Genomic DNA, 123530 nt, shown 5'->3' on the forward strand with positions numbered 1-123530 from the left:
TGATAAAATAACCAAAATATCAATATCGTCTCCATTTGAAACTGCTGGAGGGGGATTTGTGTGTTTTTCTGTCAAGTGATGGCCAATCAAACAACCTTAGTCTTTGCGCTAAATAATACACCACTGTGTTGCCCAATGTGGGTATTAGAGAAAGGAGCCAAAATGGCCCCAGATAATTTAACTGGAAAGAAATTTGCACGTCTGACTTAGTCAGCACACTGGTGACCAATCCAAATATGTCTGCACTCCCTTTCCTTCCCTAGAGCTGATATTTTCACAGCTGCAGCATAAAGAAAACACTATTTTGTGGACTGCGAGGGCTGAAAAGTTAACAGTCTTCGGCACACTGGTGTTATGTTTGTACTCATTTCAAGGTGAGCGGCACATGGAAGTCGTTGATTTGTCTGCGACACACTGGGGGTCATTCAAGGTAACCCATGACTGAGGTGAACCCTAGCCTTCTTTCCGAATGTGTGTGGTTATAATATTTAGATTGGAACTAAAAAGGTTTGTCTATAATATAATAGGCAGCATAAACTTTGTCTACTGGGTATAGACAGAGTGGGCCCTCCAACATTGTGCTGGGAGAGGAACAGGCACCTGCGGGTGATTGAGCTTGACACCAGGGAAATATGCCTGTGTTTGAAGAACATCCTCGAAGAGGCAAACTAATCCCTGTCATGGTTTTCTTTTTTGGGAGTAAATAAATAAGGAGAAATCTATGACAAAGTATTATTATTCTACATAAGATGAAATTATATGTAACTGAGGCTTAAAGTATATTCATTATTAAGAGTGTGATTGCTTTGAGTTACAGGTGTGTGCTGCTAGGCTGCCACCTCCGCTAATTTGAGTCCCTTAACATAACCTTGTGGCAATGTTTGTAGTGTTGGTGCTTTGAATTTGAAATGCAGTTTCAGCTCAACTTTATTGTCCATGAAACTTGGCTAAATCCTGGAATACCAGACCATGTATTTTTTTCTATATATTGATCTGACAGAATAGTGGAATCTGGCAAGAAGAAAGGAGGAGGCTTTATGATCAATTTGTGTTAATTTGTGTTAATGCACAAATTGAAGGAAAAGATCAAATTTTTTTTGTAATTACCTTGTAATTACAACGGTCGGCCAGAGCCACCCACTTTAAGGTTCACTTTGGCTCTGCAGAAGCCTTTGGGTGATGTCACGGAGGCTACGTCCATGTCTGTGGTGCACCTCATGATAGCGCTACTTGGGCCCATCATGCTTACCTTACGGCATGACCATAATTCCTATGGTCATATTTAAATAAAGCTAACAAATAAGTTGAGTAAGTGGTGGCATTAAAGCCGCACAAAATGGCAAAATTAACCTTATTTCACCTTTGGTTTTCTGTTTGCTCTCAAATAGGGAAGTAGAAGTATAATAAAATATTAAACATTTCCTTCTGGAATATAAAATTACTGTCTTACTTCCTCATTACACAGTGCAATAAAGGCAAGCAGTGCCGAAAGCACATGGAGCTCTCATCTTCACTCACTACTACTACTGGTAGCAGGAAGGAGGACAAGTATCGCGATGGTTCAACTAACATATCGCGAGAACAAGTCGATCTAGGAAGTGACGCGGTGGCCTTTGTAGTAGCGCTGGCCAATCCGATAGGTAAATGGAAACAGCATGTCAAGGGCAGATAGTGAGGAAGCAGAGAAAGGACGTCAAACCTCGTGTCGCTGTCACACAAGAAGCCAGGCGGTTTGAGCTGTGTCGAAAAGAAGGTGAGAGTTTTATTATTGACCAACAGCGAGCGACATTAGCTGAAACTGAGCCGGAGAGCTGCTAAAGACTATTGTGCTGTAGTCTAATGCCAATACTACAAAAGTGCCTGCTGAAGGATAATACGCCTTCGTGTGTCTTCGGATATTGTGTTGACACATATTCAAATTCATCGCATGTTAACGTTATCGATTTAAGTAACTTTTAACCTGGTTTTGAATGTAACGCTTACGTTGTCGCGTGCGAGCATTTTTCCAACTGATGTTCAGCGCAACGGTTCAGCTGCGGATGCGGTTCAAGCGAGGTCTCGTCTCTGCTGCTTCGTAATACCGAAGATGGGAATCGCTATTCGCGTTGTCGGCTGTCACGTTGTCAATGCAACAAGGACGCCATAGTGAAGGAAGCGAGTAGTCACGTTCAGCCGAGCCGAGCGAGCCGCACCGTGCCGGGGTTAAATACCAGCTAGCTTCCCCCCGAACGACACATCCCCTCAGGGGGGTAACCGTGTCAGTAGGTAGACATGACACCGTCCCTGTTTATTGACCTTGGCAGACGGCAATACGCTGCTGCACAGATAAGCTATCTTTACTGCAACAGTCATGGCTGTAACCTCCAGTCCAGACTAGAGCTTTTTAAATATCCCAACCTGTTCGACCCTATTTAGCTGTGGTTAAAAGCGATTCGATGCTCAAAATGCTCCTCAGAGACGTCGTGGTGACATATGGAGCTATGTGGTGTGTTTGCGTTATAGTGTGGGGTTAGTCATGACTAAGTTATTCAACATTAACTTTCAACTGATGCATTTCTTTGGAAATGAGATATTAATCACTGTCTCATTGCATGTACAGACACAGAGACAGACCGTAAAACAGGTGTAACTTATAATTTAGTACAGCAGTGTCAAGAATAGAGCTGTTGGTATCTAGCATTATTGGTTGTTTGAATGCATCTTTTCCTGCCTCCAATTTTGAAGTGTGTGTGTGTTTGGTGTGTGTGTGTGACCACAAGAACCTACATTATAGTAAAAAAAAAAAAAAAAGAGCTCATTGTCTCCTCACTTAATAAATCCACATCTTGAGTCACAGCCCATAATGCAGAAGGTGTTTCTGTGTTTTTTTTTTTTTTTTTTTTAAGAATACTTGTGCAGGGCCTAATAATAAATGGGATTTGCCTAACTCGCTGTACTACTTCTGGCTCATTTTTCCCATGAGCTACTTGGGAGATTTTTCCCAGTGTGACTCTCACATGATTTGCCACAGCACAATGACTCCTATGCACCCGTGACCCTCTCCCCTTCTCCACTTCTGACGCCCCACGCCATTCTCTTTTTCTCAGTGTTTCTTTTTGTCTCCGCGCCTCACTTTTTTTTCCTCCCCTCAACAATGTTTTACACACACGGGTGCATACTTTTTTTATTGCTCAAAAAACCCCTTTGATTTAAAACAGTGCTATTTCCTCATGCTTGGTGCATGTTTACAGTTGAAACACAACCACTAGTTAGACAGGGTTCTCTCTTAATTGTATAGTATTTTAATGTGTGGCTCCCGGAATGTCTCAAAGGCCTTACTTTAACAACAAGAAGAAGAAGATGAAATGGCTTCCTGGAATGATGGAGTGATGTATTTCGATCATGAGTACATCTGTCTTCATACTGTTTTATGGAACGTGATAACAGATTGTTCTCTCATTAAGTGAAGTGCTCCCACAATGCCAGGTTAGTTGGCTGTTTATCTTTTTCAACAGCAAACTAAACGCTTAAGATGACTACCTTAAACACAAAGGAGGTGTTTTCGGAACATGACCATTTGCTGACCCTTCGACAAATTGGCCAGGTCTTTATCACCATAATTATATGCAGATGCATTTTGTTTGCGCTCCCTAGTAATGGTTATTACATTTTGTGTATTTAGTGTAATTATCATGTCATCATTATAAAATAACTACATTCAACTATCCGCCAACTGTAATCGATAAATTAAGTGAATGAGCGTGATTGATTAAATTACTGTATGAAGTGGCGTTTTCACCTCTTCTTTGCCCCCCTCTCAACGATCTTTAACTGAGTTCACAATAGTTCTGTTGTAACGTTTGAACCAAAGTCTTCTTGCACAGCACCATAACCCACTGTTGCTCAAAAGGATTTGTTAAGCTACTAACACTATGAGGAACCTTTTCTGCAACATGTCTGACCCTGGAAACCAGAGAGGAACTGACCTTTCAACACCCTTCTATTTAATCCGTTAACAAGGCTAAGTTCAAGTTCAGTTTGAATCTATATCCAGTCTCTCATATATTTTTTGCAGTGTTTTCTTTTCTTTTTTTTAAGTTAACCTTCTTCTTTCATTTGGTCTGTATTATTTTGAGGAAAGAAATGTCAGGCTTTTATTTTTTGGCCTTGAGTGCAAGCGCTCAGTTTGGAGATGAACTGTGTCCAATATCATCTCTTGTTAAAGCTCATGGGGCCGTGCTCTCCTGCTCTCATTAAGCACGACTGTCTAACCGGTTATGCCTGCAAGTATCGTTCCCAGAAGGGCGTCACTCAAGTTTGCTCTTACTATCTCTTTTGCACACACTTGGCTAAAAATTATTCAATGGAACATACAAGAGGTGGTCCAGAGACTGCTACTAGCAAACTGACCCCTTTTTTAAGGACATGATGCACATCACTTTGTTGGTGGAGCTGTTATTGTAGTGTTAACAATTGTTTGTGCTATTTGTGGGTCTTGTCTGTGCATGTACCAATTCATACTTAATTTGTGTAATGTTTAATAGTGCTAATATCCATAGGTCTGTCAAATGAAATGGTAGCTAATCTGATTAAAGTATTAAGTCCTGGTATGTTTGGTATGTAAGATTGTAGACATAACTCTGCACATCTTAGAGAGCAATTAGCTTTGCAAAGCAGCTAAGCCTACTCTGATACTATTATGTAGCCAATGTCTGTCAAGTGTCAGTTTGTGTCGCAAACTGGTTATGAATATAAAAAAAGTGAGGCTAATTGTTTAAGTTTGTGACCGTTTACGTCTAATGTACTTGGTTGTGACATTCACAAGGTTGCAGAAGTCGAGGTAGTCCAGGGTTATATGAGGCCTAGCCATTTTCTAAAGTTAGCTGCAGTCCATAATGCTTAGCATAGCCAAAGTGTCTTCTGAGCTAAGCTATTGTGTCACTGGGTTCCAGGACCAACATGGCTGTGCCTACATTTGCTTTATTGAAATACACTTGGAGTACAAGGTCATGTTTTGTAATCTGTGCTGCCGGGCTTCAGTAAGGGCATATTTTAGAGCTGCAAATTAGTGCTGGCCCGCCTGTTCATTTGTGTCCCCTTGGTATTTGTCCACACAAGCTCTCCTCATGCAATGTCCAGTTTCTGATCTCCTTCCAGCGGAGGTTGTAAATTGGCCCGTAGAGAAACTACAGACAGAGAAACTCTTAATGATCCCTCATTAAGAGTTTCTCTGTCTCTGCTGTTTGGCAGCCCAGCACTGTTTTGCATATTTACATTTTTTCCGTTACTTTTTTTACTTTACAGAATAGACTGAACAGATGAGACACAAATACATTTGAGAGCCAAATTTGACCATGTCTGGAATATGAGGCTTGTGCTCGAACCTACTGTCAACAGAGCAGAGTTTTTTGTTGTTGTTGTAAAGTCCAAAGTGTGGTCATGGTTTAACCCCTGGGGTAATATAATTCTACTACTTTTCTACTACATGACCTGATAAGACCAGGGTTGTGTTCGTCTGTTTTCTTGTTTGAAGGTCAGAAGTGTTAGGAGAGGTCATGAGCGCTTTTGTCAAATCAACCCATATGTGCACTATTACTAGGATTAGGGGAACTGTGTTTGGTTTTCCTGTCATTTTATAATTTTGGAAATGGTTTGAATGCATCGTATATCTCATTTGGTTTGCAATCACTTTGGTAATAAGGATTGCTATGGCTTTAATGCATATTTAAGAATACATTATGAAGAGAGCCCCCTGTAGTCAAGAGATTATATGGCCTTTTTGTTGTCTATAGTGATGCCCTGTTAACTGGTAGACATCTCCAACCCCATTTGTGTTTTCTGCATCTACTGTTGCCTGATGTCTATTGTTGTGGAAAAACATGGTGTAACCTTTGTACTGCTTCTATTGTACGAGCCATATTTGAATAGAACACAAGTTTTGCTTTAATGGTTAACAAGGAAGTTATGCGATTATTTTTCTGTAGCATGTATTGTTCATTCAGTAACTTCCGAAGAGGGCAAATGTCACTGTAGAAGAAGAGTTTCAATGTAGTTTTGCCAATCGATCACTTAACGAGTAAGTTTGAAGACTAAAAAGAGCTCCACTTTTGATGCTGAGTAAGGCAAGCAAAATGGGTCAAAACATGAAGTTTTTCATATCTCACACGTTTATTAATCATCGTTAAGACCACCATTTATTCCTATCGTTACATCTACTACTACGACAACGTTGTTGCACGAGTGAACTTTATCACTCGAAAGAGTGTGATAAGCCAATCTTGTCACATACAGTCTACTACTAAACCACAGCTAGATTCTGTGTTACTTACTGACATTACCAGTCTGTCACTTTCAAACACTTATTACTAGGGGTGGAACTCTACACAGGGTTCAGTTCTGTATGTACATCAGTTTTTGGGTTAATAGTCTCTTTTGTTACGCTAATCCACACATTTGTGTGATGCCATCGTAAGTTAACTGTAACCACTGATCTACATGACTTTTGAGAACAATATTCACATACAGTTTTAAACAAATCGTTGTCCATTGAACTTGATTAATCGTGCTAACCAGGCTAAGCTGACTAGCACATTTCAGCTGATAGAACTGATGTGCTGTCAGAAAAATGTACTGGGAAAAACTTGTGCTCCAGATTTTCTGTTCCACTTGTGCAAAATACATAAATATGACCTTCGTAATTTTTGTAAGGGGGTCACAGGGCATACCTGGACCAATACACATACCAATACCCCCCATAATGATTACATTATATTTGGTTACTTTAATTATTGGAATGGTAAATCAGGCTTTGCAGTCCGTTGGATTCACAAAACTGGCACCAAAAGTAATCCTTAGCCAACATAGGAAATCAGCTGTAGAAGGCCATGAAGTGACTATGCAGTGTTGAATATGAGGGAATCAATTGGTGGTTAGACATTTTATACTGTAACATGGCTCTTCTCTACAACTTAATGTGCATCTATAGTAGATGTAATAATTCTTCTTACATGTGTATAATATCTGAGAGTTTTGCCGAAAAGCATGATTCAAGAGAAGTGGTGGTTTCTATCAAACACAAGAGATATGGGTTTTGAGCCATTTGACCCTCTGTAGGTGAAGCACCTTACATAACGATCCACTCTCCTTGGGGCGATCACATGCATCACTCTTAGTTCACAGAGCGTGCATTACAATATTTAAGAAAATATACAGAAGGCTTGAATTTCAGGTCTTGTTTCTCTTTTAAATTGAAACCTTGCTTTGATTGGCTCTTATTTTGAAGCAACGCTATTTATTCTGTTATTGTATTCTCCTGACAATGGAGTTCACACGGAGGCATGGGATCTGTGTTGACCTGTGCTGGACACTGGTCTTTTGTGCCAAGGAACAGTGCTGCCTTTCAAGTTAGCAGCAAAGGAAACCCTGTGAGTGTTTGGACAGGAGGTGGGACGTGTTCTTTGGACAACCCATTATTCCCAGAAGTGAAACAATAATGCACTGTATAGAAATAAATCCTTAAATATGTAATATTCTCCCTAAAGTCTATCTGTTTAGTATAATACACTCCCCTAACATCCCTTGTAGATTTTAAAAATTGATGTAAAAAATGAGTTCATTAGCCAATGAGTCTACAGGGGACGAGTGTTTGATACTTGGTTGGAGTGTCATTTTTATAAACCTCTTAACTGATAGAAATACGACACCAACTATCTATCTTTAGGCCTGATGCTTCACTAACACTTTCCTTGTTTGTTTCCTTTTTTAGATCGAAGCAGCAATGGACCAGGCAAGGTCAACGATAGCAAAAATTGTGAGTATTATAACCAACCAAAATCCTAAAATAACAAGCTTTGCTCGAAGGCATTATCCTCCCGTTATTACCCCTTTTTAGAATTAGTATTATTGTTACTGCTGGTGTTGCACAATTTGGATGCTTGGGAGCAAATAATTGTTGCTTTACATTTCACCCAGGCCATGCTGAATAACAATTGGGCAGAGTGATACGGGAATGTTTTCAGTGCATGTTGTGTGTTAAGTGTAAATCTTAAATTGGATATATGATGGGAATATTCAAGGGACAAAAACCTTTAAATAAGGCATACTGCAGTTCTTATTAAATAAATAATTAACTTTTCTAGCTCTTGGAAAAACCACACAACCTAAAGTGCCAATATAATTCTGAAATGATTCAGCATTAAGAGTTTTTTTTTTTTTAATTTTCCCTTTCCCAGCACAACCCATTTATCTCGACGTTTGTCACAACAATTTATCAGAATGACTTTATGTGAATGAATATGTAGACTGAGTAGTCCTCATCCTGCCATTGTTCTACCATTACAGTTTAATGGGGAGCCACACTCCTACACGCGTTTCAACTTGACCCAGAACATGGAGGGCGATAACAGCCAGGTGGAGATGAAGCTGTCGTCCGACATGGATGAGGAAGTTGGGGGAAATGGCGTGGGAGAAAACCTCAATCACAACTCCAACCGCAAGCCCTACGTGGCTCAAAAGCTAGGACGCACACCGAAGAACTACTGCTTCATGGTTGCCGCCACCCTCCTCATCTTTATCATCGGTAAGAGGGAGTCATTGAGTAAAGCTGCTGCATTTCTAACATTTCAACCAAGATACAACTGAAATATTAGTTATATGTAAGAAAACTGGTGACACGTTAAGGTTAATGTGGAGAATATCCCCAAATATAATTTTTATCATATGAAAACCGTAGCTTGTGTGTGACTGTGTGCTTCTGAGCAACACAGAGACTGAGCCAAGCTGTTTTGACTTGTCGCAGTTGATAAAATGTAATTTACTGGATATGTGTGATGATCAGATGGGGGTAGACGGTAACCGTTCAAAATGCTGGCTGTGTGGTTCAGGCTGTCACATGATGCCGTTAGTCTATCCTTGGATGTGTCTTGCCCTTCTCTGTCTGTGCCATTGTTCCTCTCTGTCTGGTTGTTTCTAATTTGAAACCACTGCTTCTTCCAGGGTATTTGATTAGCTACCTGGTTCATCGGAAGGAACCTGCGCCCACCTGTGAATACTCGGTTGCCCCTTTTAAAGAAGCCGTTGCCCACGAGACGGGTGCTGCCCCCCTTATGGATTGGGCCGATGTCAAAAAGCTCCTCGCACAGAAAGTCACTGCAGACAAATTTGAGTCCGTCTTCAGGTAAATATAAACTCCATACTCTGCCTGTAGAGTTTGTGTAACATTTCACAAGTTATTGTTGACGGTTTTCTTCTCTCCCTTTTTCTCTCCCCCTCATGTTGCATTTCCTCCTCTTCTAGTGAGTTTTCCAGTGTCAGCCATCGGGCTGGTTCTCCAGGTGATGAGGATCTAGGGGGCAAGGTGGCCAAAAGGCTTAAAGAGTACGGCATGACCACCTGGACCGATGTGCACTTTGTTAAGGTTCACGACGCCCCAGCAACTGGCTTAAACAGAGTTTCATTCAACGGCAGCGAGGAGCGTCCGGAGGGATATCTGTCCTACAGTGCCAATGGAATCGTAACGGTAATCTATAGGCTACATGAAGTAGAGATTTTTTTTATTTTTGAAATTAAGTGGAGAATAGTGCAGTATATGTATTCACTTGGGTTCCAGGGTGGCGTCCTGTTTGCATATTATGGGCAGGAAGCGGACTTCATGTTGCTGCGGGACAGGAACATCAACATGACTGGCAGGGTCATGCTTATCCGCGCCGGAAAGATCAGCTTTGCCGAGAAGGTGTGTGGTTTAAGTGAGAAATTCAATGAGGCTTTTAATATCGCTGTAAACCTTCTTCGTTTGTTTAATTTTCTTTCAATATTTGTGACATTAACTTCTGTGTTCCATTTCACTTTCTGCTTACAGGTTGCCAACGCTGCCAAAAGGGGTGCCGTTGCTGTGTTGATCTACCCAGACCCTGTTGATTACAGTATTGGAGACAACACTCCGCTCTATGGACATGTGAGTATGGACAGTTTAGAAGCATTTCGTTGGAGGATGAGCGCTGATGATTGGTCAACTTGTATAGGTGCAATAATAAAATAACACTCCATCTCAAGGTTCCTGTCTTTGCATGAAAGTTTGTTGAGCAATAGAAACTATAGCTATTTTAATTAGTTAGTTTAATTAGTTTTGACATGTGTGTGTTAGGGCTCAAGGACACATTGCAGTTTATTGTGACCACGGGATATAAACATAGTTTTCCACCATGTGAGGATATGGATGCACTTCTCCTGGTGGTAAATTTAATTTTGGTGCTCTCATCTCATGTTCTGGTGATGGTGAAATGCATTTATTTTTTGTCACTCCATCAGTTTTAAATGAAACACTTTATTTAAATACAAATGTCTTTTAATGGTAAAGGTGAGGGTGGGGGACTTCTATGAAGAGTCATCTTGGGTACTTGAGTTTAGAATTCAGTGCATAAATTGTTGAGTTTTTTTGTTTTGATATAATTTTCTTATTTTCAAATGAAGAAGTTTGAGGGTAAGGCTCCAGGCTGCTGGAAAGATTAGTCAGGAACACAAAAGCATTACAAATGTTATTGTCAAATCATAGCTGTTGGCAAAACTTCTATCTTTCATGCAACCTTCTTCTGTCCGTCTCCCACAGGTTCACATGGGTACAGGGGATCCCTACACCCCAGGCTTCCCCTCCTTCAACCACACCCAGTTTCCACCCATCCTGTCTTCAGGGCTGCCGAATATCTTGGCTCAGACCATCACAGCACGCATGGCTATCAAAATTCTGAGGTGAGGCTGTGGACCATCTGAAACCGATGTAATTGAATATATGTGCGTTGTGATAATCTACTCTCTAGCAACATAGCTTTGTATCAATATGTATTGTGTGCATCCTACAGGAGGCTGGAGGGTCAGAATGTGCCGGAAGCATGGGGAGGCATCAGCCGACTGGGAAAAGAGAGCGACGTTGTTACCGTGGAGGTCCAAAATATTCTTACTGAGAAAAAGATCAATAATGTCTTTGGGCTCATCAAAGGCTTTGTGGATCCAGGTACAATGAGATGTATATTTAACAACTTCCTGAAAAGAAAGCGATTGTCATTGAGTGAATGTCTACTTTCTCTTTATAACAACACTTTTTACGCTTTAGATCGATATGTTGTGATCGGTGCCCAGAGGGATGCATGGGCTGCAGGTTTTGCTGCGTCGACCGTCGGCACCAGTGTCCTTGTTGAGTTGGCACGTTCCATCTCGGCTATGGTGAAGAATGGTACGTTTTTAATGTGAATTGATGCCAGATCTCTATTAATATTGAGGGCATGGATCTGCACTCCATATCGGATCCTGCATAAGTTAATAAGTCTCTATAGGGTGCCGCTCTTTTTGTCAACGTCTTTTTCCCATTTCCTTGACAGATGGTTTCAAGCCAAGGAGAAGCATTGTGTTTGCCAGCTGGAGTGCTGGAGAATATGGGAGTGTTGGTGCCACCGAGTGGTTGGAGGTGAGAATTGCACAATTCATTTTGCACTGTGGAAGTTTTTCCTAGCTGTATTTTTCTTGAACAGCAGCCATTGTGCTGTAATAATACCCATTTGAGTTAGTAATATTGCTTAATTAATATTTATTTTTTTTATCCAGGGATATCTTTCCTCTCTCAGCATGAAAGCCTTCTCCTACATTAACCTGGATAGAGTTGTAACAGGTATTTACATGCCATTACAAATTAAACAGCTTCCTATGCCTACAATATGACAGAGTATGCGGTTTTCAGAATGACTGAATGTAAATTGTCTTTTTCAGGTCAGAAAGGATTTAAAGTAGCAGCCAGTCCTTTGCTGTACAGCCTGATCCAGGGCACTCTGAATGAGGTGAATCCACTGCAAACTGACTTGTAGCTGACTTTTGAAGCACATTTCATTCGAACCTGCATTATTGTCACTAGTTTAATACTTTGTTCAATTTGTTTTGTGAATGTTATGATGTAACTTACATTCTCTTCCTCTGCTTTCTCCTCAGGTGAACTCTCCAAACCAGGCTAAGACACTCTTTTCTCAATATGCAAACGGAAACTTTGAATCAAATGTGTAAGTGTCACCAGGTTGTTGGTCCAGCGTCATCCACAATGTGTAGCCAGAGTTTACATATCACCATGACATAGCTGGAATGTGTAGGATAGCAGGCATTCTCTTGTTTGTCACATTTTCTTTTACTAAATACGTCCCTACGTTGGGCGAAAGCTGCTAAAACTTCATCTTGTGTGTGTTTATTTTCCAGGATGGAGCCTCTAAAGATGGATAATGCTGCATATCCTTTCCTTGCCTTTTCTGGCATTCCCTCAGTCTCGTTTGGATTCACCTCTGGTAACCCGGTACGTCATCCCATTTGTACTATAAGATGAATGAGTCTTTTTTTTTTTTTTTTTTGTGCCATAACCCAGGATAACCTTGTACATTGAGCCATTACGTTAACGCTTGGTTCACGCTGGGTTGTATTTTCCCTAACCGTAATAATCAACACGTCTTGCTTTTCCCTCTCAGGAATACCAGTTCCTTGGCACAACACTGGACACCCGGGACAAGCTGAACATGGTCACAGGCAACCAGCTTCTTCAGCTGACTGAGGCAGCGACCCGGTTTGCAGGTCACATAGCGCTGAGGCTTGTCCACGATCACCTGCTGCGGCTGGACGTGATGAAGTACCGCAATATAATACGCATTCGCGTGGCTCAGATCTATGGCAAAGTCAATCGTCTTCAGATGGTGAGTGTCCTGTTGCCTCGCTGACTCTGTTTCATCTGTCCCCTGTTTATGCTGATTATGTAACCAATATGTGCCCACACGATGCAAGTCTATTTAGTTTCTTCTGGATGTCATGTGTGCTTCCAGAACAAGCCCGAGCTGTTGCCCCAGGCAACAATGACAATGCGATGGTTGAGCGCAGCCTCTGGCTCCTTCAGCCGTGCGTCTCAAAATCTGGTTGAAGACATCCAGAACAGTGACCTGGAGGACATCGAGATGTGCCGTATCATTAATGACCGCATAATGGCGGTAAGATCTAGACTAGAGAAGTGCAAAATCAATATTTTGCTGCATATTCGTGCACTCAACATGTGTTAATTGTGGGGTATTTGAGAAATAGATAATTATTTTTATGTGATTAACTGTTTTCCACTGTGGTTTCTTAACCACAAATTAAAGCAGAAAATGGTATGTTCATGTTTGGCATTGGTTATAATACGACATATTTGTTTTTGTAAAAACGTGATGTCACGTACCACCTTGCACCAATCAGAATTTAGCCAGTTCATGGTCAGTCAAATCTGATGGAACTAAATCTACACTGCCCTGATTAAATAGATCAGCAGAGTTGTTGAGTGTTAAATAAAAAACTTTTAACGCTGGTGCTTTTTTAGTGTTGAATTTTTAATAGTTTACAGATGTACTTTACTTTGAGCATTGAAAATCAATAGCCTGCAGTCTTTTTTTAATTTACATTTATTTTAAGACTGGAGATAATTAAAGATAAGGTCACTTCATGTTAATTGTCCAAGCAAACACCAGTGACTTTAAATACATTTCCATCATCCTATTTTCCTCTTTGTGTCTGTAGGTGGAAAGGAACTTCCTGTCCCCCTATCAGTCTCCCAGAGAGAACCCTTTCCGCCACATCCTGCTGGGGTCCGGACCTAACACACTTGAGGCTCTGTCAAACCACCTCGTAGCCCTCAACAGCGACGACCCCAAGGCAGATGTCAACCTGTTCCGTAACCAGTTTGCCCTCGCGACCTGGACCATTCAGGGCTGCGCCAACTCACTAGAAGGGGACATCTGGTCTTTGGATAATGAAATCTAAAGAGTAATTATCCCCCCTTCTCCCATTTTTATGATTTGGCCCTCTTATCACAACTGGCAATGTCAAAACCAATAAGCTGTAATCATTGACAAACAGTCACAGATGCACAGCTTTTTTTAATATTGAAGCTGAGGAAATTATAAAAGTGGAGCTGTTACTAAATGGATACCAATATCACATTAATCCCCTTTCTAATATTTGAGTGATGAGCTCATCTGCCGTCTTTCTGAAACTCTCCATAAAACCAAACATACATGAGAAAAGTCTAATTAAGCCTTATGCCTTAACAGAAAAGTTTTAAAGGTCCATTTACTTTTTTTTCTCTACTTTTTACTGATTTTCCTCGGTAATCTAAATGTGGCATTTGAATACCGCATTCTGGATACTTTGGTGCTAGTAACAACTACTTTCAAAAGGCCGTGTTATGAGGCAGTACTACTAACGACTATGAATGAGTTCAATGTAGTGGAATTGAGGCTTTTTCAGCGCAGTAATATTCAGGTCATAATCGCAGGAAAAGGCTGCGTTTGCCAGCTCAGAGGTGAATCAAACACAAGGCCAGTATGGAATTATGAGCTAATGACTTTCCGTCTGTTTACCATAATTGTTACAAATGAAAAACTGCTGGTATTTTCACTGGTGCTGGAGCCTCGTGTTCAAACCTGTATCGGTAGCTATAATTTAATTCTGTGCTGAAATCGGCGGCTCAACTCATCGTCAGAGATTCAGACGTTGCTGAAAAGGACCGAAGATGAATCGACAATAATACAGCTGTGTTGCACAGAACACACCTAGAAATAGATTTAGGACAATCAGCTGTTTAAACTTGACATCACTAAACACTCATTGATCTTCAAGAAAAGTCCTAATTACACGCAACAATAATAATAATAATAATAAAAAAAAATCTGCATTTGTTAACCTGAATCATCCGCCTCCTGACATGAGGGCAAATCTCTGTAGGCCTCTTCATAAACCAAGGGAGAAGGTCTGAAACACGAGGCACTGAAACAGAAACCGTATGTCTATTTATTGTGTTATTTATTTATCAGTGGCAGAGTTCACTATAAATAGTTTTTTATTGCCTTTTATAAAAAAAAATGTGTATAATTATCGGGAGCAGTGCCTTCCATAATTATGACAGTTATACTGTCGAAATGACAAAAGCAGCATCTGCTAAAAAGAAGTGTACATGTTGACCAAGGGCCAGGACTGAACTCTGAATATTCGGGCACTTCTCAGAAACCCACACAGCTCTGAGGTCGTATTTTAAAAACTGACACTGGATTGGTCTGTAAAGCGGGGCCAGCTCACATATCGCAGCTCTGGCTGTCAGTACTGGTCCCTTGGTACATGTACGCTTCTCGTCCTGACACCATTATCGGGAGCAGTGTCTTCCATAATGTGGGAAAAAAGACGGTAGTTTTTGCCTACCAGTGTGTGTGTGTGTATGTGTCCGTATCGGAGGCAGTGCCCTCCATCTTTCACTGTAGGAGTGGATGTTTTTATTATCGGGAACAGTGTTTTCCATAATGTGTATACAGTACATTGCTACACAACGCACATATTGTCCACATCTTTAGATCCTTTTCCATCCGTTTCTTCTAAGGAAATGTTTAAATGTTAGCCCTTTCTGAAAACATGTATCCGTCTGTCTTATTAGTAAGGCAAAGAAGCTATCTTCAAATTGCTGTGGGGTTTCTATAGTGGCTGTATGTTTTTATTTGAATCAGACGCTGATAATATCTTTTTTTTTTCTTTCTTTGGACTTCATGATATGGAACGGATGTAGAAGGTATTGTTTTAAAGATAAATTGTTACAAACATGTTTGGGGACTGATGGTTAGAGCCACGTGGTCCACTGTTTCCAGAAAAGATCACCACTCGCCTCCAAATGTTTTTTTTTTGTTTTGGTGATTCAGTCGGTATGAAACAACGCTGCCTTCTATTTTGATGTATTCATTAAGAGATTTTATTGTGCCTTGTGTGTCATGGCTACACTATAGCGCTGAGTTTCTACATACAGTACTTACAGAGGTTTTGGAGGCCCCCACCCTGTTGTTGGAATCAAAAGTTACTGGTTTAAAAGCTTGTTATGCTACAACACCATGAAGTAAAATCACCAGAGGAATTACGTTTGTGAAACATTTAAGTACAAAATGTATTTAAATTTGGATTTAAATAATACACACTCAAAGTTAGTAGTTAACTGATCTGCTAAGCCGGATCGCTGTTTCTGACTTTGCATCGGTAGCCATTTAAAAACCATATTAACCATTCATAGTTGAGTGAACTGATCTGTTGGGCTGTAACGAGACATGTTCTGGAAGTTACATTTCTAATATTGGTCTGCAAAATCTGTCTGTGGTGGACTTTGGATAATGTGTTGAAATTGTTCAAATAACGATGCATTCTTTTTCCTCAAACTGTTCAAATTTGCTTGGCTTAACTTTTTTGTTGCTGCAATAAACAATCACATCACAACTGTTGTGACAATGGTATGATCATTAGTCCAAATTATCTGCCTACTTAATTTTTTAATCTTATAGGGTTGTTTTATACATAACTATCTGAAATGTAAACATTTTAATGCGAATTGATCTCAGAATAATTTAGTTTTGCACGCATTCTGACAGTCTCAATACAGCAATTGTGTCCACAGTGGAAATAACTTGCATGTAGAACAAATGCAGCCTCATTGTTTTAGCTACAACCCTGGTGGTGAGAAACTGACTTGGAGTAAAACATTTTTTTAAAACAAATAGTGTAAATATAAAAACATAATTATATGCCATTTTTTGCCAGCTGTCCATTTGGCAATTTGTCAAAAATGTCCTTTAATGTGGATTATGACTTTAACTTCTTAATATTTGTGTAATATTATCTCGCAGACTGCACCGAGCTTTGATTGGTCAGTAGGCCATGCTTTTGTTTGACAGGCGGGAGCAGGTTTGGTGTGCAGCCTAATTTACCATGGTGAAACACCGTCGTAGGCCTGAAAACCCCAGGGTTAGACCTGAAGTTATTTAGCTAACTACAAATCCTGCTTTGGAGTACATGGTTGGACTATTAAGGGTCCAGTAAATTTACCATATTAAGGACCTGGTACAATCCACGATATCCAGAAAAATATTGTTGTGACAACATTTGGCCAGCAGATGGAGACAAAGTAAACCATATGTGTCTCTATTAAATTTAAAGCTATTTAAATGTACCTTTAATCTCTTACTAAAGTATTGCTATTCGTGAACTTAATGTTTGTATTTAAATGGGATGTGGCTGTTAGAAGGTCCAGAACCTTTTCCTGTCAAAACTGAAAAGATTTTTGAGAGGGGAATTATTCACTAGAGAATCCAACCACCTCCTGTATGTCACTTGAATTGGAGGACCATTAATACTTTTACTACCTTTGTGTATCTTGAACATTTTTTTTTACTGCTTGTGGGTGAAACATTAACCATAATTTGAAATTAATATATCTGAATGAATTTAACAAACCAAAGCAATTACACTTGTTTGTAGAAGTTGCAGCCAAAGAGTGGAGCAACATTGCAAATGTGTGGCTTGTTCCTTTAAGAGTGGGCCGACAGTCTGAATGTGCACCAGAGATGTGTGAGAAACCAAGAGGTGTCACTTCGCTGTATATGTAATATGTAAATGTTTCCAACACTCGGTCACCAATCAATAACAGGGTTGAAATAGACAAGCAACGCCTTTAACTGGACCAGTCCAGTGAGGAATGAAAAAGAGTAAATATGCCCAAGGGTTAGCATGATATTTCCCAGTAATGAAAATACATATGAAGAATTCTAAATGTATGCAGTGTAAGCAATTGGGAATCATACAAAATACGTAATACTCTAAATACATTCATTACACTTAGATATAAAACCAGACTAAGGCTAAGGAGACAAACATGATTCAAATAACCAACCAACTACATTTGCAGACACATACAAGAGCGCCGAAGTGATCCATCTCCAGATACAGAGACGATCTTTGTGTCGTGCGAAGACCTGACGCCAGGCAGCGACCACAGCGCTCAAACCCCGAACGTGTTTTCCGACAGGACTGGCGTGCAAGTGGCCCGTTAAAGACGGACCGGTGCGAACTTTATTCAGTGTCCTTTGGACGCCTGAAAGCCTCGCAGCTGGCAGGACGTGTGAGCTCGTAGCCGGTTCGTTGAAGTGGACCAAAACACACCGGAACAGGAGGTGACAGCAAGTGACACGGGCTGAGATTGACAGGTAGGGCGCACTCACTAGAATGCGCACATAAAACACGACTACGGGTTTATGAAGCTGTTCCGTTTTAAAGCGTTAGCACAGAAGATGTTTATTTGTTTATAGACCGCACAATGTGGACAGAATGATGTATACATGAATGTGTTTATACGGCATGTCACACACATCACAAACATGTATCGCGCTTTAGTTAAAATAAAAAAATGTATCTTCTAATTTTACCATTACGAGTAATTCTGACTAACTTAATGCTTTCTTTCAAACGAATTAATTCAACTGATCAGGTGTGGGAGGGTCCAACGGAAGGTGGGCGTGAATCTCCACATTAGCATAACAGAAACAGAGCAGGTGGGCCTGGGAGCAGCTAGCATGTTGTAACTCACTACTCAGACCCGAACTTAAGCCTTAAAGTCGACCTGTGTGTATGAGAGACGGCCGGATTCACACCGCTGTTAGCCGGAAACCCCGCACATTTCACGCTAGCTTGTTAGCTACTTTACGAGGCTGCATGGCGGGAAACAGCCAACAGGTGAGAGCTGCTGCTGTCAGTGGGGTTTTTTTGCGAAATGTTTTTTTTTTTTTTTTTTTTTTACTATACAACCCGTTTCCTGTGGTGCTCAACAAACTCAAGGTGGCCTTTCAAGTTGTGAAGTAATGTAGCTAAACAGCACAGGTGCCTCTAATGTCCGCTGGCTAGCTTAAACAGGCAATAACGGAACCAGAGGGAGAGAGAGATCTTTAATCGATTAGTAGGCCTTTTCACAGAAGACATAGCGACTGACGTAAGAAAAGTACAGATGTAAATAACTATCATTAATGTCGTTACAAATCATGGATATGATAAACACCTGTCCTTCACCTGCCAAAAATACTGCTGGGAATGAATAAAGTAGATTTTAAAAGACAAGTTATATGTCAAAACACTCAATCTGCTTCCAGCCCTGCAAGTAAACATGTCATGTGTAACTGTAGACTTCAGAAAGACCAAACATGCTATTTGGCTTCATGGGGGGCGTTTCTTGTTTCCACTTGCTGTGTGTTATCTATCTAGCTATCTTCTTCTTCATATTCTCCATCTTCTCTCTTACATACACTCTAAGTAGTCTCGAAGAGGAAACACACACACACACACACTCGCTATAATCACTGTCATTATCTCTAGATCTATGAGTGGTTTTACGCGTAGCATTATGTAAGCCATTTGCACATTACTGATTTTTTTATTGCTACAATTAACCTTAATGGGTTCCAGTGTTTGACTATAAATTTAGATTGACCCACTGTCGTCCGACAGGGTAAAGTCCAGGAAACAGGCATGGAGATAAATCGGGTTTTGTACATTGATGTATAAGAAGACTGTCAAACTTGACTTTAAAAAACTGCCAACCTAACTTGCTGACATTGTAAAGCTCTTTCATCAATTGCATCTATATTCCAGTATTTCACCAGGCTACTGGATAAGTCACTGTACATGATCACCCATCTTCAGCCTTGTGTGCACACTTTGGAGAACAGATTATTTGACGGTAGAGGTTGAAGTTGGAGCTTCGCTGTGGTCGATGTGTTACATTTGGTTGTGAATTCAGTCAGACTTCCTGTACAGCTGTCTTCTAATCAGTGTTATGGTGTCACGCGTAGTCAGTTACTCCCCAAGATTGTCTGGTCTTGGTTTCTAATTATTGTCATTGCATGCCAAACTTTGTACCAATAGGCAAGTTCTCTTGCCCTTATGCTGCAATTGCTTCCACTTTTCACATGCTGTAGCCTTAATATAAAGAGTCGACAGTGCACTCCATTGTTTATTTAGGCAACTTGATGATTTTTAATTTACATATTTTTACTAATAAGAAATCTACAAACTTGTGCAGCTGCAGACTTCAAACAGAAGTCAAATATGAGACACAAATCATTAGAAAGGAAGTAGACTTGATCAACATTAGCTTTTATTACTGATTTAGCTGAAATGTATTTTGTTAATATATAATTAAGCCACAATTGTAGAAATGAATGAGTTTACTTCTAAATATCCACCACACCCATGGAACTCAATGATTTAGAGAGAGGGTGAGAAGAGCTGCTTTAGCACAGCCAGGATTGAAGAAATAAAGCTTTTTTTTTTATCCACCAGAAAAGGAGCGCAATATAGGTCCTCTTGAATGATGTTTGCATTAAAACTATTCCTATTACTGCTCTGATTACAGGTGTTTTAACATGTAAAATGGATTGAGAGGAAACCAATACTGCTTGATACCCAGCAAGCAGTTAGAAATACAGGAATAGCGTCAACTGTGGGCAGCGCCAGCTCCCACCAACAGGATGTGAGCGTTTGCAGTGCACCACCTGCAAAGCAATTCAAGCTGTATTTTATACTGCAAGTCAGTCATTAAGAATGACAGTCGGGGATATGATGTGTGTGGGAAGTTTTCCAGTGTTGCTTTATCAGCAGAATAGAAATAATAAAATGATATGAGGACTAGAAGATTTCTGACTCATTTGAAACCATTTACAAAAATCATTAATCTTCTCATTCAACGCATATTTAGCTTCTAGCTTATTTCCAGCTGTAAATTTCCCCTTTGTGGGAATAATAAAGGATTATCTCATCTCATTTTGAATCATTCACACATCATTCAGCACAATATAAGTCATTATTATAATGTACACTGTCCTGTGGCTGTAAATACTCACTCTCACACCAAACCTATATTAATCCGCAGCTGAAAATAGTCTCGCTGTCTGTCTAATTAAATTTTTTTCTGCGAGCCACGAATGAATCTGGTAAGAAAAACACACTGATAATCTATTGAAAAACAGATATTGGCCCAAAGGATGTATTAAATTTGATATAAATGAGCCTATCTAATTCTGATAATGATTCAAATGCATCCCATACTTTCTATTTATATTTTTTATTATCCTGCCCCGAGAGAGAGAGATAAGAGTGGATAAATGGCTACAGATCCTGTGATAGGTGATTGTATCGGATGATTCTGCTTCCAGGGATCAGTAGTCGGATCCCAAAACATCCTGATGGGAGCACCCTTACGGATTTTGGTTTTGACATGAGGTTTGTAAACAGTAAAAAAAAAAGTGCCAGCAAAGGCAAGCCATTGATCCCATTTGGTATTCTTACTACTAATAAAGTGAAGTAGCTTCTAATTCATCAAGCTTACAGTTTCAGTATTGTCTGCACAAAAATAATATAAATGGGAAGTTGTGGCTGAAAGTATACTTCTGCTACCTTGTGATTCATTCTCCTTTTCTGTCCACTACTCGCACGTACTATAGATGTGTGGGTGTGAGAGCAATAGCCCTGGTTTTCCTGTACTGTCTCCTCTTCTGGTGAGAGAAGATTGTGTTTCACTGCTCTCACCTCCTCCATAGTGTCTCGTCTTGGCTTTACCCTCAGGAGAGATTATAGTTGGCCTGGCCTCCCTTATTCATCTCTTATTGCCATTGCATTCATTGTCAATAGACACATCATCAAAACAAGAGTTAAACATACTTAACATACACATTTAAATTCAATGGGTAAGCTAGTGTCATGAGTACCTGATGTCGTTGTTTACAATGATTTACTGTATAAATGGTTGGCAGACGAGTTTTAAAATACAGCACAGTCCAAGTCCAACACAAAGACCATTGTCAGTGTTCAAGAGATCTTGGTCAACTAAAGATGATGCAATTCAAAACACTTCCTTTTTTTTGGTGAGTGGTGCCATGTTGACTCCATTGGTGGGGGGGCAGCATGAATGAAAGGCTTTTATGTTGACAGTGGCGTGCATGAATCAGCAGTGACTCCAAATGGAAAAGACAGGAGGGGCAGACTTTGTATTTAGCCTGACCAATGTTGGTTAATTATAAGCTGACAAACAGCTCGGAGACGGGATGAAAAGCTTTACGTATTAATATTGTTTTAGTAATGCTGTAACATGTACAGATTATCGTACATTTTGTCTTAAACTGGTATCATCATCTATTGGACTGTGGGGGAAAAATTGCATTGTTTCATATTGAATTTGAATCATGTCTGGTATGCAAATATTAACTTGCCTGCAAGGATGTTGTGTGTTGTGCAGATTGTAAATCGGAGGAAAATTTGTGATTTTAGACATAAATAAATGGAATTGAATTAACAGGTGTTTAGCTTTTGAAAGCAAAATTAATTGAAATCGACATCCCTTGCACTCCCAACAAATGCAGAGCAAATTTTCGCCTCGTTACTCACTCGAGGTTGACAGCTGGATCATTTGCCTTTTATTGGCAGGATAATTTGTGTTTATTCACGTCACTTGCGCTGTATGTGTCGGAGAGGAGGGGAGGCTTAACACAGCTGCATAATCCAAAATAAATGTTTTGCTATGGTTTAATAAATATATTAAAGGTTTCTTAGATATAGAACAATAATGCAGATTTGTAAAATGTCTGAAGCAAGCAACTTTTAAAATCCACACGCATTGTAGCTGCTCACTCAAATAACATCATCTAAACAGAAATAAGGCAGCAACATTGGTATTTGTACCGTGGACGGTCTCTTTTTTTATACACATACATTTATGTTTTGCACTGACTTTGTATACAATTGCTCCGCATGAAAAACTTGCTTTGCTTTTTGATAATGCAAGATGAGAGCACAAGGGGACACATTTGTTGTTACAGTTCATCCTGTGGGGAACATGAATGTCTGTACTGTATTTCATGACAATCCATCTAACGGTTGTTAAGACATTTCCCTTCACAAATATGAACCTTCTGGTGGCGCGAGAGGGAAAAAAGATCTTCAAAGTCGTTAAGGTTCATCCTCTGAGGACCAAAAACATCTGTACAAAATGAAATGGCAATCCAGCCAATAGTAGAGCTATTTTGTTCCGTACCAAAGTGGTGGACTGACTCACTGACAGACTTTTATTATGACTTATTTCACATTTAATTTAGTCAGAGTGCATGCTAGTAAATAAATGGTAAACACCACCCTAGCTTATGCCGGTGGTCACTATGGCTGTTTATTTGACCTAGTGGTTTTTAGGCAAGAGAGCGACTTTTCTCCTGCATGTTTTAAGTGGCCTCTGTGCTTGACTGTGTTTGTGCAGTGTATTTTGGGTGTTTGTAGACTCTCTAGGGACTGGGTGGTGTTTGTGTGTCTTTATGTGCTAGGGTGGGGGCTGCAGCCATAAACTACCTTCTCCTCCCTGCCCTGCCCAGAGTTGCATAACAAAAATGTGAAATCCACTGGGGTCGAGTGATGTCGCCCTCTGGCATGTTATGGATTGTTGTCAATAGAAAAACACGCAGCTTACCGTTTTAGCCTGAGCCACTAATGCATGAATAGTGTCGATAAATGATCGACATCCAGTTTGTCACTTTAAAGCTGCCAGACTTGTATGTGATAGGTGTGCGTTTTTCTGTCCAGCACGCTCATGTTTCTCCATGCACAGTTACATACGTCATTTTTTTCTTCTCCCCCAGACAAAGGAGTCATTTGTGGAGCGTATCCAGGGAGGAAGAATAGCTTGGTGTTTCTTGTTGTTGTGAGCTTCTCCTCTGACACTGTAGGCTCCAGTCAGCTACTTCACTAGGTGGTGGGTGGACTGTGTCCTCGAGTGTCCGTGTGAATTGCATTGATTCATTCATACTGCCCTCTCCTGCGCAGGGCCCCAGGCATTCCTACCACAGCCCCCAGACCTGCTTGGAAAAATGTCAAGTCAATAAACATTAAGCATTGGAAGTTGCTTCCGGTTGTAGCTACTGTAAATTATTGATTCAGCAGGTGGTGGTGATATAGAGTTGCACATTATTTTATTTTTTTACTTTTTCAGGATTTGTGTGAATTTCTGTATGCTCTTGTGTTGTGCCCCGAGGTGATTATACTGTTGATTTGTCAAAAATTCATTCAGATTCATTTGATTAGAATTGTTTTCAGTTTATTATCTAAATGTAATGATTAATATTTAGCATCAGGGTTATTGCCGTTCCTTTCAATAGAACACCTGTTGATACCCTTATTTATTCATCTTGTCTTTTCAATTTTTAACCAGTAGAAACGTCGGTCTGGTTTCCTGTGCTTATTATTAGCTTGTTTGTTCAAACTGAGTGTGCGGGGGGGCCCTCCAGGGCAGTCAAGTACTCTTCTATTGAAACCCTGTACACCTCTCCAAGGTCCTGGCTCTGAATCATTCTCTCATCACGATATTAGGTCACTGTGGGTGCACAAAGACCCATGGGTGCTCACTTTCAGTCACTCAGGACAGTAGACAGACTCGTGGTTATGTATCTATCCGCCTCATGTTTCTGTCTGCTCAGGAAATACAGCAAATCTGCAATTAGAGGTGTTGAAGCAAGCTTTCTGTAACGCTTTATGGAAGGAAATAATGACATTTAGACCACTTCATCTCCAAAGTGACCATTTTTTGTTCATTTTATTGTTTTGTTTTTTTTCAGGCAAGTCCTGGTACTCCTGGGTTTGTGTTGACCAATGGGTGAGGATGAAACCATGTGAGCGCGTGCTAGCGTCACAGTCGCGTGGACTTGTAGCTCGGCAAAATCTCACCTCAATGGACTGGGGGCCTTGTCTGCACATGGTCGACCTTCTTCCATCAACCTGAGAGGAGTATCGACGTTGTCAGAGCTGACACTGGACTCGGACCAGGGAAGGAAGCCTGGTTTCTACAGCTCAAATATTGCAGGTAAGAAGATTGTGTACATGTGTCAGACCATAGCACTGTCAGCAGCTGAATGTGCTGTGCATGTTTTTGTTGTATATTGTAAACACACACACAGGTTTGGTTTGCTATTCTGTCTCATTGTTGTATTGTCTGGGAGGGCTATGCAGACATGAGATCATGCCAAACAGTGACTGTGTTTACCTCTTGGCGGAGAGGTCACCCAGACCAGCTCACTGTATGTCTGAAAGGGAACTATTTGTGTTTGAAATGCAGAGGATGATGTCATGGTGGATCGCACTGTTTTTTTTCTCGCGTGCCAGTTAAAGATATCATTGCAGGATGGTAAAGAAAAGAGGAAATGATTATTTACATATTGGTGGTTTTACAGATAAACACTAAAACGGTAGGCGGTGGTTGACCGTTTCCTGTTTCATCAGACTTGTGTTTGTGTATCCGAAAGAGTCATGTCCCAGATTTGTTTATTTTCTACTTGTTGGACACAGTCACCGACTAACAATTCTTCGCTAATGAGATAGAGTAGGAGGAAGTTAGTGTCACACTGGTGGGTTTGATAGAAACCCCTCTGTTAGTCGGACACAAACAGACCCACTCACAGGATGCCGGCCAGCCAAACACTGCAAAGAGGTCGGCAAGCCTCGGTACAAAGAGAAATGATAATCGCGTGTGTGTTTGAGAGCTTCGAATGAGGGAAAGTGAGAGGAACAGACTGTGCACGTTGGGGATAATGCCGAAATGCTTTTGTGCGAGTCGGTGCCCTCACTGACACTTTGTATATGCTTTTGTTTTGTAAAGCACCACACAAATGACTGAATACTGCTACCAGGGTCAGGCTGCTGGTTTTCTATGCAGCAGCAGACCAACACAGTGTTTAGGCCTGTAAATGGCTCTTTAATTGGAGCAGGTGGACTGTTAAAGATGCTTATCTCACTCTACTGCTAAACTCTGGCCAGGCCTCCTTCCACTCACATCTGACTGAAACATTGAATGACTGTGTTTCTTGTCTGTGGGACCCCCTCAAAAAGTAGATGCTGCATCTCATGGGGCCATCCTTACAATAAATTCAAAGAAAATAAAAGATATGTAATGTGAAGATCAGTGGTGGTAGTATATTTACTCAAGTTCTGTACTTGAATGTAATTTTGAGGTACATGTACTTTCCATTTCCTGCTACTTTATATTTCATTACATTTTAGAAGAAATATCTCATTTTTTTGGCAGCTTTGCTTTTATTTATTCACGGCAAACACCTTGTACACAGGAGTACCCCGCTGGGCTTGAACCCAGAAGCACCCCCAGAAATGTACCCCTGTCAATAAGAGAGGTTTCTTTCTGTGATATTCAGTAATTTGGTAATAAAGAACAAAGAGTGAGTTCCAGCAGATTTTATTGTATTTATATGTTGCGTCAATGAAGTTGAGTAGACGTTGAATCATTTAAATTGAAAGTCGACAGTGAGTGTGTGCTTGTAGAGTGGAAAATTAAGACAAGTGCAACGTTCAAGTAAATGAGTCCTGTGAAATGTACTAATCTACCATACATACTGGAAGTTGTCTGCCCACCATTCAGTTCTTAGAAATCTAGGTTACTGGTAAAACAGTGAAGAGAATTTGTCATTTGACCTGAAGGTAAAAATGTGGTTTGTCAAAGATAATTAAAGGTACCTGGGGGGGAAAGAAAATGTATTCCATTATAGACTGATACAAGAATGAAAGTGTGCTTTGAGTGAGTTTTTAATCTGGTTTTGGGTTCTAAAAAGTGATTGTGGGATGAAAGATAAATGGACAAAGCATGAGGATGGAGGGAAAAGGTACTAAAGTAGCCGAGAGGAAGCTCCCAGAATAGCAGCAGCGGCTAGTGTGCTTTTTGTGGAGAGTCTCTGAATGCTTGGAGGACCTCAGGGGCCCAGACTGACAGAGGAGAAGTCTTAGGAAAGGGAGCCTCTGGGAGTCAAAGTGTATATGAGTGTGTGGGTGTGAGAGAGAGGACAGTATTATTTTAACCCTGAACTTGCATCCGGCTGTCACACCATACCCCCCCCCCCCCCCCCCCCGCTCCAGTCTGCTGACTCCTCAATCAATCTACCTGCAGACTGGTTGTCACATGCCTCACTGTTGCTCCTTCTTTAGCTTTCTCTCCTTCCACATTCAGTATTTTTCTTCTTCTCCATATTCCTTTCACTTTTTTTCTGTTGCTCTACACAGGTATTGCATTACCAGCCCCCCTGTATTGTGTATTTGCCGTGTTGTTAAGGCATCAGGTTTCCTGATTAGGAGACCCTGTAATAGATCTGGTTGTGTCACTGGCAACTCACAGCCACAGGCTTTTCAAAGTTTTACATTTAAGCTCTGCTTTGTACATCCAAACTTCAGAGTAATGTTGTTCATTGTTAACATGATACATTTTGAAGGCCCAATCTGGTGCAGACTTCTTCTTGTGACCCCCATGGGACCTTATTTCTGAAAGAATATGCAAGGTTCATTTGACATTTTGGCTTTGATATGTGTGAGATGAGACAGTGGTGACTAGAGAGTATTCTTTCTTTTCTGAAAGAAGAGCAAAGAATGCTGCCGAAGGCTCTTCTTGATGTGAAAAGATGTTTTTTCTCTTCTCCCGACATCAGTAAGAGTTTGATAGACAGATGGTATTGGTATATATATATATATATATATTTCCCCTTCCCTTTACCACAGATTGTCTGTGTAATAAACCATCTGGTGGGTCAGGTTATGAGACTCATGCTCCTTGTCCCAATCATTGTTAGCATTACCAATCATCACAAATATGAGAGTCACACCCAGGATGAAAAATACCAGACGTTGCCTTTAGTTCATGCATTGTACGCCTTAAAGGGTGGGAGTCCTTTCCTAGAAGTTCAGGGTTCACACGCAGTTTAACACCATTGAGCACAATCATACGTTTCAGTTAAAGGCAGTGTTTGCTTGATAATGTTGAAAGACAAATCATAATGGAGATGGATCCGTCTCACTGATAACACCTGTTTATCAAGGTCCTATTGAATTCAGCTCAGTTTGTTATTTTCCTTCATGATAACCTTATTTTCATTCAAATTCTTCTTTTAGTAAAGGTTTGCTTCAGTTTGTAGACTAGATGTATTTCCTTTCCTTATCGGTTTAGTGTCTCTCCGTTTCTCTCTCTCTCTCTCACTCAAACACACACACACACACACACACACACACACACACACACACACACACACACACACACACACACGCCACATGGTACAGTGTGTATTGTTGTCACACTTATCTGTCGTTACTCTGCACAATCACTCACTCGTTCTGGGTGACGAGGACCGGAAGAGAAGCTTATCTATTGACCAGGCACGCACGCACGCACGCACGCAAACACACACACGGTAGACCATGATGATGCAATGTTCATTCTTGCTGGTCTGTGACACAGCCACAACAGCACATTCTTGTGCACACCCACATTTCCTGTGTCCCTGCATTACACACACACAGAAAAAACTTTTCAGTGTGAGGCAGGTGCATAAAAATTCTTGGTATTTAACGATGGCCTTGTTGTATTAGTAAGTCTTCAATTTACACATTGACGCATGAACAGATTAATACGATTAGATTCTCATTTGTTGAAATGTTTTACTGTGGTAAATGTCAGAAATTGCTGAGTATTTTTAATATTTGTACATGCAACACATGGTTTGCTGTGTATGTTGTAATGTTCGACTACTAAAAATGCCATCTATTGTCTGTGGGTCTGAGGCCATGGAAAGTGTGTGGATAGAAATCATTAACCTGGCTTTTCACTTTTTTTTCATTGCCAAGCAGAAGGATAAGCAGCAGACCTATATCAAGCATAGGGAGGGTGAAAATAGACCAGATTACTATGGAAGTTGCAGACAGACATTCAGAGAATTATTAACTTCTAACCGGGGATCTGTTTGAGAAGTCGCCCACGCCATCTTCTGTAATGTATAATTGCGGTCAAATTGGTTAGCTCTGTATATAAAAGATGTGAAACAAATTGAACACGAGAGGATGACTTATTAAGCTTAGGCATTTATTGCATAAAAATGAATGATTATTGATTTCCGAATGGATATTTGGTAGGTGTGCACCGATATCACTTTTTTTATAGTAACAATATGAGTACTTATTAATACCATCATTGTCTAACAAAAACTTATCAGCTAATGCTCACTTTTTGACTGGAACATATTAAAAATACAACATGACGCTCTTGCTGAAATTTTAACATTCAGTTTTATGTTTTCCTGATACAAACAGATCAGATTTTGCAGTAGAGATATTAATAATTAAAAGAAATATTAAAGCTAAGAGACTCCTAGGAGCAGCTTGTCACTTACAAGGAGAATATATCGCTGGTCCACCTTAAAGCTCAGCCCACCTTAAGTGCGTTGGAGCTGGAGCAACCCGAATTGTTGCCATCTTCGGGGCTAACTCCCTTCACTTTAACACACAGGAACTTAGCTTGTGTCTAGTTGTCGTGTTTATTCACCAACAAATTAGCAGGTCACTGAACTGCTATAATGCTACTGCTGACTTCATACTCACCGCCTCTCTCTTCTCTCTCTCTGTCTCTTGACACTCGCTCACGTAACGTTGGCTGTAGTACATCGGTGAAACCCTGACAGATTCTATCAGCAGACACACAGCTGACAGCTTCACAGCTCAAATACCTGATGAAGTGGAGACTCATAGTCTGTTTATCTACATACTGCAGCTGCTGATAAATTATGATTTAATAGTAGTGTAACGATTCATGCGACGCATCGATGAATTGATTGTCAGTCCTACCGATTCAACTAAATCGATCTGCTAAAAATATATAGACTGAATAATTTTGCCTTCACCAATAATCGATATAAATGTGTTAAATCTTATGAATCACGATTCTTAATTATGATTAATGTTTGAAGACTTTCAAGACACTCTCTCCCCTGCCAGCATGTAGCCTATTGAAAAATGTTCAAAATAACTGAGCAATGTTTAATTACATTTTTGTATTCAGCATAAAATATCATGCAGGACTACTTTTTTTATAGAATAAATATGTTTAATCAGTAATTCCGTGGTCTGTTTATTTTTTCACCTTTCAGAAGAATAGAGATAGTCTCACTCACATTATTGTATGTTTATTTCATGGATATAGAAATTTGGTTAAAAGTTACTGAATCAAATGGTGGTTTACAGAATCTAATTGAATCGTTCAAAAAAAAAAAAAAAAAAATTGTCCTTGAATCAAATCGCCGAATACTGAATTGTTAATCGAAAGATTCACACCCCTAAGATTTAACATGTTTGTTCATCAGGTTAGTGTTGCAGCAGGGCGGCTTAGCCTCAATGATGAGAGGTTAACCTCACGCTGCTGCAGTGGTTTCACGAGCACGTTGTATCAAAATGCCTGATATTGTTGCAGCCCTAATATTTGCTTATTTTGGGCATTCAATTTTCGTCTTTCCTTGTATGGTGGGTGGTTCCGTAGGAATGGCCATTCATTTAAGATTGTAGGGGAAACACTGATAAGTCATGTGAACTCTGCCGTCAGACAGTTCATTTATGACCAGAAACTGTGAAATCAGGCCAGAATTATATATATATATATATATATATATATATATATATATATATATATGTCTGCCCAACAACAACAAATGCAAGTTACATACAAAGGAGAAAATGTGATTTGTCTCCAGTACTCACTCCAGGCTCATAAACCTAAATGACTGCTTTAAAACCGTTTCTTCTCACTGCCTCAGTCTGCCCCCATGTGGCCAGATGCTTTGCTCATTTAGCCACATGGAATAGCTTCCCCCCCTGGTCTGTACGTTACAGATGGAATCTAAGGGAGACGAATCAGATGGTAGTAAAGCTGGACAAAATAATTCACATCAATGTCGTGTTATTAGTATTTTTTGAATCTGGATCAAATGTAGGCAAAATCATTATATAATAAAAGTGATATTTACTGCAATGAAATGTGTCCACTGTTATTTAGAATGATTACATTGATCACAAATGCAGAACAAGAACTTTAATTACTAAATTAGTTAGTTAGATAAGGCAATGGTGGCATGGCACCAGTGGTGTAGCTCAATTATCCGGGCCCCCCTGCAGAGTCCAACCATGAGGCTCCCTCCACAAACCAACATAGGCCTTCCACTCACTTTAGATTTATCTGGCTGGCCAGCGCATTAAGTCTATGTGCCTTGTTTTTGTTGTGCATCTCTTTGCTTGCTAAACAGTATTTTGTAAAGCAGTAGCACATTATCTCCATCATTGTCATAACAAAGTTGATAGATAATAGCATTGATTGATTGACTAAATTATACTGATGGTTTCAACTGAAGGAAGTGTATCTGTACCTTTTTATTCCAGGACGGCACAGTTGGCATGTGAGCGGAGGGTGTGCATGAGTCACTATGCTCAGTGTCACTTCAATGTCAGCACACACACACACACACACACACACACACACACACCGCGTTGATTCATTACCAGGCACCCAGATGGCAATGAATCACGGAGAGCTTTATCTTCTGGTGATTTGCATACCTCATCACCTGTGACCTTGGCACCAATGCGCACACACACAGATTAAGTGTAGGCAGTGGGACCCTCGGCCCAACCTACTGTTCACCTAATCCTGTCCTCTCCTTCCCTGCATGGCCCGGTGTTGCCCCGCAGGTTTTAGATCACCCTCTTAAATCCCACCTGTTTAGCCTGGAGGGACAGGGGGAAAGCCAACACCACACACACACTTCAACTCTTCCTAGAAAGACAGCATGAGAGCTGAGGATTATATTGCATGGAGGTCTATCTATCTCTCACTCTCTGTCACATTCACACGAAGACACATGCATTCTCTCCTTCATCCCTCTCTCACACACCTCTGTCCACAGTGGATTTGTCCTGCATGCCTGTCCGCCTCCCATTCTGCAGAAGTGGAAATCTTTCTGGGAAAGGGGTGATGAGAGAGGATTTGTTTGGGATAATAATTCTCCTGACAACTTGCTATTAAATATTGCGTGATCTACAGTAGAGTAGTCATTAGGGCGTTTGACTCAATGCCCAACCATGAGGGATCCCACTGAGCTTCTTGGGCTGGGGACAAGCCATCTTTCAACTTCATTAGGTTTCCACTTTTTTTTCGTTAAAGACGAAGATGAGAATAAAAGCAGAACAGAAACACTGAAGGAGCTATTTACTATTCCTCCACCGTCCACACCCTCACCACAGCGCCATCGGCTTCCACACTGGCCGATGACGTGTTTTTTTTCAACACTGTGTCAACATTTTCCCAGGAGCACTGACCTCAGCAGAGTCATTGGTCAATCTGTTTTGATGTTGTAGTGCAGTGAATCATCTGGTAGCATGTGTGGCTCTTTTCACACTGAGCGAATTGAAGTCATCGCTTGAGTCAACAAGATTTGATCCCTGACCAGATGTTGTGGGTGGGTGTTTGCTACCATGTACTATAAGAAGAAAGATTTCATTACACATAAGTGCTTTTACAGTTTTTCCAATTTTATACTCACAGAAAAAGAAATAAACAGCTGGATGCAATGTTTTTCACGAGCCATCATTTCTCACAGCTGTAATTCAAAGGAGTTATGTTTCTCCGTAAATACATTTTCTTCATTGAGTGATGCAGGTCTGTTACACAAATAGAACAGTCTCACTGAATTATAGTACTTAATTGAGTAGTTAATTGTAATATTCAAGAGTATGATCATGTATTTGTTTAAAGAATTTTGCCCCCCTCTCTCGGCTCTGTGTTTTTTCATACAGTGGCCCTAATAAGCCGTCGTACAGAGGAGCAGAATATCTGCTGCTGCACGATCCAACGGCCCAAACGTGCAAGACTTCTGCGTTTTCACACAAAAAATGTTTCCGCATGGACGCCGAATGTGCGCTGTAGCTCGATACTAACGCTCTCTCTGTAAAGGCAGATCAAGGGGGGATTTGAGACATTTTGATCGTTCACGATCTAATATCGTCATATCGCACACCCCTACAGCAGACTATATCAGTCTCTGCTTCATCAATTTTGACCATTATTTAGGGCTGCATCTAATGATTACTTTCATTATTAGTTAATCTTCCAGTTATTTTCTCTCTACTTTGTCTTATATTAAATTTTATACTCTTTGAAATAATAATAATAATAATAAAAAAAAAACAATCTATAGAGATGAAAGCCAATTGTGGTATCATTGTGTAATCATTATCATATTTTTGTTTTGTTTTTGTTTTCTCAGTTAATTGAAACAAAATATTCAACATATTGAATGATGTTTATTAGTTTCAGCATAATCAAATCCTAATAACGTTGTTCAAGAAGTTCAATAGAAAATGCTACTTTCTACAGAGGTTTGACTCACGAGGCTCACACACACACACACACACACACACACACACACACACTAGGGGTGGGAATCTCTTGGCACAATTTTTTTGTGTACATTCCCATGCATGATTTAAAAAATGTTTTTAGAGTTTGCTACTCAGAGTTTGCTAGTCACCAGTTCCTACTTTTGTGATGATCATAAAAGAAAACCAACAGGTTAATTACCATCCTAATATTTTATTAAAGAAAAGGCTTTTTTTTATTTGTCACAAGTATATATGACTTCCTATGAACACAAAATCCTCCTGTTACAGGCGATGAGCATATCCCTGAGAGACAAACAGTACACTGTAGCCCGTATACAAATATTTCAATGCAATAATCAATGCAGCTTGCATTCCAACACATCACAGTGTAGGTCTGTGATCTCCCGGCACCGTGGGATAGTATCTTACGTCTCATACAGAGACCGAACAAGCTAGGAGTAAAACCAGAGACTGTCTGTGATACAAACAACAAGGCTGCTGCCGTATTTATGCCGAGACGACGTTATGAACAGTGTTTACGTAGCCACTACGGTGTTAGCCTAGCTTAGCTCTGAGTGAGCTGAACACCAAAACAAGTATTTTTAAAGGTATTTGCGTATCGTCTAAATGGACAGACTTAACAAACCATGACTAAGGATGTTTTACTCATCGTCGTTACTTCGGCATATTGTTCAACTGTAAATTGTAATTAAATCACAACGTGGTTTTTGATAGCGACCACTGCTGTGAATGCAGCTCTATGAAATTCACTGATCCACCTCTGGGTAAAGGTATAAACTCGTTATGCACGTTATGTGCAACGCCACAGACTCTCCGGGCGCTGCATTTCCAAAATATGACTTTTGCGCTCTGTAAACAATATGGAATATAAAGGCTTTTTGACATTCGTGAATCCATTCAGAATTGTCCACGTCAGCATCGCGATGCATCTAAGAATCGATTTTTTCCCCCCACCCCGAACACACACACACACACACACACACACCAACCATACATACTGCGGTACTGTCCACTTCCTATCCTGATTATATTTCCACCCTACGAGTCCCACACTACACAGTAGTAGACGTCAGGGATTTCATCCAGCTCCTGTTCGACAGCTTACTGCTGCCCCCAGAGCCTGCGATCTACCCACCAACAGCTGTAAAGAGACAGGAGGGAGCCAGGAGTCACAGTCCTTTTAGTCTTTAAGAACTCTAAATGGACTGTGCCTCACAGTTTTTTGAACACAATTTTGAAAACAGTGCTCGTTTATTCAAAACGCTATACACAACTAACAATCACACACCCCATTTGCAGTATATTAACTATTTTTTTTGCAAAATGAAACGATACACTTCTTTAGAAAAAAACATACTTTGTTACAATAAGAAACACACGTTTCATTATGTTCATATACATTCTGTTTTGAAGTAGTTACACACAAACCACCATACACTTTGTAATGGAGCGTGTTCATTTCATCAGGGGGAGGTGGAGGGTAGCAGTAACCCCACATGACCCCACATCTCAGCCCTGCTCCATTTATCGTGGCCTCAACTGGCCCGGATGTCCTCTCTCTGTCTTCCGGTCTCCCCCTTACTGCTCTATCTTGTCCACTGTCTGTCTCTGTGTAACGTTGCTCCTGTGTATTGTGCCCGTGTGTGTAGCTATGTTCTCTATTGATGTTGGTTATTGATGAGGCTATAGTTTGTAACACTGCATCTGATAACACCCTCTGTACAGTCTGTATTAATTGTCCAAACCACCTCTCTGACATGCCATCAAAAGCTTAGGGCAGTATTGTCCTGTCTTGTATTGTACTGGTTTTGTTTTTTATCCTGTCTAACCCTATAGAGTGAAGAGGCTGCTGTGTTTCGAGTTAACACTTCAATCACAATCACTTTTCTTGTAAAGGTATAAATGGTGATAACACAGCCACAAACACGGTAAACAAGACAGATCCATGTTTCAAGATGGGTCGGATGGGTTGCATCACCACAGACTAAACTCTTCTACTCCGTACTGCTGTCGTAACATGCAGAAAAAGTTTCTCACAGGCGGATGCTGTGGGTGCTCATGCAGCAGCCTGGCGGCTGCCTGAAGTCAAGCCAATCGCCAGCTGGTGGCTGTCTGTTAGTTCTGGCAGCGCTTCATTTGATATGCAGCAGAGTTTTCTAAGAGCAGAAAACACATTTTAAACATTGCAGGCAATCTTGTTCATTTTATTGTGGAAAGACCAAATTGTGACGGCGATTAATATTCGATTAATTGTGAAGCCCTAATTGATACGGTGTAGGATGCCAGCTCTTATTGTCAGAGGGACTGTTGCTTAACCTGCTGGATTGACACAAGTGTGATGAGTCCTTGATTTGGGCTGCAGTTGTAAAAGAGGGAAGGGAACAATACATTACATTATAAGTGGAGTGGTCAGCCTACAATATTTATTTAAATGTGTTTGCAATTGTCTGCAATGCCCTTGATATAATCAGCATTATGTGGTGGTAAATACAGACATGCAGGCCTCTGTGTTGCTGTGTATTGCGTCTGCAAGCATGCACAGTGTTTCTGTTCTTGTTTGTTGTTTCTTATTTGTTGCTGGATGTGTATGCACGTGCCTTTTGTATGGAGGTGCGTGCATGTTGGTGTATTCAATTGTGCAGCATTGCGTGCTGCTCACATGTGTGGCAGCCGGCCTCAAGAGGAGCAAATTTCAACAACAGAGAGAGCACAGGGGAGGCGGAGGAATGAGAGCAATAAGCGAACGCTGCTCAGCGGGCTGCGACTAACCAGCCTGAGGACATCAACTGGAAAGGCTGGAATGAAGTCAGAGAGAGAGAACGGGGTGGTGGGGAATGAGTGGACAGGCACAAATGAGAGGAGAGGAGTGAGCAGGAAAGACCAAAATTGTCTAGGATGGAACGAGGGAAGAATTATGTGTACGTCGATTGTGTGATGTATGAATATTTAGGATTTGTCAAATATTTGTTCAGTGGCATCTGTGCTTTGACTGCTATGTTGCTAGTTACACTTCAACTTGGAAAAGACCAGGAGGTAGTGTAACACACACACACACACACACACACACACACACATTGTTCTTTTATTCTATTTCCCCCCCTTTATCCAGATGTCCAATCAGCAAGTAACCAGATGGCTTGGATACCCTCCCTAAAGTGGAGAGGTGCTTTTGACACACACACACACACACACACACATACACACACAGCAGTGTGGTTGTATTTCCCTCTCAGAGGGAGGATTAACTCTCCTCATTAGCGCTCCTCCGCCTCTCGCCATCATCTCTCCTCCCCCTCCCTCCCCTGTCGGCCTGCCTCGCTTTGATTGGCTGCTTCTATCAGGACCACCGCTGACTGGATCGCTGTGACTACAGGACACAGGAGAGTGGGGAGGAGGTGGGATGGGTTGATGTTGCCACGGTAATAGAGGCGACCACTCACCAAATCATCGAGCCGGGACTGATATGGGGGGAGAAAAAAATCAAGTGGAGGGGTGCGTAAAGCGGGTTAGAGGGTGAGGGACGGAGAGGGGGGAGAACAACAATAACAACAACAGCGAGGGATTAGGCATCGGCCGAGCAATCAGGAAGTCCATTTAGGACAAAGCAGCGTTAAAAATCCTCCCAGAATTTAGCCGTGATCGTCAGCGCTGAGCTGCCAGTCCGATTGGACAGCTGCTCAAGATCTGTGGGGGGAAAAATAGAGCAGACAAAGGAAGGATGAACAGGTGAATAATGAGGGCTCCTGTACGATCTCCCCCCTTGACTGCGGTGATATTTCACTGCTGGCAATGACTGGGAGGAGGTAAGCTGGCTGGTGTGATGCCTGGGACACAGAAATAGAGAGGGACATTGCTGGATATGAAGAGCATGCGTCAGCACTAAAGCAGGGTGAACAAGAGCAGTTGGGGCGAGAGAGAGAGAAAGAGAGGGGGGGGGGAGAGCGAGCGGAGATGAGCGAGGTGCAAAGTGAGGTGGAGAGATAGATTGAGGGTAGAGGTTATTACCATGGCGTGAGATGGGACGACAAAAATAGAGCCTGTTGGATTTGTCACCTCCAGTGCCACACCTTGGCTGCCTCATCCCCATGCTTCATCCTGTTGCAGAAGCTTCTACACATGGGATTTCCTTGTCGAGGAGGACAACAACGAACACTAGATCGATTTGGAACGAGCAGTCTTAACGCCTCGGATGCTCTCTGAAGATGTGAGCCATTGCAGGTGAAAAGGACAAACTGCTACTGACAAACTATTGTCTTCTAATTTTCTTCAGAAGACGAAGAATCCCCGCCTGCCTACAAACAATCCAGAAATAGGGACTAAGTTCATTCTTCAATCAAGAATTACTGTCTGCAGCTTGCTAGAGGAATGCATTAGGAAAAGCTGTTTCCATGAAGAAAAGCACCTGTATTTACAGCCCTGTGTGTACGGTGTGTGTACACGAGGAAGTCATTGTCCGGCTGTTTCCAAGGAAAGCTGACTCAGCCTAAATGAGGACGACAATGAAGGTGGGAGTGTGAGGTGAGAGAGAGGTAAACAAAGGCTGCATAGTTAGTGGAGTGATTAGATGCTGCTCAGCTATCTGAAATAATGCAGTGCTGTACTGTGAATGACGTGCAGATTACTGTACTTGTCTTCCCGATGCCAGCACAGCAGACCTCGGAGCGGGCCGACTGACCGACTGACTGACTAAGTGCGTGGATTGCTCACTGACTGGAGCTGTGGCTATTCGAGGACATTGAGGACACGTAGCCCCGGGCAGGTACCAGCTGGGTGTTGGAGCCCCACGATGGGGGAGACGGCAGAATACCAGAGGCTGCAGGACACGTCAGAGTCTGACTACCAACGCCTGCCCAGCGATGACGAAGAGGTAGACCTCTACAGTTTCCTTGGTTATAGTAGTGATCCTGCCGCGCAGCTTTAGACAAACATGGATGACAATGAGCAATTTCAGCAGGTATTATGGACCCTTTCGAAGGTAATTTAAAGGGTGTGTGTGTGTGTGTGTGTGTGTGTGAGACCCCCAAACCCCTGATATGGAGTATTTGATGGTTTTATCTGAGAAGCCTGATTCAGCTACCAGTCTCACAGTTGAATCGTTGCAGTTACGGGAACAAGTTGTAATGATACAAAGGATGATTCATCATTCATAAAAAATCGAAGAATAAGCCTACATTTATTAATCAGGGCTCTCACATAAACTGGTGTGCCGGCTGTGTGTTTGTGTGTACTTGCAAACAGCGTTGTCCGTGATTCTGAAACAACACCTAAGCAATTGTACATGTACCACGGCCAATAATGTTGCTTTTACTATTTATCTTCAGATACATGAAGCTTAGGCAGAGAGAGATCAATGAGCAAGAAAAAAAGACATGATTCCACAATCAGTTGACTAAAGGCAAGATATGACCAATTGGATTCAATTATGAATAGTTAGTCGAGGGATCCCCTTGTGTTTGTGTGTGTGTGTGTGTGTGTGTATCATGGCAAAGACGGTATTGCAAAATCCATGTTGTGGCCGAACGTGACACCGGCGGCTGTGATGAAACCAGCATGCCACCCACTTCTGGTGTGTGCCGGGTTATTGAATTCCATTGGCATTGAGGTCATTGATGAGCTGCTGCTGGACGAGCTCGGTGACAGGCAAACGATGACAGTTAATAGCCTCCCACCTCCCCCGCATCCTTTCACAAAACCCTGTGATGTACAGACAGGCCTCACTGTTCTTTTGGCTCGGACGGGGCCGGCAGTGGCATTGCCACTATGCTGTCAGTGTTCTTGCAGTTTTTATTGGTAGCATACTGTTGGGAGGCAGATGGGAAATGTGGTAAAGACAGAGGGGGATTCAAAAATGTTCCTGGCTGGAAGTACACATCACTACATTGAATTGACCTGCCCGATATTTGTGTATGTTTGCGTACTGGTATCAAACGATTTCAAACACACCCCTGCTCTCACCCAGTCTGCACTGGGATTGAGTCCAGCCCTCCACGACCCTGCACAGGATAATCCGGTATTAAAAATAATGTATTGGCGGATGAATGTGTAGATCTGTGCAACAGTTTAAATATCATGAATGTCGACTGTGTGCGGTGTTTAGCGTCTGTGCTAATTCAGCAGAGTTAAGCTAGTGGACACTGCAGCTGTCCTGGTTTCTGTGGGCTGAATCAGATCACTCTCTTTCTACAGCTGCAGCTCTGTGCTGAATACAGCGGTTTTGTAGTTTTTACACAAACACACTACCCTAACACACTGCATGCAGCCATCTCCATCAGAAACCGAGAGAGAGAACGGAGAGAGCTTTGGGGTCCCAGTGACTCCTTTCAGATACATAAACACATTGTTTATCACAGGAAATCCTTTTATGCTTAATGCAGATCTACTTCTGATATGATTTGGAGCATGAGGGGATTAGTGAGCTTCGACCAGGACTACATTGTTGAGCATCTGCTGTAGTTTTGTAAATGGGCATGATAAATAGTCTCCATGTAACTCATTGTAGCACATACAGTGCAAAAGAATTGGTTTGTGATTTTTGGTCATGCTGTTGACCGGAGGAGGTCACTCATCATTGGGCGATATTTCCCCTCTTAACCGGCTTTGGGAGATCAAAGAAGAGATTGTTTAGGGTGGGTGTATTTTCAGGCTGGGGGGCGACGTTAGGAAGTATTAGTTGGGGGTAGTCTGGCATTATGCATATGAGGCCAAGCTACCACATAATGTTCTGTGTTCGTATGGAAAGAAGTCTGTTTGTATCCAAAACTGTTTTCATTCCCACAGTCTGTTCTTCGTAAGGTTGACGCCCACTTCCTCATGACGCCCCCCCCTCCCCTGACTGTGAATGATGAGGTGCTGTGGACGGTGTAGGGATTTAAGGAGAACACAAAAAGCCAGACTTTGACGGAAGATTACTCTCTGTGAGATCAGGAATGACGCATCTCTGTCTGTGCATGCCGACCTCCGTCAGAGGCATCGTGTGTGTGTGTGTGTGTGTGTGTGTGTGTGTGTGTGTGTGTGTGTGTGTGTGTGTGTGTGTGTGTGTGTGTGTGTGTGTGTGTGTGTGTGTGTGTGTGTGTGTGTGTGTGTGTGTGTGTGTGTGTGTGTGTGTGTGTGTGTGTGTGTGGTTTGCTTGCACAGTTGTAAGAGGGATTACTGATGTTTGTTCTACTACTCCTTCGCTCTGCTCTGCCAGTTTTTGGCACCCGCCACCAAACCGCATATTGATGTTTTGCCACCAAAAGGCTGTGACTTACTTTAGAAATGCACTGGCAACGTGTCCACCCGTATCCACTAAGCTATCTTAATTCCCAACACTGTACGTCAGTGTGAATCCAGCCGATGTGAGCGCATGCCTCTGCATGCCTGTGTCCGTGTACAGTGAGCATTATGTTACAGAATCAAGCTTAGTGTGTGTGTGTGTGTGTGTGTGTGTGTGTATGTCTGTGTGTGTGTACTTTGCAGTTCTTGGCCATAATGCAGACCTCACAGTGTGCTTTGTTCTTCATAATCTTATTAGTCAGCAGGCCACTAATTTGAAGTCAATTCACGATAATTTCATCACGGCCAGACGTTTAACTTGTGCTTAACATCGGTTCATATTCCAGTTGAACAGCCATTGGGTCATTGTACTGTGTTTTGTGTGTACATGCATGAAAGGGATGGACAGAAAGAGAGGGAGATGGAGGCCAGATAGGAGCAGCTACAGTCTGTGGGGGACCAAGCAAAGTCTGGCACATATTTACCCAAATGTCGATGTCTATGAGCAACAAACCATTCATTTTACATATTAAATGATAAACAGGGCAACGTGATGCAGCTCTTATAGCTTCATTTGAATTGAGATCCACATCTGAAGTTGAAGGCACAAACAATGAGTCTCATCCTGGTTCTGATCTTTTCCAGGATATGGTGTTGACATGGAACATGAGCTACTACTTTGGTTTTCTCGTGTCTGTACTCTTGATTCTTGAACATCTCAGCAACTCATTTCATCATTGCTCTTTATTTCAGCATAGTGGTCATCATTAAATCATATTTTTTGTTTGAGCCGGCAGAAGAGCTTATTCAGGAAGCTAATAGGTTGAATACATTGTTACCCATATAGCAATCAGCATAAATTGGCTTCATGTTGAGATCACCCATCCACCCCACAGTGAATACTCCATCATAACATTAGTGCTACCTAGTGGTGTCACAGTGGAGCTGCAGGTGGACTTACTGACCAGTAATCGTATTGGTCTAATCTCCTTAGTGAGGAGGCAGCTGACGGCACCGTAGCACATTCCTTCCACTGATTTAAATCTACACAGCGCCGGTGCAACCTGGATATCTGATGCTCTACTGATCGGTACACACAGTACTGTCACACATTCAGCTCTCTACTTCACTGAACATACCACATGTGTACCTGAGAATTACTTTTCCAGGACAGGTTTATTTTACACTTTTGTTCAGCGTTTGAACTCAGCAGTGCAGTAGTTCAAGAGTCCGATACAGGCATTTTGTCAAGCTGCTGTTTTTAAGCAATGTGGGCTATATTCTATCGGTTTTATTGTCATGTGACTTGCATACCATTCCAAACAGTATTTTCCTATTTGTCATAGCAATAAAGTTGACTTAACTGTGACTGAAGGACATTAGCCAACTTTTCGTTCTCAGTAGAGATCATGTGGACTCAAGGGAGTTTTCATGACGTTAATGGTATAACTCACTTCAGGGAGTTGTGTTTCCAGGCTGTGTTTGTGGTTTCAAAGGGAAAGAGAGGGTGGGGAAGGGTCTTTGCCTTATTTTTGTCCTCCTGTCCTGTCGCATCCTGTGTGCTTGCTTCATGATTTACAGCCAGATTTGTGACATCACCTCTGTGTTAGAGTGACTGTGAGAATCAAACAACTGATGACTGAAGGACTCCAGGAGGAACCTAAACTAATAATGGACTGTGGAGCCAGCGAGCCCCCTCAGCTATTCCTCATAAAACATTTGTGGAAGCAGATGAAAAATAAAAGGCACTCAAGAGGCTGTGCACCTTTAGGAGGCTACCCCTGTGCTGCAGCATAATGTACTTGAGGGAGCGTTGGATCTCTAGCAGTATGTGGGATGAGAGGGTTTGTGACTTAAATGCACCACCCTTTCTTTGGGCGTGGAGAACTTGAAATCTTGATTTGATTGATTGTTAAATGAATAAAATAACACACCTGTCAATTAGACTTTCTTGAGGGAAAGCACTGTAAATGTGCTTAAAATCGTATAAAAAAAACAAAAACAAAATACTGCTACTCCTTGTATTCATCAACAACAATCCTACACTGTCTTCGGATATGTCTGCTGTCCTGTCTGTAATTAAAGCCAGACATTTAATGACAACATCCTGATTTTGTTGTTGTTTTCCCTTTCCATGCCCTCTGTGACTCCGCCGTCTGCTCACCTCCCTTCCTTCCTCTAGTTGATGCAGAAAGTCTGAATTAAAAGCAGAGGAGATGGCGGTGAGAGATAAGGGAGGGAGGGAGGGGAGGGGGAGGTCAAAAGCAAGAGGCCAAGTAAAATGCTGCATAGATTGATTAACTAGCGAAGGACAAAGATGAACAATGAGCAGAGTGAACAAAAAAGCAAAAAGCGTAATAGTATCTGGGAAAGGACAGAATGAGCAGCGGCTACCGAGGGTCTGCAAAGCCAGCTGGTAAGGGTTTGTTTATAGTCAGCAGAGGGGAGAGAGATAACATTTTTGGAGGATTAGAGGCAGGAAATAAAAGGCAGCACCAAATAAAGAAGAAAATGCAATGAGTTGGCCAGACCCTTGCGAGGGAGGGAGGGAGGGAGGGGAGGCTGAGAGAGGGGAGCAGCGTAAAATAGAGGGATTCATAAAGGAGTGAAGGAGATGGGTGAGGTTAGGACTTTTGTGCTGCAGTGGTAAAAGACAGCATAGATAGAATAGATGTCACTGAGACAGAACGGGAGTCTTGTTAAGATGTTTATTTTGTGCTGTAACTTAAAGTAATAGTCACCCACTGACAGACATCTGCTCTGCTGCCTCTGTGACTTAAAATCACCAGTCAGGCAATAGTCTTCTTTGTTTGTACTTCTGTTAGATGTGTGAATATTTATACATCAGATAAGTGGTTTCAGTCTGCTCTGCTGTGTCCTGATGGTTTGCAAGCACAAACTATTTTTGACAATCGATTAATCTACTGGTTATCTATTTGCTCTAGATTATCTAATCAATCAATTGATTAGTTGTTTCAGCTGTAGTTGTGTGGTTTTGTGCTCGAAGTAAACTTCTGTCGCTGTTGAGCAGATACTCTTACATAAAGTCTTATGGCAAAGCAAAGCACACTGATGATGTTTTTGTATTTCACAAGACATTTAACAGAAGAAAAAAAATGTTATATCGAAGAACTATCTTCATATAATATATATATGATCACTCTGTTACTTTTTGATTAATAACCGTACTCATTTCCGAGTGTCTACCACATGGATGTCACAAGTTCACTTAAGAGCCAGTGGTTTCAATAACCGTCAAACTAAAAAAAAACACAAGTGAAATTTCTCCACTGTGGTTAATTTAAAGATAAGCAGACAGGGATATGAGAAAGGACTGAGCAGTGGAGAAGTGGAAGAAGTGGTTGCGGTTGTATGAGTGAGGGTGTGTGTGTGTGTGTGTGTGTGTGTGGTTGGGGGGGTTGCATCACAGGAAACAAGCTCTCCATCCTGCAGTTGAATGTGACCCTTTGGCCCTGGATCAAATGCTCCTCCAGGCTGAATACCATGAAGCCTCTGTCCTCTGCACCACGCACTGCTCTGCGCTGCACGGACCGTCTGACTGACTGCAGGAGGGAGAGGAGGGGGGTAAGAACCGTAAGATATGGTGAGGGAGTAGAGCCCGTAAAAGTACTGCAGGAAGAAGTAGGAAAGATAGGGTACGTGAGGGAGAAAGTGGGAGAAGAAGAGAAGAGACGATGACAGAGTAGTGCTCAAGTCAGAGGAATGAGATGATATAAACGCTCGGCACAAGCACACTTGATCCCTGAAACCAACCAGACGCACATCTTGTTGCACCTTGAAAACTTGAAACCAGAGACAGTCACTCGCTCTGGCTCTCACGTCCCTGCTGCCTGCCCGACTGGCAAGCATTTGAATCAGGGAGAAGTCGCTTCTATTTTTAGCCCCACGCTCGATGGAGGGATGGAAAAGCAAACAGACAGTAGCAGCACGCGCAAAGACAGGGAGAGGGAGTCTCTCACTCATGTGTGTGTGTGTGTGTGGGAGAGAGAGGGAGTGAAAGGAAGGGAGGAAGGAGGAGTGACTTATTTGTGCAGTTCTGCAAGTTTAGATCACTGGCTCACTGCTGCCTGAGGAGGGCATATGGCTAGAGTGGGCACAAGGCAGAGCTTGAGGGACTTTCTCTGCTACAAACAGCAGCTCTTAATGACTCAACAGCCTTCCCCCCCACTGCATATTAAAAGACCGTTTCCGTTCTCCTTTCCACACTGAAGTGCTACATGGATACCTCTTTGCGTTCCTGACGGAGCTGAAGCTAAAGACGGGGTTTGCAGGACGATTGCCCCACCATGGAATGTTGTAGACTTGCATACAGGATCGTAGGGAGTTTCTCTTCCCCCTCGCCAGTTCGGAGTAGCAGGTCTGGATCAGAGAAGCCCGTGCGCTTCTTAGAATTTGCTCAGACGCTGGGAACATCAAACTGGGAGGACTGAGGCTGCGGTAATGGTCTAAGAGACGAGCAACCACCTCCGGCCATTTAAACGTGCACACGCGCTTTTTTTTTTTGCACCTACACTGATCCAGACGAAGGAATTCAGGATGCGACGATTTGACAAGCTGAAAAAGTCATTCCCCTTCCTGGCACACTTTCATGTATATCGAGTAAGTTTGGTGTGTGTATTTCTCTCTCTCTCTGTGTGAGTGTGTGTGTGTGTGTGTGTGTGTGTGTGTGTGTGTGTGTGTGTGTGTGTGTGTGTGTGTGTGTGGACTCCAGCTGGACTGAGGCGATCCTCTGGGAGGGTTGTTGTTATTACAGCAGGATGTTAGAGCAGAACATATCTAATACAGGACATGGCTTTGGCCAGGAGCTGTGTGTGTGTGTGTGTGCGTATGTGTGTGCGTGTGTGTGTGTGTGTGTGTGAATGCATTTCTCCACTACCCTGAGGAATGAGTTCAGGCCAGAGGCATTTCTCAGTAGGGGCATCATGTTGTTTCTCAGAATCTGAATTCCTACATCCCTCTCTCTTCCCTGTGTCATACTAATTGTTTCTGTCAGCTGAAACTAAAATCCGACTGGGCTATGCTCTTTACTTTGTAACGTTTTATTTTGGTGGTGGGGAGGTTGATAAATTACACTATTTAGAGCCCTAACACTGGACTTCTGGCCCTGGTTGGATTTCTCAAGACTCCTCTCACAAGTCATAATTGATGAAATGTAGCATTCCTCCTGCTGACCTCATCCACCAAAGTATACATCTTCTTTGTCATCCCATTAGGAGGTTAAGATAAGCACCTTAAAATGTATTGCATATGACAACATAACAAGGGAAGAAAGACCCGTTCAGCACATATTTTCTTTCTCCCAACATTTGAATTGATAGTGTGTTTTGGTGACAATATTTGGTCTTTGTTAGATTCGACACTGCCCTTTTTACCACCTCTATAAGTGAATGTAGTTTCTTTATGTGAATGTAAATGCTGCACCTGTTTCCAAAAAGTGTAAAACGTAATATCCTGTTTAATGAGTTCTGTAAATTGGTTAGCAAGTTGACAGAGAAATATGATATGAGGGCTTAAGCACCTTGATTTCGACCCCTCATGCCTCAGATATGACACTGTCATGGAAAGAGGCCCAGGCGGAAGCTGACTTGCGTCTTTGGCACGGTCCAGTGAAATAACACTTACATGTTGACTGCCAGGGGAGATCAGGCTTGGGTCTACATTGTGGAGGATAAAGCATGTAATAGTACATGGTGCCCCATATAGGAATATGTTGTGCTTTTACAAAAATGTTTATTTCATTAATACAAAAAAAAAGTTTGTTTAATTGTTGTGAAAAAACGTTGGTTTAAACTCTTCATAGTGTGAACTACAGATCAAATAAACATTCTCCTTGGTAGGAGAGCATTTGGTGAAGCTTAGCACGGTAGTGGAACAGCCAAGCGGACCGCTGTATCGTCTTTCTCTGGGTAGGGGTCAGGCATGATGCAGCAAAATGCAAAATATGGAGACAGATTCAGACGACTGCAGCTGTAGTTAATCCTAAAGCCACAGGCATTCAGTGCAGCCTGCAACTCTATAAAGTGGATCTTACAGGTTATTATTTTATATTGGGTTGAGTGAATAACAGATTGTTGGGGGGAAAAAAAGTGCACAGCCAAAAGCCGTGAGCCAAAGCTGCACGTTTAAGGCATTGCTAAAGAAATGAAGCTGACCCACTTTATTTGCATTGCAATTAATTTGTATCAGGATATAAATATCTGGCACAACCATTAGGGAATGGCTTCTGCTCAGCAGGTCGGCCTCAGACCTTGCCCCAAAAATGCATTGAAAATACAGGACCCTTCACTTTCCATCGAAAAGATACATGTTTGGAGGATGGTTACATGCCAACTTTTACTTTTTTCTATGGCCCAACATTAGGTATGTGTTTGTGTGAGGGGAAAAAAAAACGACGTTCTTCCTCAGGTCACAGTTATTAAGCAATAGGAAGTGACCTCTAACCAAGCCCATTAAGAAGTTTAAACGACAAAAGGGAAGCTGTGACCTTTGACACTTTCCCCTGGCCCTTCTAACCTTGGCTCAGCCAGCACAGGAAGTTCCTCATTCACAGTCAGAGTCGGAGTCTAATTACTACTCAGTGGAGCTACGCCACAGGGCATCCACCTTAAAGGTCTCCCTGTCAATCTCTGCAGATTAGGAATGTTTGCAATTGTTTTGTGTTGATGAGGTCAGTTCACTTCCCCGCCGAGACTGGGAGTAATACTGTGTGAACAGGTGTCATGGAGGAATAGACCTACGAAGAAACACATACAGATTTGAGATGAAATTCAGCTTCACGTTGAGCTAATTTCAGCTTGTCACATTAAGTGGACTTTGATGGACGACGTTTTAAACCGGGGTGTTGTGTTTTGACATTGAAGATTGATGGTCTGATGGAGGGGCGTAGTACAGTATATGTATTGTGGTCAGATTGTGTGGGAGCCTCCCATTTGTCTTTACTGACACTTATGAACGTCAGATGTGCATCATTCATCTCATGTGTCCTTCTCAGTTGTTTGATTGACGATTAATCACAATGTGATGTTTGTACACCGTCTACGGCAGAGCGGACCAAATGGCTACCGAATGTTTCCAGAGCAGTTATTCATCTATTTTGAGGAAAATACATTAAAATAATGCCTAATTGATACTTTCAAAGTAAAATAGTGAACAGTCAGCTTTTGGTCCAGTGACAACCATATCCTTGTTTATGTGATGTAAATTTGGGATGAGTAATAGTTAGCTGTATGGACTCTGATCTTAATGTCTATGTGCCTAAGTAGGTATTTCATTGTGCTGTAGTAAACAATTACTGGAGCTCACACAATAGACGTGAGCTCAGTTCCTCTCCCTTTTTTTCCGCAGAAAAGAATGCTTTGATTGTCGTTCAGTGACTTTCTATCCGGCTGTGAGAAAACTAGTGAGTGATTTTTACCTCAGTTTCCTGTATTCTTTGTTTGTGTTTTTTCAGAAACTGGGCAGTAGCATGCAGTGTGAGGAAGGCACAGAATGGCTGCTGGAGCTGCTGATGGAGGTGCAGTTGCAGCAGTACTTCCTGCGGATCAGAGATGACCTTAATGTAACACGCCTGTCGCATTTTGACTATGTCAAGAACGAAGACCTGGAGAAGATCGGCATGGGTCGACCTGGTGAGAAACTGAGTGTTTGTGTGTGTGTGTGATGGGGTTGTTGTTTTCCCAGTATGTGATTTTTAACATTTAGTCTACCGAAAGGCCATATTCTAGTTTAGTTTGGCTGTGATCTAAAAAATACCATAGGAGAAGAAGCAGCTGCAGTCTTCATCTCTGTGTTTACTGCTGATCAGATTTCTTTTTTTCTTTTATTATTTTGATAAAGGACAGAGACGACTCTGGGAGGCTGTGAAACGGAGGAAAGCCATGTGCAAGCGCAAATCCTGGATGAGCAAGGTGACAGACATTGACAGGCACCACACACACACACACACACACACACACACACACACAGGACTCATTTATTACGGTACATGGTATGCTTGTCATTATGTCGCCATGGTGGCGTCTCTCTGTCTGTCAGCGTGGACACATTCACACACACAACAATACATGGTAGAAAGGCTTCCCCTGTACAGATTATATGATCACATTTCACCAAATATTTTTGACGTTTATTAACATAGGCAAAGCTACGACGGCGTATTGGGGCCACTGTAGGAAAAAAATAAAATAAAATGGAGCTGAGAGTGGTGGGCAATATTCTGAGAAAAAGTGTGGATCACACAGATACGGGTATTGAAAAGATGCAGCTTTTTCTTTTTCATTCAAGACTTAGATTTGTTTGTGGTGATTGATGAATGGGTAGCCATGTGCAAGAATATATAGACGATTGATGCAATACATTGAGATGCATCGAGAATCGTTCATGCATCATTCATTCGTGCATTTTAATTGTTGACGGGTGAATATTCGTAATCGAATAGAATCATGAGGCCAGTGAAGATTCACACCTCTAATAGATAACCTGTCAGTAAGCAACTATGCATATGTACGGGAACCAGCATGAATATATACACACAATCACTGACACACACACATACACACACTCTCTTATCGTTATGGGAGAGACAGACATTTCCTGCCTCTTGGCTTAAGTGCTGACAAGACCGGAGGAATGACTTAGCTGTTAGGAAGTACTCATTAAGAAGCACTATTAGATTAAGTGACCTGAATGTTTCCATGTGTTTGTTTGTTTGTGAGTTTGTGTGAGCTTTCCATTCCACTAAATTTGAACCCGTAACTGTGTGTGCTGTGCAGAGCCATTAAGGGAAGCCTTTGTTTGGAGGCCCTAAATAAGACCAAAATAGGAATGCACAGAAACTAGCGTTGCCGTGAGATACCAGGGGGAATGATATCACGCTACATATGAAAGTAAACATCAGGTAAAAAGAATGAAATGATTTCACTGACAGTATTATCTCTCCAAACATATCATAACGTAACATATCACACAGACATTTATATCATAGGTAGAGCAATCTTGAATCCAAAGCGGTAATTTATCGACAACATTGTTTCATCCCAATAAGGTGAATGAGACCAATGTGAACTCATTATTGGCCGATAAACGAAGGTCAGAAACGTTATTGTAGGTGAAAAAGAGGTGTCACTGAATCCCCGGTGCCAAACATATTTGACTGGCCAGATATAAACAGTAGCGAGCGGTGTGTGGTTTCACGTTTGCACTGGACCAGACATGACATAATGCTGCAGACCTTTTTAAAAACACCACATCTCTGTGGTCACTGTGTGTAAGTGGGTTTCAAATAGGAGGCTCGACATTCAAAAGATTCTGAGCATGGCAGCGCACACACGCACACACACACACACACACGCACACACACACACACACACACACACACACACACGCACACACACACACACACACACACACACACACACACACACACACACACACACAGGGGGCTGAGGAAGCAGATTACTCTCGCTGAGGATGGTGCCAGAGGCAGAAACAGACAGGTGTAATTATAGAAGGCGAGCACCGGGTCTTCTGGGCACCAGAACTTCAACTGAAAAGAGCAAACACACACACACACACACACACACACACACACACAAAGAGCACTGACAACGTCTGCCTGTGTGTGTGTAGTAAGTTGTAAGTAGTTTGGCTCAAATTCTTTATTTAAACAAAGTGAATTAATAACAGTCATAAGGGTTTCTGTCTCTTTAAGGGAGACACTTTAAGCTTCATGAGACAATGTTTCTGGGAATGCAGCATGCTCTGAATCTGTGTCACCAACTCTTGTGACTTGACTCAAGTGTGTGTGTGTGTTTGAGACTGTGTGTGCGTGCGTGTGTGTGTGGCATCGAGTGATCGAGATGAGATGGGGTTTAAAGGTGAAGGAGGTGCCGTCTCGTCGTTGTCTCAACTTAGTCGTGGAAAGAAAGGACATTGACGAGAATATTTCCTCAAGTTTAGGTCACAAAATGAACACTGGAGTGACTCACGAAGGTGGAAGATAAAACATCATAAGAGACTTTTCAACACCTTTGAGACAGCTCTGTTCATAACTGGACATTTTCACTGTTTTCACACTTTTCATTCATTCTTTCTCTCCTTCTGTAGGTGTTCAGTGGTAAGCGCCCAGATGGAGGAGACTTCCCCCAACAGGGCCAGCCAGCCTCCTCCTTTCGTAAGCTGTCTCCCACACCTCCACTGGGCCTGGGGGAGGGAGTCCTGGGCATACAGCCCGGTGGTGGTGATCCTCTTGACGGTCAGCAGCAGGCTCTGACCTGCCTCATCCCAGAGAAGGATCTGACGCTGTTTGAGAAGCTAGGGGACGGTTCCTTTGGTGTAGTGAAGAGAGGAGAGTGGCTAACGCCTGCAGGGAAGGTGGTGAGAACTGCACTTTAACTTTATTTAAATCTCTAAATACGTTTTAGAAAAACTTCTATTGCATCATGCCTGCATGTTTGCAGATTGTGGTGATGTAGGAATAAATCAAAGCAGGTGGATGAATCTGTGTTCTCATTCTTTCTCCATCAAACGTTCGTGAGTTGTATTAGTAATGCTTCTGCCATAAAATGAACATAAGTGTGGTGAAAAGTGCCAAATATTAAGAACACATTTTAAGCGAAATCTTTGTCTTTGTTTCCAGCTGAATGTAGCTGTGAAGTGTCTGAAGACGGATGTGCTCAGCCAGCCCGACGCCCTGCAGGACTTCATCTGTGAGGTCAACGCCATGCACTCCCTGGACCACCAGAACCTCATTCGCCTCTACGGTGTGGTGCTCACACACCCAATGAAGATGGTAGTGGACACACAGAAATGCACATGCACAGGGAGGAAAATACACAGGCAGATCAACATAAACTTATGTTTAGGTTTCTGTTAAATGTAGGCAATGCAAAATATACCGACAGTTACATAAGAATGGAAAAGATGTGTTATTGTTAGTGGGACTATTGTAAGTTCTTATATGACATTATATTCTTTAAGTATGTCATATATCCCTACTTCACGTGAATAGCTGTGACCAGAGGTATGTGGAGGAGGAGAGAGTAATGAATACATAGGGGCCTCATGGGTGTCATTGCCTTGAGCCTCCCCCACACCTTTAGGAGGGAGCTTCATCTCTTCTGATAGTGGACTGCACCCAGACCTGTCAACTTTGAGTGAGGGATTATGTTACAGGGGGATGTGTTGCTTGAAGATCGACGGTGTCAGACAATAGCTGGTGTAATGGGAAAAGGTATTTTTATGCGATGTATGCATATATCAAGTCAAGCATCTTAAGGCCTTTGTCATGACTGGATAGATTGGAAGAAACGGAGGAAAGAAGGGAGACGGGAAGGGAGTGGGTTCAGGACTAAAATAAGTGTTGACATTTCAGCCTTGTTTTATTCATCCACCATAACCTTCTAGTGATTTCCTGTTGTGTTTTGGATGCCAAATTTTTTTTATCATGTTATGTTAATTAATTGCCTTCCACTCTTTTCTGCTTTAGTTTTTGTCGCATTACATTATTTCACATTTCTTTCTTCTTTTCTCATTCCCTCCTTTCATTTTATCAATCTCTTTCCCTTCAACACCATCTATTACTCATTCCTTTTTCCTCATTTTGCTCCCACGTTCCTCCTTTCACCCACTCTCTCTCTCTCTCCCCCCTCTGTGTGCTGAAGGTGACTGAGCTGGCTCCTCTGGGTTCTCTGCTGGAGCGTTTGCGATGTGTTCGTCCGCAGGGTCCAGTGTTGATCCACATTCTGTGTCAGTATGCGGTACAGGTGGCCTGTGGTATGGCCTATCTGGAGCAGAGGAGGTTCATCCATAGGGACCTGGCAGCCAGGTAGGGGACCGACCACATTTTTATGTTTAAGTCTCTATAAGAAGGTCAAAATCTATTTTTTAAAGGTTACTCCATGAATCCTTTTTTTGATTCAGGGATTTGGGTTGGTGAATTATTTATATAGCTTCTCCTTCGCCTCCACCCAGACATTTACAGGCCATTACAGGGAGACTTGGCCCACGAGTGAAAATGAGTCACTGGTTGGCTGGCGGTTCTGGGTGGTCTCGGTTCTTGTTCTGAATTCGTCACTTTCACCTAACTGTTGACACTTTAGATGCTTGAGAAAAAATGTTAATGGCTGGTAAAAATGAGTCATTTTCACAGTTAAAGCTGTGATAAAAAGGTAATGACTGCACATGACTGACAGTATGCCAAACATCGAAGGGATTTCTCAAGATGTGGTTTTGGGGTTTTTGTAGGTCAGTTATTATCTACTCGATATTTAATTGTATTTGTACATTTGTAATACATCTCAAGTGGATTTGATACCTTCATTTTAAACCGGCAGTAGGCCCTGAGTGTTAGGACTATAGTATACACCCTCATGCTTAGTGTACTGTAACTGTCTGGCAAATGGACTATATTTTTATGTGATTGGATCAAATTCTGAACATTGCTCAGGATTGACCATGAAATAAATCTGTGTTTTTCATTTCCTGCTAGGGTTTTAACCATTCACCATAACCATAATGGGATTTAAATTTCATGTTTTAGTTCAGTTTTATGATACGTTCTCCTGAACAAATCAAATCAAACATATCAAGTTTTGAGTTGAGCCAACACATTTCCACAACAATAAAACCTTTTTAGATTTCCTCTGCCTCATCTTTGCTGATGTATTTGGGAGCCTTCATGAACATCTGTGACCTTAAGAGTATGATGAGACATCAGTAGTATGACACCTAAGCAAAATTATGAATTTTCTGGTTGTGAGATTATATGACCCAATTTCCCAAAATAGTGAAAATGGGTGTAGGATTTACAGTACAGAATGAGGCATGTATGTTAAGTTAATAAATAAATAAATAATAATATTTGACCTCCTCTTTTCAGGAACATTCTGTTGGCCTCGGCTCACAGAGTGAAGATCGGTGACTTTGGCCTGATGAGGGCGCTGCCAAACAACCATGAACACTATGTCATGCAGGAGCATCGAAAGGTCCCGTTTGCATGGTGGGTGGACTGAGAGAGCAGCACAATGATCGAAGCTGTATTTGGATGCAATTCAGGCTCGGAAATTAGTTGTTTTAGGGGTTAGGATAGGAATCTGATTGATTTTATTGCAGAAAATCTCCTCAGAGAAATCTTACTGGTTATGGCCGTGTTCCAGCCATGCTGACGATTCTTATGACAGTACTTCCTGTTTTTGTTTTTATGGGCTGTGTCAAATTCTGTGTCAGCGGTGGTTTGAACCATGTTTAAAAAGTTTGTTGTCCGTCCTGATGCAGGTGCGCCCCAGAGAGTCTGAAGACCAGAACGTTCTCCCATGCTTCAGACACATGGATGTTCGGAGTCACTCTCTGGGAGATGTTCACACACGGTCAAGAGCCTTGGCTAGGCCTCAATGGGAGCCAGGTAAACACAGGAAATAAAACACATCTTGTAGAGAAAGTAAAACGGGTAGAAACAGAAATCTAATGACATTTACACTGTCCTCTTTCAATTTTTTTTTCTCATTTCCCCCTAGATCCTACACAAGATTGATAAAGAAGGTGAACGCCTCCCTAAGCCTGAAGACTGTCCACAGGATATCTATCATGTGGTGCTGCAGTGTTGGGCTCAGAAACCTGACGACAGACCCACCTTTGTCGCCCTGCGGGAGTTCCTGCTTGAGGTAGGAGAGCTGTAGTTTGGGTAGCCAAAGGTGAATATCCAGGGTGTTTAAATAAAGACACTCTGCGGTGCAGAGGACAATGTTTCCCCAGTCAACTTCATCAAATAAATAGATTTTTAGCTCCACCTAGTGGAGTCGATGTAAAGTAGAAACTGAAAAATGTCCTCAGCTGGAAGGATTATGATGTTATTTATTGATTAGTTGTTGGCCTTTATTCTCACTGTTCTAATGACAGAAACACAAACAGCTGCTGTTGGCTGTGTTAAATGTACTTTGGTGTGTAATGTGTGTTTTTTGTGTCTTCGTATGTGTGTGTTTGTCAGACAATGCCCACAGACATGTGTGCTCTGCAGGACTTCAATGAGCCTGACAAACTCCACATCCAGGTCAATGATGTCATCACCATAATAGAGGGGAGGTGGGTTGACTGCAAATCTTATGACTTAAAATCTGCAACTATCACCTGACAAACTTACCTTCCAACCTCATAACTGATAAATACTGTTTAAAGGGAAATGTTATTACTAGATAATAACAGCCTAAAATAATTTTCCTTGGTAAGCTGATCAATGCTCAATAATACACATATATTGAATGTGTATGAGGCTAATTGCACTTCATTGCAAATATTATGCCCTGCAGATGACTCTCCATGTAGCATCTTAAGTATTTCTGTGTCTCTCAGGGCAGAAAACTACTGGTGGCGAGGTCAAAACAAGCGGACACTTAAGCTTGGGCCGTTCCCCAGAAACGTGGTGACATCAGTCGCTGGTTTGTCGGCTCATGACATCAGCCGGCCCCTCAAGAACAGCTTCATCCACACAGGACACGGAGACAACAACCCTCATCACTGCTGGGGCTTCCCTGACAGGATTGACGAGTAAGCACCAGCTTCTTCTGTTTATTAACTTTATGTGAATTTAGTACCGCAATGAACTCAGAGAGGCTTTTACATGGCCTAAATGTCTCTTCGTCACATTGTACATATTGATCCTAATTGTGCCCCATGTTGGTGGTAAACGTCTGGTTGTTGTTTTTATTGGTAGTTGTAATAATAAACTCTCATCAATAGATGGCAGTAGCACAATATTTCACATTTCAAACTTATTGCAACATTAGGTTTAGGTTAGGTAGATTCAGTACAAAATTAAGTCCAGCGCTCTCTTCCCACCAGTTTGTACCTCGGTAATCCCATGGATCCTCCTGATGTCCTTGCTGTTGACCTCAGTGGTGCCCGGCCCACCCAGCTACCAGGACGATCTAGAAGTGAGTAAAAGAGCTCTAAATAATGACTTGGACCATGACATGAAAGTGGCCTGTTTGATTGATGAATACCGAGTATAAAAACTACACGATTCAGTATCCAGCATTTTTGGGTTCAAACCCTACTTGGCACCACTGATAGAGACTTGTTGATTTAGCTCTAAAGGGAACATGGTTTCTGCCCCAACACTGAAACTGTATTCTCATAACTGATCATAGTCACTTTTGTCACTATGTAACAAGTGACACCTGTATTAACATCCCTGTCATGCGATCCAATTTTCAGATTCCATATTTAATAAGTGCTGCTCCATTTACATCATGGATTGTGGGTTACATGTTTAAGGTTATGGCAGTGCACATCTTGCTTTGGAAAAATAGTCACCTAACAGCTTGCTTTTAAGCTTTTAAAACTCTTCCGTCTGACATTTGCTTCCTGCTTTTCCCCCCGTCTTTTTCTATCTTTTTTTTCTCTGTTTCTTCTGTGCGGTGGTGGTATTTGCTTTTTTTTCCTCCCAGAGGAGCCTCCTCCCCGCCCTCCTCAACCAGTGGTGTTAATCAAGAGTAAGTCTGGTTTCTCTCAGCAGCTCCTCACCCATTGCTCCTGCCCTCTCTGTTCCCTCCTAGCTCCACTCCTCAAAGGTACATCCCATGCGTTTTTGTCTCACCTTTGCCTGTCTTTGCAGTGATTCTGTCATCTATTTGTATTCCCCTTCTGAACATCAGCGTTCTCCATCTTTCCACCCCTGCGTCCACTCTAACAGGTGTGCCGTGTCTTTACTCCCGCACAATAGGAATAACTTCGAATCTGGGAACGTTTTTGGAGTGATGTGTGTCTTGTGTTTTGTGGAGTGGCGTGATCTTTAAGGACATCACTCTCTAAATGTTTTTATAGTAAAGTGATGAACACATTGTGTGTTTGTGTCTCCAGAGCCTTGCTATGATCCAGTAAACGATGATGAGGATCTGACTTCGGCAGGACTTAAGAGATTATCACTTCGGAAAGCGGGTTCTGTTAAAGGCTTAAAACTGAAGCCTGCTGCATGGGTCTCTGCTTCCAAACAGAGCGGTGGCCGAACTTCAGGCTCAGGGCACAACCCTAACAGTGAAGTATCCCTCATTGACTTTGGGGAGGAGTTCCCCCCGCCTACGCCGTCGCCCTCCCCTGTGGTTAAACTTCAGATTCCTTCGCTGGCGAAGCTAGCTTTGGAAGCAGAGAACATCCTCGACCGGACTCCACCTCAGAGTCCGTCTAGATCGCTGCCCCGTCCCCTTCACCCTACACCAGTAGTTGACTGGGATGCCCGGCCTTTACCCCCACCCCCGGCCTATGACGATGTAGCCCAAGATGAAGACGATATGGAGGTACGGTAGGAGGTCACACAGCACCGTATGCCAGTATTTCATGGAAATTGGATGTTCTGATATCACGTACAGCCACAGTAGAATGCACTCATTTGTAAATCTTTCTCCACAAAGGTGAGCTCCATCAACAGCTCAGAGCAGCAGTATGAAGTGGAGCAGAGTGATATCCATAACCCAGATGATCTCTTCTCTGGACCGAAGGTGGAGGACGAGGCTCTTGTTTCCAGGGGATCAGACGGATCAGGTCAGGAGGACAACCTCTTCCTACCCAGCAGGCAGAGCCAGGTTCTGTCCACCTCTTTCTCCCAGTCAGCAGAGATCTTCCAGGAACTCCAGCAAGAGTGCATGAGGAGGCTAAATGTACCGACTGGAAGTGCTGCGCGGTCAGGCTCGCCGTCCCAGGTTCCACAGACCCAGGAGGGACACCAGCAGAGTGTCTTCTCCTCCACTGAGGACAAACCCCAGATCCCCCCACGTGTCCCCATACCCCCTCGCCCCATAAAGAAGGGTGACTACACATCCGCACGCTGGTCGAGGGATCTCTCTCTGTCACCAACCCCAGCTGACACCACAGAGGAGGTTTCAGGCCCGGACCAGGAAAGACCCCCTCAGATCCCTCCCAGGGAACCTTTGTCTCAGCCGGGTTCCAGGACTCCCAGCCCCATGGGCCTGGTAGTGGGCTCCCCCCACCAGAGAGTCTACTCTGTCAGCCCCACCACCATGCAGGCTCCCCTTACCTCCTGCCCCTCTACACACACCTACGGCTCCTACCTCTCCACCTCTCCAGGTAAACTCATGCCTACCACGCACAGCTTTGCCTCGGATCCTAAATATGCTGCACCCAAAGTGATCCAGGCCCAGGCGCAGGGGAGGGATTCCACCAGCAAGGGCCCCTGTATCCTCCCCATTGTCCGCGACGGACGGAAAGTCAGCAACACCCACTATTACCTTCTACCAGAGAGACCCCCATACCTAGACCGCTACGACCGCTTCTTCAGGGAGGCCGACAGCCTGCCTGCCAGCAGTGTGGAGGAAAGGCATGTACGGCAAGCCAACACTGCCACTGTCAGACCCATGGTGGTCAGCAGCCAGACTCTCCAGGGTCACGCCCAGGGACAGGGGCTTGTCCAGCCAGGCGAGCTCAAGGCTAATTTCTCCTCCAACAACAACAGCAGTCTAGGTGGGCCACGGTCAGGGATGAAGACATCAGTTAGTCTCCCTCGAGTGTGTCCAGACATGCTGACAGCAGCGGTGGTCACTGCTTCCTGCTTCAGGACGGACGGAGGAGGCAACTCAGCTGACAGTGTCAAAATGGTAAGGTCAGAGATATTTGGATTGCCTTTTTGCGACTTCTCATTTGAAATACACTTTATGTATAATTTTACGATGAATGTGCTGAAAGGTATGATTTATTGCTTCAGTAATTAAAGTGCTAAGCTTGCTCAATTTCACTTCGCATGATGGATAGTTTATATGCAATATATAGTTGACCTTATGTCCTTTTGATGGCTTTTTTATTTTTGGTAAATTTAATTTAGATAAAAAAATCTACACTTCTTAAACTGGATTGCCATCAGTTCTTAGTTTCCTGTCACTACTATGAGTGTCTGGCTCCATTATTATGGGATGTAGCTCAGAGCTAAACTCTCAGGATAATGTTCAGGATAATGCAGTAGGATGACTTTAAATGTACTGTAATGGAATGATGGTGCATTTGAGGCTTGCTCGACTCCTCTCCTTTAAAACTTTCAGTTTCTCATTTCTCAGTTAATGTAGCCTTTGAGTTTGAACTTAAATCTAAACATTATGCTGTACAGCAGCACTATCTAACTATGTTGTTCAGGGGGCCACATTTTCAGAATGCTAAGGGACTGGGGACTGTATTGATCCATCCGTCTCTGGTCTTGTGACTTAATGGCTTCTTGTCTTTGTGCTATTTTTTTTATTGTTATATTATTCTGATATACACTCCAGATATAACACATAATTGTCTTCAAAACATGAATATGATTGGTAATAAAGATGCCGCTTACCCATGGCACCTCGTTTTAAAATGAGGAATACAGAAAAAATCTTTAAAACAAATGTCCTGCAAAGGGTGCTATGAAAACCAACTATGCATGAAGAATGTTATATTTATTCATGATGTAAGCGGAGTGGCTGAGATCAGTTATTAATTAGTTTTTCACTGCTCAAGATTATTATTTGCAAGATTGTTTTCCTCAGGTTTGAAATTTCATTTCTTTGTACGTTGGTCTGCAAGCCACCAATTGTGCTGTGCACCACCAGGCCTGGTGTTCACTCATACTCTGAACCCTAGGGGGCAACAGAAGGTCATTTTTATCTGTCCTCTCAGGACATTGGCTTGTAGGGAGAATTGTCTGCATCTGTGTTTGTGCATATGTTTCCCTTTGAGTTAAAGATATTCTTTTGGCATTTTCCTGTTTCTATGACAGAGGACGGTGCAGAAATGGGGGAGAAAGAGAAGGGGGTCAGACATACAACAGATCCCAAGGCTGAAATCAAATCAGTGCTGCATAACAGCACAAAAACTTTTTCAAACTGGTGAGGAACTTATGAAAGCCGATGAATCGGACTAATTAAAAAGGAAGTTTTAGGACAAAACTTGGTACAAAAAAAAACCCACTTCTCCCGTTCCCGTCACAATGAAAAGGCACAAAAATGTTCAAACTTTGCATATCTTGGTTAAAAATATGCCAGTGTTTGTCAGGATTCAGATTTAAAAGACGGGGAACCAGAGTTGGATTGGTTTCTTGAACTGGAGTCAGAACCACCAATTCTCTAAAACAATGAGGCACTTGGCCTTTTTGTAATGGACACTGAGGTGTGTGGCTGCAGGGGTGGTGCAGTGGGATCATATATAAACTACTGCAGAGGAGGTCAGTGTTGCTGTTGTAGTTAAAATAGTGGTGGTGTCAGTAGCAGGATGTGATTTTGTGTTATTGTTATTATATATACAACAAACACAGTGTCAATGTTGTCTTGTTGAAATGAGAGTTAGTTGAGCATGGATTTGCATAAACATAATTACTAGAACATTTGTTTTGTGAAGAAATGGGGAACTCATCACATTTTAGTTAACTGCAAAGAAAGTAAAAAAAATAATTCATATATTTTTGGGTAGAACAAAATGAGTTGATAGAGATTTATTCTAAAATAAAAAGGACCCAGTCTTGTGTTAAGGTGCTCCTGATTCACGCTGACGGCAGCACTGAGGTCCATTAAGGAATCAGACGCAGGGTAAGATGAGTGTTGTATGTTGCAGATACTCAGACTGTTGGTCATGTGTGATTCAGGTGCAGGAGGCGGTTCACGGTGTCACAATAGAGGAGTGCCAAGCCGCCCTCCAGAACCACAACTGGAATATCCAGAAAGCTGTGCATTATCTAAAGGTGAGCACATGTATTAGTATGCTATGAAAGCTTAATGTACTGCACCCAGTTACTGAAAGCCATATCTTATCTTTATCTGTTCTTCATACCGGGATTCTATAGTAATCACAATAATAAAAGGTTTTTTGTATCATATGGACTCCTGAATTGACAAAATATTTTGAAAGGTCCTAATCAAGTTTAAAAAACATACTATACGATACTTATGATTGCTTTATATTATGTATAGCATTCTATACTACTTACTGACATTTCTCAATTTCTTTTTTAATTACATTTTTAAAAGACACACAAGTTAAAGGAGAAGTTTATTTTGACATATTATCTAATAACTGCTTTATTGTACTCACAGTATCAAAGTTAATAAATAACATTCCAGACATGGAATATTGATTACATACAGTATCGGGAGCAAATAAAACAAATCATTAGTCTCACACTGTTGTCTCAAATGTAAGTCAATATGTGAGCAATTACACAAGGCAAACTGAATCGATAAAACTTCATAATTCTAGTTCGTCAAATGAAGACTCTGTGAACTGGATGTCCTCAGTAGTAGACTCTGCTGTGCTGCAGATTGGTCCTCAGAGATCCAGATCACTGCATTTCAGGTCAGGCCTTTAGTCCTCTTCTGTAAGAAGCTTTTATTTTGCACAGGATACAACTACAAACCGTAGTCATTCAAAGTTGCTAAACTCTTGTTTTACTTTATTGGTTCATAACATGATATCATGAGAGAAACCTTGTTGGGCCAGAAGGGAATATCTGGCCATTACATCAGCTATAAGCGGGCTATAAATAAAAAAAATATATAGAGATATAAAAATAGACTCACTGATGTGTCTACAGCAGTATTCAACACCCTCTTAGCCGCCCTCTTTTGGGGCCACTGTGGCAGCAGGAAGGTAGGCTGTTTGGATGGCAGTGGGTACAAGGGAATACTTGAGTGCTCCTTAATAGTGCTGCTAAAGTTTAGAAAATACAGGTGTGTGTATAAACCAGACTCTGAGCCCGTATTTTAGTATTTTACAACGTGCTCACTGGTGCTGCGATCACACTTACATGAATGAATTCAACAGCTTTCTGTGTGACTTCATTGCCCCATCACATCCCTACCATCTCTCCCTGCTCCTGGTTTCTTCTAATGATTGTTTTCATCATTCATTTCATGCTTTTTTTTTGTTTTTTTTGCCTCTGTAGGTGGAGCAGTTGTTCTGCTTGGGTCTGAGGAGCAGGTCCGAGTGTTTAAAGCTGCTGGAGATGTGTGAATGGAACCTGGAAGTGGCCAGCACTCAGATGTTGGATAACTATGGATCCACAACAAGACATAGGTACTACATTCTGCAGCTTTGTTTGCTGAACTTGGAGGTCAAGTTCCAAATAGAATCTCTAGAATCTTAAATGTCTCCTGAAAATTGAATTCAGTCACTTATGACCTTCCTCCAAAATGATACTTACTCATTATTGTGAGGTCAACGTTGTCACATCTGTCTTTGGTTAACATAGCAGTAAAATCTGCAGATTTTACCCTCCTCCAAATAAGAATGATTGCAATTTAACTGAAAACGTTAGACAGCCGTATGATGCAATGATGGTATTCTTGGGCTAAGAGAATATTTGGCTGATAAACAAAGAAGAAAACTTTCTCAGGTCTATCATGTGTGTGTGTCTATATATTTTTTTTATTGAGGAGGATTTGGAATTTCAGCTCGTGATTTTCTCAATCTAATCGAAAGCACCTTTATATTTGCAGACGGTGACAGAAATCCCAAGCTGCTGATTTCTGATGGGAACTTCATCCTCAGTAAACCATCATCAGTAGAGGTGAATCTCCTCCTGACCCTGAATGATGCCTCAAATCAGAAGACTGTTATTTAACTATGGAAGAGTCGAGCACGTTTTCACTGACCTTGCACAAAATACCAAACTTTATTACGGCTCTTTCCATAATTAACATGGGAAAAAGAAGCTTTGGGGTAAAAAAAAAGAAGACTTTGGGTCATATTTTTTACTTAGGCCTGAAAGATGTGTGATTGTTGAAATTGTAGAGCGCCATCGACCACCTTTTCTAAGTTGTTCAGAGGGAAAAATGACACAAATGCTACTTGAATTCAGTTTTCATCAGCCTGAGTTGTGTCATTTAACGGGTTCCCAACAGTCACAGACCTTGGTAGCTACTTACCTGTTTCAGGTCCAATTACTGGGATCCTCACTGCCAAAATAGCTCTGTTCTTTTGTTAATATCGCTAACGAGCTGGTTTGAAAATGAATCTGAAGAGTCCAAAATGAGTTGAATAGCACAACGCACACTATGACACTTCCTGAACAGTTCCATACGTCACCATCAGGTCATTGCATTTTGTCAGATTATGCCAAGAACTAGTACAGTATGATTGAAAACTGCTATCTCATTATGTGAACGTGTCAAAATTTGACTGAAATACTGTGTAGTATTTACAGATTTGAAATCTTCCACATAAGAGCACAACACATTACAAAACAAATACTTAATAATAATACTTGATAATATGATTATGAAAGTTGCTCACTGCTGAAAGACTGGAGTCAGAGATTTGTAGAGAAAAATACTGCTGCAAAAAACATTTAGACTTATTAAAAAAAAAGGTTAATATCCTCAATAATGTATATAATACATTTAGTATTTATATGTTAATTGACGGTGAAACCAACACAGTTTTGACTGTGAGGCAGATTGTCCGAAATTTTAATGACCCACAAAACTGTTGGATATATATTATAAGGATATAAGAAATATACCCTTCTATAAAGAGACATCCATACATTTGTTATATTGTCAAAATATTGATAATTAATATTAATATATGTTGCACATATCCCAGAAATAAGAGAAGCCTTATGTCTGTTACTGGGCAAGCCCTTTTATGGCTAATTAAAATGCGTCTCCTGGAGTTAAACACTGATCTATGACTATTGTCATATGTGGCTTAGGAACAAAAAGGCCATGCAGTCATGGAAACCTCCTACTACCCAGATATAGTCTTTCCTTATTCCTTCCTTCTGCAATATGCCCAAACATAACTCCTCCACATCAGCTGAAAACTCCTGCCAGCTGGGTATTTCTGCACTGTGTTGGCAGCTAATAACAGCAATGCAGTAAAATGTACCCCAAGGCACAGATCCTGTCCCATAATCATCATTTAAAACCACAACTGTGATATTTTTGGTCAGCAGCTTAGGGGGCAATAATTTAAAACTGGGACAACGTGTCAGCTCTGTGTGAACTTGCTGCTGGGCTCGACAATTCACTTTCTGACTGCGTATTGTCACAGAAGAGCCCTCGGCAATGAAGATAGAAAAGTTTTGGGCCCGTCTGGCCTTTGTTCTCCTGTTTTATTCCAGAAGCACTTGGAATGTAAAGACTCCATTAAAAGGAAGGGAAATGAAAGGCATTCCACGTGCTTTTGAAAATTCATTTTTCCGCAATTAACCAAAAGATTAAAAAAAAAACATTTACATTTTATGGTCAACATGATCTTTCAGTGCTATAGAAAAAAGAAACCTCTTAACAAACTGGTACCCAACTATTTTTAATTACAAGGTTGTCCATATGAAGACTGGCTTCGAGCCAACCAGCCCCTCTATATGTCCATGGAAAGCCCAGGATGTGACGGGTTTTAGCACAGTCTGTTGGGGCAGAAGCTTCAGATGGCCTCCAAAAAGCTACTATGGAACCACAACGAGCCTGCCATCTGCCCTGACAAATTTAGAGGCTTTGAAGAAAAAAAAAAAGTGTTTTTGGACTATATTTTTTAATGATGTACAGGACTGATTTTGGATGACATCCTCCAGGAAAAGTTTCCTCCCGTGTGCAATAAGGCTGCTGTAGAACCTGTAACCTCCCATCTGTCCATCCATCAGCGCCGGTCAGTTGTGTAAAAGTCATGATACATCCTCGTAAGTGAATGCACAGAAAACGACGTTTTCAGAATAATGCGTTTGGTGGCCCCAGTGTAGGACGAAGTCGTCCTTAAATCCTGATCCAGAGTTGGTTTTGCCAATTCTCCCTCCCTGATGTATTGTGGTAAAGCCTGATTGTGAACCAGTGTGTGAGGGCGGTTTGATGTGAGGGCTGCCTCCAGTCTGCTCATGTGTTGTTTGTCTTTATACCAAGCTGCTGTAGTTGTATTGAAGGACTGAAGTGAACCTTGTGGTGTTATGATCAACCCAAAGCATTCTCCTGTTGCGGTGTTGACACTGATGTTAGAAAACTGTTCAGTTCTGTTTAGTCTTTGTTTGCCAGAATCAGCTTCTTCAGAAGCTGTCTGCCAAGTCATATTTGTATAGTTTTTGCTGTTTTCCCTTCAATCCAACTTGCCATTTCTTCATTTATTTGTATGTATTTGCTTCCCAGAATGTGTTTTATTTTAAAATGCCTTGTTCATCGTTTCTCTTTTTTCTGGGTTGATGAAAATGTTCAAAAGATGTTCATGCTGCCGAATTTATAAATGTATTTTTTATTAAAGAATTCATTATTTTTTACCTCTTTTCTGATTAATCTTTTTTTCTGTCACCTAAGTTATCTTTGAAGTAACGTAAAACGAATAGTTTATTTACATATTGTGTAAAATCAAAATAGAGAGTGAATAAAACCGAACTCCTCTTCATCCCGGGGAAAGACTGCCCTCGCATGGACCTGTCGGTCACTGTCAAGGGCATCACAGTATTGCCGTCGTCAACTGCGAGGAATCTGGGTGTAATCCAACTATCCTGCACCCCCAACATCACTGCTGTGGCCCGATCCTGCAGATTTGCCCTCTACAATATCCGCAGGATTCAGACTTTCCTCACAAAGGATGCAACGCAACTCCTTGTCCAAGCACTGGTCATCTCCCGCCTTGAATACTGCAACTCTCTCCCAACCTCTGCGATTAAACCATTGCAGCGTATCCAGAACGCTGCAGCACGCCTTATCTTCAATCTACCCAAATTCTCCCATGTGACCCCCCTCCTCCGTGACCTCCACTGGCTCCCTGTTGCAGAACGCATCCAATTCAAGACGATGACACTGGCCTTCAGGGCCATCAATGGAACGGCACCCATCTACCTTCAAACACTGGTCAAACCTCATGCCCCGAAGCGAGCACTTCGCTCCTCTACTTCAGCTGGCCGGCTGGTACCACCATCGCTGAAATCAAACAAATGTCGCTCAGCAAAGTCCAGACTCTTCTCTGTTCTGGTCCTCAGTGGTGGAACGAACTCCCGACTAATGTCAGGACAGCTGAGTCATTTGCCATCTTCCGAAAAAGGCTCAAGACTCACCTGTTCAGACTTCATCTCAACTCTGCAAAGCATGACCCACTAACTACCCCCCCCCTGGTTTCTTTGGTTCCTTCTTTTGACAAATGTACTTATTGTAAGTCACTTTGGACAAAAGCGTCTGCTAAATGACCTAAATGTAAATGTAGATGTAGAGAGAGCACTTGAGGATAGGCTATTTTTGGATGCTTTTTGGACCTGATGACCCTAATACATTCGTTTTTAATATGTAAAAGGCACTAACTTATTGCTTACTAATTAAATAATATTGCCTTCTTGACATGCTTTACTATGACTTTTTAAAGACTCTTTTTCAACATACTACACTATACTATTATGATTTTTTTAGCATCTCAAAAAAGTAGTATAAATAGTATAGTATAGTCATAGTATAAAATTTTGAAAAAGTCACAAAAAAAGTCAAAGTATAGCATGTGAAAAAAGGTCATAGTGTAGGATGTCAACAAAAGTAAGGAAAAGTCATAGTATAGTATATTGAAAAAAATCATAGAATAGCATGTCGGAAAAAAAGTCGAAAATTCATAGTATAGTGTGTCAAAAAAGGGATAAAAAATGTAGAAAATTCATAGTATAGTGTGTCAAAAAAGGGATAAAAAAGTCAGTAAAGCATATCAAAAAACAGTCAAAAAGTCAGTATAGCATGTCGCAAAGTCATAGTATAGTATGTCGAAAAAAGTAAAAAAGTCATAGTAGATACAAAAAAGTTGAAAAACATTTCTTTTTTTAAAGTGTATTAAAGGATAATGGAAGTCGACGTTAACCATAACTGCGTGCATATAACCAGCTGTGCTCAGCTGTGAGACTGATTGAGTTACACAGCGAGTGAGTTTATAAGTAGCTGTCCTCTCCTTCCAGCAGCCCTTGGGGCGTTTGCATGTTTATGATGTGACGGATCGATCTGAATCAATTAGGTTGTTTGTGTTTGTGATCAATGTTCAGAAAATGTGAGGCCTTGATCCCCATTAGAGATCACGGCTCAGACCTCGCATGTGCTGACCGTATTGATCCTCACATCGTGGTATTGACCACAACACTGTACGGTTTATTCATATCAACACCAAGTGCTTTAGGGTAGGTTCAAAATTTGTTTCCAATGTGTTCGGACCTAAATGAGCACATCACAGGCTCATTTGTTTTTTGGTGATGAGGCTAGAATCCTAATGATGTAAACTGGCTACAGGTTCATAAAACATAAAACGTTACATAATAAAATTGGAAACTTGGCCGACCCAGTAGGACTGCCATTTATCTTAGTAGTGTGTTTGTGTGTACAGTATCATTACTCAGTCCCTGGGCAAATTATTGTCTACGGTTCCAGTTTGTGGGACATTATAGGAGACTCACAGGAATCCCCAGAGAACTTATTGTGGTTTTCACTAAACAAAAGAGCTGAATAAAGAGGGACGAGAGATAAAGTAAAAGCGGGAAGAGAGCTGCCAAAGAAGTGCAGAGGAGCAGATAAGAGTAAACCATGTGCAGCAGAGAAATCATTGGTATATATATATTTATATATGCGTGTATGTGTCTACAGTTGGCTTTATAGAATATGATTTCTCTCTTTCTCTCTTCTTTTTTTATGGAAAGTGTATTTTTTTCCCAAAGACTGTCTTTCCTCGCTCGCCACCTCCTTTGTTGTTCCAAGTTGAAACGTTAGCTCAGAACTGAGCACATAGCACAAACCTTCAGTGTGCAATGGAGGGGAGAAAGAGAGTGATGACAGGGAGACACCTTTGAGAAGTCTGAGAGGAGAAAAAGAAGAAAAACCATCACGAGAGGGATGGATTCGTGGCTGGACTGAAAAGGAAGCGGAGCTGTCCGACACCGCAGATCCAAGTCTCTCTCTTCTCCTCTTCCCTCGCTCTGCCTCTATCGATACAGATAATTGCTGTTGTGTAATGCTTTTTCTGTATTTCTATTCTATATGTAGTTGTAGGCTGAAATTAACAACACTTTTTGAATACAAATATTGCAGATATTACTTTATATGATATGGCCTTTTTTTGATCGATTACATATAAAAGAGTCAAATTGATGTATAACACTATAAATTTGTTCCAATTTTATTTATCTTGGAAAATCGTTAAAAGTTGCAATTTGCTTGGAATAATTCATTTGGACACCTTAAACTTGTATTACAATCTCATCGTAATGGACTGAAAGCTGATATATTTGTTTTATGTAATGTAATGTAATAAGTTATGGAGTGTTTAAAGTTGCTTTAATACTATTTGACCACTTGGGGCAGCAGAAACAAGCTGTCACCGTAATATTGACATTTGATCGCCTTTTTCAGTTGATATGGCTAACAAACAGTTGCTTATTCACTCATCTTACAGATAAATGGCAACATTAACATTAATTTGGAGTAATGTTTCTGGCAACCTGATAAATGTTAGTTCAATGTTCACACTATGAGCTTGTCTCCTCCCGAGGTAAATATCTGGCTCTTTAGCTGCTTAAATATTCCATTATGTTCACTAGACAGTCCCTAATAATGTCTGTCCGCTGCTTGATTGAATTGATCCTGGGCAGCAGCAGTGTTTAGTCCCTTCAGGTTATTATGGAATTATCTCAGGAACTAATGAACTCCCACATCCTTTAGCTCCACCTTCTTAAATATTTATTACCTTGCTACAATACGTCACGTCCAAACCTCCTCCTTTCCCCCTATAACATTAACTCATACTGAAATTAATCTCCCATAAGGTCTTCAAACATTACATGATGTAATCATATATGCTGAGCGGCCGTGGAGCATGTCCCATCATTTGACATAATTACTCATGAATGTGGGAGCATCGGCTCTGAAATGTTTTAAGAGCCTGGCTGTTATTGAGCTTATGAATGACTCTCTGACTGTTGTATCGGTACATTATGTGCATGTTCCCTCTGCCAACCTCCACTCAAGGATGTAATTGAATTTCTGGAAGTGCGAATACATGTGCACACACACACACACACACACACACACACACACACACACACACACACACACACACACACACACATATTAAACAGAACAAGTACATGCGTGAGATTGTACAATAGAAGTGGCTTAGATGAAGACTACTAGGAGTGTGATGTTATTACTGTACAGCTGCAGGATGAAAAAAAAAAACAATTTCTGTTGCAGGTGTCTGTTAATTCAAATTAAACGGGATGGTACCTTGTAAGTCTGTCAATCATGTTTCTCCTGTAAAATGCCTCCCAATAAGCTCCATAATATACATTAACATTTTCTCCAATGTACGTTTTGGCCTGAGGAGTGCACTCACTTTGGAGGAAATGTTTTTAATGGTACTTGTGGTGTGGTGCCAGTCATTTGTGGGGCATCAAAAAGCTAGTTTTGAATGCTCAACATCTGATTAAAAAAAGAAATATGATTTCCCTAATTGCAAAATCTAGATTGTAATTATTATAAACATAAAAAACAGTAGCATTGCCATTTTTGTAAGGGCATGAAAAAAGCTGCACACCAGTAAAAGTGTGCCATATTCCAAAATGTTTATGAAATGGCGACGGGAGGAGGCGAGGAGAGAGATAAGAACAGTGGAGGAGGGTGGCGAAGGATTGTATAGGAAGATAACTGGGGGATTGAAGAGGAGGGGAGGGTGAAGACTAAGAGCTGGAGGGGAAACAGTGGAGGAGGTCAATAGCTGAGAAAATGAAGTCAACTGGATCTGCAGTAAATCTGAGGCACGACGTTACATTTACAGTTATTATCAACAGTAATTCAAAAGCGATGTACAAATGGACCAATCCAAGCCACAGTAGCTAAAGGAGGAACGTTCACTGTTCTGCCTTAAGGCTGCAGGTGCATGGAGTAACACGAATCGCATAGCAAAATACGTTTCTGACAGAGAGAGCAAGAGAATATGAATGAGTCGCTTTGCTGCTCCAGAGTGCGAACATTTTGGGCGAACAAAAATTTGTGAAATGCAGCAAAACATTTTGGGTGCACCAATGCGACCAATGTAAAAAAGCTAGTCTGGAAGTGCTGGAAGAAGAAGGTCTTCAAGTGATTTTTGAAGGCAGAGAGTGATTCTGCTGACCGGATTAAGTAAGGTCACCCACACCATGAGGGACCACACAGGACAAGAGTCCAGACTAAGTTTTCCTGCCTTGCAGAGACAGTAGGTTCATTCGCAGATCATACAGAATGAGCAAATTATCATAAGCCAGAATCCTTAATCAGGTGGGTTCTGTATAATGAAAAATAAAGTTATATGACTGTTTTTCGGCCGGTTGAAGACCAGACATGACGGAACATTGCGCAACATTTGAAGAGGCTTCACTCCACGCTGGCTGCCCTGCCAGATGGGCGTCATAGTAACTAAAGCATGATCAAGATCTTCTTCATGTCATTTAGTTTGAGGTGACATGACAGAGTGACAGATGCAACATTCTCTGTGAACATTCTTAGTAATTAAGTCAGCTCAACTAAAAGAAAATACAAAAGTTCTTCCCTTCAATTTTTACTTTCATTTTTAACAGTCTGACTCGTCAACAAACATATAAAAAGAAATCATGTTGTGGATATTTTCAATACGTTTCCAACAGAAAAGATCTAAATAAAAAGACTAAATATCTTGTTAGGAACTACTTTTGATTGGTTCATCTCTTTGATAAATGACATTTTTAATAAAATATAGGCCTTTATGTTTTGTTTTATCATGACTTCTGTTTCTGGAATTATGTTGAGGAAAATCCTTTTTAACCTAACCGTATTGAAATGTGGCCTAATAATGTAAGCTATATTTACTTTATATCACTATTACGTGATCTAATCTGATTTCAGAGTCCGTTTTCCTTTTGAAAAACCCATTTTCATAATCAAATCTGGAATCCGAAATCCAAACCGATTACTTTTGAAGAACCGGGCACAAGCGTTCAGTCTGAGAAAAGGATTGAGTTAAAGGTGACATTCTATCATCCATTTTGAGCACGTTTAGTTATTATACTGGCCCAAATATAAGGGGATATCTTTCTGGATATTGCATTTATCGTATTACACTTAAGGACAATACCACGAAATGTTCACAACATCAGTTGAACATCTTTTACAATAAAAAGGTACAGAGGGTGTTGCATTATGGGCTGTTTACAGCCTAAATATTGCTGGGCTAGCATCTGTCCGAGTCTTTTTAGTGTCTCTTTGTATTGACCCTCCTATCACTTTTAGTTGCAAACAGCACACTTCCATACTCTGTGTGTAGAAAGTTTTGCCTCCTCAGCAGTAAACTTTGACAACCACTTTCAATCCACTGAGAAAAGGAATGACAAAAACTTTGAAGATACAACCACAAAGAGACCATTCTGGGCATATGACAGAAAACTAATATAAGAAGTTTCTGGTCCTATAGGGTAATAAGAAAAAATAATATTTACATAAGCACATAGGGGAGCTAGTGTCGAGACCGCAGTGCAAATACAAACTCCTGAGAAGTTTAAGGATTGGAGACAAACCTAATGCTGGACGGGGGGGAATGCTCATCTCTTCCTCTGGCCGTGTTGCTGCACTAACAGTAGAGATAACGTATTGTGTGAATAGCCTCAGGTTTACTCCCAAATAGCCAAATTCAATTACATTTATTTATAAAGCTAAAAATCACAAATTTGCCTCAAGGGGCTTTACAAACTCTCCCAGGATGGACAGAAGTGTGGTAGTACAAAATAATCAAATCATAAGTGGTCTTTGGGTACTCCGGAGCCCGTCTAGAGGTTCCACAGAATAAGTTGACAATAGCAACTAAAGGGGCTTATGGGAAATTTGGATTTAATCTTCAAGATTAGCATTAATGATATTACTGGAGTCTGGCACCAGTCATTTCTAACATATAAGTTTAATAATAATACAATGATATAATTATCCGGTCAATGAAATTCAGGGGAGAAGTAAGGAAGGTTGAGGGTTTTTTCCTTCTTTGGCATTCGTTCCTCAGTGTGGAGAGAACATATGCGGCTGCCAAGAGAAAAAGTGTAGAGTTTTTTTTTGGAGCGGGCGCTGCATTTCTAGTTGAAAATCTCAGATATTGGTAACACCGTAGATGGACACTGCAAATATATTCATTTGCTAGATATGAAGTGCTTTTGTTGCAATTCTGTCATTTTGAGAGTTTTCCTCTCATAGTAAAGTAGTTTCACTCAGACTGTGTCTTGGTGTTAGGAGTAAGCAGTATTAATGTTTCATCTTATAGACGGAATTCAAATTCTCCCAAGTGCTCTCAATCTTTTGTCTATTCACTTTAATAAATCACCAATGAGATGGTTAAGCTTGTATGCTTTGTATAAATGCCATCTTTGCTTACCATTTACCCATATATCTTATGTATTATATCTAATACCTTTATTTATGGCACCTCTACTAACAATAGGTGCAACTGCTGATGCTGACTGCAGTTATGAATCAAACTGACTCACTTTTAAACATTATTTGTATTCCAGTGTTTGCTGGTGCATCCAGTGATGTCTGCCAGCAGAGGCAGGTTAGCAATTTGATTTGTGTGTGTGTGTGTGTGTGTGTGTGTGTGTGTGTGTGTGTGTGTGTGTGTGTGTGTGTGTGTGTGTGTGTGTGTGTAGAGAAAGTAACCACGTCCCTCAGCCCTTGTCCCCTCTGCCGCTTTGATCTTTAAACTTTCATAGAAACCCTCCTCTTCCTCCCCTCTTCCTTTACAAGATTAAAAAATCAGTTATTTTTTTCGTGTGCAAGTGAAATTTCTTTGTACTGATGGATATTAAAGGGGGTGAGTAAGTAATTCAAATCCAATAATTCAAATCTGATTTTCACTGCGACTTTCTATTGGGGTTTCTGGTCCTGGTGTGTCTAATGTCTATATAAATTTATGTGTCTACAATTTCTTCCGACGGAATGACAAGTCTTAGCTTGCAAACTGGTCTACTCTCCCTAACAATTCCGTCCCTTAATTTCAGCTGGCATGCCCATCTCCTCCCCCGGGAAGAAGTTATGAAATGGGATGCTTATCAGAGGGACACATTGCAAAAGAAGACGCCAGACATCCCAACTCTCTAATCTTCGTTCTCGCTGACACGCGCTGGAACTGTTTACTTTTACCTTTTCCAACTCTTGGGGACAAAATATTCAATTGTTTTTTTGTTTGTTGCATATTGCGCCGTATTAAGGGTACATCTTGCCCGAAGCAGTTATGACAAGCCATCAGAATTTCAATCAAGCCAAACTAAGCTCGGAGACTGCAAACTAGGTAGACTTCACATTCTTGCATAGACACTCTCTGGGCTCTCTTGCCTCCCAGGAAAAACCTATCTCAATGTGCCCCCAGCATCTTATGCAATAGTCTACCATAGACGGCTGCCATCATTTCACCTAATCATTGCCCAGGAAGAAGAGATCAAGACAGAAACACACTGCCCACAAAATCCTGTTCAGTTTAACTCGAAAGGCTGAAGGCCAGTCGAACTGACCTCAGTTGAAATAAAGACATAGTAACACTCTCCTGTCTGGTGACACAAGTGATACAAACCTGACCAGCAATCTCAACTAGTTTCCTACATGGCAAACTTTCAACTGTCAAAATGGGCCATCACACTGTGCTGTAATACCAAGACACTCCTGTTTCCTACTGGATTTCTGAATTGTTGACTACATCGATGACAACTTCCATTATACCTCAGTGGAAAACTTTAGTACTTTCTGACAGATACTAGGCAGCTGGTTCACCAGGATCCCTTTTGGCCCGAAAGGTTTTGGATTCTTAGAATTTCCTCCACATACCAAGGTCTGTATCACATGACACTTAATTATGATCTTATAGAAAACAACTTATCACTTATCATGCTCTGTGGTGGTTAGGGAGTGTCACTTAAATGGCCCATTTGTGTGACGCTCAGCCGCTATGCTGTGTCTCAAAGGGCTGTGTTGAGTTATTGTCATTGGCACTGAAAATTAAAAAATCTTCTTTCAATAACTATCCAGGCCTTTCGAAAAGGTCTGATGTGAATGCAGCCTTATGCTATGTCAACACTACGAGTGAAAAAGCAACAAACTACAACTCATTTTCAATGGAAGTCGGTGACAGAAAGCTATAGAATGACGCCTGATAATGCTACAAAATCAGATTTGAGCCCGCCTCAACTTCTTTAAGACCTCCAACGATGCAGTGAAGCGACAACCCTGGCACTGACACAATGGATGATTGCTCTACACTATTTTAATCCATTATTTACACTGAAGATCTTGTGTTTTGTTTTGTGGAAAGGCCATAAAACAAACCCTTCTATGGCTGGATTGCACAATTGCTGTTGAGGGAAGGGGTTTCGCAAACGTTCAGTTATTACACAGCCTTTGCAAATAATTGCTAGGTTGGATGCCTCTTGATGATTGCTTTAACAGCTTATCATCACTCTTGATGATTAAATGGATCATTTGTGAAGCTTGTTATTCAAAGGCCAGGTTTACTGTCATTGAGACCCTCTGTCTGGCAATACAAACAATGTTTCACAGTCCTCCTACTCAAATCGAATTTTGGGCTTAATATTGATTTCAGTTGAGAACACAGCAGCACTGACATACCATGCATTTAAATAGTTCTGCCCAGTTAAAAGCTAAAAAAAAAATGCATTTTAAAATGTAATTACTTTTTTTTTTTTTTCAAATGTGCGCCATGGAGTTGTTTGTGTGAGTTTATGTCCCCTCTGAAAAGATTGTAAGGAAGTACTATGAATTGTATTATAGTTACAGATTTAATTTTGGTTTTATGTGTGAAGCAAAAAAAGTTAGTTTATTACAATAAGACATGGAGAAGAAGGTGGTGTGAGTGGCACTGCAACACTTTTTACAATTCTGTTGAGAATAATACATTTTCTCTCTCACACTTATTAATTACCATATTGGCATGGTTGAATGAATTTTGGAAGTTGCATTTAGTTATTAAATGTAGTTTTTCTAAGTTTTACACATTTTTTGCATCTCAAACTGCTTTTATTTAAAAAAAAAAGTTCCTTTCATTTTTAAGATGTGGTCCAGATTCTTAACAGAACATCATGAAACATTAATAACATTAAATTCAGACCTTATTTCATATGGAAATCCAGCAAACAATCATTATGTTTTCTGTTCTTTGTTAATGTCTGTGTTTCTGCCTTTTAAATCAATTGAAGGTGACCCTCATCTGCTTTGCATCAGACTTTAAGTGTTCCACTATGTCGACCATGTTATAGATGTCTTCAAATCCCAAAAATGAGAACAAAGCTAATCAAGCATCTTGCCACACTGCTGCTGATCCTCACTGCCATCAGTCTAGTAGACCCAGGCGGACAGTTTCTGATGGTTTGCTCTCACAAACAACAATAGCATAGGGCAACGGAACAGAAAGCAGCCGTAATGTTCTGCAGTACACTTCATGGCCATAAAGGACTTGCATTGAGGAGAAAGAAAGTAAACGTAACAAATTATTAATTTTTCACCAGATTTTACATCAGTGCTGCAACACACCAAGACCTCCGCAAAATTTAGACAAGTTGATAACCAGTCTCATTTTGCGGTGAGCTTGGGTTCCTCATTTACACATTACACAGTATGTAATAATTATGGGGTGCTGTTTCAAATTACTTTCTAAAATATGCCAATGCCAGAGGAACAAGGACTCTATAAATAAGGAAAAATGCAAATGAACGAGAGAAAGTGATATTCTACCTGAAATCAAACTTCGAGTGTGAGTCCCTTTTCCCATTTTTCCCATTGATTATTTTCGCCATAATCAATTTCTATGCATAAATACATCTTCCATCTACTCATAACGCTTTACTACATGTCAACATTCACACATTCAATTCTGCACTGATGGCAGGGGCGTGAGAAGTGTTGGAAGTTGAGGGTCAGCACCGCCGAGTGTGAGGCCTTGGCAGAGGATTGCTCCCACCTGTTTGAGAGTGAGTCACTGGACAAACAGAGCAATGGGGGGTTTGGTTGAGCAACTGCTGAAATGTGGACACGATAATAGACTGAAGAAGCTGAGGACCAATTTCTGAATCAGTTGAACTTTCTTCCAAATCCACCTGTGGTGATGAGCTTTGGGTAATGACCAAAGAAGAGCGTGTGGATGCAGCCGACATAAGATGCTGGGTTCTACCTTTGTGAAAGGATGAGAAGCTCAGGTGTCTGGAAGGAGCAGAACTGCTAATCCTTCACATTGAAAGAGGTAAGCTGAGGTGGTTCATGCATCTGGACAAGATGGAAGAGTTCTAGGCCCATCCAACTGGAAGGAGACTGCGGGGCAGAATATCAGAAATATAACTGGAGGGATAACCCAGGAACAGCTGCACAACGTAGCTCAGGAGAAGGATAGATAGGCTACCTTGCTGCCACTGAGATGTGGGCCTGAATAAGTGGCAGGAAACGGAGCGATAGCTGGATGAGGGCCTCCAGTTTCACGCTTGTGAACAGGCTGTAACATGTTACTGTTCTTGCTGGACAACATTGTCTGGCTGGGCTGTGTTGATACTGATATAATCCATATCCTTTTATGGATATTTCGCCTGCTCTCCCCTCTATATGGACAGCCTCTTGATAGGACAGACGGCCCTGATCAATAACACAACACACTCTCGGCTGCTTTAAGGACAGAGAAATACAATAATCAATACAACATTTCACATTAAGGATAATTGTTATTTTTTAAGAACACAGAGAGGGAAAATGAAGCTAAATTTGATGGTGTAGGAGAAAATAAGGCAACATAATTACCTGATGATACTGGCTGAAACCATCTTCAGCCATGGTTTTATGATGAACAATTTAAACCTGACAACTGTGGGTGTTTTGTTAACATACTATATTGCTGCTGCATATTGTGGAGTGTACAGAATGAAGCAGATGGAAGTTGCTAAGTGTATTGCAGATTGCACGGAAGATTTTTTTGTGATAACCAATGAAATTCCACAAACCAATCAACCGACTGCCTATCCAACTCAGTCAAACAGAGCAGAACAGATTAGATATACTGTAAAACTCATATAGTCTCCTTTCTCACCCGAAAAGAAAACATAATTCAACTTTCTCAAACAATTACACTCTGGGGAACTTCTACAATGGAAAGCGAAGAACAGTGCTCTGGGACCGATGCAGCAGTTTGTTTATCTACGGCGTGCGTTATCACAGTTTACATCACATAGTTGGAGCAGTATTTCACTTGCCTACAAGCGCACATACAGTCTGCAAAAAACATTGGCCATCGGCAGATATGTCATGGACTTTAATTTGAAATCGCTCCGTAAAAAGTCAAACTGCATTTCTCACATGCACATAAACTACATGTGGTACACAGGGGTGGACTTAAGGTGTGATTGTTTTCTGTATTTATCGCTGTACATTTCTGTTACTGATAACAGCACACACACACACACACACACACACACACACACACACAGTAAAAACACCATTAGATTACTCAGGCAACCAAACTGCTCTTTGTCTCTGTTCAAACCTTTGTCTTAGGTGATCTGATCACAAGTGGACAGCTCAAAGTATCATCATCAAACATCAGCCTCAGCAGCCTCCTGACGATTCACTTTGCATACCACACAAGACACATGGTCAATGGTGTGTTCAGGGGCCTTTGATATCCATCCATCCATCCATCCATCATCTACCGCTTATCCTGTATTCAGGGTCGGGGGGGGGGGGGGGGGGGGGAGCTGGAGCCGATCCTTGGGCCATTGGGCGAAGGCAGGGTACACCCTGGACAGGACGCCAGTCTATCGCAGGGCCGACATGTAGAGACAGACAACCATTCACGCTCACATTCACACCTACGGGCAATTTGGAGTCGTCAATTAACCTAGCCTTTGATATAAACCGTAAAATTAAAATTAGAAGCTTGGAGTGTTGGAATCAAAAGGTAAAATTCACTCAGGCTGAACAGTGCCTGGATGATCGGGGCGATCAGGTGGTTGACACACTCGCAGGAAAAACGAGAGCTAACAGACATCACCTGCTGTGCACCCAGCATGCTGCCTTGTCCATGGGGCTCTGGTATCGACCAGTCTCTCTGTTTTACCACACTACTCAAACCTAAATAGCCTCTCTTCCTCTATGTGTCACTCTCCTTCCCCACCCCTCTCCCTTTCTCTCTCTCTCTCTCTCTCTCAATGACCCATTAGTGCTGTGAACAGCCGTCAGGGATGCCCGGGGCTGCTGGGTAAAACACTGAACAGAGCTGACAGGAGAGAGGGAGAGGGCAAGAGAAGAAATGTAGCAGAGTGATGAGAGCAGAGAGAGAAGTCAGGTAAACTGGGCGGAGGCATCATCTTGCCATGAGGACATTGAAAGTTATGAAGCAATTGTATCAGCACAAGCACAAACACACTTCACTCTACAGTATACACCCAATCTATAGGTAGAGACAGTGTTTCAATTCTCCGGGACACTTTGGATCTGAATGTACTGCATCTATTTATGCTCAGTTACCATACACCTTTCCAGACAACTCACTTAGACGTATTTCATTAGATTTAGTGGTTAGCCAAGTGAGAAAAAGTCTGTCCCGGTCTGCTAAGACAAATTTGACTTTTGCTTCATTCCTCCTTTATCTACTTTATTTTTATTGCTGTCATTCTCTCCTCTGAATAATGTTCACATACAGCACAATCGTGTTATCAAACTACTTCGGAGTAAATGCAATGCCGCCAGGATTGTGTTTTTCATCACAAGCAATAGTTTATGATGAAAATCTCTGCAAACTGTGCCGATGTTTGAATTGAATATATTTGCAAGCATGACATAAGAAGAGTGGGCCTCATTCACCCATATCTTCCTTCGTTTTTTCTTCAATTTGTTCTTTAGAAAAGTCTTCATGACGTTTTCTTAAACCGCAGAAATGTGTTCTGACCAAATCCCACATAAAAAACATTGGTGAATGCCAGAATCTTCACGAAAACTGCATAAGTGGGGATTAACAAAATTATACTTAAGAACGGTCGGTGAATGAGGCCCAGTGTGTGTGAGTTTTGCAAATGTTTTATAAGGGAGAAAATAAAATCAATATGTTTATTAGACCTCAAGGATACACACAATGCATTTAGTATGAGTACACAAATCTTGTTGCACATATACCCAGTCTAGGTCTGCTGGAACAGGTGCATTCGTGTGTTCGTAGCTGTGACAGTAGAATAATTGCCTCCATTATCATACAAAATAAAAACTACATGTGATATATGCTATCCCTACTTTCCACTTCACACGCTGGGTGCGTATTTCTGCACGTCTACGCTATGTGTTGCTGCAGCAGAGAGTAGATTGACAGGGCTGGCTGACAAGAGAATACCTCTCCCCTCCTCGGTCCAAGTTCATCTCATCTTTCAAGCCTAATCCATTTTTTTACAGTATCTAAATTTTACATTTCTGTAGCCTTTTCAAGGGTCTAAAGTCGGCGATCCATCTGCAGTCAGCAGATCGTCTCAGATGCCATGTCACATGTGCTGCCATATCCTTACATATTCATCTGAAAACTGAAATCTGTCATGTGGTCCAACACACTTTCAACTAGAATTTTAAAGGCCTTTTGGTGTATCCGATGACTTGAACGAAGACCAACTGATGAAAAAGAAGAACAGATACCAAATAAAGATAGCTGGGGATGATGTGGGCAACAGAAAAAGAGAGACATTTAAGTGATAAAGACTCATTAAAATGGCGTAGACAACCTGTCATTCCTCTCAGGAAGCATTGAAAGTAGCCTTGTAACCTCGTACCAGGCCGCCGTTGTACGCAGCAACACATATATGATGCACAGCAACTTCACTTGTGGTTAAAGAGTCGCGTAAATATGCAAGACGAGCTAAAGTTCACGTTTCACAGTTGTTTTGAAGACACAGGCTAATTGGAATTCCGACGCTCATTGAATGTGTCACATGGCCCGCGGTGCCGTATCCGCCTCTCTCGTTCGGCAAATCCATGATGTTTTCTAAAAAAAAAACCACAGTTGTGACGTTACGCTGCAAAGCAAAGTTATTTATAAATGGTCGAATCGTGGCATATTTTTGACTCTTTTCCGATAACGACACAATTTTCTGTGTAAAAAAAACCCTGAATGTGTCACGTGGGAGGGTCTGATATGGTAAGTGCGACGCCTAGTGGGAAGGTCGGTATAACCGGTTCGGTCCGGTCTTTGGCTTAGTATCAGACCGGTTATGTTTGAACCGGCCCAAGCCTCACTGTCCCTCATGACATTAGCTATGCAGTTTCAAACAGGCTTGTGTCTAGTTGTTGGTTTGTTGTCACTTCAGTTTGTCCTCATTTGCGATATAAATTGTAGCGACAGAGCTATTTGGTGCATCTCTGTAGCTTGTAGGTTAATGGAAATAATAGTTATATTACAGTGTAGCGATTTTACTTATTCAAAGTTCTCTTTATGTATCCAGGCTCTAACTCCCTTAAAGGTTAGCACTGTCAAAACAGCGAGCTATTAGTCAATGCTGCAAATTTGCATGTGAAGGTTGTGTGTGTGTGATTTTGACACAAAAAAAATAATGTGCAGATCTACTAGCAAACCCATTGGCCATGCAATAATGTCTCTGAGCTCTGAGAGAGAGAGAGAGAGAGAGAGAGAGAGAGAGAGAGAGAGAGAGAGAGAGAGAGGAGAGAGAGAGAGAGAGTGGAAGATAGGGAAAAGGACACCTCAGCATTGATGTATATATCCATGTGCATGTATTTGCATGCTAATAAGCAATGCTTATGTGAATATTTGATGCGTTATCACCCAATCCAACTTTTTCAACCTTTGAACATTCCTTTTTTTTTTAGCTTCAAATGTCATTTTTGCTGCTCGTTGACTTTCAATTTTGAAGCAAACGTAAAAGACTGGGAAAAAAAAAAAAATTAAATGAGCGTGACTGAAATTTGAGTCTGACAGGTTCATTCGCACTCTTTGGCCTTTTGCGTCCTCCCAACATGAAAGACTTCCATTTCACCCATGAAAGATCAACAATTTGAAAGCGATAGCTTGTTTCATTTTCCATTAACGTAGTTCAACATTCAGAGCAGACAGCTCACCTTTACCTTCAAAGGAGAAAGGGAAGCATACTGCCACCTTTGACAAAATCTGGTCAGTAATGAGTTCGCACAACGTGTCAGAGACTGAACTCTCTCTGAAGACAGATGATGCACTATGTGATCGGGAAGGTAAATGTTGTTGGTTCTAACCTCGGCAAAAAAAAAAAAAAAAAACAGGAAGAGACTGATAATTAATCTATGGTGCCAAGCACAACTAGTGAAATGCCCTTGAGCAAAACTCTTCTGTACATGTGAGTGTAATAGTCCACGATGCACTCCGAGTGTGTGTAAGCAGGGTGAAAAACAATTTCCATTCGCCAAGTGACGAAAGTTATGTTCTTCTTAGCAATGCATCGGCTTCTATTTTGGCTGTTACTGTACTTAGCGCCCACGTACATCTAAAAAATATGCAATCGGTAAATCTGGTTATGTCCTGTTTTCTATATGAATCTGCTAAAAAAATTGAAACATTTATCAGTACATATTCTCTAAATATACATTACACCTGCATAGCCATGGGTGCTGTTTGGAACTCCAATTGTGACTGGCATTTCCCATGTGTACATGCATATTTCAGTGACGCCCAACCAGGTGCACGCCGGTGTAATTCCAATAACCGGAGTCCCTCCGTCACAGCATAGACAGATGAACTGGAGCAGGAGACACCGTGTTTAGAGATCTACCACTTGCTCCAGCTCAGCAGCCCGGAGCAGCGGGTTCATAATCACACCCACATTCACACACATGTGTTGCAAATGCACACACAGAGTAACAGCTACTTCACAGTCCTTCAGAGTACACCCGTGGCAACCGGCATCCCTGGTTGTGCCACTGAATTATCGCACACATGTGCTTTTTCATGCAAGTATGTATGAGACGTTCCAAAGGTCCAAATGCAAAGGAAGCTCCAAACAAACACCAACAATAACTCACAAAGAGCAACCTCTGATACCATTAAACAATAATGATTCTGTGGACACCAACAACATTATTTTATATATATATACAGTCGGAGCACATTTCGATTTGAAACGATCTGCTCTTGGGCTATAAGCGGGGAGTGGGGTAATAAAAGTGATAAAACCGCTGCAGTGAAGCAGCTGTTGTGAAAATGGTTTTCCTCTGTGGAAAATAAGCCATGAAAGTCCATGAAAACAAAGGATTTCATTCTGGCTTTGTGGGTTAAATCTGAATCATGTATGCTCAGCTCATACGATTTCTCTTTGTGCAACATTAATTGTGGCATTGCGCTCCAAGTCAATTTCTCAGAAGGGGTCATAGTTTGCGAGTGCGATGTTACCTGATTTAATACACACACACACACCATATGAGAGGTTTTAAAGCAAGTCATTCTTGAAGGCTCAGCCTCCCCGTGGCGAAAAATACAGCGTTAATGGTCCCTTATGCGATTTTCGAGTCAAGCATGATTTTGAAAAAAAAAAGAAGAAAGATGTAACAATCTTTTTGTAGTGTAAATCCTTCTGCAGAAGATAATGAAGTTCGGAGTTCATCGCGGAAGCAGTGAATTCACACACTGTTGTTCACACTGTAGCCTAATGATGTCACATAATTAAAGGCCTCTTCATCCCTCTCTCTCTCTCTCTCACACACACACACACACACACACACACACACACACATACTTAACTGAACAGTGCCAGACCTCATAGACGAGCGAGAGCCGGCTAAACATGTGAAATAGAATTCTAATTCAAGAGGTTTTTAACCCAGAAGTCCCCCCACAGGCTTCCCACTGACATCATGATGAATGGCTTTTTGCTCGCTAGATGTGGTTGTCTAGTTGTGGGTGTGTGTGTGTGAGTGTGTAATTGTTTGTCGCGGGTTCAAGGCATATAGGTTGTCAACCCTTGGAAAAAAAAAAAAAATGGCCCCCTCTTCCCATCTAGCTGCCTGGGGATAATTAAACTTAGTTTTGAGGAGCGTCCATGTTACTTTTTATTTGCTCGTTTGTCTCAGATGATACATGGGAAGAGAGAAAATAAGAAGGCGGCTTCGGGGTGAATTTTGCTAAGCATGGCATATTCAGGGCCATGCTCCCAGTTAATGGAATAAGAGGGTGAGGAGAAGTCATGTGCTTTCATGTTCTCTGTGTGTGCACATCAGGTCTGCACTTCTGTGTGTACAAACAACACCTAGAGGTGTGTCAGCACCAGGAGTTTCAGACGTTGATAAATTATGGCCTGAAAGTAAATTCAAACCATATGAAACAATGATGATGGCCTCGTCTCAAACACGATTCAGAGGCAAATTTGTCTTGCAGGCTTGACCGAAGTAGATACACTTCTATTTTATCATTGTAAACTCCCACTCTCCTCAGATATAAGACACTAGCGCAGGTCTTTGGGAGAAATGGTGTCTCTAGGGTTGTATACAGGAAGGTTCACGCAAAGAGCCGAGGGAAAACACAGAAAATGGAAACAGAAAAAAAAAATGACATCAACCCCCAAAGGAAACATTTTTACGTTCGGGTGACAAAGCACCCCAGCAGTCGTAGTAATTGTGCATCCTCTACACAAGAAAAGGAGGAGTTTAAATGACGTTATTATAGACACAAAGCCTGCACAGGGAGTGTGGGACTTTGCCACAGAAGACTGTCATTTATTTCCCGTTTTCTACCAACAGTTGAAGTTGGAACCATGACCTAAGCTTAGCAAAGTAGTTATTACTGTTACCATGACAACGCAGGTCCCATATCATTAACAAGTACCAAACCACAATGTTTCCCTAACCAAATATTAAAGCTTGTCTATACGATATTCAGAGCATTGAAGATATTGTTTGCTGTTTATAAATATAATGCAGTAATGTCCACATGAACGAAGAATGAAGTCGCTCTCTGTTTGTGTTGTCGTCCCAGCTTCTCTCTGCTTAGTTGACATAGCCGGGCCGGCTGGGCGTGCCTTTTAGTGCCTGCTCATGTATCCGGCTGGGCGTGCCTTTTAGTGCGTGCTCATGTATCCGGCTGGGCGTGCCTTTTAGTGCGTGCTCATGTATGTTAGTGCATGAAAGGGCATGTGCGCGTATCCCACTAGCTAACTAATAGCCACAGTTCTGTACTGCACTCGTACGGCGGTTCGGTCGATGGCGTTGTATTGGAAGCACCCAGCCGTCAGCTCAGCCGGCACCATGTTGACTCCTGTGTGGAGACAACGGATATGCTCTGAATTTCATACTGAGCACCTTTAACTATAATCTTGTCACATCATATAGTATTAAATGTATTTATTCATGCATTGAAACTGACACTTCGTCCTATTTAAATCTGCACACAGTTGATGCTTCCAGTTTCTTTTACCAATGGCATTTCTTTCTATTCTTATATAACTGTCGCTCAGTCAGATGGATCTTCGTCTCTTTCTTCCCATTCAGTCAGTCTGGTTGAACCACTGTACTGCCTTTTTTTCTCCATCTACCAAACATAAATTTTTTTCAAACCTCCAAATAACATCTATTTGCAAAGCCGAAAGTCTACATCCTAAACGCAAGAAAGATCATTCAAACATATAGAGCAGTCCTCTCGGCCACCTGACTGAACCCAATCAATCTGTAGTGGCAGTGTACAACACAACATCACAAATAAAGATTCCATTACCAGATAATTGCACACGCAAACTCCCTATCCTCCAATCAGAATCCTTGCCAGAGCCAAGCCCACCAACTAAAGGTCACACCTAGTCAGGGACATTTTCTCTTTCTTATCGACTTTCTTATTGACTTCCTTGCTATTGCATAACACAGTAATGAGAACAGAGTAGATCATTTACCAAGTACAGGTCATTTTCAAAACCATTACAGTTAACGCTAGAAAAACTGTTATTAAGTTTGATCCCTGGAAGCAAACATAAGACCACCTCATCAGTTCATACGTCTCAATCCCCCTGAGTGTCTTAGACAGAAGTTCAAAGAAAAAAACTCCTTTGAGATGTTATTTTGTGTCCCCAGACTGTTAATATGGTGTGATTCATCCACTGCTCAAGTGTACCTTTGTGTCTCTACTGAACTGTATGTTTAATGCACAGCTCCCACGGTAAACCATTACTGTGTCTGCTCTGAGACACGTCTCCAGCCCTGGGGAAAGCGGCAACCAATTAAAAGAAACCTAGAATGGGAGTTGTTCTCGGGGAGGAACATGTGTCAGTCCGTGACGAGTGGACAAGGTTCCCATGTTGGGTTTTAGTACGTGTGCGTGTGTGTGTGTGTGTATAAAGAGAGAGGTAATTGTGTCGTAGTGTTTGCACATGGGATCTTTTGCTGCATCTGTGCCAGCTGTTCAGACAAAAGGTGCATGATCAGAGCGGGGGGGTGGGGAAAAAAATGTGACATCAACTTCAAGCTCCTGTCATGGTTATTTAAAAATAGCTTGCTGTGTGCATTTTCAGGGCTGATGTACCTGTCACTCGCTCTGTGACAGTGAGTAATGAGCTCCACTCACCTCTGCATTTCATTTACTGGACAGGCCCGCTTTCACCAGTATTTGTGTGTTTGAGTGTTCATGGCCAGTTAAATAGCATGGTTCTGTGCAACAATGGCTACACTATACTTTACGTTTGTGCACGTTTTCCTCTTGACTAGAGGCGACTTGAACATTTTTAGGTGGAAAGCCCACAGGGCATTCAGCAATAATGTACGAGAGTAAATATTACTCAAACACAACAGGTCTGTCCCAATTAAGTAGGCATTGCACATATGTCTTTTTTAAGCTGAACCACAAATCAGTATTGAAAAGAATGTGCTGTGTGTTTATCTGCTCTGATGTGAGATGCAATCCTACAGAAGCACCCAGGTCGAAGACCACATCATCAAGTAACTTTTTAGTCATTTGTAGGGTTACAGGAAGAGTTGGGCTGATTTACGTTTTCACCAGTTCGGTTCGGTATTTGGGGCTGAACCGGTTTAATTTATGCAAACAGGTTTTGTCCTTATGACACGTTCTGGAAAATTAAAAACATCAGCGACCTGTGCGGACGGCCTCACGGCACTAAATCCAATGTTTCTTTAATTAGCAGCAATAATGACAAGTGACTAAAATAATGTGTTTATTTATAAACAGATCGGCGAGTGTCCGAGTCGGCCGGAGTGTAAAGTGCAGCTGCCGTGCTGCAGAGTGCCGAGGCCGGAAGACCGAGATCACATTTCAGTCGAGGTGGGAGGGGGGAGATGCGTATGCCGTACCTTGTGTTTGTTTACATCAACGCCAGCGGAGCATTTAATGAGCTGATCGTCGATCCGAAGGAGATAAAAAGCCGCTAGTAGCTCGTACGAGGCCGCTATTGTACGCAGCAACGCGTATATGATGCACAGCAACTTTGCTTGTGGTTGAAGAGTATAAATAGAGCATAAAAGTCGAGCAAAAGTTCACCGTTCATAGTTGTTTTGAGGCCACAAGCTAATCGTAATTCCGATGCTCATTGAATACGTCACCCGAACAGGCCTAGTCACAGGTTATCTAAAAAAGAAAAAGAACAAAGGAAGCCCATTCATGACTTGCACATCCACTATATTTTCTATTATCAAATGCAATGGTTATACTGCATAATGACACAACCGATGCCGCTGTGAATTTACATGGATATCAACTTATTCCAGCTAACAGGACACTGCCAGGCTTGCATGTGGGAAATCAAAGGGAGGCACAGATGTAGTAAAAACACAGCAACGTTAGGCTACTCCTCTCTGAGAGAAATCTTGTCTGTCATCCTCACGGGTATTTACATCCCCCTGGAAGCATAACGCTTGCTGAGTACATTTTCTCTGTTGAAAACTAAAAGTAATTCTCGTCACGGGACATTTCAATTAGACTCTAATTGCCAAACTACAAACAGCTGGTGATGAGCACCACATGCAACAGTTATACACCAGAGAACTTTTACTCCACCATACAAAATGCATACCGTTCCAACCCCTGCAAACACCTTGGACACTCAGATCATGGCATTTTACAGATGGTCCTGATATACAGATAGGAAAGAATAAGAGCTAAACCATCCAGAACTACACTGAAAAAATTGACTTGTGGAGCAATTGATATGTTTCAGGACCACATGGAGTCCATTGACTTGGAGTCTCTGAGAGAGCCTGGAGGCAACAAATCTGCCTCCCAACCAACACCATCCAAACAACTCAGGCGCCACAATGAACAAGCGTGCAGGGAAGGTGACATGGATACATTCTGGCTGACAAAACACAACCTCAAAAAGGCCATGAAATCTGCCAAGGAGGAATACAAAGCCAGGCTGAAGCACTAACGACCCTGCAAATGTCTGGAACACACTCAACAAAATAGAATAAGGAAAAAAACTTAGTATACTCAAAGGTGTCAGTATTAATGCAGCTGATTTTGAATAAGGTGTTAATGGACAGTTATATCCCACAAGGTAGTGTTGTAGTACTCGAGATCGGTCTTGGTCTCGAGACCATTTTTTTAGGTTCTTGGTCTCGTCTTGGTATCGACGGCATTTTTACTCGGTCTTGTCTCGGTCTCGGACCTGGCGGCCTCGGGTTTTTTGAACGAGACCGGTCGAGACCATTGCTGATAGGCTTTTTGTCCATGCTTTACTGATAAGAGTTTTTTTCCTGTCCTGACGCATAATTAATACGTGTCAGATTCCGCTCACGCAGAGAAATTACCAGGATAATTATTTTTTAATAGCTACATATTCGTTGCGAAAATGTACAAAACCAAAAGAACGAGTCCTCCAGCAATAAGGGGATTCCGTGGCCGTCTCATTTCTTGAGAAAAAAATAATTTTCAATAATGAGACGATCACTACATCGTCCTCACTGCTATTTTTATTTTCAACGATCCCGATCGGGTCCAGGTGGACTTCAGGACCAGGTTGCAGCACTACCGGCACCCCACATCTCCGCGATCCACCAGACCTGAACAGGCTGCAGTCCGTCCCCGATCCCAAACTCCTCGGCGATCGCTCGCCACAATCTGTCCCTCATCTCCGCATCTTTATAGTGTTCAGACTGTCATAAGGCGCTTTGGTTTGAGTGACGGTTTTTGACGGACGAATACCCCGCCGCCGCCTCTCGTCGCCTCTCGTCGCCTGTCGCCGGCTAATGCAGCTTATCGCCGGCCGGCCGGCCGCCACGGCCACCGCCAACTGTCGCCGCCAACCGCCGCCTATCACCGGCCGCCGCGGCCACCACCGCCGCCGGCCAGCGCCAACTGTCGCCGGCCCCTGCAGCCTGTCGCCGGGCGCCTGTCGCCGGGCGCCGGCCGCCGCCGCTCGCCCAAAGTCATATATAAATAATTAATATATATCGCGTTTTTTTTTAAGTAAATAAAGGAAAACATCACACTTTGGCCGTTTGTGTCGTCTTGATCTGCTCTGCAATACATATATTAAATATTAACATTTATTATTGTACGATTATTCATATTTCCTCCGCTTTTTCCTGCTCTCTCTCCTCTCGTCCCTTCGCGATTTGTCTTTCAGCGCAATGCATGATGGTAAAATTTGCTCGGCTAGTGACCATCGGCTGTACACTACTTTTCACGATGCATTGTGGGAAACTTTGAGTGCACTATATAGGGAATAGTAATGCTCACTACACATTCGGACACCCCTACAAAATGGCGAACTCCCTATATAGTGCACTATATAGGGAGTAGGGAGTGATTTCGGACACAGCCTATGACTTGAGATTTATTTCATTCATTGTGCTGCTATGAAAACAACAGCACAAAGATTGTTTTTGTTGTTGCATTTATTTAAGAGCAAACTTAAATTAAATTTATTTTTAAAAAACTCCCATTTTGTTGTTTTTCCTTTGATCTATATGGTCTTGGTCTTGTCTCGGTCTCGACCTCTAAAAGTCTTGGTCTTGTCTCGGTCTCAACCTCTAAAAGTCTTGGTCTTGTCTCGGTCTCTGCACTCTCTGGTCTCGGTAATGTCTTGGTCTCGGTTGATGCGGTCTTGACTACAACACTACCACAAGGGATGGGATACATTATTAGATCATCCCATCCTAGTACGCCACCATTAACAAAGACATACACAATACATTCACAAACACATAGACACAATGTAAACAATACACCATCTACGCAACAGATAACACCAGGCAGGGTCATTGAAGGCAAATATATAGTTATATTGCAACAATGATATGAGGGCCAGTAAAAGCCAAGGATACAGTCAATTAATTAGATCACAAGTAAAACCATAAAAAGAAATAGTGCAGATAAGCCAGTGTACAACCATTTAAACAGTACACAGAAAATAACAGCATAAGCTAAAAAAATTAATTAGTGGTGAGACGGCTCAGGATCATCTCAGAAACCCCCCCAAAAATGAATTACATTATTTTATTGTGAATGGACTCCACACTATGAAGAGTATACAATGTAGTATTAGTATATAGTGTGGAAATGAGACTCAGCACAATGCGTGTTGTACAAAGAGTCCCGGCATACTCATGGTCACCATATTAGAATAAAGTGGAGGATTTCATCGGGAATCATTTGGTCCCCTTGGAGGAAGCTATCAGCACAGACACAAATCTAAAGTACATTATCTGACTTGCCATTCCCTGCAGCGCACATGCATCATGTACCAAATCCCCTCGTGACCCACTGCAACTGACCCCCCATTGAACTGAAAACAGATGGCTGGTATTGGCTGAGTTGATCAGTATCGCTGGATGTCAATGTACTGTTGATCAATGGTCAGCAACACACAACACACAATTTGATTATCCACTGGCTCATGCAATGCAATTATTTCAAACATCTGTATTGACTTGCACCCAAGTCAAAAGATCAAATTCCACTTTTTTTATTCCACTTTTTGGAAATGTAAACCATGCTTGTTGTGAGAAACACTTCCAGTCGTTTTTATTGGTATTGTATCCAGGGAATTACACAATGTATTACCAATTAGATACTAAAAAGAAATTCTTCCTTTAAAATGTTCAACTATATTTTTCCAAAATTCGTTTTCAAAGCCTTCTTTACAATGGCAATTTTTTTTGGTCTTCTTAAGATATTTGACCAATTTAGAATTGGTGTTACAACACAGGTGTAAACTTTGGATATCTCGCCACTCCCCGAATTATTACTAAAAACATGACTATGGTGGATACATACCCGGATACATAGCAGTGGGGATGTGTGTTGATGAATTGGGATTTAATAATGTACACAACTATCTGCGTATGGTCTGTCCAACACAGCAGTACTGTTTGCATGCACTTTATGACTTCATACCTTTTGATCACTTTGACTGTACCAATAAATAGTTAGGGACACTGTCCAGGGTTTATAATGGGTTTTATTTAGTTTTGTCTTATGTGACTCCTTGTAGTGTATGGAACTACATAATCCAGCTGTAGTTAACGGTTTGATATTTTAGACTACAAAAAAGCCTGCAGGTTTTCTGGATAAGTCATAAGTAACTATGTGTATTAAAGCCAGCATAAATATCACCAGTATGAAACCACAGAATTAGAAATCATTAAGTTTCATTAAGTTTATTCCAATCATGAAAATGATGAACAGAGGAAGCGCTGTGGGAAATATATGGGGTCAGTTTCCAGATAACTTTCTCTTGACGTTTTATGAAGACTCTTAAGGTAAACCTTGTTTACCTTTTTAATCGTGTTCCTCCAACCATCCATTAGAAAATTACTTAAGAGCCAACAAATTAAGGGCCTTGATGATTTTTAATCCGGGATGCCTTTAGTGGGTGTTAAAGTGACAGATGTGAACTAGCGATGCAATGGAGTGATGTGAACGAATCATGCGAATTAAACACTAGAATGGATTCCAAGGTGGATTCCATGCACTTAGGGCTATTTCAAAAGATTTTCTGTGTACTCATATGCTGGTAGGGCGAGTGACCTACAATGCATTCACAAGCTACAGTAATCTCTTGTCGTATCAAACCTTGAAACCAATAATAAGCAAAGATAATGCTGTGAAAGGGATAATGTTACTTGACAATCTACTGAGAATCATCTTTTCTATATGTCCCAGCTCAGATTAGCCTTCAGATGCAGATTCTCAAGCACTGATCTGGAAATGATGGTAGACTGGTGACACAAAAAGCTGCGGCAGCACCTGGTCCCTGCCAGGTCTCATACTCTTTGCTGTATGTCTGCACAACAAGAGGCTTGAGAGACCAGAAACACAAAAGACTGTGGGTGTATTGTTTGGCATGCTGTGACCCAAAAACAGAAAATACTTGTACTCTCCTCTTTGTCTGTGTCCCTGTGTCATATTCTCACTGGAATTGCTACAGTGCAATCTCAAATATTTTTTGTTGCAGGACAACTTTTTTTCCCGAAACAGAAACTGGGTCAAAAATGAACACATGAATCTGTTATTGAAAAATTTGCCTTGATTCCAACAAACTTTAATACTGACCTTTGCCTCTTTACCAAATGACGTCAACCTATGATATACAAACATAAACACCTCTTGCTTGCTGCCTCTCATAAATGGATTAACACTTGGTGCCAACTTGATCAAAAGTCGACGTGTACACACACTGCAAATGTACACAAACAAATACCTAGCCACCCAAAACCTCTATGTTGAGTGACAACATCATAACCAGATACTCCAATAACACAGCAAGACAGCAAACCAAGGAACTGATATTTGAGGAAGCAGTTGGAGGAGAAATATAGCCCCCTCATGATCAATGCGATACCTTGGGGTCCACAACACGGACGAACCGACATGGTCTTTCAACATGGACATCCTGGGCGAAAAAAAAGCACAGCAGCGATTTTAATCACCTCTGGCGGCTGTGGAAGGTCTGGATGCCACAAGATACACTCAAAACATGCTACAGCTGGATGACAGCAGGACCTCAAGGCCCTGCAGGAAGTCGGCCGAAAGTTGCATCGAGGGTAAACTCCCCAGCCTACAACACATTTGTACCAGGCGGTGCAGGATCAAGTTTAGTGGAATGATAAAGGATGTGAGAAATCTGAACAATGGCCTCTTTGAACTGCTGCGGTCAGGGAAGTACTACTGCAGTTATATGGCCAGAATAGAAAGGCTGAAGAGCTACTTTCAGGCCCTCCAAATGATAAATGAGGACACTGTTAGGCTATAACTCTAATATTACATCCACCATTCTGCTGCCTCCCTTTATTTGCTATCTTTGTAAATACTTTCTTTGTTTTATATATACTGCATTTCTATTATTTATAAGATCAAGCACAGTACCGGAGATTTTACTGCATAATGTGTTTACTGTCTTTTGTGGAATACAGTTAATAACATGCCCTTGGAGACTATGTGTTATTTTCAGATACAAACAGCCATGACATGCTGCATCATCGCTGTGCAATCATGTCAAAGCCTCAACTACTTGTTGCAAAAAAATATGAGAAATTATAATATTGTATTAGTTTATTCTGGGTATGGTGTTGTGTAGTTCTGCCCTGAGCTGTGAAGTTACACAAAATCCCTTCTGCAGAAGCAATTCATAAAATTGGCAGCAGGTTATACTTTTTTATTTTGCTGTTAAAGAAAGAGGTTTGATGTATGAATGAATGATGTCTGTTACACAATGGATAGACATTTTTTAATTTTCAATTGACTTTGGCTCATGAAAATATTCCTAAACCAGGACATCGGCATTGATTGGTTAAACTAGCAAGCTATTACTTTGATGATTTTTGGTGGAATAACAATGATAAAAAAAATCTTTAACTTGCATGTATTGCAGGGAATGCTTGAAGTTGCACTAATTGCAATTACAAGATCACAATTTTCTTTTTAAAACCTTAACCAAAAACTATTTTGAAACAGGATGAGACTGGTAACGTTTGCTTTACTCTCTCCCACAATGCTGAGATGAATAAGCCTGACAATCCAAAGAGTCCTGTAGCAGTAGCATTTATCCCTTTGCCCTCTTGAAATCTTCCAACCTTCAGCCACGAAAAAGAGGCCAACAGCTACTGAACAGAAAAGCAGTGTGGTACTTCCATGAGCCCATGGGGCACAATTTCCTTGGGCAAATGTAAACCTAAATCAACCAGGCAGCCCGGCTTTACTTGAGATACACAAATCACAGCTTGAGGAGCAAAGCTGTCCCACTGCTCTCTCAGGCTGGTCTTGAGAGTAAGGAGATACTCTCTGGGCACAGATGTGAGGACAGACTGTGGAGCTACTGGGCTCTAACCATTACAGAGGGGGGAAAGTGGAGCAACATCCTGCCCTTCAATCTGAGCATTGGCAGGAGACTTAAGCTACACTAAGGCGATAAGCGGTAGTAACATTGGTTAGTGTTTCTGGGTGTGTCAATTATACAACAAGCAGGCCATTGAATGATGATTCAGGACACATGTAGAGCTAATAACATAATTTGTTTTTAAACTACTAACAACACAATGTACAGCTGAAAGAATTATTTGACTGACTGACATTAAATTGCCTTGCCTCTACCAACTACAACAATACAATCCTGCTTTTATATATATGCATGAATAATAATATAATGATGAGCAATAGTATAAAAGTCAGTAGTGCATTGAGTACTCAAGTAACATTTCCGACGGAGTACTATTATTACTAAATATTACACAGATACTTCCTCCAACACTGCGTACACTTAAAACATTTAATATATGTCATTGTCTTAGAGAGGTGACGGTATGGCAGCTTTAATTCTCATGAAAATGTGTGAGAAAGTATTGAGCAGACAGGTGCCATCTTCTCATTCAAAATGACAGCGAGTGTACACAGGAAGTGTGTTTTCACCCCAAATGTCATCATCACCCAAGCTCGAGAATATGTCCCCTCTTCACACACGATGATGCCACTGTAAATCTGGGTGAGGAATGTCAAGTATTCATACGTCAGCAATCTATGTGTTTTTCCAAGGTATAGTATGTCTTGTCAGCCTCCCCAAATGTCTCAGCAGCTTTTTCTCTCACCTTCCTCAAAAGAATATATAGGTGAGGAAGGTGATTATCTCTCCCGCTTTCTTTCTCGTCTCCCTGTTTTCCATACTTTTCCCCCCATCAACATTCCCTTCCCTCCCCATGATACTGGCCATTGAGTTGATGAGTATGTCATTGTATGTGATTTTCCTTGAGGAATCATGCATTTGATTGGAGAAACCTGACCTTGCCTGGCATGGACAGGCTTTGTTTTTTTTCTTTGATAAATCACAATCAGGAATATTCCAGAAGAGAAAAGGGGAATTATCTTATAACCAATGTACTTATTTAATTACTGTACACATCATTGCTTTTTATTTAGTGTGACAGATGGAGTATATGCTATTATCTAGCCTGCTTGAGTAATATAAAAAATATGCTACATTTACATGATATACCTTGAGTGTGTTTTGTCTCATATTTCCTTCTCCCTATATTAAAGGGTGTGCTCCAGGGTTCTATTCTAGGACCCTTAATATTTCCATATATTTAAATAATATTTGTGATAACTTGCATTGTGCCATGTTATGCCAATGATACCGTTATCTATTGCTACTGAATCAGATACTACATTTTAGTATGGAATATTTTCTGGTTTTCTATTTTCCTTTTCTCTGCTGCTTCAGCCTGTTGTGTGGCCAGAGATGTGCTTATGGTTGGCAAGCACCATTGCCAGGTTTCCTTGGAGGAATGTGTGTGTCTGTGTGTGTGTGTGTGTGGTATTCCCTGTGTGTAGGCGATCTTGTTAGATGTAAGGAAAGGTAATCCATAAAGTCTACCTCTCATCCCTCGTTTCTCTAACCCTTCCTCTTCTTCCCTGTCTGTGGTTTCTGTGGTAACTGGCGAAATGGCCTTTTGCTGCAATCATATGTGAGTGTACATCATGGCCCAGTGGACCACACATTCATTCCTAGCACATGGGGGGGAAGGCAGACAGCTTGGACCATCTTTCCAGCCTGTTTCAAGTCCTTATAGCTCTTTCAACTATTGGCTCACAAGTGCCCACCCACCCACACACCCTGAGATATTTGCACTCCTTCCACATAAAAAGCCTTCGCAACATTTCTAGCCAGAAATGCATCTAATAAAGTCTATTTTGGATCCCTTTATAAGAATGTCTTCAATGGCAGCACAATGAAAGAAGAGGTCAAGATAATACATGGCAACCCCTTACTTTTGTATGCTCAGCATCATCTCTCAGGTGCACATGTTTACTCTTGGCTGATTATGCTATTCAGCCTGTCCGCCGATTTCACCAGACCACACCCCCCCCCCCCCGTGCTTTCAAGCAGCACTATTGATTGCTTTTGTCCTGCCCGCATGTAACATTGCCATTAGAAATGTAATTTTAGCTCTCACATTGACAGGCATGCTAAAAACAAGTCATGGCTAATGTGCACTCACCGGCTAAGGGATGGCTGCACAATGAGATGGACCGCCCCACCCTCGGCAAAGCCCAATCAATGGTAGCAAACATGTCACAGATGAACAGAAGGAGATGGAAAAAACACACAATCGGAGAAACATGAAGGAATTTGTCATTGATTTCCAAAAACAAACAAAGCTAGAAGAAGGGGGAGATAAGGAGGATGACTATGAATCACGATTGAGGGTTAATAGATCACACCTCACCCCTTTGGCCACTGTTTTGTAGACATGATGACAAATGGTTGTTAACTGCCTCCCTTTCATTCTTATCCTTCCTGCCACAAACTGCATCGATAAATCTGAACAGCATGTTAAACCATTATGTGAAAACAGCAACTCCCCCTCCTTCCTCTCATTTCCTTTGTCTGTCACTCCCACGACGCCTCTCTCCAGGTGAATGTCCATGATATGTAAAAAGAGAGGGAGTTTGATGAATGGCCGCATGCTTCTCTGATGAACTAGGGAATTGTCTACACCACCTACATTGTCCCTATTATATTCAGAAGAGAGCAGTTAACTGACATGTCTGGCTTTATCCTCTCCGGGAGAAGAGCTGAAGTGTCTGCCAGCCTGAGAAAAAGACACACAAGCTTTTAGTGAATGAGAGTCAGATTAACTGATTCATATCTATTGATATGATTCACCTATATAGGATTACCGAGGCTCTACTGAAACTGATGTTGCAAAATACCACTTTAAAATCACACTACACAAATGAAACCTTGAAGCAGCAATACAATTTATTCTGGAGGGGGAACAAAAATTCAGCATCACTTAGTAAAATGGGTAAAAGAGACCTGCAACATAATGTTACAGGCCAGTGAAATCCACAGAGATGGATTAATGGGATGGGAAAGAAGAAAACACAATGTTCTGCACAATTTGACATTTCTTTGGAACCTTTTAATCTTTGCTTTTATTTGTAAAATAATGGATAATTTGACATCTTTGGGCCTTTAACAGCGACTGTTTGAGACGTTGAGAGGGGAAATTGCTAACAACTCATAAACACCTGAAACATGACCAGAAAACCCAACTAGATAGTGTTTTGTAAGAATACACAATCCAAAAGGTTGGGAACCACTGGTTTAATATTTAACAATATGCTGTGTCTCATACATTTATCATGTCCTTTGATGAGTAAATTCTAAATCTGAAAAGTCACCAGTAACTATACTGTCAGATAAATGTAGTGGAGAAGATGTATTGAGTAACATAAAAAGGAAATGATTGAGTAAAGGACCATTTCTTCATGGGTGCTCATAACTGCCCTTAGAGTGCCATAGACCCCTGACTCTGTGCTGAAACATCATGTCCCCTCACACACTTTCCCTGTTTGTGCCTGCAATACTTCCAAAGCATTGGTTTTCATCAGAGAAAGCCTGGTGACGACTAAATACAAACAAAGCATTCTCCCTCTGCGGTTCCACAACAATGATAATTAGTCTTTTTCTTTTACTATTTTTTTCTAAATTGCTACCAAATCATATCACCAACTATGGTGATAACTAAGGAAGAAGAGATTATCCGTCATGTCGGACTTGATACCTTCATATGATGTTTTATGAATCACCATGACCACAGCCCCAAGCCCTCAGGCCTCACAATGTCTGAGTGAAACTGTGGCATCATTTGGTCATTTCTTTTCTCGCCTGTCAATGAAAATATTGCAGAGTGTAATATTTTTCCGAAGGCTGCAACAGTGTTATTTGTCACGAATGTGCTCAACGTATAAGAGTTTAACGAGGAGAAAGGAGATACGGATCTGCAAGAGAAGAGGATGCAGGTGGCCGAGTGAGTCTCAAACTAGCTTCACGGTGACGGGTGTCGTTCAGCAAGGCAGACTGTTGCAGTTTCCCGACAGCTGCTGCAGGCTGCATAAATATCAATATCATTATCTGAAATCTATGAATTCTAAAGCTCTTAGTGATTTAAAATAATTCATCTGAAGAAAACATCCAAAGATATAAATATATAAATATTGTGGAAATTAGTCAACCAGACTCAGTGGCTTGCGGATAAAACTCTAATAATTAGACATACACATTCTCCTTTTTCCAATGTCATATTGTATGTGTATCATATTCCTCAGCCAGTGTGTGTGTGTGTGTGTGTGTGTGTGTGTGTAGGTGTCCATGCTAATTACAATACCCCACAACATTAGCTTGACAATGGTGCTCATTTAATTGGCTCCAAGGCACTATTCCATAGTGAAATACTTTTTAAAGGCATATTTTCAACAGTGTAAAGGCTGATTAAAAAAAATCATACCACTCAGTACTCCACATTTATTCAAAATCCTGTAATCCGGCACCTTCTGGCAGGATTGTGCAGAGGTGTGTTTATATGTGCCTTAGAACGTAACCGCCATGAAACAAGCATAACATAACGTTTTATTGTTCTTATTCACTGCTGTGTTCTAGCTTATGATCTCTTTTTTCTCACACCTTCTTGCTGTTTGTTGAGTTGGGAAGGAGGAATCCACTGACAACGCCACAAAGCATCCCTTAAACTGAACCCGAGTGAAGCTGCATCCTGTGTTGTCAAAGCATGAATGATTGCTTGAAAAGTGAGGTATTCCTGCGCACACTTCTTAGTTGACAACATTTTAAAAATAATTTTCCTATTGAAGATAGGAATTCCTTTTTTTCTTTAATTGTATTCCTTTACAATTGAAAGCATATTGATACATAATCATTAAACAGATATAAAATTACATCATATCCTTGTGCTCTCTGTTGTCACTGTGTTTGTATCGCCACTCTCAAATAGTTGACTCTCAGGGAGACAGTAAATGGGAAATGCACAGGAGGGAGAAAGCACCGATGAGATGTCACATATCTGACCAGCGCTTCGCTATAGCTGGTGTTAATTTACCATCTTGCCACTAAAATCGCTATTTTTAGACACATTGTATTTTTCTTTGCCATTTGTGATCAGCTACCATACCACGTGGGAAATCATCCATCATTTAGCCTAGGGGCCAACTCATTTTCACACTCAAATGGGTGTCCAGCGTACCGATCCCACTCCGTCACTCCGTATTGGAAGGTGTTGAGTTTGGAAAACAACGGCATTGTTGCACCAGCTTCCCAATCTAGCGAAACTGATCTGTGCATGTGGTGATCCAAGCAGTGATCACATGGATAATTGACCCGCATTGTTTTGTCTGATCAGGGCTGGTGAAGGTCAACCCGTGATGTTTGCCTCCTCATCCAATCAACCCTTGTGCTTAACCGATCAGAAGACACGTGTGTGTGTGTGTGTGTGTGTGTGTGTGTGCAGACATTGAGAGTGAAAGCCCTGTTTTAAAAGTCTTGTTGTGTTAAACTCTCAGATCCCCTTTTGTAGCTTCTAATTGAATCTGTGTTGTCAGAGTCACGTAACAAGTTAAGCCTCACTGTGTCTTCATCATGTTAAGTTCCTGTCAACATTCGCCCAACACAACGAAGCTTTCCATTGCCACTGATAACAACACCAACCTCACAATGTAAAAACGTACACTTCAAACAATTTAAGATACAGAAAATCTATGTGAGCTGCAGTTACCTCCCTGTCCCATGACATGCTGACTCAGGTGAATCATTAGAATAAACGGAAGTAAATTAATGACTTGATTAGAGAAGAAGAGAAAGATTCAAAACATGCAGTGTGGAGAATTAGTTCAATTAGCACCCTTTATAAAAGTTGCTTCCCTAATGGAAAACATTTTGTGCACAGATTTGAGTGTGCAGATGCTTTTTTCCCGTAGGTCTGATAGTCTGTAGCTCCAGCACGTCAGCTCAGTCTGAGAGCGGTGAGCTGGGTGAAGGCCATCCACTTGTAGCAGGTCAGGTCGCATACAAAGGCTGAGCAAGAAACTTTGCTGGTCAAACAACTGACTTGCTGATCGAAGAGAACGTGCTATGGACCTCACCGCTTCTTTTGGCCAGAGATTAATCGGTGTTTTATTTTTTTTCATTTATAAAAAGATCAAAATGTCCTCGACCGTGAGCTACTCACTTTGTTTCATTTATCACGGGGTCTAATGCAACACGGCAGACAGCTAGCAACTAGCTGTTGATGAACATGAAGAAGTATTTAACTAACTGGCCAAATATACAAAAAAACATACACACAGACATACATGTACTAAATGGTTATTTATTATTAAAATGCTAAATTCCAGTATATAATGTAAATACTATAAGTAAATGTAATTAATTGAAAAGATCGTCCCTTTGTCACCGATACCGGATCCTGATTCGATCAATATCAGCCATCAAATATCAGTTTGGGTATCCCCAGTTTTGATGAATACATTGATTGACTTAATTTAATGAGAAGATAAGATCAATACCAATGTCATATCTTTGTGTTGAATGCTAATTAGGACATAGTTAGCTTCGTTAAGCATAAAGACTGGAAAAGGGGGATTGACTTTATGCCTGCCAACACCCCTAAGGCTGATTAATTACATGCATCTCAATTTGAATGAATTATCAAGATATATCTGTTTCTATAACCCCAAACTCCTCTTGTTACTAGTGAGCGACTGAGATGTCAATACCACCAATGGACCAAAATTGCTAAACTGCAGTTTTAGGCAGTGAAACATCTTCAGACGTGTACATACTACGAAAGACGGGAATGATTGAAGTGCTTTTAATATACAGTAAGGGAGTGTTGATGTGACACCAATGTCTATTCTGCCGTTGTGCCTCTGCTGCAAGCACACCACATCACTGACCTCTGGCCTCTGACCCTCAGGAGATGCTCCACTTTTTCCTTTCTAATACACATTCCTCACAGTCTTGCACCTCATTGCACATGCTGACCATGGGGCTTCCTGGCAAACACACAATTGTTCGGGGCAGGAACGCACACCATCGTAAAGACGCTCGCTACACCTCTGAAACAAATACTGACAAAAAAGTGGAGTCATTACTGTAATCCCACTCCATAGTTGCACTGCATGAATCAGCTGTAACTTCATTTGAATATATTTAGAGCTGCATTAAAGCACAAGGGAAACTTAAGTCAAAAGTAGCAGAGAAGAGCTCCGGAGAGTCCAAAGGTTTTTTGCTGTTTATTATTATTTTTTTTTTTTATTGCAGCCCAAGAATGTAATTTTCTCATCTAGAGTCAGGTCCCTTTTTTACATAATAGACTTAAATCTCATGCAGTAATCACCCACCAGCAGCACTCCTGTCGAGGTGAACAGGGCAGTCTCTATGGCAACCTCCAAGACTCTGCAGGGGTGCTTAGTGTAGTGGTCGAACATTTGGTAAACCAAAATGTGTTTCAAACTGACAAATCTTTGAAGGGTAGCAACCATCACATAACAAAAGTTCTTTATAATCTCTGTGATGAGGGAGAAAGCGTAGCGGTTTATAATGTGTATGCTTTTTATCCTGTCGCAGCCAAACTGGTTTATTTCTAATTTCATAGAGCGGTAGCAACGTAGTGCATCTCGTGGTGTTTTGATGCAGATCTGTTGGGGCAGTGGCATCTTTGTTGTTGGAAGGAACTTTTGTCTGCATTTGTCTTTTAATCTGACGTAAATAAACTCTATTTAGATCCGTCCAAAAAACACATTTCAATCATCCATTTTACAAGGAAGACATTCGTATATGAATGGAGATCTTTGCAGAGTTGATATTTGGCACATAGCATCCTGCAGAAGTGATGAAACTTCTACCACAAAATATGCATTAGATGCCCGATGCCAGTCGTTATGTTTAATGGACTGTTTGTCTGGGACAAGCACAAGCCGCTGTCTGCTAGATAGCTCAGACAACGAGGAAAATACACTCATGGAAGTAGATGAATTAATCTAAACCCAGCGATCGACCTGATATGCAGCCCCAGGCTTAGACACATCACTCATGCTGATAAACATTGACTTATGCATTTTAAAATGACTAAGCTAAATAACTAACTTAAATCATGGTTTGAAGCAGACAATGTCCTCTTATAAAAATGACTGTAGAATTAAGTAGCACATGACCATTAGTGCATGATTAGGGATGCACCGATGTGACTTTTAAAGTCCTGATGTCGATACCTGGGCATCGGCTGATACTGGATTCAAACCCGACACAAGTGTTAATTAGCAATATACCTGCTCAATATGAACTTCGTGTTATTCTTTCACAACTTGTGTATCACAGAAGTTCTTTAGAGTTCCCACATGACGTCAGTATCCCGGTGAAATATCTGCAGGTTTGTGAATGAGCTGTGTTCATGAATGAAGAGCCATGTTTACATCCCTAATGCCAATCAACAACATCACCATAAAACTGAATTTGAAGTCAGCAGAACCCCTAAAAGCAACAGCAATTACTATTTATGTATCACATAAATGAACAACATGCTGACAGTGTCTCCTACATGTTTTATCTGGGGACCCAGACAAGACAAGGCATCACGATAGGCCTTATCTATAAATTATTAAAAGAGTTAATTTGCACGTGAATGCACACTCATGACTATTTTCACCTCCATTCTTTTCTTGAATATGGAAACCAACAAGTTATGAAAGAGACCAAATAAATGCAAAGTTAACAGACTTCCTTCATATTTCCTCCCTTCGGTAAAACATCCTTTCAGAATGACACTTAACAACCAACACCAAAAATCCGCTCAGCCACGATAATGACTCCATTCACAATGAATACCAAATACAGCACATAGATGTAGCAGCAGCACAGGAGCAGAATGTAGCATTCAGCAAACAACAGTCAGCAGTCAGTGGCTCATAGTCTGTCTAAACAGAGCCAGAACATCGTATGCACGTTAACAGCGAAAGCAGCTTTTTCTTACCTTGCTGAAGTTCTCCGAGGAGCATCAGATGGGAATACATCCTTTAGTTGGTCCCAAGGCAGCAACGGAGCAGAAAACAGGGCACAATGAGTTCACTCCATTAAGCCATCTGGACTCAGTAGAAGGTTTCAGGTAAGTAGTGGAGGACCTGGGAAGGTAAAGTGAGCTGAAGATCGAATGTTTAAAGTTGATTTTCACACCACACTGCCCAGAAATAATAATAAATCACAACCACTAACAGCATGCACCTATTTGACAATATATGCTGGAAAAAAATTACAAAAAAAATCTATTTCTTATTAGAAAAAATAAATAAAACTCTTTGACTGTGCAGAGCGGTGGAGAAGGTTGTGAGCTAATCTTTTGATTGATCAAATCAATTCCTTTCAACATTATGTCCTGCAAGCCCATCCTGTTTCACTGGGAAATACATCACTGTATGGAAGCTAGATATTCGTGAAATGCTATTTCAGCTCGACTTTAATAGGATAAAACAACATTGCTGACATTGTGCATTTTATAATGATTTTACTATACTTTTTTTAACGGCATCTAATCATTTTGATTCATCCACCAACTGAATTACCGTGGATTTGTAAGATTTGTTGCTTCTAATTGTTTTCTTTTAGGGCCAAACTAAAGCAGGTCTGACAGCCGTTTAACAATTCTTTCCATCTTCTGAATGAGCACAACATTTACACAGTCGGTATGACAAACGCCCCACAGTCACAGAGTTTACCCGGCTCCTCACCTCTCCCCATCATTCATCAGAGCCGCCGACGCCGCATCCAGATACATTATGAACTAGGGGTCTGTTCTGTCACCTCTCCGTCCACCTCTCCAATCCGCCATCTCTTAATCAGGTAGGAACCTGTGAGGGTGTAATGTGCACATAAGTCTTTTTTAAAGGCAGCAGGCGGGCTGACAGGGGAGGTCGCCTTTGCCTTCAATCAAAGGAAGCAGACACGTGCGAGGCACACACTCGCATGTGGACGCACACATCTGCCACCGCCAGCCTCGCTCCAGAACAACTTATATTTATGTACCTGCATAAATACAAGAAAACTCATTTAACTTGCCGTGCTTGTGTCATCTGCGCATGCAATTAATATTGCTCCGGTTTACTCCTTCACACATCTTAGTAAAATAAAGCTAAGGCTTTCTGCTCCACTTTTGTGAAACGACCAATCAGATAGAGAAAGTACTGCTTAGAGGTCCCGATGGGAGATTTCCTCATATGCATTCAGTTTGTGTGTATCCATCACCATTGTGGTCCTTACAGCACTAGAAATTGTGATGTGATGGCTTTCAACCAGTCAAATGTCAACAGTGTGGATGGCCCACTTGTGAGCATCTCACGCTCCCTGCTCGGCCGACGAAGGCGCCTAATTAATTCACTGGGATAATATCTAACTCCGTCAGGGGTGGTGTCCCTACCTATTTACCTAATGGGCTTCTTCTACCTCTTCCTCACCACCTGTCTGTTATTCTTCACCCTATCCCTCTGTCTCCTCGTGTCCCTGAGGGTGTGATTAGAAGTGTCTGCGGTCCCGGTGGGAAATCACCCATGTTGCCACAGGTATGTCTGCTAAATTACTACGCAGAGTCGACCGCGGGTCCTATGGAAGAGACGGGATGAACAGGGATGTGGGGAAGGGAGATAGATGAGAAGCGAGAACAAAAGGGAGAAGGAATGTGAGGCTGATTTGTGGAAAGAGGTGTACGGGACGGAGGGAGGGAAGACAAGAGGAGGAAAATGAAAAGCGAAAGGAGATGGTAGAGTACACCATTAGACATAAAATACTTCTTAAAATACTACTTCTTTGAATAATAGGCTTCTTTGGGTTGTCCCCATAGATGAACCCTTTTTGGTTCCATCCAGAACCCTTTGGACTTATTCTAGTTAGAACCCAACATAAAAGGGTTATACCTGCAACCATCTGTGAAAGGTTCCACCCAGGATCCCCATGAGAGGTTTCACACAGAACAGTTTTAAACAGAGTCTCTCCAACTTTTTTTAAGAATACAAAGAGGAACCGTTTATATTCCAAGGGTTTAATGTAGAACCCACCCAGGGTAAAGCTCTTAAAAGGTCACAATCATAGTCTTTGAGGGCGTAGCTGGGACAACAACCCTTCCAAAGAGGATTCTTCAGAAGCAAGTGGTTCCGGGAGAAACCTCAGACCTTTGAGAAGAACCCTTTCGGAGTGTTTATATCTAAGAGTGCAGGGGTGACAAAAGAAAATGAAACATGTGTGGGGAAAGAGGAAGAGGCAAAAAAAAATGAACAGAGAAGAAGTGGGGAAACAGATGATAAATAATAGGAGACAAAGAAGAAGAAACTATAACAATAGAAAGCTCTGAAAATCTGCAAAATCATCATGTTGTTGTAATATCATCAACCGATGAAATAACATCTAATTATGCCAGATTACTCAGACAAACTTGGCTGCATATAAAAAATGCTAGCCTATCATTTGTCTATTATTTATGAACAGATTATATGAGTGTATTGCTAAATTAAACTTATTTCTGGTTTCTATAGAAATCGGAATCATTGTGTGAATTCAAGCGAACCACAGCCTGGATGGGGAGAACTACATCTCACACAAAAATAGATATGTTGAGTTTCGTGTTCCTTGACAGAGCATATGCCTCCATGCTACAGTAGACACTGTATGGAGGCATATGCTCTGTCCAAATATTTCACGACTTGCAAAACAGTGAGCAGACTCCCGATCAAAACATGCTAAACAGCTGCTGTTATTGCCATCTGGTTGAGCAACATGAGGCAACTTTTGGTGTCAGAAGTGTTTGTTTTTGGTGCAGTTGGTAAAGAAAAAAAATGCACATTATAATAAAGTAGAAACAATAACAGCTTTATTTCAGTCAATAAATGTGTCACAGTCTCCCTCTTCTATTAATGATGTGGTGATGGGTGGAAGACGGAATGGACTCCAATTCATCTTTTATGTATTTGGCTATTCACTGTTTTCAAATGTGATTTAAGAGGAAGACATGCATATTCATAGTTCCAATTGAGTTGTTTCCTGGTTTAAACTCCTTTCTGATTCTGATTTATGGGTATTTCCATGCAGGCAAACTGCACAGCGGTGCTGTATCCAATATCCCATAAATAAAGTAAATCAATCAATCAATCACTGTTCTTTAGTTCATTACAATGCACCACTTTGACAGATTGTTTTTTTTTTTGTTATTGTCTGACTCAGTCAGATTCACACCTGCCCTGACCAATCACTTCATTCCCTTTTCGCTGCCACATAACAGAACAGCACTCTTTTCTAATTTCACACTCCCCAATAACGCTCATGTTCATTAAATGGCAAGGCAACACCCTCAGGTAAAATGATGAATACAAGCATCACGTTGATGCATCAGAGATTTGTGTATCCTAAGCTTGTCGCATTAATAAGTGCTGGTGATCGATGAAGTTTGCAGACTGCGAGGAAGCCTTCACCTTCTATTCATTTCATCACTTGCTTGGCTTCTCATATTGCCCGTGACAAAGAGTAATGACTGTCAAATGAAAAGATGATGCTGCAGGAGGGACATCGCTCCCATGAGGGCGTGACTGAAACATGTGATGCCAGAAGGCACACACACACGCACACACACACACGCACGCACACACACACGCACACGCAGACACACACATCACTGATGAGAAAGTGAGTGCTTTGCAGCATTTTTCATCGATTTACTGGTTCCATAATAGTAACATTTCATTTAAATGGAAAATATGATTGTCTCATGTTATTGTGGTGTGAGTAGTGCTGACTGAGCACAGGCACGAAGGCCTTCCTGCTGCCAGGTTATTGATGAAGGCAAAAAGGACATCCTGTGATCATATTACTCCAGTTTTAACTCGGCTGCGTCAGCTGCCTGTTAATTATAAATCTGACTGTAAACTGACATATCGCAGCCTGCGTGAGCTTTCCGGCTGAAACGAACCCCACCTGCTCCTCCACCTGCTTTCCGAGCGCATTGGTTTTTTTTTTTTTCTTAGAACAATTTTGGCTACTCGACAATGTGCGACGTCACCAGGGAGCAACAAGGATCACAAAGCCTTTTGTCCTTGAGCGATACAATTAAACGACAAAGCAATATTACTGTACGGCACTTAGCGAGATGATAAATCACCTCTGAGATCTTTATGTCCTTATCTGTGCTGTGATTAGCGAGCGCACTCTGCTTTATTGTGGAAAAAAGTCAACAGTAATGTTTGTTCATTCGCAATCGCAAAACTTGATTGCTGTACGTTTTTGCTCATTTGTGTTTTATTGGCTTTTTACAACAACCAGATAAGTACACAACTATTTGTCCATCTGCATTAGGCTACTGCACTTGCTGTATATTGGTGCTTCATCAGCCAATAGGACAAAAGATGGATCATTTGAAATAGAAAAACTGAATCTTCATTGGTCATTAGTTATTATTCAATAATCATTTTAATGAGATCTCCTAATTAATAGTTTTAGATAAACCATTTCCAACTGTTTATCTATTATCTATATCTTCATGCAAAATCTCATAAAACCTGAATTGCTGGATAACATTAAAACATCTGAATTATTTTTTAATGAATCATGTAAAATCAGATGAACTGATAATGCAACGACCCGATGAAGACAGATGTAATAAATCAAGTCCTGACATCCCAGCTGAGCTGTGAACAGGAGGTGGGGCGACCGGGGAGATTTTTGTGTCCTATGTTCAGCCTTTTCAGACTGCATCAGTGCTCGACTTTCAATAAGTACATCCGATTGATGGGTCAACTGGTCATGTTTCATAGGTCAGATCTGTAACTCACATGCCAAACCTTTCTTCAACAGCCAACACTCATCAGTAATTAGCATTTAAAGGTCTCGTTTATATTTTTAAACTCGTCTAAAACATCTTGCCCCACGAAATAATGCCGCTGTTTCATGAAAAATGAATATATATTAAATCGATTATTAAACAATATGATTCTCTTTATATTGAGTCAACGTGCATTGAATCTACGAGAACAAAGCACCAAATTAACAATTAAAAGAAAGGCTTCATGGAGGTGCGGGTTGGAATTTTGAACAAACCCTAGATGACAAGAAGTCTGTGACATTAGCAGTTCTTAATAAAGATCCTGATTGCTTTGTGTTATGAAACTGGAGTTTCAACTCTGATGGAGGGATCAATCATCTAATTGCTTCTTAATAATTGAGTTACCGGCTTAAAAACTGATAGGTGGAGTAAGAGAGGGGTACAGGATTCACAGCTGGTTAAAAATGGCAGAGAGGGGAAAGAGCAGGGGATTGAATTACATTCTTATTCATATAACGTTGACTTGTGTTTCTCCAGAAAACTGTATCTCTTTCGAGAAGCTTCATGAAACAAAAGTCGGCCAGTAATTAGAAGCTGTTAAATATGGATTCAAATAGGTCGGCCACTTATTCAAAGGATTACAACTACAGTCCCAGAAACGCTGTGTAACATTTTAATGCACCACAAAGCTTTTCTTTTGATTGAGATAAGTGAGGCAGAAAACTGTTGTTAAAAATCAGCAGATTATAATTATTGTAAGAGAAGGGAAAGGCCTGTTCCTTGCTTTTCTTTCTTTCTGTACTGTTCAGTGGAGTTATCATTGTTATTTTCTTATGATTATTTGGCTATAACTAGACACAATAACACAATAACTACAATACACTTTTCATGTTACGGGATGATTTGGACTGGAACAGTTATTTCCACGTCCGCTATACGATAGATAACTACATGTTTTTGTGAGAACTCCAGATGCCAACACACTAAAAGGGACTGTCATAGACTAGTCGTCAGACATATATAAAGAACCGTTTGGCTTGTCATGTTTCGATATCGTAATAGCTCCAGAAAACGCGCTGAAAAATGTGGTTTTGTGTGGCAAGAAAAGAGCGTTTCCTGCAATTACCACTCAAATAGGCACTTCGCAGTGCTCAGTGCTTTTAGTCCCCCGAGTAGCCGTTCTTCATTTGGTTGTTTGTGACCCAAAACGGGGCTTCAGCTGACAGATATTTATTTGACACGTCATGAGGGTGAGCTCTAAAAAGGGTTTAATGACAGAAGACAGGACGTGCTGCCTCGTGCCCTGAAAGGTGAGAGGACTATAATTAAGACACCTAAAAGCACAGATGCCAGGAAGTGAAAGAAAATGTGCACTTTTTCCACTGGTATCATTAAACCATCTTTGATTGCTAAAAAGCATGTTTGAAAGCCTAAAATCCACTTTCAGGTAATGCATGGAAGTGGATTGAATTCTCCTAGTACTTCAGAAGTGGTTTGGAATAATAATACTAATAATAATAGTTTATTTCCTTCTCAAACAACAAGTCCTGAAAGACATCTGGGCTTCAGTGTGACACTTTTTTTTTACTGGCATATAGTGATTAAAGCCTTCTCCACTTAGACCTCTTTGTGAAGAAAGGCTAACACAACAGACAAAATCAACTAATTTTGCATCGTTCACGCAAACGTTTTCATTCAACCAATTGGTGATGCTCTTTATGGCTGATAATACGGCTCCTCATCAAAATACCTTTAATGATCCGGCTGATTATTCTGCCAGGTCTTAGACTGAGCAGGTGTACTTCTAACTTCCTTGTGTATGTTTCCTTAAATGTCTAGAAATAACGATTAACTGTAATAGTGTACTCGATATTATGAACCGTAACTTTACACTCCTGTAGCAGTAAGGTGATACTCGTAATATGAGGCCATCGTGACTGATGTTCTTCCATCTTTACAGTTATATTCTATTCCGTTCTCCCAAGGAGAATCATGCATGCCGATCTTTGAGAGCCCTTTTTTGTAACAACTTGCAATACATATAGAGGCGCTTATATTTGCATCCCAGTCTGGGCTGCATATATAGTTCTCCCTCTCACTCACACACCAGTGGCAGCAAGGCACCATGCAAGGCATTCACCAGCTTTGGGAGTGGAATGGGTCACTCTTTTGCTAAAGGACACTATGACTAGGCTAAAGCTGTTTTCATGCTCAACACCACTGCAGTCATGTGTGCATTACATCGCCGAAAGGACAAACAATGGTGGGAGGAAATATGCTGACTAAGCTATTAAGCCTATTTAATTGCGACAAGTCAGTCTTGTGTTATCGGCTCAACTGATAATGAACCATCTGTACGTATTAAACGCTTAATGAACCTTTAAATTACCTGAATGATAACGCCTATTACTGAATGGCTCTCTGAATGGAGATTGAGACATTCAAGCACACTGACCTCATGTCAGTCAGTGACACCTGGTGATGTACAAAGAGAAGTGAAAACTATGTTGGGAGCGGGCCCATTTCCTGTTATGAAAGTTGCTCAGCGGTGCAAAAAAGTGATTTTATACTCGGATCATCTGGTGATCTCCAAGGCTTATATGCTGTATGTCCTTGTCTTGAGCCGCATTGTGATGACAGGCCTTTATTGCTACACATCACTTGACCTGCAGGGATGCATAAAGTAAAGTCACACAGAGTTTTCAACAAACATCCTTAAAATATATTTTTCATAATGACAATGGATGGCATACGTGTATTAAAGAGTCACAGTAACAAAACCACAGAGCATATTCCAGCTCATTGTTTTGGCTTTATGCTCGCAACTTAACTGTTGTGGTGCTTTGTGCTCTCAAAGCCATTTTGACGGCAGCTGTTTTCATGAGAAAAGCTCTAATAAACTCGCTAGAAAAACTAAAGTTGGAGACTGGCTGGTGAACATTGAGGAACATTTAGCTACATCGCTAAATTTAGCAGCGTAAATGTCCCCACTGTGGGACTAATAAAGGATTATCTTAAAGAGGCATTTATTTCTTTTTGGACTTGGTGAAGACAAAAAAAAACAAGTGAAAATGTACTAGGTGGTCATGAACACAACCAAATATTAAATATATGGTAAATACATCTTTATGATCAAACGGGTAAAAATAATTAAAGTATTCACACTTGAGGTCCAATAATAGCATTTTGTGTATCTTTCAAATTACAATCTTCCTTTGCGGATGGAGTTTGCTCAGTTGTCATAGAGGTGTTGAGATTTTCTGGTCAAACTTTGTTTCCAAAGTCAAGAATGAACTTTTTCACTCTACCAAGTACCAACCATAGCTCTACAGTAAAAATAGTGGTCAAAAACACTCCACAGTGTTCATTTAAAGACACATTCGTCATCGTATTATGGTCCAGGACAGTTGAATGTTCTCAACCTGAAGTTGGGGGACAGACGTGCCGGGACATGTACTGGGTTTGACACCTGTCAATCTGCACAGGTGGCTGTCTGGCATCATGAATCGCCTCTCACCGGCCTCTCACAATGCATTCTCAGGCAGCATACCTTGCCACCCCTCCCCACGCCTCCTCTGAGTTGCGTGTCTTCTCACCTCCTGTACCATGTCATGACTCGCTGTGTCTAGAGCATTTAAAGCAAGGGGCCTGCGTGACACATTTGCCCAGATAAACCGGGGGATGTGGCGGACCGGTGTATCAGATTTGTGGATAATAAATCTATATGATGCATGGCACCGCAACTCTGGCATATTAAGTTGCAGAGCAGCAGTGGCCACGCTCCCAAGGTCAATGTCAGAAGGGAGGGCAGCGGTGACGGAGGAGGAGGCGCAGTAAGAGGGCGAGAGTGGAGGAGAGGGAGTAAGGTAGAGCAAAATGGCAATCGTATAGAGGTTTAAAATACATTTTCACAAGAGAAAAACATTGGGTTACAAAAACATGTTGTAGCAAACCCTTTGACACGGCAGTAAACCCCTTCATGTCTGTTGACCTTTCGTTGCTCTCCCTCTCCTCCGGTTTAGTTTCCTCTCCTCGACTCCTCGACTCTGCTTCTGTCTGACAGTATAGCAGAGGTTAGAGCACTTGCATACAAAGACCTCCTATATACAGTCTCCTTGTGGATTATTTGAATGCATGGCAGCAATACCTAGTGACACTTTAACCTTGAGTTGGGCACCCTTTGGGGCCAGCATAATGTCGTGCCGGCTAAGGCCTCCGTTGTATTTCAGTCATACAGGATAAACAAATCACATATACTGATTCCAGACCTGATACTGGAACAGTGACGGTCAGGAAGAGGACATGTTTAGAACCAGATACAAAACCGAATTGAAGAGCCTAAAACAATAATAAAAAAAAACCTGAAGTCAATATTTCTTAATAGCTAATCAGGGCTGCATTAGTCGTGAACTTGATTGACCTGTGATCTTAAAGTTAGTGTGATCTTGAGTTATATGTGTAACAGGTTGGAAGATGTTAATCAATGTGGTAGCAGTTGAATCATGTTTGCAACTTGCAGCTTTGCTTCTGACATCCTTACTCTATTCCCCCTCACTGAAGTAACCAGCAGTATCACCGAGTGGTACATGAGGCTGGCTATACTTATATGTCAGCAGCATATTGTAAAGTAACGTATGTGTGTTATTGTTGATGTATATTCCTATATACCTACTGGATGTAGCTGTAGTGGATGTGTGTGCCTGGGAGTTATGATTAACTAACGGGTTGGGAATGTGCAGCCATCAACAGGCTCAAACTTTTTATAATGATCAAGTCTGGAAAAAAAAAAAAAATCAGGAAGAAACTAGTCTGCAGTCCTGACGTTACTTGTCTCAGAGATAAGGCAAAGTTTGGAACAGCAGGGTAACTAGTGATATCCCCAACAGAGAAACAATGAGTTGTGGATCTGGGGAGCCGCTGCTGGAGGAAGGGGAGCGAGGAGGATATCATGACGTCCACAAAAGCAACCCTGACATCTTCAAGATGGCAGCTGCTGCAGCTTAATGCTCAGAGAGTACAAGAAGGTCAAAGAGTCTAAAGGAAGGGTTGACAGCTGAGCAGATAATCGACCTGTTCCAAAATAAAAAGAGTCAAGGCGTAATACGATATAATTGGGGGCTGAATAAGTGGCTAGACATCCTGTAACTTCATTTTAACTTCAAGTCTTGATCTATAATTGCAGATTAGACTGTGACGATCACACAGTGATCACAATAAACCACGTAAGAAATGCAGAAACATAACAAACATAACTACGTCTAATGGAAGAGACTCACAACAGGTGTTTAGCACATGCAGCCCTGGAAAGGGATAAAAGCAAAAACAAGGTAGTTATTATTAATTTAACACTATATCATCTCAGATTCAGACTAAGAGAATTCATAGCATGATATGATAATAACAGTCTATTAAAAGAAATCGAATAAATGGGATGATAACCCTAAAACAGCTTTCTGGTTGCATCCTTTCTCCTATCTACATATAACATAGCTTCTCCCTTCTGACCCCATTTGTACTTTATTTCCCTGAACATCTCCCCAGAGTGCCGCCACAGACTTGACCTAGAAAGCCAACTCAAATACCAGCCGCCCAGTTCCAAAGAGATGATTAGATAGGGGTGGTATTCACAATAGAATCCGAGTGTCTTAATTCAGCCCAATTACAGGTAGGACTGTATATGGGGAAGATGTCAGAGTAAATGTCACCGTACAGTTTTCACAGGTAATTACCGTGCTTCAGTGTGACAAGGGGGGCTATTTGGTGGGAAGGGATTAGAATAGAAAGGAAAGTGTAAGTTCCCATTTGATTTTGAAGCTTTCCAGAGGGCACATTTTTACCCGAACAGCCAGTAATTTACACAAAATGCCAGCATTGGACCACGAGGAATTGCATTTAATTACCAACTAATTGCTGACATTTTGAAGCCATGCTTGACTGTTTTGGTGGGTCACATTGTGGGTGCATGTGCTGTGTTGTAGAAGTACAGCAGCAGCAGAGGAACTATACACAGAAAGCAATCCAAAAGACAAGAGAACTTCTGCGTTACCTGCTGCTAGACGCAAACTCGCACCTTTGGTTCTGCTGTTGATTTTGAAAACTTAACGTGATATTCTTAATTTGAGATTGCCTGAGCGTTGACTTTATGTCACCCATTGTTGGTTCAACAGCAACAGGGTGCTTTATCTGCAAACAAGATGTGCTGCTTCTCTCAGCCTGTGCTTAAATATATTGTATGGACACCATGAGAGTAGATGCCTGTCACCCATGATGGTTTAGCATTTCGTTGCTCCTCATTATTCCGGTCTGAAACTGCCATACCTGCAGTTTTCACTGCTGGCAGATGGAAAAATGATGATTCTATTTCACAGATAGAATCAACCACAACAGAAAAGAAGAAAGCCATCGGAAAGCGGAAAACCTACTTAGATTGATTTCCTCCTAAAAAAAAAAAAAATGTAATTGTAAAGTTGTGTAAATAAAATTGACTTGACAGCCCAGAGTCATGCTGAGTTTTCTTCCACTTTCCCACTACTTGGAATTGACCTCATCACCATCTTCTGGGCTGAAACGACACCAAACGGAGTCGCCTGGAAATCTCATCTTCCAGGAGTGATTCAGCCTGTGTGTGTGTTTTAGGCTATAACTCAAAATATATGTATAATGGCTGCTTCTGCGCTCATTAATTTTTAATGCCATATTTACTTTACTCTACTTTACTTCATTTATTTATTTCAGAACAGCAATTTAAATGCACACGGACTAGAATAAACATTGATCAGTGGAGCTGCCGCTGACTCGTTCCACGGGGACCGTGTCCAGCACCACGGACAGCGCCGCGCATCAACATACGTGCTCGGTGGGGAGAGAGGGAGAGAGAGAGAGAGAGAGAGAGAGAGAGAGAGAGAGAGAGAGAGAGAGAGAGAGAGAGAGAGAGAGAGAGAGAGAGAGAGACGCTCCTGAAACTTCTCCTAAAAATCTCTCTCTGAGCGGGTTAGACTATAGCGCAGTCTAGCGTGTTGAGGGATCCGTGCGCTATTCCCACGGACCTACCAGCGTGCTCCGCCCCCCTCCTCTGGCCCCACGTCAGCTGCTGGAGAGCGGCGGGCTACGGTGATTTAAATACGGGCAGAGAGGGAAGGTGCCTGTGTGAGAGACAGGAGCATCTGGGACAGTGTGTGCCACACGGTGGAGCAAAGACTAACCAAAACTTTTTTTTCCTTTCTTTTTCACCCCCAATCACCCCGATCCGAACAAAGTTTTGACACCACCAACAAACAAACATTTTATCGCCTCACATTTCTTACTTTTCTTACTTCCCCCCCCCCAAGTGTGAGTTATTCTTACAGCTAAAAGTGCTGACTATCAGCAAACAGTTTGTCTTTATATTGTTTTCCCCCCAAAACATAGAGAAAACAAAAAGAAATGCCAACGACACATTAGCTTCTGCTCAGTGCGCCGAGGCCACCCAGTGTGCCACCGCCGTGATCGCGCGATGATCGTGTCCAACGTGAGCCTGAGCGGCTGCGCAGGGGTCAGCAGCGCGCTGTGCGCCGCAGCCGGCGAAGGGCTCCTGAACGGAGGCTCGTACCGGACCACTCTCAGCCCGACAGGGAACCTGGTCGTGGCTGTGTGCCTGGGTTTCATCGGCACCTTTGGACTTTTGAACAACCTGCTGGTGCTCGTGCTCTTCTGCCGCTACAAGATGCTGCGGTCGCCCATCAACCTGCTCCTGATTAACATTTCCATCAGCGACCTGCTGGTGTGCGTACTCGGGACTCCGTTCAGCTTCGCCGCCAGCACGCAAGGAAGGTGGCTCATAGGAGGAGGAGGATGCGTGTGGTACGGCTTCGCCAACTCCCTCTTTGGTGAGTAGAAATACGGACTCAAAGTGGCTGATTGTGTGTGTTTCCGTTAACATCTGTAGACAACTGTGTATTTTTTTTTATATCAGACGAGGTAATGAGTGATGGTGCGCTGTATATGCGCGGATCTATCCCAGAGCTCCGCGCGTCTTCCGAGTACATGATGTTAAGCTTTATTTCTGAGGTCAAAATGAAACATTTTTGAGAAAAACAAACAGAAGAACATTGCAGTATGCTCCTTGCAACGCATGGTGTGATGCGTCTTTGTGGTCGTATTCAACTTTCAGAGAAAAGCCTCAAAATCGGCGTAGCCCATATGCGCTGAACAATGAGAACAACTGCTAATGCACCTGATTTGAAAACCTTTTATTCGGCCAACTGATAAGCTTCTCATGCTTATGCATACATAAACACTGTCCTTTCTCCTTCTCACGCTTCATCGCGTTCTTTCTTAATTGTGGATGTGTCCGTCGTGCAGTCTGTTATAAAAAAAAAAAAGAGATAGCTAATGTCTCGGTAAATGTCTTATCAGCTCAATCTGTTGTTTGCGAAACAACGAGATATTCAGCAGGACACGCAGGGAGACGTTGCGGATCACAGCGGTTCCCATTCAGATGTGCAGGTTATGGTCATTATCTCCGTCTGGGGCACGACAGACTGTTGAATCCCTTCCAAAGCTGCACGTGAACGCATCTCCATGGCACAAGATCGCCGGGGTTATTTGGGGGAAGCGTATTATTACGCGCTTAGCGCTCCCTCACACTCAGTCGTAGGGAGCTGTTGTTGAAACCAATGTCACACTGGACTGCCAGCAGGATTTGGCTGTTGCATATGAAGCCTGTAATTAAATGGCCGTTAAATGCTTGTTACCATATTGAGTGTATGCGCAGAGGGAAGCCTCACAACTGTTCATTTAGCTGCTCGGTCAGGTCCGCGGGCGCTGCGGGGACGCGGTCGCGGGCCACGAGCAGGCGATGGCGGATGCATCGGCAGCATTTGTTGCGGGATTAAATCACCCGGGGGGGAAACGTCTAATGAGAAAGGGACTCTGGTGCACTTTGCTTGGGAGTGCTGATATTGATGCAAATGAGGCACAATGATGCAACTGAGAATAAGGCACTAACTCTTTAACCTGGAACTAAGCCAGGTTGGGATGATGAGGGGTGGGGGTTGGGGGGGGGGGGGGGGGGGGGGTGCTATGTAAAAGTTGCAAAGTAAGAGTTTTTTTTATTATTATTAAAGGACCATGAATACAAAGATAATATTCATTTCCCCTGAGCACTGTATCCATCTAAGCTTGAAACGAGCGATTTGGATGAAATGAGTTTGTTGCTAAATTCAAAAGAATACTAATTTGCAGAAGGAAGGGCTTTAAACAAAAACATTGGCGTTCTATCATCAGGAGCCATTGGTCTGTTGCCTAATTCAAAGTTTTCTTTAATGAACAGGCTTTCTTGCCATCAGTCCCACTAATTGTTTAAAAGCTTTCCGAAGCATCCAAAACAACCTTTGAAGGAGAGACAGCCCGAGTCTCTTTGACAGGACCACAATGTCACATTTGCACTGTTGCATATTCCAGCTCCAATCAAAGTGTGCATTTCAGAGAATATTGAGCAGATTATGATTTGAAACGAACCACTTAAATAAAATTGTTGCAGAATTTTGGAAAGATCAAAGAAACAGACAGGAGAAAGATTTTAGACCTCAAAATGTTGTCATTATTTGGTTACAGTCAGTTACAAGCCTGTTCGTACTGAACAGCATGCTTGACAGAGTGCGGCAAAATAAAAAAAATACATATTTTTCGTTGTCTGCCAACTCCTAGAAACTGGAAATAAGAAACACAAAAGGGTTAAAAGATAAAAGCAGTGTTTAGTACCTAGTCCCTATAACTGTCCCCCACCTCTATCGATGCATAATCAGTGTCTCTTTGTAGTCGTTTTTCATGAAGTGTCTGTCTGTCACAAAAGAAAGACGTTGATTTAATAGAATAGACGGTTCTCATTTTTCTGTGGTTGTTTAATATGTATTTAAAGTAATTGTCTGTGTGTTTGTGGTAATTTTGCTTCTTTGTGGTAGTTTTGCATCAAAGCAACCCCTCACCTTTTGTCTCTCTGTGTTTTGCAACTCGATAATCGTCGCGTCCCTCTGGTTGTTTTGAACCTGTGTGGCCCTTATGCATTCATTTGTTGTGCCTGTTATGTAATTGTGTCTCTCTGGTGGTTTTGCAACTTTGAAGTAGTTTTGCATCTCTTCAATCATTTGTGGTAGTTTTGAAACTTTGAGGTAGTTGTGCTTCTCTGGTTTTGTGTCTCTTCCAGGGACAGTCCAGGCCTCCCGACCCCTTGGGCCAGTTAAGTAATTCTTGCAGCCGAGGAAGAAACTAAATACTTCTGCATTTCATTCAGTGAATCATATTCATGCAGCATACAACCCCCCCTCTGGCTTTTCTCACCAGGCCACCCTGTTGCTCTCCTTGATCTACTGCTACAATTTTCGCACAGTATGTTCAACTTAACTAAATTGCATTTTCCTTTACTTAAGAGCCTCTCGAATCCGTCAACTTTTAAAATTGAAAACAGACTCACAAGTGCTACTTCTGCTTCCTCTGGGATGTGTTGGCAATTTCCAAAACCAGATTACTTAATTTTAGGCACATAAAACGAGCCTCCGATGTTATCTGGGTGTACTCTGATTGTAGCCGCTGTCTCGTTAACCCTGGTGTTATGTCGAGATTTAGCACCGTGTGAAGATGAACACTGACATCCACAAGGAGCCAATTTATTAAAATCCGTCTGACAGGATTTTGGCTTCTACGAGCTAAAACAGAGCAGGACGAGAGACGGAGTGCGTGTGTGTGAAACGTGGAGAGAGAGAGAGTGATGGCTCGGAGACATCATTAGAAGCTCCATTGGTTATGGATGAGTAATTCCTCGATGGGCTCATAAAACCGGAGTGAAAGAAAGGGTAAGGGAGGGTCAGACGAAGGAAAAGTGAAATAGATTGTTTAGAATTGCCGCTTTGATTGATAGTTGAATAATTCTGGCTGCAGCTTTGACAAAGTGTCTTCACCAAATCTTTGTAAAGCTTTTCAGAATGATCAATGTACCTTCAGATTATAGGGTATCACTGTCAGTGACAAAAGACGCCGTTAGCTTGGGGTAGGAACGTTGTATTTCCGCTCCCCGATGACACGGATTTCTACTTTTTGTTTTTGCATCTTAGATTTTTGAATGACTGAACAATTGAAGATCAACCACTTTGACTTGACGCCAAGAGCACATGCTGACGACAATTTGGGGAGACGTGTGTGTGTGTGTTCAAATACAACTCACACCCTGTACTTTCTTTTTTCCGTCAGCCTCTGGCATCCATTTCGCCGCTTCCCCATGTCTGCCCGCCTCTTTGGATTTTCTTCTCTATCACACTGAGCTGTTATTGTCTTCCCATATACTGTGCAGGAACAGGAGAGGATCTTTATTCCGTCATTATTGAACGCCAAGTCTGCGTGTTGTTGCATACTGTTGGCTGCCTGCGTCAAGTGGCCTCTGCACAGTCACTGGATTAACCTTGCACTGCTGAGCCCATTTCGCATACGGAAGTTAGATTGCCCTCCCGCAAGTACGCTCGCACACGACCTCAGCATGCATAAAAAAAATATACCGGGGGATGGAAATGCATATACATGTGCTTCACGGGGGCCCAACACCTGGCCTGAGTGATGTTAATGTGTTGCAATGGTAAAAAGAAACCTCAGCAGGGAGATAGAAAGCAGAACAATGCCGCTGCCCCATAAAGGTCAGAGTGAGCGTGCCGGCTAATGAGCCCTATGTAATGAATAGTGGTATTAAAGCAGAGACTCATGTTGTGGCCGATGGGTGTCTGGTTTGATTCGGCCATTAGAGTGAATGATCTTTGCACAGAGAGAATTACAAAGCAGTCATCCTCAATGTTAGCTGGACATTTGCAGTCTGATCTCTTTTTTTCTTTTTTTTTTACCTGTGCTGTCACAGTTCTGTGGAGCTGTGATGACTGAGGGAAAAGACACTGGGATTTACAGAGCTAACGCAGCTCCGTTTGATCCCTTGTTTTTCATTCAAACCATCTTTTTCTGGATACACAGCATCAGACAGGTGATACTGAACCGGATTCTAACAGGCAAACACAGAAACAGTTAAGGGGACATCACTGAATTCATATCATAAGATGTTTCAACTTGGAATATTAGATACAGCAGTCTTTGATCCTGCCAAAGGAACAGACGATGGATGGAAGGTGATGTCTGATTTTAGATGCTATGAAGTTACACCCAAAGTTGCAGGGGTGTCTTTCACTATATTGCATTGCCTGGAATAAAATATTTCTTTGTCACCGATTTAATGTGTAATGAGAGAAGTAGCGGTTCCCATCCAGACGTGATGAGTTTAGCTTATATAATCATGTTTTCAAATCAAAAGTGATACATCATAATCAGCAGGAACATTTTGTGAAGCCTGAGGGCAGGAGGTTACCGTCGATTGGTGCAACAACATGATGATTGCCAGAATCCGTACGTGTGTCATGGAGGAGAGCTAATTGGCGTTTGCAGTTTATGAAAGAGTGCGAGTTGATTTGGCTCCATTTGTACCAGATCTTTTCAGTTATCTCCAATATATGCCATACAACATGCTTCCAACCAGTTTTATGGTGGAACTTATGGAATTTACTCAGAAATAAAGTTCTTATTGTTAAGAAAACATATATTTATGTTAACGATAACATACAGTATCTGCTGTTAAGAATACAAAATCACATACAGACTGTCACCAGTCCACACACAATACCTACATTGCATGCACAGTCCATCGTACAACACACCAGTAGTCATCTTAACAATGTACCATGTGCAGTACAAGTAAAACATCCTTAAATGTACATTGAGTTAACATACAAAGGCAGAGGTACAGGGGTTAGCATCTGGCTAGTTTCCCATTTAGGGCTTAGATGAACAAGGGGACAAAGGAGTTGTTAAAGTATGCAATGGAGGACTTTAGAACATGGTTGTGGTCTGAAATGATCTTTTAAGGCCCGTCTGTCCGATAGTTTTGTCCAAGACAGTGTGTGGGATGCTTCCTGATTCCCATGATTTCCATGGCTCTATGTGTCAGCCAGTTAATCTGGGCTTTAGGCTTTACACTGAGGTTGCCAAACCAGGCTGACATGCCGTACAGCAAGATGCTCTCAACTACGGCATGGTTGACACCAAAGACCCTCAGGCTACAGCAGTGCAAGTCTTGTTTCCCTACCCTAGTCAGCTTGTTGTCAATGTGTATGTCCAGCTATGTGCTGGTCATAAATAACTGCTGACCAGATCAGTGAGTGGTTGGATTTGAGGTTGAGTACCATCCCCTTTGTTGACACAGATCTGAATCTCATGTTTGCACACAGCTGCGTCTTATGAGTCAGACATGAGACCCAGGACGCCGTGCTGCGTGTGCATTCATTAGTGCACAGGGTGAACGAGACCGTCGGGGTGCAGACAAGGTCCCGTTCCCGCTGACCTGTTGGGAGCGCTTGATGAGGAATGAGAGCTAACACTTAGTAATGAAGGGGTTGACATTCATCAGCTGTAATGTATTTCAGGGGAACATGACGCTGTCAGGTGTTGAACAGTCGATAGTCCCTATGGGTCACTAGGTGCATTTTACTGTTGGTTTCATCATCAGTGCCTCTGTGGGGTGTAAACCGGTGGGGATCTCGCTGTGGGCATACATACATCTTCTCCACATACGTGATCACAACAGAGGTCAGAGTAAAAGGTCATACATCATTAATCCTGTGGACAGAGAACACTCTGGAAAATGGGACAGGTGTCAATTTATTTGCATATGTTTTTAATGGGAAATCAGAGATGTCACCTTGACCTGCTGCCTTGTTGACACCGACTTGCTTCAGGAATTTGATGGCAGATTAAGAGTCGATATAATCAGTAGCTATACCATGAAGCATCGTGTCATATTCAGCAGAGAAATCATCAGTGTTAACCAATGAATCTCCTGCTTTTCTGTTTTTTTTGTCTCTGCGTGTATCGATAGATTCAACCAGGGGTTAACTGCTCTCTAGAGCTGTTTTTTATGTGGGGGTCAGGTGATCGGCGTTATGGTCAGAGGGGGGCGGGGGGGATTTAGCTGTGGCTGTTTTACATTACCAAAGCATTTGTCCAATTCTTCCTGGCACCATATTTAATATTTCTGACAAAGCAGTGTTACGCTGCAATGTTTAAGATCTTCTATGATGCAAAGTGGGGCATTTGGGGTGTGCTGTAGTTGTTTGTGAACAGTCTGCCTTTGGGAGGTACATAAACTCCAGAGATTCTGGTCTTAAGGGTGGCAGCAGAGACGTGTTTCAGAAATTAGGACAGAATTCATACGGACGTAAGAAGTCATCCATCCAAGGTTAAAAAATACATGGCATGTAAGTGGACATTAAAAGTGACACAAAGTCAGTGTCGTGTCTCTGTTCATCATAAATGCATTTCTATAAGCCTGTTTCTCATACCAATTATTAGACAGAGTAAAGAAACACACACAGGCCTGCAATAAGTGAAAGCTGCCGCTGTGTGTCTCAGTCCTCAGCCCAAACCTCACAATGTATTAAAAAAAGATAGGTGTAATCATTTAAAAACTCACAACATCTTTTTTATCAAAGGAACTATGTTGCTTCAATCCGTATTGTTGGCATTTATTCCGTAAAAAGCAGCATTTTCACTCCGGTCAAAAACTGTCCTCCCGCATGCTGCCGTAAAGAGAGATGACAGACTCTGACTTTACATAAATCTATGGAAAATTACAATAATTCTACTCCATACAGAATTATAGTAATAACAGATTACGACAGACTCTTTACGTGTCGTCCACAGTGCAGCGCCACCATGTCCTTTTTGCCACTGCTTCACATCAGCAGGGATTCACCGATCCAGATTCAACAGAATGGTGGATCTAGTACATGCTGGATCAATGAAACCAATACTGATCTTATTAAGTGGTCCGCGTATTGACCAGCTTCGACCGATCCAGTCTTCTCTATTTGATGGCCCCAATAAATGTAGCCAGGGTGTAATAAAAAGGGAGAACACACTTGAACATGCTCCCTACGGTGTTACATGAGCACTGTTATTGTGTTGAACTCCGTCTGGTAATGCAATATATTTGTACCTGCTGTGTGACTCAATGTATATTGAGTGTGATGGTTACTCTGAATGTGTGTGTAACCCTGTAGGCATCGTCTCCCTCATTTCCCTGGCTGTCCTCTCCTATGAGCGCTACAGCACCATGGTGGAGCCCACTGAGGCGGACTCCTCCAACTACCGTAAGATCTCCCTGGGCATCATACTCTCCTGGGTCTACTCCCTCATCTGGACCATGCCGCCACTCTTCGGCTGGAGCCACTACGGCCCCGAAGGTCCGGGGACCACCTGCTCCGTGGACTGGACGGCCAGGACGATGAACAGCATCTCTTACATCATCTGTCTGTTTGTCTTCTGCTTCATCGTGCCATTCCTGGTGATTGTGTTCTCCTACGGGAAGCTGCTGTGCGCCATCAGACAGGTGAGGGACTACGGGGATGGGAAAGGGTTCCACTAACACTGCACAACATTGGCTGCCGTCTTATGGGCACCACCACTCAAACGTAGAATATTGATCGTTTAAATGTATTCAATTGTTTCCCCCTTTTACAGCCTCATTACAGATAATCTCCCCTTTTCCTAGAAACTGCCAGAAACTCAGCACCCAAACAAAAGGTAAACGGTAAATAAATGGCTGCATTTATAAAGCGGTTTTAGATGAAGTGCTTTAGAAATGTCCTCTCCTTCAGACAAAGTAGTCGCTGCTGAACATAGTGGAGCATTTAGCAACTGAAGGACAATATATTTCCCTTAGTAATTGGAAGAGACCAAAACAGAGCTAAAAGGTGAGCAAATACTGGGCTTGCATTAATTAGATATAATCCATATTAATGATAACGTTGCTCTGCATCCGCAAGACGTGTAAATAGGCAACTGTTGGCTAAAAGTTTCACCATATAAAAACGTTGTAATAAGTCCGTTTTGTGTTCTCCTCAAAACTCTTTCTGAAGGTTCAATAACTTCCATTACCCAAAATCATCTGATAACTATAACGGTAAATCAGAACATAAAGCTCATAAGATGCCATGAAGTATCGCACTATGACAATGCTACAATATTAACTGCAGCCCGAAACATTTCAACTTAAGAGTGGAAATAAAAGTACATTGAATCAAAGCCTCTAGATGCTGGGTATAATAAATGAAATGAAGTGAAGTTCAAAAACAACATTGACTCCTGCAATCTAAATGTCACAAGTAATGAATGTTATTGGGGCAGTTGTTTCTGACTCATGAATAATGTGAGTGTCTCCGGGGTCATGAAACAGTGAATTTACAAAAATTCTATAATAATCATCGATTTAAAGCGACAGTATATACATCATGATTACATTCTGACAGCACTTAAGCATCACGTATGTATGTCATCGTCAGCTTCTCTTAAAATAGAGATCTGCTGTTGTGTCGGTGAATAAATGCTCACAGATTTCCAAAGTTGATTAAATGCACATCAACACTCTCTTTTGCTGTTGAGCGACTGAATCTAACAACCTATAGCACTTTGCCCACTCTGTAATTCTGCGGATCTCTGGCAGCTAAACATTTTTCAGTTAAAACTACTTTCCTCCCACAGCTGAGAACCAGCGAACCAAAACCTGCAGCTGCATCCAAACCGCTGTTTTATAGCACGGCTGGTTATGATTCATAAACTGGTTTTTATCTCGCTAAAAATACCATCAGTGCCGTCGCTGAGGCCTATAAATTCAGTCTTGATGGATCACACCACACAGTCCAATTGGTTCACACGTTTATCTAAATGATTGGATTGATGTGTTAAATACAGTGGTCATAAAGAGAGCATGCACTGTGTATAAACCCATGTACTCACAACCTCATAGTGACAGGGAATTTATAGCTTTTACAACCAACACTTTCAGCAGAAATAAATCAGCTTGGTCACAATCATGGAAAAACATGCCGCATCCATGCAAATCATGGGCTTATTCATCTAATAATGAATGAATGTGTTTGTTGAATTACCAGTGGCAACGTCATCTTTAGGAAATATGGTAGTGTATCACCGAAGACCAGGTAACATCACAGTAATAAATAAAGTAATTATAATAAATAATAATGTAAAAAAAACAAC

General features: G+C 41.6%; 3 protein-coding genes across 12 annotated transcripts in view; all 3 read left to right on the top strand.

The window, feature by feature from the left end:
• The first annotated feature begins 1622 nt into the window (after positions 1-1622).
• Positions 1623-16269, top strand: LOC311011863 (transferrin receptor protein 1-like). Of its 2 annotated transcripts, XR_014596948.1 has the most exons (19): positions 1623-1753; positions 7745-7789; positions 8320-8557; positions 8974-9154; positions 9274-9496; positions 9587-9709; positions 9836-9931; positions 10583-10722; positions 10833-10984; positions 11084-11203; positions 11349-11434; positions 11572-11635; positions 11734-11801; positions 11950-12017; positions 12208-12301; positions 12471-12692; positions 12819-12980; positions 13543-13880; positions 13914-16269. XR_014596948.1 is itself a non-coding variant. In XM_084007042.1 (18 exons), exons 2-18 carry the CDS (start codon positions 7757-7759, stop codon positions 13783-13785), a joined length of 2313 nt encoding a protein of 770 aa, XP_083863168.1. In that variant the 5' UTR covers positions 1623-1753; positions 7745-7756; the 3' UTR covers positions 13786-16269. The 2 variants fall into 2 exon arrangements, 1 of the variants encoding a protein (XP_083863168.1); XM_084007042.1 differs by having other exon boundaries at positions 13543-16269.
• Positions 16270-17826: 1557 nt separating this feature from the next.
• On the top strand, positions 17827-64609 carry LOC311012921 (activated CDC42 kinase 1-like). Of its 9 annotated transcripts, none has more exons than XM_084008737.1 (21): positions 17827-18032; positions 24468-24712; positions 37385-37632; positions 37760-37981; positions 47840-48017; positions 48226-48296; positions 50494-50763; positions 51026-51178; positions 52050-52213; positions 53267-53386; positions 53662-53788; positions 53901-54047; positions 54371-54465; positions 54733-54927; positions 55222-55313; positions 55830-55952; positions 56242-56675; positions 56790-57989; positions 59993-60088; positions 61289-61419; positions 61842-64609. In XM_084008737.1, exons 4-21 carry the CDS (start codon positions 37901-37903, stop codon positions 61846-61848), a joined length of 3684 nt encoding a protein of 1227 aa, XP_083864863.1. In that variant the 5' UTR covers positions 17827-18032; positions 24468-24712; positions 37385-37632; positions 37760-37900; the 3' UTR covers positions 61849-64609. The 9 variants fall into 9 exon arrangements, with proteins under 9 accessions (XP_083864863.1, XP_083864864.1, XP_083864868.1 ...); XM_084008738.1 differs by having other exon boundaries at positions 37765-37981; XM_084008740.1 differs by having other exon boundaries at positions 17828-18032; positions 55830-55874.
• Positions 64610-113907: 49298 nt separating this feature from the next.
• The window catches only part of LOC311011993 (vertebrate ancient opsin-like), a gene marked incomplete at its 5' end in the record, with an annotated part of 44776 nt that continues 35153 nt past the window's right edge, over positions 113908-123530 (top strand). Inside the window, 2 exons of the mRNA XM_084007252.1 lie at positions 113908-114280; positions 121535-121863. Of these exons, the coding sequence (XP_083863378.1) occupies positions 113908-114280; positions 121535-121863 (702 nt within the window). The remainder of the gene's footprint in view (positions 114281-121534; positions 121864-123530) is intronic.

The sequence above is a fragment of the Eutrigla gurnardus genome (assembly GCF_963514095.1).
Source record: "Eutrigla gurnardus genome assembly, chromosome: 4".
NCBI lineage: Eukaryota > Metazoa > Chordata > Actinopteri > Perciformes > Triglidae > Eutrigla > Eutrigla gurnardus.

What these genes read in the sequence shown, in the direction of transcription:
- LOC311011863 (XM_084007042.1), top strand. Translation starts at nt 7,757, where the DNA reads ATGGACCAGGCAAGGTCAACGATAGCAAAAATT. An exon ending in CAAAGGCTTTGTGGATCCAG is followed by an intron (nt 10,985 to 11,083) that starts GTACAATGAGAT and finishes TTTACGCTTTAG; the next exon opens with ATCGATATGTTGTGATCGGT. An exon ending in GTGCCACCGAGTGGTTGGAG is followed by an intron (nt 11,435 to 11,571) that starts GTGAGAATTGCA and finishes TTTTTTATCCAG; the next exon opens with GGATATCTTTCCTCTCTCAG.
- LOC311012921 (XM_084008737.1), top strand. Translation starts at nt 37,901, where the DNA reads ATGGGGGAGACGGCAGAATACCAGAGGCTGCAGGACACGTCAGAGTCT. An exon ending in GCTACCAGGACGATCTAGAA is followed by an intron (nt 55,314 to 55,829) that starts GTGAGTAAAAGA and finishes TTTTCCTCCCAG; the next exon opens with AGGAGCCTCCTCCCCGCCCT. An exon ending in CCTAGCTCCACTCCTCAAAG is followed by an intron (nt 55,953 to 56,241) that starts GTACATCCCATG and finishes TTGTGTCTCCAG; the next exon opens with AGCCTTGCTATGATCCAGTA.